Source organism: Pinus tabuliformis, chromosome 3_2, assembly GCF_031772625.1.
Source record: "Pinus tabuliformis cultivar Carrire ecotype Pingquan chromosome 3_2, CPIR1, whole genome shotgun sequence".
In the NCBI taxonomy this organism is placed as follows: Eukaryota; Viridiplantae; Streptophyta; class Pinopsida; order Pinales; family Pinaceae; genus Pinus; species Pinus tabuliformis.
In genome coordinates, this window is record NC_142302.1 from 86,247,410 (window position 1) to 86,391,588 (window position 144,179).

The following is a 144,179-nucleotide window of genomic DNA, read 5'->3' on the forward strand; positions in this document are numbered from 1 at the left end:
AAGTGTCATCCTTCACTTATTCAGATTAATTACAACATCCATGTTGAATGTCCAATCAATTCCTAATAGTGCAGGGTAACGATTTTTATCATCCCCTATTTAAATTACTTCAAAGTGAGCTAGAGCGCTTTCTCCCTTAATGTCTATTGTTACCCTGTACAGGCACCCCATAGGAATGCTCTTGTGTTGATTAGCCATGCGCACCTGTATAGGAGACAATGATAGCACATCTCTCCCCATCCTTTCCCATGTCTTCTTTGGCAACACGTCCGCATCAAATCCTAGATCTAAGATGACTTGATCCATTCTGTACTCTCCAATCTCTGTGGTCAGCCTCATTTCCCACCCTCTCTGCTTCTTATGTTTACCCAATTTTCTCACATCGCGTTGTACAGGTGGAGTCTTGAGTTTACTCGTAAAGTTATCAATTAGCTCCTAGACCTCTTCCACTGCCTTCCTATCCCGTATCAACTTCATCCAGGTTTTCAAAAAAGTAGATAATAGTGAGGGATCCATGTCTTCCGCTTCCTTGTTTTCAGCGGATTTCTCATCTCTTCCTGATGTAGAAGCCTTAGTGAAGTTCTTCTTGGCTACTGTTTAGTCAATTTAGTGTGTCCTAAATCGCTACATAAGTTATGAATCCGGGAGTCATAAATTGATGAAGTGTAGTGCACTGTATGTGCTAGACAACCCTTTTTCTTACCTCAATATTTTCAGTTTTATCTCGTTTTGGGGTTTTGTTTTGTTGGTCTCCTAAAGTGGTCTAATAAATCCTAATATGCTATTAAAGAAAAAGTTTAAGAATACTTTTAAATATCAAGTGTGGATGTAGAGTTGAAGATAAGGTTTATCCTTTTGCTTCTTGTGATGATTTCCAAACATTGAACTTAAGAGATCTTAAAACATGTTGTCTACAAAATCAGAACTTAAATAAGAGTGTAAGCATGTAGCTACATAAACCAAACTGAGTACTGAAAATGAGATTACTAACTCTGTTGTCCATCTAATTGCAAAATTGAAATCTAATAAACTACTGCAACTCAAACCAAAAAATAAAGAAAATGGAAACTAGTCAATGATTTCACCCATAATCACAACATTTCGCCAATTAACTTCTAAAATGGGGTTAAGCTAAAGGCTCTGGAAGTATAATCATATGGTATGAAAATAATGACATCTAAGTTATCTAATTTGCACACTAATGAAAGCAAAGCCAATTACTTCATCTATAATCACAATATTCTGTCAATTAACTTGTAAAATGGGGTTAAGCTAAGGACTTTGGAAATATCATCATATAGCATGAAAGAACTGGCATCTAAACTATCTACTTGCATACTAATAAAAACAAAATGAATTACTTCACCTATAATCACAATGTCTCGCCAAATAACTTCTAAAACGGGGTTAAGCTAAACGCTCTGGAAATATCATCATATAGCATGAAGAACTGATATCTAAACTATCTTAAACAGTAAAAAAATCTCACTAAGTAAAAGCATAAACAAATGAAATTAAAAACTAAAGTTCAACAAAGGAAGCAATTCTCAATATCACCACTTGATGCAAAAATTACACTAAGAAGCTTGAGCATAACCACACTTAAAGACCTATTATGAAGTGCACTTATCACTATTAGTAAGAAATGTGTCAGGCCGCAAAAACATGTATAGGATTAGAATGATTAAGATCATAAGCAAAACATGAGAAATATACAATTCGAATGAGAGAAAATATACATGAACATATACATGAAAAACTATACAAAAACAAAAGAAGGGACCTCAGCTATGTAGGGGCCCTCTGCATAGCTTTGAACTAACACATTGTTACTTCAAACCACGCTTAAACAACCATGTGAAAAACAGAGTTTTGCATTATGAAACAGAGTAATATGTCTCTCGGTTACAGAACAACAAAATAACGCTAAAACAACAATATCAAGAACTAACTATCTGCATTGCAAACGCTTATATTTATAGAGAAAATGGATAACTGTATCTCAGAGGAATTTCTTCAACAATAGACACGTGAACAGGTCAAAATCTGAGGATTCAGCCTCTCGGTTGCCATGAGCAATAAATCTATGTGAGGTGGATGTTGGATTGCATTATGGAGATGGCATGCAGGTGGCAAAAATAGATCCACGAGTTCAGGAATGGCTTCAGGCTTCTTTTACATGCAGGAACAGAGTTCTAGTTGGCATAGAACTCTCCGTTGACCTCCCTTTGACTGGGACCTTTCCTTCCAAATTTGGCTAAGTAAATAGGACCTCATCCATGTGTGGATAATTCCTGAGCTGCCCATGTGTCTCATTCCTCCTACTAACACCTGTAACCTGTAGAACAATGAAAACGACTGCGGAATTGCCAGTTAGCTGCGGAAAGTGGCTACATTCCATAGCTGATAAACAAAACCTAGATCAAATAGCACACACAATGATATAATTTGAAAATCACTCAAATACACTCCTGAAATCAAGATATAACAACTTTTGATAGCTTAGGATGCACTGACATGGGAAAATAGAAGAGAAATGGTGTAAGAAAATGCTTGGAAGAGAGGTAGTTTTGGGGCTCAACATACCCCCACTGTGAAGATGTTGCATGTCCTCATGCAACCAAAATTGTAACTATTCTCCCTTCAATTCATCGGCTCTGAAAATTTTGCTAATACATCCAACCTCTTCTTCTTGTTTCTTGTTGTCACTGTCATTCTAGTGTGTCCTAAATTCCTACATAAGTTATCAATCTTGGAGTCGTAAATTGATGAACTGTAGTGCATTGTATGTGCTAGAAAACCCTTTTCTTACCTCACTATTTTCAGTTTTATCTTGTTTTGGGATTTTGTTTTGTTGGTCTCCTAAAGTGGTCTAATGCAATGGAAATCCTAATCTGCTGTTAAAGCAAAAGTTTGAGAATACTTTTAAAGATCAAGTGTGGATGTAGAGTTGATGACAAGGTTTATCCTCTTGCTTTTATGATCATTTCCAAACTTTGAACTTAAGAGATATTAAAGCATGCTGTCTACAAAATCAGAACTTGAATAAGAGTGTAAACATGTAGCTACAGAAACGAAACTGAAAATAAAGTACTGAAAATGAGATTACTATCTCTGTTGTCCATCTAATTGCAAAACTGAAATCTAATAAACTGCTGCAACTCAAACCAAAAAGTAAAGAAACTGGAAATTAGTCAATGATTTCACCCATAATCACAACATTTCACCAATTAACTTCTAAAATGGGGTTAAGCTAAAGGCTCCAGAAATATCATCATATGGCATGAAAATAATGACATCTAAATTATCTAATTTGCACACTAATGAAAGCAAAGCCAATTACTTCATCTATAATCACAATATTTCGTCAATTAACTTCTAAAATGGGGTTAAGCTAAAGACTCCAAAAATATCATCATATAGCATGAAAGAACTGACATCTAAACTATCTACTTGCATACTAATGAAAGCAAAATCAATTACTTCACCTATAATCACAATATCTTGCCAATTAACTTCTAAAACGGGGTTAAGCTAAAGGCTCCGGAAATATCATCATATAGCATGAAGAACTGATATCTAAACTATCTTAAACAGTAAACAAATCTCACTAAGTAAAAGCATAAACAACTGAAATTCAAAACTAAAGTTCAGCAGAGGAAGCAAGTCTCAATATCACCACTTGATGCAAAAATTACACTAAGAAGCTCGAGCATAACCAGACTTAAAGACCTATTCTGAAGTGCACTTATCAGTGTTAGTAAGAAATGTGACAAGCTGCAAAAACATGTACAGGATTAGAATGATTAAGATCATAAGAAAAACATGAGAAATATACAATTTGAATGAGAGAAAATATACATGAACATATACATGAAAAACTATACAAAAATGAAAGAAGGGACCTCAGCTACGCAGGGGCCCTCTGCACAGCTTTGGACTAACACGCTATTACTTCAAACCACGCTTAAACAACCATGTGAAAAACAAAGTTTTGTATTACAAAACAGAGTAATATGTCTTTCGGTTACAAAACAGCAAAATAACACTAAAACAACAATATAAAGAACTAACTATCTGCATTACAAACGCTTATATTTATATAGAAATGGATAATTGTATCTTAGAGGAATTTCTTCACCAATAGACACGTGAACAGGTCCAAATCCAAGGATTCAGTCTCTTGGTTTCCATGAGCAGTAAATCTATGCGAGGTGGATGTTGGATTGCATTATGGAGATGGCATGCAGGTGGCAAAAGCGGATCCACGAGTTTAGGAATGACTTCGATCTTCTTTTACATGCAAGAACAGAGTTCTGGTTGGCATAGGGCTCTCCATTGACCTCCCTTTGACCATGACCTTTCCTTCCGAATTTGGCTAAGTAAATAGGACCTCATCCATGTGTCGATAATTCCTGAGCTGCCCATGTGTCTCATTCCTCCTACTGACACCTGTAACCTGTAGAACAATGAAAACGGCTATGGAATTGCCAGTTAGCTGCAGAAAGTGGCTACATTTCATAGCTGATAAACAAAACCTAGATCAAATAGCACACACAATGATATAATTTGAAAATCACTCAAATACACTCCTGAAATCAGCATGTAACAACTTTTGATAGATTAGGATTCACTGACATGGGAAAATAGAAGAGAAAGGGTTTAAGAAAATGCTTGGAAGAGAGGTAGTTTTGGGGCTCAACATACCCCCACTGTGAAGATGTTGCATGTCCTCATGCAACCAAAATTGTAACTATTCTCCCTTCAATTCATCTACTCTGAAACTTCTGCTAAGACATCCAACCTCTTCTTCTTCTTTCTTGTTGTCAATGTCATTCTAGGCTTCATCATAAGACATCTGTACTTGAGATTGATGAGGGCTCTACTCAACCTCCTATTCTTCTTCTTCAGTTTTATATTTTTCTTATGCCATAATCCTAAATGTATCATGGTATTGTCATGGATAATTTTATCCAATTTGTTTTCTCTTTTAATGTTTCATTCTCCTTTTGGATATGTCAATTTAGGACTTCCAACTCATAAATTTCTTGCTTCAATGACTGAATCAAAGTTTCCTGAGTTGTATCTGGCTGATTAGATGAAGTTCCTTGCTCTGTTGTAGTTTTCTGTTGTTCCAATGATTCAATGAAATCATACATTTGCTGCTGAGTTTGATCAATTTCTGGAGTTGTCTTCCTTGGACTAGTTTCAAAATCTAACTGAGGAGAAGGTGAATACTATGGACTTTTTTCAGGTGGAGTGTTTTTTGGTGACTGATCTGGACTTTCACCTCCTAGGTCTATGAATTAAGCTCCTCTGATTTGTGTTTTCTTCAACTTGCCCTTTAATCTAGAGCTTCTTCTTAGACCTTGTGAGCTTATGTCTCCCTTTTCTATGATTTGTTTCCCCTTTCCTTTTTGTTTTGCTTTAGTTGATTGTTCTTTAAGATAAACTAATCTTTTAGAAAGCACTTTCTCTTCCTCTCAAGAAGGCTCGGGAGTCTAGTAAATGTCTTCAATTTTCCTCTTTCCTTTCTGTTTGCTTATTTCCTAATTTTAGTCAATGTTTTAGAAGGCAATTCTTCTTCATTGTTTTCCTTGGTTACACTAGTAGGAGTATCTTGGATTGTTAAAGTTGTTATCTTCCTCCTACTTTTCTTTGTTGAACTCCCCTCAAGCACTTCAGGAGGGTCTTGGAAGAAGTTCCTAACTAAGAATTTTTCCCATGTATCTTCCCTTTCTTTCAAATGATTTTCAACCAAGATCTTAATAAGGCCATGATGGTAGAGATGAGGTTCCACATCATCTATATCCTTTTGCATAGTAGTAGACATTTTTATCTAACTATTCAACAAGAAATAAGGAAAGTTGACAGTTTCATTCTCCAAGAAATTCATTAATAATCTGATATGATACATGTACATGGAGCCATACCTGCCCTCACATGTAATGAATTTCTGAATGATCAACAACAGACTAGTCCACTTATCTTTTAAGGCTGAAACAAGAATTCCTCATTTAAAGATTGATATGTCCATACCTGGATTACGAAGAATGACCCTCCAGACCTTTTCATTGAAATCCTTGTTCTTAAACCATCTCTCCCCTTCTTGTGGAAGCTCTATGGCTGCTGCAATTGATGATTCTGTCACTGGAAATTGGTTGTCCCCAATTTCAACTTCTACACTATTGAAGGATCTTGCAAACGTATTTGTAACCTCCTTATGATGACCCTTGAATTTCTTAATGAACTGCAACCATCTTGCCTTCTTCAATGTGCTCTTAAGCTACGGGTATCCTTCCATGAATTTAACTCCTTCAGGCTCTATTCTCACTATAAGACCCATTATTCCTTCTTACTGTGAAGACACCTCTGTAAATGACAGTTTTACGGGAGAAGAATGGTTATGTGAGTGGAAAATAGAAGAGGGCCGTGGAGAAAATCGGTGGTTACGAAATGGGAAGAGTACTGAGCATGAAATGAAAGAGGGTTTACGGAGTAGAAGTCTGTGTAAACAAACAATGAACCGAGGATTGTAAAACCTGGTGTGAAAGCATGGAGGCAGAGTGTCACTCATGAAAATTTGCGAGACTGAATGGAGTTTGAGTTCATAAAAGGCTGTGAAAAGTGGAACGTCAGTGGGTTCATAAAAAGGCTGCGGAGTGGAACGTCAGTGGAAGAGAGCCGTATTCAATCAGCTCACGTCTGCATGATTAGCCGTTTTAACACATGTAATGAGGATGTACGACTAAGTACGAGTTAAACTCAGAAACAGATTATGAGACCATTAGGATTGATGCGGAGGATATGGTGGAGTTAAGGCAGCCATCAAGTCAAATCATTACATGTTATGGAGCTGTGATTTACAAACTATACAAATTATGTGTTTGAAATGCTATTTGAAAATGGTTTTGTCCATACCTTGGAATCATACCTCTTTCATTTTGCTAACTTTTAATTGGCTACCTCTGTAGGTGCTTTTCAGGTGTTGATGTCTTCAAAGATCTTCTCCTTCCATACCTGCATCTTGCTTTTATTATTATTTGGCTAATCACTTGACTGTCACTGCAGAGTAATAGGATTAGCTGCATAATCAGAATTCAGCTGCGGAATTAGAATTCAACTACGGAAAATGACATTGTGAATAACATATGACTTGGTGAATGAATGGAGATGAAAAATGACTGTATGGATGATACATGGAAAGGTGAATATGAAGATAAACTGAAAGAAATTTTATTGATGGAATGTGGTGGCGAGATGGAATGAAATGGAATGAAACAAACTATGAGTGAAATGAAAGATTTTTTTTTTGGAAAATATAGGGCATCAAAATCTTCTAATTTTCACCCTGTATTTTCTGTATAAGACAGCCAATCAATGATTGGTTTTCAGGCTTATACATTATTTTTTTTTTTGATGATGATGAAAAAAAACGAAGACTAGGCTGGTGGAGAAGAATGATTCTTCTTCACCAGCCTCATTGCAGATTTATCTTGAAAGATTTTGATAAACTACTCCTTTGAGAGTCGATTATGGTATATCTTCAATATATGACCATTCACAAGGAGAGGAGTTTGATGCTCATCAATTGTTTTGATTCTTACTGCTCCATTGCTAAAAACTTTTTCAATCTTATATGGCCCAAGCCAATGAGTCTAAAATTTACCTTGAAAATCTTTGAACTTTGAATCAAATAGCAATGCAAAATCTCCTTCCTGAAACTTTTTGTCCTTGTTGTATTTGTCATGCCACTTAGCTCTTTGCTGCTGAACTAGATCAGTTCTTTGAACTACTTCTTGTCTGATCTCATCTAGTTCATTCAACTGCTCCAGTCTATGCTTTTGAGCTTATGATAGATCCATTCCCAACTGAACTACCATCTTGAAGGTTTTAACTTGGAAATCAATGGGGAGCAGAACTTCCTTCCCATAAACAAGTTCATAGGGAGTGTGTCCCGTTGTGTTCCTCCATGTAGTTTTGTAGGCCCATAAGGCTTCAGGAAGCCTTTCTACCCAATCTGTTCTATGTAGATGCATAGTCTTGGTAATGATTCCTTCAATTACATTATTTGTGGACTCCACTTGACCATTTTCTTGTGGATGATAAGGAGTGGATTTCCTATGCTTTACCTTTTACTCTTCCATAAGCTTCTCCATCATTTTGGATGTGAATTGACTTCCCTGATCTGTCACAATTTCCCCTGGAACACCAAAGCAAGTAAAAATATCCTCATAAAGAAAATTAACTACTGTATTTTCAGTAGCAAAAAACAATGTTTTGGCTTCTAACCATTTAGTGACATAATCAGTACATATCAATATATATTTTTTTTGCTTGGATGGAGGATTAATAGGTCCAATAAAGTCTAAAGCCCATTTCTCAAAGGGTTCGATGAGTACCTGAGGTTGTAATGGCATGTCATTTGAGGTGTAGGTTTCCCTACCGTTTGGCAGCTATCACACCTTTTGACATATTGTTTTGCATCTTTCAAGAGGTATGGCCAATAATATCCTAAAGAAAGGATTTTATAGGCTATCCTCTTCTCAGCAAAGTGTCCACCGCATGGTTCATCATGACATGCTTTAAGAATATCAGGAATTTCATCTTCCCAGACACATCCTATGATCACAAAGCCTGATCACAATATCAAGAAATAACTATCTGTGTTGCAAACACTTATATTTATAGAGAAAATGGATAACTGTATCTCAGAGGAATTTCTTTAGCAATAGACACGTGAAAAGTCAAAATCTGAGGATTCAGCCTCTCGGTTGCCATGAGTAGTAAATCTATACGAGGTGGATGTTGGATTGCATGATGGAGATGGCATGTAGGTGGTAAAAATGGATCCATGAGTTCAAGAACATCTTTGGGCTTCTTTTATGTGCAGGAACAGAGTTCTAGTCGGCATAGAACTCTCTGTTGACCTCCCATTGACTGAGACCTCTCCTTCCAAATTTGGCTAAGTAAATAGGACCTCATCCATGTGTGGATAATTCTTGAGCTGTCCGTGTGTGTCCTTCCTCCTACTGACACCTGTAACCTGTAGAACAATGAAAACGACTACGAAATTGCCAGTTAGCTACAGAAAATGGCTACATTCCGTAGCTGATAAACAAAACCTAGATCAAATAGCACACACAATGATATAATTTGAAAATCACTCAAATACACTCCTGAAATCAACATGTAACAAATTTTGATAGCTTAGGATGCACTGACATGGGAAAATAGAAGAGAAAGGGTTTAAGAAAATGCTTGGAAGAGAGGTAGTTTTGGGGCTCAACAACAACCATAAAAGGTCCTTTAGCCTTGTTGAGATCAAATTTGACCTCTTTTTTGGAAGCCTTTCACACCCAGCCTTCAATTTCGGGCTTCTCTCCTTTATCTTCTCCCATGGCAATACCACTTCCCATCACGATATTGATGCGATGGTCCTTTTCGCGAAGCTCCACACCATCATCTATATATTTTGCGTGGGTGCTTGAATATTTTTCTACTATATTTTGGATATCAGCATGGGGCAATCCTCTATCACATGATCAAACTATTTGCAATACTAACAAGATGGATGCATTGAGTTCTGACAATCGCGCGCAAAATATCCTGCTTCTCCACAGTTGTAGCAAATAACTTGTCTGCAACCTCTTCCTTCCCCTCCTCCTCTTCCTCTTCCACAACCCTAAAATCCTCCATGCATTGCACCTGTGCCTTGATATTGAGGCTGAGTCTCTGCTTTCATTTGGTATGTAGGCGTCAGATCCATCATTAATTCATAGCTTCATCATATTTTCTCATCATGCCCAACCGATTTACAGAAGGTACAAAACAATTGTTGCGGAGTCTGTACAAAATTTTGCAAGAGGTGACAATGGTCAGTCGCATGATTCCCAATTATATGGAAGATATGGCACCATAAGGGTACTCCTATGATTTTTTCTTGCAATGTTATTAGGCTTCAAAGGAACATGACCTCCTCCAATCAAGTAATTCTGATAAATAAGAGAGTGATCCTTATCATGTTTGTTGGCTTTATATTTTATGCACCAAACTTCTGCGATCACCTCAAGTTGAGCTTCCTTTCCTGTCTTCAAGCTCCACATCTCCATGTGCAAGCTTACCAGTTGCGACTGAATCTAATTTACTCCAATGTTCGTATCCTACACTAGTGAGGCTTCCAACCTCATCGCGATCTCCATAGCCTCTGGTTTCATTCCTACTTTCAATTGTAATAATGGTAATCTTAGATGGGGAAGGAGAGAAGCGATGTACCAATCCCTATGCTGAGAATCCATGATAGGTATATTAGCCTCCCAGATTAGGCACTTTAGCCTTTGATCGAAGTTCCATGTGGACTCATTTACCCTCTATTGTATTTCCTTAACCTTTGTTACATTCTGCATCTGAGACATATGTTTTTTTAAACTCACTCTTTAGTGCCTGGTGAGTCTTTACCATCGTTATGCTAGGTTGATCCATACAGAACTTGATATATCAAGTCAATGCCTTATCCTGCAATGTTGTGATGAAATATGCTTTCTTCATATTGTCATCAGTAATCTACCATGCCTTCCACACAGTATCTGCAACAAACCAAAACTGTTTAAGGTCCTCACTTCCCAACCCTTTAAATACAGGCATCTTCATCATGTTAGCCATGTTGAATGGTTGTTGTAGAGATGGAGGTGGAGGTGGAGGTGTAGGTGTATGTGGCGGAGGTGGAGGTGGTGATAGAGTGAAAGGATGGGGTATTATTGGGATACCCTGGCTTACTACCTGCAATGTGCTTCGCAGTATTCTCAGAATAGTTCCTGCGTTGTCGCTATCAGGATATCCTAACGACGGATTGTATTCAGAGCCCAATTATTTGCTTCTTTTGAAAGGTTTTCCAACCCATGTAGTCCAAAAGATCAATGTAATGGCATAACTCATTTTTCGGACAATAGCATCTTAATCCAAGTCTTCAAAGATTTTAAGTACTTACCTCTTGGTCCCTTAATGAAACTGCACTTTGCTTCACTATAGTTGATGGTCGTATCGATCACAAACTCAGTGATGAAGCCTCCTAAGATATGATTGATCCAATGATCAATGGCCTACACGATGTTATTTTCTGAAGACTCCAAGTGCTTCACCAATTCTAGGGTCCACACAATAGGGCTGTCAAGCTTCCACATACCCTGACTATCTGTAAACCTAGAAATCCACTCATGCAAATTCACAAGGAAAAGAGAAGAAGAAGATTTCAAGCTCGTCTGTGTACATGTATCTGTTCAACCACTCTTCCTTGGATAATCACAACTTTTTATTCTCCTGTGCTGTAAACATGTGTAGTTTTCAATCAACCAACTTCTCAATTTCTTTCTTTGTGGGGAACCACTTAGCATACATTCCTAAGCAAAATCTTGGTCCTGGCAATGGAACCATTTGTTATCTTGATGGAGCCTGACCCAGATTCAACGTTAGCTATGCCAACCAATAAAACCCTCACTTCTTGCCCTTTCGACAACAATATGCGTAGCATAGGTTACAATCTCACTTGAAGCAGTATCGGGGGATAACAGAACCAAGTTTCTACATCCATAGGTCTATGTGAATGGTTCTTATGATCCTAAGGGCTTATTTCTGTCTTCGGAAACCCTAATCTTCCTAAAACAGTTAATAATAATAAAACGTATACACAGTATTTATACCTTCACAAAGGTCATTAAACAGTTATAACATCCATAAATTCTACAGATCTACTACTTTTGTGCATGAATTAAACATTCTTTCATATAGTCTCAATAACAAAGAGAACACATAAAATTGCAGAAATCAACACATAGATGCAAATACGAAGAATAGTTCTTCAAAGTTGTCTTTTATTAGATATTCTTCAAAGTACAAACTTATTTTTCCTATGCAATCAGCTACAGGGGCCTGTGCACTCAGCTGCAGGAGCCTTCCCCTTTCACCTAAGTACAAGAAACAAACCTTTCATGCCTTAGCTTCTTGCCTAGAACAATAATCTTCTATCTTAGTTACTTCTCTAAACTTGCTATGACTCATGTATATATAGATTCTTTGCTTACAATACCATGGTCTACGGACCATGGGTGGGTCTCAAAACTTGCCTATCACTTACCCACCTAAGGGACTAAATCCCCTTTTACTCCTACTATCTACACGCTCCACTTGCAAATTTTGTGGAGACTTTACAATTTATACAAAATTTAACCCAAAATTTGACCATAACTTAACCCTAGGGACCCCATCCCAAAAATGAGTAGCTAATCAGATCTTGTGAGGAGGACCTTGCAAGAGAGCATGAGATGAAGGAAACGGGTCTCATGCACTACTTCCTTTGATTGGTGGTATGACAAGGTGATGGGGAACTATTTTTTTCTCAGGGAAGGTCTACCAACGAGATACTTAAGAAGTTTTTCATGGACAGGTGGAAACCCATGGAGACTCCTATAGTGACTAACTAGAGGAAAGATGATGCCACTTCAGGTGAGGAAGTGGATTTGATTGTCTATCGATAGTTGGTGGTTTCACTCATGTATCTTTTGAACAAAGGAGTAGATATGTGCTTTGCAGTCAACCAACTATGCCAGGCTATGGTTCGACCAACCAAACAATTTTGGAGGGAAGCTATGCATGTTATACGGTACCTTAGAGGAACTACCCCATTTGGACTATGGTAAGTATAGACAAAGGGAGTGAATTTGTGTGGCTTCACAGATGCAGATTCGATGGGAAGTCTATTAGATTGGAGGAGTGCATAAGGTGGAATTTTCAATGTTTGGTCGACTGCGATTTCTTGGCACATCTGGGTGAAAAAATATGTGCCAATCAGCTTGGCAGAAGTAGAATACATGGCTGCAATTCAAGCAGCATGTGAGCTGATCTGGATGAGAAATATACTTGTTGGGTTATTTGGTCAGATTATGGATCCAACTATGACTTACTATGATCATTAGAGTTGCATCAAACTCTGTGAAAATATTTTTTTTCATGATCGATCCAAGGATATTTATATTCGATATCACTATTTACAAGATTGTGTGCAGACGTTGATTACATTATTGCAATACATTCTGAACGAGTAACAAAATCCTGATATTTTGAAAAAGGCCTTATCAAGAGGGAAATTTGAGGTCCACAGGCACAAGATAGGGGTGGTTTATAATCCATGACTTGCTAAGAGAGTGAAAATGCAGCACGAAAATATCAGTTTCACTTTTCCTTGGTCAAACTAGAGAAAATTTGAATTTCTATTTCAGCATAAATCATTAAGGTAGTAAACTAAGGTGACGTGGAAATTGTCACTTAGTTAACTTAGTTAATTCGAGTTGGGGAAGCCTGAGTTTATTTCATGATGATTGACTTATAATTTGTAGAAATCTATTTCAATTAGTTTAAGTTATTCTTAGTTAAACTAGTTCTAACTATCAGAAGAACTAGTGGAGGTCAAGTTATGGAAGTGGAATTTCAGCCACACTCAGTGATTAGTCGATTAACTGATTAGTCAACCCAAAATAATTGTTTCATGAAGAGAATTTGAGTTACCCAGTTTAAATGGAGATTCCAAGGTAGTGTACTATCAGTTGTAGTATATTACGATGTGTATAGCTTATGCATGCAGTCAGAAGAAGGACCCAGAGGAATTATGCAATTCAATAGTGGGAAATTCCTAAATAATAGGGGATAATTTCTTAGAGGAAGGAAGCAAGGAAAAGGAGCTTGCAGCGCTTGAAAATTGGCTAAGTGTTGGCTAGAGTTAGTTAGTTGGGCAGAGGGATAGACTATACACTTGAAGGGTGTGCTCAAGATTGAGAAAGCATATGTTTTTCTTCTCTATTCTCTTACTAATGGAATATAGATAGGAATGGGTTTGGAGGAGTTGCTTTCCCCTAGATAAATCTATGTGCATGTCTGATGTTTCATTTTTCATGTCTATGACTTTTGTTCTAGATGGCGAATTAACTTCTGCAGTTCAATAGATTAGCTTAAAGTCTTGTGATTTAGGAAATTTCATGAGCATTTTTTTAAAACTACACATTAATTTCTACACAAGACAATACCATGATGATTGAATAACTAGAAGCCAATTTTAGGGATCGTGCACTAACCTGGTACATGAAGTTTAAGAGCGTGATTCCTGCTGGAGAGAATAGGACCGTGGTGGAGATTAAATAGACAATAATAAGGGAATTTTGGAGGGCCAATTTAGAGTCTCAATGTATTATGGAACTCAAGGAGATGAAGTAGAGTCCATGACAATTGGTATGGGAATTTTATATTCAAGGATAGGTAACATTTGAAACTTCAGATGCACAACACTAGGAATGGTTTATTACAGGAATGCTACCACACATCACGATACCCTTCACGCAACAAAAATTGAACACATAGTCCAAACGTTTGGAGTTGGTATAGAAATTAGAAGTTTTACTAGAAGGCTGAGGGGAGAAAAATGGTATGGAAAGTGCGCAGTCCGAGCTCGCTACACTAGTTTTCCAACTCCAAGATTTGACTAAAGGGAAAGAGAATTGGGAGGATGTATAGTGCACCATCTATCGAAGAGAGGGCCACCATAGGAGCAAATGTAAATTATTGATTGACTATATGGAGACTAGTGTAATGAATTTTATTACACAAGGTAAAGGAACGTGGTGTGAAATATTTAGGGCATGGGGTGATATACAGTTGAACTTCCCAATGATGCAAATAGATGAGCCCACAACCTCTACTTTATTGTGCGACTTCTTCTAGCTAGTGGGGCAGGATATTCACCACTATCATGCATTGGAGTTGATGCTTGAGTGCACATTTGAATCATTCAAAGTCAAGGGGCCCGAAGGCATAGAAGTTGCGTCAAAAGGATTTAACCAGTTCAGGTGTAATCAAAATAGATAGTACAAATCACAAGTGTGAGGGAGAGGTATGGTAGGTAGAGGAAGAGGAGGATTCAGTTGAGGATAGAGAACCATAATCTATTATAACTACAGGCAGTAGGGACACTTGGTTTGAGATTGCACCAATTCGTATTGCACTTGTATTTATTGAAAATCGTTAGATTATCCTACAAAGGATTTCCCACAGTTCATCTCCAAGTAGTAGGAAAAGAGGGGGTGTAATGTACATATGAAAGTCATTGAGCCATGCAAGACTCAACAGAGGGTAGGTTCGATAACATCGGGAGGTTCCATAATAGGAGTTGATGCTATGAGACCTTGTATGTTGCAACCCTCGTGGGTTGGGAGACCTCCCAAATCCCCTATGAAGTTTGAAACTCTTAGAGAAAACGCCACATATAAGGAGGCTCGATGAGAAATATATGGGGAAGAATGGCATAAGCTGAGGCTAGTCATGAAATAACCATGTCATAGATGTTTTATGCTCCTATAGGAAGAGAGAAAGGAACCACAATAGCTCCATTTCATATTTTTCTACAAAGTCATTTGGAAATAGTAAGAGATCCTAAGGCCTTCAATAAGTTCAGACAAATGGTATATCAATGCGCCAATGGAACCAAGGAGACTACTATGTGAAATTAACCAAGAGTTGTGAATCCAATTGCTCGCAGGAAGAGGACAAGTAAAAAATTCTAGTTCGACGCACAAATTGGAAAGTATGAGATGGAAAACATTATTATGGACTTCAGATTAGATGTAAATATTCTACTAAAAAGCAACTCAGAAATTATGTGGAAACCCAAGGTAACCTATTTGCGAATTCAACTCATATTAGCCAATCAACATCATATTTTTCTTATCGAGTGGTTGTCAGGAGTACCTATGGAGATTGATGGGGTGTTAAGCACTATTGATTTTGAGGTGAACGTAATCGTGGATGATATTGTTCCCTATACAAATATTTTTGGGATCGATTGGATCTTCAATAACAATGTAATTATCAATATGAAGAAAGGGTAGATGATCTTTGAGGGCGGAGGCATCCTAGTAATTGCACCACTTGACCCACATTGAGGGAATCAATACGTCGAGCATGTGATAGGTGACCTTAGTCCACTATAGGACTTGGATGATATTTATAATATCACATCTTGACTGGATAATTATGTAAATATGACAACCAAGAGCGTGCTAAGCTAGCATAGCATTAGGTCTTGCACCTCTGCCTTGGAGGAATCCTTAGAGAATTGGCAGATTCAGTTGCATGAAGTTAGCGCCATATGATGCCCACATGTTACAAGTATGGTGCACTAAACAGGGATAATGATGCATAATACACCTCGGTTCGATGGGATGTTTAAAGTAGATATTTTTGTTCATGAGTATGAAGAGCATATACTAGAGTGTTAGAGGATTCCCATGTTGGATGTTGCGTTGTGCGCTGCATGAGCTAGGTGGTGGGTTACACGCAAGATCAACTCATAGGATGGTGAGATTGTAAAGAAATATTAAAAATCAGGTTCGTAACCAGATCTGGGGTCCCAGGAATGGCCCAAGGCCCACCTGAAGTGGTGTGTCGAAACGTGGACAAGAGGATGGGTACGACAAAAATAATGGCTACATCAAGTTATACACACCATAGATGTCATTCTAACCAACTGGTATATTAAATTGGAAGTGTGCAAAGGAACATGGGATTGGGATGAAATGACACAAGATTTTGAGGTGACATTTAGCTTTGAAGCAAATGAGCTAGTGTTGTGGGAGGCTATAAAGGTGTTGCGATGAAAAATATTTGATGTTGATGATCCAACTATGATCATGGACAAACCATTGCGTCTCACACATCAACATCTGCATTGGGTATGGGAGTTCCCGGAATGATACAATGTCACAAAAAAGGCAGAGGACGATGAGGATCATCACAATATTCAAATTCCAGAAATTGAAGGTGAGCGTGAAGTAGAGGGATCACCATTGCAGTTCATGAAGTACAATCAATTGATTAAAGTAAAGAAAGTTAATATCAGGACCAAAGAAAGTCCCAAGATGGCGGCTATTGGAGATTAGTGGGATGATGAAATGGTGGAGATGGTTGAAAACTTATTGTATTAGTACTAGCCCCCTAGCGAGATTAAGGAAATGGGAATCACTGATGAAGCTAAGTTCAAAGACGTGGAGGACAGAGGAACACTTACCTTCTATGAAAAAATGGATTTGATTCGTGGCTTCACCACCTTTCAAAAAGTATGTTAAATGAGTAAGTGACAATAGAAGGGGGTACGAGTGTGCCATCCCCTATCTACATATGTAAGATTTATGTAAATAAATTCAGGATGTGTAGGAATAATATTTATGGTGATGTTTGGAGTTGTTAGGGAGAAGAGGTGTGAACTCATCCAATCATGGAAAATTTTAGGGGCTAATATTAATAATTTGGCTAATTTTCCATGTTTCTCCCAAAAAAATCACCAATTTCCATTTTTAACTAAAAATAAATCACCAAAATTTTACAATATAAATTTATTTTATCCTAAAAAACACGAAAATTATATGGATTATGCATATAAAATCATTAGAATTTTTTTTTTTTTATAAAGATATCAAAAAATATTTTATAGTTTGCATATCAGAGACACTAGTGAGAGTTGCTAAAGTTTATAAACATTGTAATAAATTTCCATCGATAAAATTTTCCATACATCCAATGTGCTGAAAGGGAAGAGGTTAAGCCAGAAATTACATGGGTATGGTCAAAGATAGGCAGCGCATTCTATTGGGGCCAACTTCGTAAATAGAGAATCATGTGCAAAGATAAATATGGAAGACGGCTTTGTGAACCATGCATTAATGACGACGTAACTCAGCACGTGAAAGTCGAGAGATATCAATGAAGGACAGGGCTCCATGATAAAAACTGCACTAAAATGACTAATCCACTCAGGGTAATCTTCGGGGAAAGGGAAGAAGGTGGTTGAATATATCAGCAAATATTTTTTGGCGGAAAGAGAAGGTCCATAAGCTACCATTTCACCCATGGATTATCGGGGCAAGATGATCAGGAAGACTTAATACTAAGGTGAACAGATTTGAATCAACTGGGATTGACTAGAGCAAGCTAGGTCACTCGTGTGAACAATCATATCGGTTTCATCTAAGAGATGATTATGGAAAAATTTGATGACGTTCGCTGATTTGAATTAGAAAAAAATGATGACTAGGTTAAGATCAACCAAAGTCATAATGAAGGAGCGGGGGAAGATATGTTATAAGTCACCACCCAAGGACCCGTAGAAAATAGACAATTGGTCTGGGAGGAGTTTAAGGCTAATAGAAGAATAGAGGGAGTGAGGATCACTGGGATAAAGAGAGGAGAAGATCACACCAGAGTAGTATGACAAAGAAAGGATAGTAGTAGGGACATATAGAGGGTGTGAAATGAGGAAAGAGAAAAGTTTAGGGAATTTTGGAACTAACCACCGAGGACATGAATGGCGATAAGAAGATGTGACTATGGAAAACGAGATTATGGGAAAGATGCACGAGTAAGAGAAATAGAAATGGGAGGTATAAGTGTGAAAGGGTGGATGGCTTTCATTGGGAGGTCGAAACTAAGAATGTTCCCCCCTGCTCACAAGGATGGTCCTCACATAAGGATACAAATGCACCAGTTAGTTCATTTCAACACTATTTGAAAAGATTCCTTGCAACCTCATATCGCAGGATGGTGTCACTGCAGTCCACGCGTGAAGGATTATAACAAGACGATGGTGTCACTGCAGTCCACGCGTGAAGGATTATAACAAGACGATGGTGTCACTGCAGTCCACGCGTGAAGGACTATAACAAGACGAGGTTTTGTCCTGAGGCATGATGGTGAAATATGAGGATGCACGGGACAATGGCCATGTCTAAGCACATGGACAAAACTGAGACAAGGAAGGGGTATGACTACAGGAAGAAGATAAATGTGAGGGACAAACATAAAAATTCTATGTAAATCAACAATGGTGACCAAGTTTTACTTTCTTACAGCACCACTATGAGGAAGGGGGCCATGGATGACCCCTCTTCAGTTCTTTTAAGAGCTCCTAGGCAACCAAGTTCTATGTTTCTTCCTTTGAAACCAAAGGAAATAATAGAACCTCGGTGATATTGGAGGTCTCAGACCCAAGGAGATAGAAGTACTAAGTAGCTCGAGGACGAGCCACATTTTTACTTTCGGGGCCTTGTTGGAGCCCAAAAAAAAAATTGAAATTTTTTAGCATTGCAAGAGCATGTAGCAAGGATGAGCAGCGCGGAAAGGAGAATATGGGGGTGCAACATAGGGCTGGCATAGTAATGAAGCACAACATATGGCTGGTGTAGTAGAAGGGCGTGCACGAAGATGGATGTCGTGCAGAAGGGTGATAGTAGCTTGTAAGGAAGGAATACATATGCAAATGAATATTGATTGTCACGATTTTGCAGAATATGGAGTCGACGAGGGAGATCATGGAAAGCATATAGTTAGAGATATTTTGAAAAGGAAGAGATGGATTGGAGTGGAGTTGAACATTGGAAGAGATATTTTGGACAACCATTAACCTGCATGGGACAACTCAAGAGGATGAAAGAAACACCTTACCAGTTTCTTAGGATAGCTAGATTGATTAGACGAGAACCTGAGAGGTTTCGAGAGGGTTCCAAGAAGTTATAAGATGGCTCATTAAATACGAAGGAGGGGTTGGGTGAAAGCATTAAGAATAGTTAGTGACAGAGGAACGTTGAGGAGTTTTTGAATGGTTGAGCATAGAGGAAACTGAGTAATAAAGTATGTATAATTCGTCTATTTCTTATAATGTAAATCGTGGGTTGGCTTTGAATTTTATTATGTCTCAATTCACATGTATGGTACTCGAAAAATTCATTGCAATTGTAAGTATAATGTAGACCAAAAGGCACAAAGCCAAATATTGTACCAGAGAAGGCCGTCGAGGTCATCAGAGTGAACATCAGTCAAATGAAAGTTGATAAGCTGTCTTTTACCATGCTAAGTACCCATCTTAGATATCCATGATTGTGCATCGAAAACTAAATATATATAGGTGTCAGATGGCACTTGAAGATTTCGATCTCTTGGTCTGTGTGCATAAGGTAAACCATAAACATAGAGCCAAGAACACGTATCGTTGGTATGACATGGTGTAGAAATGTAAACCAAGTGACAAATCACATAGTTGAGAGCAAAGATTATTTTCTGATAATTTGTTTCTTATTCTGATATGGAGAGCTTACCTATGCTTATGGGCCTGAATTTATTTGAAGTGTTGTACTCATTTTCTTTTGCGTTAGGTCTCAGACAATTTTTGAAGGGTTGAGCTTTCGCTATAGGAGTTGAGCTTATTTGTTTTAAAGGGTCACGCCTATTAAGCCCTGAGTTTACTTTGATTCTTTAAGGATAGAGCTTGCCTAGACCAGGCTATCTTTCTAAATCACAATTATGTGCAAGAAAAATCATATTAAATGTTGAGGTTTGTTTTAAATAATTTCGTTATTATAGGGACCAAGACATTATTTCCATGGTTGAATCTACATGCGGGGAGAGCCCATATCTATTTTTCAAGGGCCAAATTTGAGCTATGTTTAGTTGAGCCAAGCCTAAAGGGCCAAATATCTGTTTTAATGGGATGATTTCAAGAAAATCCAAGTCTATGTTTTGAAGTTGAGTGCTCCTTTGATTCATGTTAAGTCGTACAAAGTTATTGATCTTGTATGAGTGTGATATGAGCTTACTTTGATATTTAAGAAAATGGATGGGCCATTTTGGATTCAATTGAGTTTATTTGAATGACTAAGACTCTTAGGCATTGAGTTCACTCATTTTTTTGAATGTTGAGCTTGTCTAATCCACACTATATCTAAGCCACTATTCATTTTTGTGCATCTTTTGTATGAGACTGAGTCCTTATATATTGCACAAGGTCAAAGGTTCATTTTATTTTCTATTGTGCTGAGCTCATATTAATTTTTTTTAGGGGTCAAATTCAAGCCAAATTGGGAGGGTCAAGGTTATTGTTGCATAGAGAATAAATTACAAAGTTGAATTTTACGGGAAAAATCAATTGTCCATGTTATTTTGTTCTACACATGACTGAAATATATCTTTGAGGGTCAAATTTGTTTATTATTTTTTAGCCAATTTTTTTTTAGTGAAGTTTATAATAGGGTTGTAGCACTAAATTTGTGACCACATGTTAAAAGGAAAAGTAAAGAACATGAGTCATTGAGTTTACTTGTTATGACATCAAGATGTATTTTTATAATGTTGTTGTTCATAATGATTTCTATGAAGTGCTGCATATGATGAAGATGTAAGAGTTGCAATTGGAAAAATAGAATTAGAGTATTTGTTGATGTATGGATTTCTTAAGTTGCAAAGATTAATTCATAGGGGTGAATGTTTTGTATTTCAAGTTTGAATTGGAGACTTCTGGATCAACTGTAAAATTGTTATGAAAATAAGGTCTATTATGATTTTGGGCCTTGGTGCCTTTTGCAGGTTGTTGCCTGTAAATTGGTTGACGAAATGGGTGCCTCCATTAGGTTGTTTCCCATAGAAAGTTGGTGCTTGAAGATTTCATAGGTTGGGCCCTCAATTAGGTTGAAACCTAGAACGATTTTGTGTCTGTATATTTTTTAGGTTGGAGCATCAATCAAGTCACGTAAAGCAAGCTGGTCCTTAAATATTCAAGGAGTGGATGTCAACTTTTGTTTGGTGCCAATAAATTGTTGTAATCCAAGACTAAAGAACAAGAAAAGAATATGTGTGGTATTCTCCTGAAGTGTTGATGTGATGATTGTTTTATTGATGTATAGTTATGTTTTTAGTTATGATGAGTTGTGAAATTGGTTAAATTAGTCATTATACATATTCACCATGCACTCCCAGTATAACCATAATTCCAACATTATTGAAAAGTAATTCATTATAATGCAAACATGGTTAAAGAAATTCATTTGAATCTAGATACTTTAAAAGTGTGTTTCTCAAAGGACTTAGAGATGAATGTCAATTGTGTTGGTAAGGGAGTTATGTCTTAATTAGTATATCTACAAATTTTTGATCCATGCAAATAATTTTTTTAAGGAAAATATAAATATGTTAAGAGATTGATGTAATCTGGTGAAACATTTACATTGTTACCTACATGTCAACACACCAAGAATATATTAGGAAATTAAGACTTGAAACACAAAATATAGAGCAAAGAGGGAGAAAAGAGTTGTGGTAGACCAATTTTAAATATTCCTTTTATTACTTAACAATTAAATTTACATTCATTTTGAACATATCTCATATTTATACTAGAATCTTGGTAGTTACAACTAACTAACTTCCATAACTACTCAACTAACCAACCTAGTAGAAAACTAACTTGATAGGTTGGTTGACCCGACTTACATTTTCCACAACAATTATAGTTTGCTATGCTAACTTGTGGGTCTAATAAACTAAGTCGAATAGCCCTTATAACATCATCCCCAACCTTAGTTCCTTCTTCCTCTCGAAGAAGGGGAGATGTGGATTTTTTACACTGTAGAAAATTTAAGAGGTATCTCCTGTATGTTGATTCATTTTCTGTCCTTTTCTGTTAAAAGCCAATTTGAGCCTTCTACTACTACCTTTGATGCAACCAATTGATTGGAGTGACTTTGCGGTGTGTATTTAGACAAACTAGGCTAAAAGGACTATCATTTTGGTTATGTGGGTTAAGGCCCCTCTAGTGGTAGCAATGTTTGAGTTTTCCCAAATGTTATCTTATGAAGTGTTGCACTAAGCCTATGTAAGTGTATACAAAATATATTCCACTTTGTAACTAAATAATACACTTAGGCCTCTAAATGTTTCATCAAAGATATATAATTAAGTTAGTTAAAGAGGGAGTTGTGTTAGCATCCATCTATCGTATTTTCTATCATATTCTTTCATGATGGTCATATGTGTTATTGGATTCATCCTAAACCTTCTTGCACTCTTGGATCCACTTCCTCTCTTCCTACATAAGGTCATTCTATGGTAACTTTCCGGTTTGATATACATATCGGGAGCCACTGTAGCTCTCCGTTGTGATGTTGTACCCTATTTTTGGTTACATATTTGATGATAATTTGCTAAATGTGGAGTCTACTGCAATTGTATCATAGATTGGTTATCTAATTGTTAAGAAATGTGGTCATTGTGGACACCGTGTCCATTGGCTTATCCAAGCACTTGTTAGCACTATCAAATGAAGTAAATTCTTTCTAAAGAATTTAGGAGGCTTCATTGAATCTAACTCACTTTTTTCCATGTTGTAGTTGTTGAATATCTTCCTTCATTTATGCATTGAAGTTGGCTAGATGACACACACAAGGGTTTTCCCAACATCTTGTTACTCCTCCACTATAGAAATCTACAGCTGTAACTCACATTGAGTAAGGATATCACTTTTGAGATACCTCTTGTCCATTTCCATTCCTTACTTGATATCTCTTTACAAGATCCAAAAACAAGAATCTCATTAACAACTAAAGCCTTTCTAGCATGTTGCCTAATTTTTTAAGGGAAGAAGACCTAAGTTCAAAAGAATCACAGGTAGAGCTACATGAGAAAACACAATATATTATGTTGCAAGAAATTTTCCGTAAAAATATTTCCATACTCTCACATATTTTAAAGTATCTTGTTTATTTCTTTCCCTTGATTTTAATTTTTCTTCTTTCTCATGAACCTATTTTTCTCATTTGTATGCTTATATGTGGCATTAGCCTCTTTATTTTTAAATGTATTTATTTCAATATATTAAATAAATTTGTTACTGAATATTATAAGAAGAGAATGCTTCCACTTATATTTAACAATTGGATTAGTTTGTTGATGATTACAATAAAATTTAGAGATTGCAATAATGCAAATAATTGTCATCTAGCTAAAATTCAAATTTCCTCTTCAACCATTAAATACATTAAATATTTAACTAGGATTTCATAGGCTTATTCAAATACCTTGGATATGAAAAGAATCTTAGATCTCTTTATAATACCTTTTATTATATCTCGGAGATATTCACTCTAAGATATTAAGAGACATATGTTTTATAATTATTATAAAATGATTATAACCACATTAGATATTTGTTGGTGTGAATTCACTATTAGTTTTCAGCTTCAGAACAAGTTTATCATAAATAAGAGTGTATTTTCTATTATAAAAGAGGACTCTTACAGCTTATGTTCAACATGTGATGAAATATAATACAACTTATTGACATTTTCTTTCACATAGATTGTCATTCTCGCATTTTAAATGTAATATATTTCTATATAATTTATGATGCTATAATTAATTAGTTGCATTGTTTTTGGGCGATTTGTTGTATTGTTTTTGGTAGATTGAGCTCACTCAAAATAGAGCACGGTGATATTTCATTTCATTTTATGTCTTCATTTAATTCTACAGATTCATTTCATGAATAATATTTTCATTTGCAGGTTAGATTAGGTATTTTCATGTAATGATGCATAGATGTATTTTCATGTAATCATGACACCAGATAAATTGGTGATAAAAGTTTTTCTTTGAATGATGAAATGGAGTGCGTTTCATTTTCATATTTAGTATTTAATATCTATTTATTGAATTATATTTTCGAATATATCAAATGGTTCCATTTCATTTTCATATTTAGTATTTAATATCTATTTATTGAATTATATTTTCGAATATATCAAATGGAGTACTGTTATGGAAAAAATAAATCTCTAAGATTACTACAACCTAATTTACAAAACTTATAAATAACTTAAAATATGATTCAATAATTTTTTATTTTTTCCATTTCACAATTTTACACATCATGGAAATTTTACACATCATTAAAATAGGTATTAAGCATTTTAGGTAGATCATACTACAAATAAACCAATTCTCCACGTACATTATTTCCATTTCACAACTTACGAATTTAAATACTTTATATTAAAAGTAAACGTACTAGAATTTATATATAAAATTCATGTTGCATAATGCAATATTAAAATTCAATCAACAATAACTTAATATCATAATATACAAGCTCAAGACGAGTTTTTGTGATCCTCATAACATATAATTTATTCGATCCAAATTCAAAGCCATAGAATCATGCATGCATTGTTCTGTAATAAGAAATGCAATTGATTTGGAGTTTGCTATAAAACAAGGTAATCACTGGATACTTTTAAATCCTCTGAAAGTTTTAAGAATTTTAAAAAAATCAATTTTTTTTTTTACATAAAACATAACCTAATCTCAAGCTAAACAACTCCATGACTATGCAATACAAACTTGATTTGTGAAGTCTTAAAAGTTTTCAAAGAAATTTAATTTTTCCTTAACGTAACTCAATTTCAAGCTAAACAATTCCATAACTATGCACTACAAACTTGATTTATGAAGTCTTAAGGATATTCAACCACATTCAGATTTTCCTTAACATAACACATAACTCATTCTCAATCTAATCAAATTCATGACTATGTAATAAAAACTTTATTTGAATATAGTGTTGTTTTAACTAATTTTTTTCTCGAAAAAATTATAATTTTATTCAAAAAAAAAATTACATGTTGTAGATGCTAATTAGCATATGCAGTAATAGCATATTTTTCTCAGAATCGATAAAAGACTAATCTATTCTTTCCTACCTTTCTTCTTTTCCACTTTTCGCCAACCACGAGCGTTGGGAGTGGAAGTTACAATAGACATTTGATTCTCATGGTTATTAGTTAGATATTCCTTGTCCAAATCCAATCCCTCTATGATTTCATTTGTTGCGACTTAATTCTTTTCCTGTTGTGTGCTAGGATTGTTCGACCTTTGAGTTAATGCAGAGCTATGCTCTATCTTGTCCTTCTATGGACTAATCTATTCAATATGCACATTATTGTCTGCATTGTTTTCTAGTGTCTCATCTTCTTCTGTTGTTTTTGTTTGGGTTCAGTGCGTTGCCAACCTTTTGGTTTTTGATATTGTTTCTTATTTCTTTTAGGGCCTTTTTAGCTTGTGGGCATGCACAGTGAAGATAACCTATTTGTTGACAACCACGGTAGCAGAATGTCGTATTTTCATAATCTAGTGCTTGAGTCCAATGTATATTTTTATGGACCAAAATAATGTTGTCATGTAAACCATGAATAAGATCTACTTCAACCCATTTTTTGGCAAAGGTAAATATGCATCTTGAAACTCTATCTTGATCAATCTTGAGAAATTTGCTGAGTGAACTCCAAATTCCTTCTAATACTCTGTGATGACAGAAATGTAGTGGAAGATTGTGTATCCTGACCCATACAAGAATTTTAGAAACCACCATAGTAGTCGCATCAAAACTTGGGAACCAAGGGATCGTGAAAAGTCTTGCATTGCCCCAGAACCATGGTCACTCATTGAGGGCATATTCCTTTTCATTGCCTCAAAACCATGGTCACTCATTGAGGGAATATTCTTTATCATTGACTGTATTGAATTCAACAATAAAAAACCCTTGGAACATAGATGAATATCAAAAAAAAATTTCCATGTGGAAAAATTCCATTGGTGTAAATCATCCGGTTTAGGCCAAAAGCCATTAAGTCTACATATGACAACTTTAGTATAGAATTTTGCATAAATCTCATTTACCTCAGGTAGAGAGACTGTCACGCTGGTATCTAAGATTTTCGCTCCATCATGTAGGGTCACAGTAGTTTTGGAGGTGGTGTTGGTTTAGTTTGGACTTCATCCTACCCTATGTTCGCATCTTTAAAAGATCATGTGCCCTTTGAGCTGGTTCCAAAGCATCCATTCCATAGTCCTCTAATGTGTGATTACTCTAGATAATACATTCCATAGTCCTCAAATGTGTGATTATTCTAGATAATTTATCCTGCATATATCAAGATTTGCATACTTACTAAAATACCTAAATGCGCTTGGATTTCATGTTCTAATTCTTGTATCTGCCTCCCCTTCCACATCCACTTACAAACAATCCTTCCCTACAGAGTTTTGATAAAAATTTGTATTATATCCAGAGCTGTGGTGGGTGTATTTGAGATGTGGTGGGTGTACTTGTTCTTGTGAGAGGTTGATATGCTATAAGGTTTGTTGGATCAGATAGATATGGCTGATGTAGATCCCAATCCTTTGCTTGAAACAACGGATCTGGGCCAGCATTGCTGTGCTTTCTGGGATTGCGAAAATACTTTGTCGCCTTTTTGTATTTTGCCTGTAGGGTAGGCAGTGGGGATTTCTCATCGCCCAAATCGGAGAGGCCATCATCTAAACCAGTCATTGCGTTTTCTGCACTAGGTCCAGAGTGGTGCTCATCGAAAACAATCCCACAGTCTTATGGGATTCAGTTCAGATTCACGATGCTAGCGGGTAACCCAATGGAAACTAAGAGAGTCAGGGCAAGTTGTGCTTCAATAGATCTCTTTACTTCTACGTCTGATCTATGCCAGATGGTAAATCCAATGAGGGTGGCACTTATAGGGTTCATTCTCAAGTAGGTGCCAGAAAGCAAGCGTATCACCACATCCGGCCGGAGCAAGGGCATATCTGCTTTCTCTAAGGGAAAAATCGGTGTTGCGGGGGAGTGCGCCCCCCGATCCCACTCCCAATCCATGCTCTGGTTGGGAGCGAGTCGGGAGCACACTCCCGAAATCACTCCCAAAAAGGGAGCGATTTCGGGAGCGCGCTCCCTAAAAAAATTTTCGCTCCCTACCTTTTTGGGAGAATTTTGCTTTTTTTGCAATTTTTTTTTGTAGTAATGTTTGAAATGCAATTCTTTTTTAAGGAAACAAATAATTTTTGAGTGGGGAAGCTTAATGATCAAGTCTAGGCCCTAGTATTGATCTATTATTCATGGTAATCTTCATTTTCATCATTTTACTTCAATTTTGAACATTACCATGAAATGACTCAGGATGTTTGAGAGCAGTTCTGGCCTCATTGGATTTCATATGGAGAAAGTAGAATTTTAGATTTCATTCAAAATCCAGCAGACTTATCAGTTTTTCAGGATTTCAGGATTGGGGGATTGCAATGTTTCCATTGAATTTTGTCATGTATTAGGGTATGGAACTTGTATTTAATCAAGAGCACCAATCTCTCTATGTACCTTGATGTTAGTGACATTGGTTGTTGAACTCCTCTATCATGACCCTCCTAAAAATGTACGTATCACTCCAAGAAAATCTTGACTTGACATGCTATGTTTTTTCTATCTTATGTTAATGCTTAGAGGGTGATATTAATGACAAATATCCCTATACAGATACAAAGGTAATGACAAAGATACCTCTGGATATTAATGCTTAGAGGGTGATATTAATTACAAAGATCCTAATTTTCCAACAAGACTAAAAAATTAGACATTTGTCGTGGTGGCAAGAGGCCCAAGCATACGAAATAGATCATAGATGTACTTCTCTTTTCTAGTTTCTAGTAGCTTTTATAACTATTGACTCTTTCATATTTATTATGATATTTTTTTAAACAATATATGACAATTTAAGTTTGAAGTTGGCAATTATAACTCATTAGTAATGAATTATGAATATGATGCTTCATGAAAGTTGAAAGTTGTTTCATTTCATTTCATTTTATAACATTTCATTTCATGTTAGATATTATTTGTTGTAATGGTTACACTTAGCTTACAAGTACAACTTTGGTGATCAATGATGATAAATGTTATATATTGAATTTTGAAAGCTTGAAACTTTAAGATTGATGAATCATGAGATTCAATATGTTGTATGTTACTATGTTACTAACTTGTGGATGTAGTTGATGAAGATTATAACTTCTAGATGATTGTTGTTATATGGTTCAATCTATGTTTTGTTATGTTTTTTATATCTAGTTCATTATTCTACATGTTTTTGCTAACATATATGTATCAAAATATAAAAAATATATATATATATATATATATATATATATATATATATATATATTATATAAAAAATGCTCAGGGACTCATTCCCAAACCGGGAGCTTCTGAAAATGTCGCTCCCGCTCCCTGGGCAAAACCGTTAAAACTTTGTCTGATTTGGAAGGGAGTGTGTGTATTAGAGGAGAAAGGATTCCCCATATCCAAAATGATTATGTACAAGAGCAAGGATCTTATACACTGGTTCACGAGAAGAGATCTCTAGTAATTTATGTATCAATGTTGCTTAGTAGGCCGCACTAGACAAACCTATAGAAGGCTCCTACAAAAACCATCTTTTCCACCATCAACATGTTGCAGCTCACGTCTGTCTCTCTATTGTTACAAGGAATTGTTTAATATAAATTATAATTATTTTTGTTAAGACAAAAATAATATATCCCAATATAAAATTAATGGTAAGAATTACTTTATTTATGATTTATTTCATAAAATTGCTCAAATTGAATATAGTATAATATTTACTCTAAACCAAATATATAATTGAAACACTATAACTCTAATTTCTAATAATTAAAATTAGTTAATTATATTCGAGAGTAACCATTCGCATTTATTCTTACCCATTAAAATTAGTTAATCAAACTACTTTAATATGTATAATTAAAGATATACATATTTCTATTAAAATGATTAATTTTATCAAATGTATTTATAAGTTAACTTATTTTCTATATAAAAATATATTATTTAATACAAAATGATTATATTCGAGAGTAATAATTCACATTTTATTTTTACCCATCACAATTTTATCGTATTCATATTGTTGGAAGATAAGCATGATTCAGCTAACCCTCTGTACTTTAACATGCAGTCATTTAATGATCAGAAATGTCAATATTTAGAAAAAGAATAGCTTTTAATTGTGAAGCAAATTTAAATGCAAATGGAGTTAATTTTAACAAGGGTTGATATGAAAGAAATATATCATTATATATCATTCGATTTTTAGTTTAATTTACAAAACACCATTCACGCTTCTGACATATATGCGGCATGTTGACTTCAGTGGAATGCAAGATGGCAATCTTGTCCTTTCCTGCTCGCTCCCTTTCATTCTCAAGTAAAATGGTCTTGGAGGCGCCTGAAGATATTGAAGTCGGAATGGAATTGAAGGAGGTGCCCTTTCTTAGCTGTGTCGGGGCGCGAAGAAGATTATTGGTGGCGGAACACAAGTGTAAAGCTATCGCGTCATATTCAGAGTTCGGTATAGGGTGCTGAAATTGGACAGCGACTTTGATAGAGGACGAGGCTTATGCAGGTTGTCTTCTTTGGACTGCATGGATCTTATTTCGTTGATCATGATTTGGCTCTCCCTAAAATGATTTGATTATAACGACTTTTTTGGTTGCGCCTTCCATTCGCTGAGTTTGCGTTTGCCCCGTCTAGCCGCATGAAGATTTGAATAATGTTAAATACACGAACATGATACGCACTCACCTCACAAGATTTAATCAATTACCACACTTCATTACATCCAATAAAACATTCAAAACCATGCACTCCTCGATGATTTGATGGCACCGGCCAAGATCGGATTTGCATTATTTCAGTTTTTTTTTCTCTGGGCAGTTCGACTAGCGTTATCAACCAGCGTGCAGGAGGGTTCTATTTAAACAGGCATTGTTTCTTGACGACTGCAGCTCATTGCAAAGAAATAGGGATTGAAAAAGTACTGCCATAGTCAAAAATTGAAGCAGAAGTTATTCGCTGAGAAGCTCATATATTTTGAATACAAATCTGGATATGGTGAACCGGCTTATATGTGTTATTGCATATATCAGCGTTGTGTCGCTTGTCAAAGTGCCACTCCTTCAGCAGGCAATGTCCACTGTCCGTTTTAGGAACTTGATGACCATTACTGGAAAAGGTAATCCGTTTTGTAATGCGTTTTCCACGGCCTTTTTGGACGAGCAAATTTCAAGCTAATCCAAGTTATGTGAATGTGAGGTATTTAAACTACGGTAGGTTTATGTTAATTTTGAATTTATGGATTACTTAAAAGGATATTTAAAATGGATTTGGGGTGGTTGTAATCTGAAGTAAATATCAATCTAATTTGTTCATCATGTTAATTTGTTTCGAATATGTTGGTTAATTTCTTCCCCAATTATTGGATACAAATATGTGTATAATTTGATTACTAGATCTAATTGTAAGTGTAGTTTGAATATATGAATACTCTATTGCTGTATTATTTAAATATGTGCATACTCTATCCCTATATATATGAAGTGTTATTTACCAATAGCGTTATTATTGTACAGAAGTGAGCACCTCTTATTTTACCAGAACCGCTTATTTTGAAAGTAAAACTAAAATAACTCAATAGCAACATTTTTCTTCTATTTAGCTTGAAGGTTCAATATATGCTATGGGTGGATGAATTCAATGCTATTTATATTTAGATTTTCCTCTCAGATGTCTGATTAATTTACATTTGATTCTATTCCTGTGAAACATGTCCACACAAGTGTCTATCACATGATTTGTAAATGAACTACATTAGTCACACATATCCAGCCATACTGTGAAATCATTACAGCTCTTTCTCCCGAGTCTCCATCAAGAACCCTTAACATTATGCTTAGTCCCCTTTTTGCAACAATCGCATGAACATGTCAGTTTTTTTTTTCCACACTACCACACTTTTTAAAATTTGAGCTGTCGATCTGCCATTGGAAACAGAAATCAGAGAGCTGAAATTGGTAGCCGTAAATGTTAACCGTGAAAAAAACGATGAAGCTGTTCTTGCCTATCCGACTCTGAATGAGGTTTGTACTGAATAGAATTAAGAAATAATTCTGAATATATTGAATTCCTAATTTATTCCATTATGTTAATTGGCAATTTCTGAACATTTTGAATGGAGATTGTCCAGGGTACCAGTTATCAACGCGTGCGGCAAGCTGAAGTAGATGCAATTGACTGCAAAAATAGACGATCAAGAATAGCATTTACACAAAGAAAGCTGATGTCCAAATTCCACTCCAAAAGATCGATTCCGGGTGGCCCGGATGCTCAACACCACGAAAGCAGGGGAAAATGAATTATGATTATTGGTACAACGAACATATTTGTATTTTCGGCTTCAACTCGTGTGATATTATCCATATTTATAGCTTTAGTAGTTATTAGTCATTCCAATTCGCCGACGAGGCAGTGTTTTCGTTTTTTATTTAAATAAATGGATAGTGTTTGGATTAAATGTTTTAAATTGTGTTCAGATTCCAGCGTTTTGAATGGTTTTCCATGAGATCTCTATTGTGCTCCACTATTTCTCCAGCCCACACCATTTGAAAGAAACATAAATGGCTGCGAAATAGCACGTCCGTTTCATATTTTCGCTTCCAAAATGACTTTCCAGTGTTATGATGGTAACTCCGTGTCTTTTAGAATAAAAATAAATAACAATGTTGGGTATATAATAAAGGGAGTAAGAGTAAGTGCTGATGTTGGTTATAATATATTTTCGCTTCCAAAATGACTTTCCAGTGTTATGATGGTAACTCCGTGTCTTTTAGAATAAAAATAAGTAACAATGTTGGGTATATAATAAAGGGAGTAAGAGTAAGTGCTGATGTTGGTTATAATAAAAAAAATTAAGTACTTATTCTGCACACAAATTTCGAAAAAGATTGAAAGAAATAAAAATGCAGATTACTTATGGCAGGTTTAGTTTTTCACCTTTCCACTTTTCCTGGTAACAATCTAAGGGTAAAACATCACATTTGAGACACGAGCTTCTATGTTTAAAAGTAAAATATTAAATGAAATCTTAAAACGTGGGAAGTTGTGGATGGAAGGGTAGGTGATGACAAAGAATGAAACTGAAAAGTGGAGTAGAGATTTATCTTCTCAATATTCTCAATAATTAAATAGATTATATTGTAAACATCAATATTAAATAAATGAAGTAAAATTTGACACCTATGGAGTAGAAATCAAGTAAAACTAAACTTCTTATTACGCATAGCACAGAAGAAATCAAATTTAATGATACCTAACCAACAACTAACTCACAGTAACATTAATATCTCAACACCCCTTCCTAATCTCAACTGTTACATTTAGTGACACTTACAATGCCTAGTTGTTCTCTTTGAAATTCAAATACATTCTTGCCCAATGGCTTTGTCAAAATATCTGCTAGTCGATCTTTGGAACCACATAAATCAAGTACTATGTCCCCATCATTGACAAGCTCACAGATCAAATGCAAAACAAGGTTCAATGTGCTTCCTCTTTTTGTGGAAAGCATGCTTTTTTGATAAAGAAATTGTTAAATTTTTATCACAGTAGATTGGAGTTGGCTCCTTCTGAATATTTGAAATATCTTTGTATAATCTTCTCAACCACACAACTTGACAAGTTGTTGAGTTTGCTGCTACATATTCTTCCTCTGTAGAAGATATTGAAACGATTGATTGTTTCTTGGATGCCCATGAAATCAGATTGGTTCGAAGACAAAAAACATACCCTGAGGTGTTTTTGCTATCATTTAAACTCCCTACATAATCATTGTTTGTATAACCTGAAAGTGAACAATTTTCAGGAAGTGTATAAAACAAACCATAATCTATTGTTCCTGCAATATACCTTAAGATCCTTTTTGCAACCTTCCAATGAGAAATCTTAGGTGACTGCATAAACCTGGAGACAAAACTTGTTGCAAACATAATATCAGGTCTAGTTGAAGTGAGATATAACAAGCTACCAACTAGACTTTTATACAGTGTGGAATCAACTGGCGGTGCTACATTTTCTTTGCTCAGTTTTGTGCCTTGAGCAATTGGTGTATCTGTAGGTTTTCAATTGGTCATTCTGAAGTTTTTGATGATATCAATGGCTTTTTTTTGCTAACCGTCAAAAACTCCATGAGCAAATTGGTGGATTTCAATGCTTAAGAAGTATTTCATGACTCCTAGATTTGTCATGTCAAATTCTTTTTGCACTGCTGCTTTGAAATATTCTAACATGATATTTTCTGTATAATTAAGATCATCTACATACATGCATACTCTCAGAATTTTACCTTCATGCATTTTGGTATATAAGGTTTCTTCATGATTGCTTCTGAAAAAAACCACTTTTGATGATATAGGTGTCAATGTGATTGTACCAAGCTCTTGGAGCTTGTTTCAAATCATACAAGGATTTCTTCAATCTATATCCCTGATGCTCCTATCGTGGAACATCAAAACTACGAGGTTGCTCTACATAAACGTCTTCTTGCAATATACCATTTAGGAAAGCATAATTTACATGAATTTGATAGACTTTCCATTTGTGCTAAGCTGTTGTCGACAAAATGGTTATGACAGTGTCTAACCTTGCTACTAGAGCAAAGGTTTCACCATAGTCGACACCAAACTGTTGTGAGAATATTTTTGCAACTAGCCTTGCCTTATATTTCTCAATTTCTTCTTTTTCATTCAACTTGGTCTCATATACCCAGTTTACACCAATTCTGATTTTGTCTCTTGGGAGATCAGGTAATTCCCAAATCTGATTCTTCTCTATGGCAACAATTTCTTGGTTCAATGCATCTACCCAATGCTTTTCTTTAACTACTTCTTCGAAATGAGTTGGTTGAGATGAAAGAAATGAAAACATATTATGTTGGCCAAACTCATGCTCCTACTCATATATTTCGCTGACACTTCTTTTTTTTTTATTGTCTTCTGAAGATGTTGAATCACTAGTAGATTCACTGTTTGAAGATGTACCATTTTTAGAATGGTATGGCTCTTCTTCAACCTACAATCTTGGTGGTTGTGGTGGATAAAAAGACTCACTTGAAGCTTCATCAACTTGATGAGACCAAGATTTATTTTCAAAAAAAATTACATCTTTGCTTAAAACAAACTTCTTTGTAACTAGATTATAAAGTCTATAGGCCTTTGACTACTCACTATAGCCTACGAAAATACATCTTTCACTCCTATCATCAAGCTTCTTTCTTAGCTTCTCAGGAACATGTGAAAAAGCTACTAATCCAAAAATTCTAAAGTGAGATACATTTACCTTTTTACCATCCCATGCTTCTTGAGGTACTGTATCTTGGAGAGTGGTTGTTGGAGATCTTTTGAGAACGTACACTGCTATCGAAACTTCTTTAGCCCAATAATTATTTGACAATTTCTCACGAAGCATACATGTTGCCATGTTCATGATTGACTGATTTTTTCTTTCTGCTACTCCATTATGCTACAGAGTATATCTTGTTGTGTTTGCATTATGATTCCTTGTTGTTGACAAAATTCTTTGAAGTGATTGGAGTCATACTCTGCTCCTCTGTGAGATATGAGTACTTTCAAAGGCTTTTCGCTCTGCTTTTCTGCTTCTTCTTTGAATTCTTTGAAGCTTAAGAATGTCTATGATTTGTTTTTGAGAAAATACACCCATGTCTTCCTACTATAATCATCAATGAATGTCATAAAATAAAGACTACCACCAATAGACTATGTCTGTGTCGCGCCACATATATCTGTATGGACGAGCTCTAAAAGCTCTTTTTCTCTTGAGGAAGATGTGGGGAATCTCTCTATTTCATGCTTGGACAAAACACAAATTTCACAATTATAATCTTTTTCATTCATAGTGGGGAGACCAGTGAGGATTGACCTTTTTTGAACCTGACTTAAACTTTTGAATGGTATGTGGCCATATCTAGAATTCCATAGTTGAGACTCATCTATTCTTGACACACTCTGTACAAAAGGCTATGAAAGATTTTGACTTCTAAGAGTCAAAGGAAACATCCTAATGTTGGTTTTTTCAACCTTAGCTATCAATCTTCTATTGGGAGGTTTGGTATAGATATAACATGTGTTCCCTTGAAATATTACATCATAACCATGTTGCATCAATTATCCTACACTAATGAGGTTACACTTCACATTTGGAACAAAATAAACATCAAGAATATATTTCTGTTGATTCTGTTTAATAAGAATAGGAACAATATATTTTCCTTCATCTTTAATGCAAGAATGATCGCTAAGAGTAATATATGATGTTATGAAAGCATCAAGATAAGAAAGAATATTTTTGTTACCTGTCATATGATTGATGCAGCCACTGTCCAACAACCAAAGATCCTTGTTGTGAGTGTCCTTAGAAAGATTGCATGAAAGGAACATTGTTTCATAGGATTCTCCTTCATTGTTGGAGAGATGGACATTGCCTTTGTGTTGATCTGAATGTTTCCTTTTGCATTCATTTTCATAATGCCCAAATTTATCCCAGTAATAACACTGGACATTATATTTGCTCCAAGGTATGCTTCTTTGAGTTTTGTTTTGTGGAGGTCTCCACTGCTTTGTTTCTTGATGATGTTATGATCTGCCTCTACTTCAGCCTCTACCTCGCTTATTGCCACCTCTATATCCTTTACCTCCACCTCTCCCAAAAGAAAGCTTTGTTTTGAAAGCTTGTTCGATGGAATCTTCTGTCAAGTTGAGTCTTGTTTCGTATGCTAGAAGTGATCTAGTCAACTGTTCTACTGAGAAAGTTGTAAGATCTTTGGATTGTAGAATGGTTGTTAGAATCATGTCATATTTCTTGGGCATAATTTGAAGGTCTTTCTGAACAATTTTCTCATCTGAAATGGTTTCACCGATGAGCTTGATCTCATTGACTGTTCCCACGACTCTAGTCATGAACTGATCCACATTTTTTTGTCTTAGTCATCTTTAGGGTTTTGAACTGTGATCTCAATGTCCGTAATTTCACTCTCTTCACTCTATCATTACCTTGATATGAATCTTTCAAAATTCCCCGAGCTTCATGTGTTGTGGATGCAGCAATTATCTTGTCGAAAATAGAGTCATCGACTAAGTTTTGAATCCAACATTTTGCTTTGTGTTCTTTCTTTCTGAGTTCAGTCGTTGCATTCCTCTGATTATTAGTCATGGTCGTCCATGATTCTTGAGTCAAATCTATATAGGGAGTCCGTAGTGTATCCGAACACTCTTGGGCTTGCAAAAACGTCTTCATTCTCAAAAACCAAAACTCATAATTTTTGTCAAACAAAGTTGGGGTCTATGGGAAAGTGTTAGAGGAAGTCATTTATTTGAATGAAAAATATGCACATTTTCTTTTAATCTCCTTCAAAAAAAAATTTCCTTTCCCAACTTTTATTAAGAAAAAATAAAAAAAATTACAAACTCAATACTCCTTTCTTTCTAAATTTATTTTTGTTTAAAAAAAAAAAACAAACACTTTTCTTAATAGTCCCCTTTTTTAATATAAGTTCTATTCAAAGAAAATTATTCAACTCACGCATAACTCACTTGGGCATATCATAAGGTTTTAAAAAATCCTTTAAAGAATGAATACGTGAGCTTTTGAAATGAATACCTCATGATCTTGTAAAAAAAACTTGAATCTCGTGCCGTCGTTTGACTTTTGCTAACACGTCGGGAAGAAAAGTGAGATAGCGTGCTAACTCTTTTCTCGATAATTAAAACTAGCGTTAGTGCTATAATGCACTGTTCATCACTACCATGGAGCATTAATCAGAAATCGGTGTAGAGAAAGCTGACTAACGTACTGTTCGTCTGACTGCACATGGTTAGTACGCTCTGGTTTGACTCCTAAACAGTGTTAGTTTGCCTTTCGTAGCAACCTTTTAACGATGACTTCACTTCGCTGCTATCTCTGCTCTTTTTTTTTTTTGTGAATACACATGTATGAAATGCTGCTCTCAACAAGTCTTATGCAACCTTACTCTAATTCTGTTTCTCTCACAAAGATCATGACAAAAAATGAACTGAAAAGTAGAGAAGAGATTGCTCTTTTCAATATTCTGAATGATTAAATAGATTACATTGTAAACATCAATAATAAATAACTGAAGTAAAACTTGACACCTATGGAGTAGGACTCAAGTAAAACTAAATTAGTTATGACACCTAGCAAATGAAAAATCAAATGTGATGATACCTAACCAACAACTAACTCACAGTGAGATTAATATCTCAACAAGTGAGGGTTTGATGGCGACCACCCTCCCATCTTAGTGATGTGAGAACACGTGAGGGTTTGATGGCAACCACCCTCCCATCATAGTGATGTGAGGGTGACATGGAGTTTATCTGGATGGTTATAATGATGAGATGGATAATGTGATAATGATATTGATTGATTTTAATGACGTTAATTTAAAGTTTCAAGAATCAGGGGAGTAAAACTCTAGATCCATTTTATATTTTTTTTATGGTGATTCTTTTGTTATGAGAGTTTATTAGAAGGTTAGCAATATGCTTGATCTTATTCTTGTCAAATAGATGGTGCATATTGTTGATCTTTAGACTATTTTCACATTAAATGTGGATATTCTTGTAGGAAGCACATTCCATGACAAAATTTCACTCCATCTCCACTGCACCCTTATTTCATAATATGCAACTTCTCTCATCCCAAACTTCTTTGGGTACCCTTCACCCACTGGGCTCACATGGTGATGTATGAATTGTGCAATTAACAACCTTGCTTTTTCTTTAATACGTACCCCTAAATATGTTTTCTCACCACGGTCCCAAGTCGGGTTAAACTCTTTGGTGTAATATGCTTTTCTAAGCCCACTGTGCCTGGTCCACATGGTGGTATTAAATTTTTCAAACTAATTGTTTATTTCTTCTTTAGTTTTAAACATTTATGCAGTTTGGTACGCCACTTACTCAACCACTTTTTATTTTTCTTCATCCATGTTTTCTCCCTACACTCTAGCTCCTCCATTGCAATATTGAGTCAGCTAGCTCCTCCATTGCAATATTGGGTCAGCCTTTGTTATCCATATTTTTAAGTGTTCTTAAACCTCCTCCATTGGAATATTTGGTCAGCATTGGTTATCCATATTTTTAAGTGTTCTCAAACCTCTTCCATAACAATCTTTGGTAATATTGGTTATTCATGTTTTCAACCTTCTATGAACCTTGTTATCATAGTTGCCTCCAACTGAAAAATTTTCGTAAAAAATTGTGGCTTTAACAATGAGATTTCTAATAATTAGTTAGTTCTATATTATTTGTAATGATGTACATGTCAAATCAGCATGTTGTTCCCCATACTTCACAACCATAGTTGGTTGTAAAGGAGTGGTAGTACCGGGCCATGGTATACCTTAAACAAGTGAGCCTTCTCTATATATGATTCCACTTGGCTAAACATCCAAGTGATTTAAGAATCCATGGAATCACACTAGCGTGTACATCCAATCTGTGCAAATTTTGCAAGCCTAAACCTGATCAACAAAATAGGAATTTTAGGGCCCTGTAGTAAAACCAAGTACACCTTTTAAATAATTGAATCATAAATCCATCAAATACCAATATTTTTAACACAACAGTGGTGTGTTAAACATCACACACTTATTCCTTCGGATAGTGGCCAAAATGTAGATGAAACACACTGTTTAATCCCCCAGAGAAGAGAAAAATCGAGTTTTTCATTTTAATACACACAAAAGGCAAGGAAGGTAGTGAATATAGGCGCTGACTTAGTAGAGTATGCTCCAAGAGGAATGGGATTGGTTTCAAACATTCGATGGTTGGCTAGTTCTAAGAGATAGAAACTCTGAGAAACAGTTTCCTTCTCCATAACTCTGTTGCATTGCATGCACTTGGATACGCTCATTTGTCCTTTCACTTTAAATAAACTGCAGCCTACTCTCTCGTCAATCTCTAGTGAGAGAGAAGTTACAGAAGACTAAATCAGATTCTGGTGCTCACCTTAGGGCATAGTTCTTTAATGTCATCAAATCTTTTCTTGTTTCAATGGCGAAGATCACGCTAGGGCTTCTTTCTCATATGATTATCTGGTAATTAGAGGACCATTTGTTTGTAGGTTCGTGTATGGGTTCATGTAAATCAGAATAAGTGGAAAAAGCAGAGAAGAGACTCAGCAAGGCCTAGTAGTTGTGTTGCTGTTGCAAGCTTCGTTGAAGCCCCTGCATAAAATTGGTATCAAAGCCAAAGCGTTTGGTTCAGGTTAGTACTCAGAAACACTCAAAATCTAAATGGAGCCTTACAGAAAGTCTATTTCTTTCCATGAAATAGAAGAGAAAGAATCATCTGTTCATGATAATCCCCTTAGGGATATGTTCTCATCAGCATCTAGCCGTGTTTTAAATTCTGCTGAATTAGAATATGAAGAAACACAACCCTCTGCTAGATGGCAGCTACCTAGAATAAATACATCTGAAGTTTACTCAGACTTGTCTTCTTTTCATTTGAAAGCTACAACTAGTATTTCTATTAAGGAATCTATAAGTCAAATTCAAGATAATTCCTACTGTGTAAAATCCATTCCTCTTTTAAATTCCAAACAACTCCAGGACGAGGCAAAAAGATTAAAAACTCAGTATCTTCATCTGGGATGCATCTGCATTGGAATTCATGCTTTAACGCATCAAGGTCTAAACACATTTGTCTTAGCCACTATTTGACATCTGACCCAAAACAAATACACCGACTCATTAATAGGTGGGATTGTAGCTCCTGTGTCCAATGGCCCTGTCTATTTCGATTGTTATCCTAATTTCTTTGTATATGTTTTCGATGAAACAATTGAAAATATTCTTCAGTTACAAATTCAGACAACTGGATTTGATATGACCAAAAAGAGACATAATATTGCCATACAAACCAGAGGTTGCTTCCATCCTACAAACACTCTTTATCCTGCAGTCTTACATGCTCCCAACAAAGAGTCAAAAGCAATTGTAGTGGTGTTGATAGATTCTCGAAATCAAAAGATTGAACACCAAACTATAAGGTGGGAAGATATTAATTTCCCAAAACACTGGGTGGTATCTAATCCCAAGCCTCCTGCCATAAAGAAAATAACTTCTGCAGAAATCTAGGAAGAATCATCTTCTATTGTTCTTTCATTCCCTAGAAGGTCAACCATAGATAGAAAAAGAATCGACCAGATGTGCAGAAGATCACCATTGTACAGAGACCCTGAGTTTGTAGATACAACTTGCTCCAGTTCTAGTTCAAACTCCTGTAAACACATCTCATTATTTGAATTTGCACAATTAGTAAATTTTTCCTCTCTTGAAGTCAAATGTCCAGAGTGTCATTACCCTGTTAACCTCAGTCATCTTGCTGATATTGTCATGCATGAAAATCATAATCCTAGGATAGGAGAAGCTCCACCTACCACTTCTATAAATCCTTGTCCTAATCCAAAGTGTTCAGATATACCATTTCCCCATGAAGCTGAACACATCCTGATGATGCATGAAATCACTACCTTGGAAAATGAAGATCCAAGGCTGATAGCAATCTTCAATACCATTAGGCCAGCAAAGCCTAGATATGGGCTTTGATTCCTAGAACAAGCAAACAGACTTATCCCTAATTCAAGATTTGGCCCAATCCCAGAAGATTATAAAAAGGCAGCTGTCATGGAAATGCAATTTTTTTTTACATTAACGGATGGTTGTCCCAAGCATAAAATTGGAGGTGAATGGATGAAATCCATGCTAAATTGGGATCTTCTCACTCATCCAGATGCTGAATCATTTGGTCTTACTCATACTGTTAAAGAAAAGGTTAAACTATCTCAAGAATGGAAACAGTGTATTGAAGAAACAAATTCCTGGATATCTTTCTATTCCTAGAAAAACATGAGACATACAAAAAGTGTTATGATGGTTGGTGATAAGGCCTCTATTTCATCACTTCACTCCTGGTCAGCCTTAGATGGTAGTAAGGTTGAGACAGCAACCACTTTCCCTCCTTATAAAGGTATTGTCTTAGGAGAAGGTCAAAATTATGCAAAGGCCATTCCTATAGTAATAAAGATGATAATGCCTTGGGAATAGATGGCAGAATACAAAAGGCTAGTGAACAGCTAAATTGGACAAACACAACCATTAAGGGTCTAGAATGAATGTGATAAAATCTGCAGAGGTTAAAGATCAATTTGATGCTGTGTAGTTTCTTTAAATGATGTGAATAAATTTTTTAATGATGTATAGTATACATTTTCAGTTGTTAGAGGATACACTAGAGAGTTTTTGAACAAGATAGAAGAAGTAGGAGAAAGAATGGTAGAACAATTCGATTCTACTAAGGGAATAATAAGTGAACTAGGAAGAAAAGTAGAAAACATATTGGTACCAAAAATAGACAAACCAGTTCCAGATTCCTTTGTGCACAAAAGAAGTGTAAAGATACAAGACCCTGTCAAACTAGTGGACAGATTACCATTCTTGCTTCCCAAAGAAACTGTAGATTCACAGAAATAAGAATTATCAAAACATGTTTCTCTGGCATCATTATTTCAGGAAGAAGAAAAAACAGCCAAGGTCCTTCCTATCTATGAACCTTTAGAAATTCGGTTCAATAAACACTCGGTTCCTGATCTGGCTGGAAAAGGCAAACTTGCAAAGACACATACATTCTTCCCAGAATCCCACAAGGAATGGAATGTTGATAATCTTAGCATTGGCCAAATTAGACAACTAATTGATGTAATTTTTTTTTAATATAAGCTTATGTGTCTCAGGGGTAAGAGTGAAATTGAAGCATGTAAGACCATCATACAATGTTTCACTGCAACACTTCTCAGATGGCGGGAAATATAATCATCCCTGACCTTAATAGCTAAGATGGAAGAAGAATGTCTTAAGGATGCAGATAAAAATATCATTCATAATTTAGATGGGTTAGTTCAGAGTAATATGATCGGAGCTTTGACTTCGATGATCTTAGAGCACTGGTGTGGCTCTGAAGAAGAATTGGTTGACAAATATGAGGTTCTATTAATGAACCTCAAATGCAGTAAAATGTCATAATTTGAAGACTTTCACAAAGATTAGGTACAAAGAATATATGAAGTGAAAGATTCCAAAAATTTACCATGGAAACAGGTATACCTTGCAGCTCTACCATCCAGATTTGTTGATTATATCAAATTGCAAGAAGTATTCCAATTACCTTTTGAATCGTATACCTGGGAAGAGATTTATTCTCTCATTACAAAAACATTGGTTAGTTTGTGCACTAGTTCTAAGGTAAACAGATCCTTAAAAAAATTGTCAAGGCTTCGAGATAGTAAATCTATCTGCAGTAAATATGGTCTAACCATTGATGATCCTTTGGTTAGAAGAAGGAAAGCCAAAAAGAGAGCCAAAAATGAATATAAACAGACTGCGAAATTCTATAGAAATAAAGGCCGATCCTCAGGAAGAAAAGTCCCTCCAAAGACCAGAAAGGGACATTACAGGTATGTGCCTAAGGCACATTATTATAAGCCTTCAGATATACACCTGCATACATCCACACAAGAAAAATGGAATAAGCGAACCTGCTGGCTTTTTTGCAAGATGGGGCATACATCTAATCGATGTCCAGAGGGTGAAGAATCAATGAAAAACAGAGGTAAGAAAAATTAGCCTCTGAACAGACATGATAAAGCTGCCAAAATAGAGACGCAAACACAATGCTGAAAGTGTGGGTCCAAAAATCATGACACAAATCATTGCCCAAACATTTTAGTCACATAACATTTACAACAACAACAACTAGAAGAGTCATCTGTTGACTCCTTCAGCTCTTCATCAGAATCATCTGTTGAAAATTTACATGCACATATGCAAGCTTGTGCATGCTCAGACTCAAACAACTATGAATGCCAACACTATTCTGATTCTGATTCTGATTTTTACAGTGAATCCTCTATTGAAGAAACACATTTAGAATCATAGAAGGAAAAGGTGCTAATGGCCCATATTGAATAAGAAGAATTCAAGATTCTTTCTCAGATTCGAGCCATGGAAGAAGGTGATATGAAGGAAAGACTTACTACAACTTTAATGGATCAGCTACATGTATCAAGCTCTTCTAAAAATACTGTCAAAAAGCCATTATTTGTTGATGCCTCATTCGAGCGGAATACCAAATCATTCCATAAACTTCAACCACATGACAAGGTTCGCTCACTCACCTTGGGGGAGGTAAGAAGAGAAATACATCACCTCAAATCTGAAATTTCTAGTTTAAAATCTAGAATTGTAGAATTAGTAAAAGGAAAGTAGCCTCAAAGTATCCAAGAATGGAACACTACAACCTCCTACCAAAATCCAAATATAGAAATCATTGAAGGACAGAAAGATCCTATTTTAGGATTCAGAGAGATGAGGATCATGGCAATTGAATATCAACAGCACCATGTAAAGGTAAATCTGTGTATACAAGGAGAAATGTTTTCACTAACTGCGCTATTGGATTCTAGTGTAGATGTAAATATCTTGAATTCAAAAGCTATCCCAGCAAAATATTGGATTTCTGCAGAAAGGAAAGTTGTTGGTCTAGGAAATCAAACACTCAGGTATGAAGTACCAAAAGCTTCTATATGTTTTGACCAACATTGTATAAAGCTTAAGTTTGCAGTCGCAGATATACCCATTGATTGCATTTTGGGTAATATCTTTCTAGCCACAGTTGAACCCCATGGTTCAATACGATTGAAGAATAATAAAGCTGGCTACTTCATCACAGTCCCAACCTCAGATGGAAAGTCAAAAAGGATTGAAATGCCTTACATCACAAGCCCAAGGATTTCAACCATGGTCTAGACAATCAGGGACTTAGATAGAGCCGAAGCAAAATTAACAGATCTAAAAGATCTGAAGTCTTCGATAGAGATTGAAGAGCAATCGAAAAATCCTCTAAACAAAAGGAAAATTGCTGAGCTCAAAAAGATGATAGAGGATGAATGCTGTTCAGAAGAATCTAATGCATTTTGGCATCGAAAGTAGCACACAGTTGACTTACCATACAAGACAGAGTATGTTGGGAAGCCATGCAAGAGTAGAGCAATCCTGATGAATAAAGAATATAGGGATCTGTGTGAAAAGGAGATAAAGCAACTCTTGAACAAAAGACTCATTAGAGAATCCGATAGTCCTTGGAACTGTTATGGGTTCTATGTAAACAAAAGATCAGAACAGGTTAGAGGTATCCCCAGGCTTGTAATCAATTACAAACATCTGAACTCTATTCTCGCAAATAACACATATCCTATCCCTCATAAAGGAGATTTAATAGGGAGGATAGCAGGAGCCAAAATATTTTCAAAATTTGATTTAAAATCAGGATTTTGGCAGGTCACCATTTCTGAAGAAGATAAGTTAAAAATAGCCTTCACCGTGCCTGCAGGACATTATGAATTGAACGTAACTCCTTTTGGATTGAAGCATGTTCCCTCTAAGTTCCAGAAGGTAATGGATTCTATCTTCAAACCTTAATTTGATTGGCTCCTGATCTATATTGATGACATCCTATTTTTTTCAAAGAATATTCAAGATCATTTTAAGCATGTGCAGACCTTCGTACAGTTGGTAAAAATAAATGGTTTGGTTTTAAGAAAGAATAAAATAGAGGTATTCCAAACCTCTATAAAGTTTCTTGGAAACACCTTATTCAATGGTCAAATATCCTTGCAAAAACATGTATTAGAATTCTCTGAAAAGTTTCCTAATATTATTACTAATAAGATCCAGCTTCAGAGACTTCTAGGATATCTAAATTATGTGAGTAATTTTTATCAAGACTGTGCAAAGGACAGAAGTTTGTTAAATCAAAGGCTCATGAAAAATCTGCCTCAATCGACCGAGGCCCATACTAAAGCTGTCCAACAAATCAAAGATAAAGTCAAAACACTACCTATCCTTTATGTGGCTGATGATAATGCTTTCAAGATCGTAGAATCAGATGTAAGCAATCTTGGATGGGGAGGCATCCTCAAACAGAAAAAGGAAGGGAAAGAACAAATTGTATAGTTTGCTTCAAGAACTTGGAATCCAGTAGAACAAAATTACTCTACTATAGAGAAGGAAGTTGAAGCTGCTTGGAATTGTATAAATAAATTTGAAGTAAATCTTGTAAATAAAAAATTCTTGCTAAGGACTGATGCCTCGGCTATGAAGAAAGTCTTAACCAAAGATATTAAAAAGCTAGGAGAAGCTAAGTTTACTCGGTGGTAGGCCTTGTTCGCCAACTTTGATTTCGAAGTGGAGCATATTAAAGGGAAAGGAAATCATCTGAAAGATTTTCTCAGTAGAGAATTTATTTAGCCTCTAGAGCATGTGATGGTAAGAGTAACAGAATGGGACCAAAGCCAGCAAAAAGTACTTAGAACAATTCCAGATAATCTTAGTTGGTAAGAATACAAAGAATGTTGGAAGCCCACCTAGCAATTAAGAAATACGAAAGTATTAGATGACAATCTTCAAGCACACACTGAGTTATTACATCTAGTAGCTGAAAGAAGAGTGTATCCAAAAGGGAGTAGATGGATCCATGATATGGTTTATTCCAAAAGTATGGATGCTACAAAGCAAGCACAAGATGCTCTTCTACATGACATCCATGATCTAACCATGATATGGTCACATGGGGGAAGAAAAAGTGGAATCTATGAAAGATATTTTTCAATAAATCGAATGAGGAACACTTCTTGGCCTTTTACAACACATAATGCAACACTATGGCCTGGAAAGGACCCCAACCTCATCATTTTGGACACAGTGATCTATGATTTCGACATCTACAAAATATTATGGTGGGACATATTGAATAAAGACAGCAAAGAGGAAACCCACTACACCAAAATAAAGTTTGGGACCACAGGAATCATGCAGTGAAACCAACAAAGTGATTGGATGCAAGATTGGTGGACTGATTATGGTATGAACAAAATAGGTATAGATCCTATTTACCATGAATCATATGCCAGAATAGGTTGCAATACATGTTTTGAACACAATATTCCTGAATGCTTCCATTCTCCTTATGAAACTGTCAAAGATATGTTCTCTCTCCTAGATCGATATCCTCTCTGAGATAACGAGGTATTAAAAGAATATATGAATATACATCACCAATGGCTTATTCTCACAAAAATTAAGCATCAAATTATATTAAATAAGCCCATGATTGTACGAAGAATTTTTACCAAGGCCAGTGAACAGCTAAATTGGACAAGCACAACCATTAAGGGTCTAGAAATTAATGTGATAAAATCTGTAGAGGTTAACGATCAATTTGATGCTGTGCAAGTTTCTTCGAATGATGTGAATAAATTTTTTAATGATGTACAGTATACATTTTCAGTTGTTAGAGGATACACTAGAGAGTCTTTGAATAAGATAGAAGAAGTAGGAGAAAGAATTGTAGAACAATTCGATTCTACAAAGGGAATAATAAGTGAACTAGTAGGAAAAGTAGAAAAGATATCGGTATCAAAAATAGAAAAACAAGTTCCAGATTCCTTTTTGCACAAAAGAAGTGTAAAGATACAAGACCCTATCAAACCAGTGGATAGATTTCCATTCTTGCTTCCCAAATATACTGTAGATTCACAGAAAGAAGAATTATCAGAACATGTTTCTCTGGCATCATTATTTCAGGAAGAAGAAAAAATAGCCAAGGTCCTTCCTATCTATGAACCTTTAGAAAGTCAGTTCAATAAATACCCGGCTCCTGATCTGGCTGGAAAAGGAAAACTTCCAGAGACACATACATTCTTCCCAGAATTCCACAAGGAATGGAATGTTGATAATCTTAGCATTGGTCAAATCAGACAACTAATTGATGTAATGTTTTCTGAATATAAGCTAATGTGTCTCAGGGGTAAGAGTGAAATTGAAGCATGTAAGACCATCATAAAGTGTTTCACTGGAACACTTCTCAGATGGTGGGAAAAAGAATCATCCATGGCCTTAATGGCTAAGATGGAAGATAAATGTCTTAAGGATGCAGGCGGAAATATCATTCATAATTCAGATGGGTTAGTTTAGAGTAATATGATCGGAGCTTTGACTACGATAATCTTAGAGCACTAGTGTGGCTCTGAAGAAGAATTGGCTAAAAAACATGATGTTATATTAATGAAACTCAAATGCAGTAAATTGCCACAATTTGAAGACTTTCACAGAGATTGGGTACAAAGAATATATGAAGTGAAACATTCCAAAAATCTATTATGGAAACAGGTATACCTTGCAGCTCTACCATCCATATTTTTTGAGTATATCAAATTGCAAGAAGTATTCCTATTACCTTTTGAATCATATACCTGGGGAGAGATTTATTCTCTCATTACAAAAACATTGCTCAGTTTGTGCACTAGTTCTAAGGTAAATAGATCCTTAGAAAAATTGTCAATGCTTCCAGATAGTAAATCTATCTGCAGTAAATATGGTCTAACTATTGATGATCCTTTGGTTAGAAAAATGAAACCCAAAAGAGAGCCAAAAAGGAATATAAGTAGACTGCCAAGTTCTATAGAAATAATGGCTGATCCTCAAGAAGAAAAGTCCCTCCAAAGACCAGAAAGGGACATTACAGGTATGTGCCTAGGACACATTAATGTAAGCCTTCAGATATACACCTGCATACATCCAAGAAAGAAAAATGGAATAATCTGACCTGTTGGCTTTGTTGCAAGACGGGGCATACATCTAATTGATGTCGAAAGGGTGAAGAATCAAAGAAAAACAGAGGTAAGAAAAATCAACCTCTGAACAGACATGATAAAGCTATCAAAATAGAGACCCAAACACAATGCAGGAAGTGTGGGTCTGAAAATCATGACACAAATCACTGGCCAAACATTTCAATCACAGAACATTTACAGCGGCAACAACTAGAAGAGTCATATGTTGACTCCTTCAGCTCTTCATCAGGATCATCTGTTGAAAATTTACATGCAAATATGCAAGCTTGTGCATGCTTAGACTTAGACAACTGTTAATGCCCACACTATTCTGATTATGATCCTGATTTTTACAGTGAATCCTCTATTGAAGAAACACATTTAGTATCACAGAAGGAAAAGGTGCTAATGGCCCATACTGGAGAAGAAGAATTCAATATTCTTTCTCAGATCTGAGCCATGGAAGAAGGTGATATGAAGGAAATACTTACTACAACTTTTATGGATCAGCTACGTGTATCAAGTTCTTTTAAAAATATTGTCAAAAAGCCATTATTTGTTGATGCCTCGTTGATCTGATAATCACCCTATGAGTGATCTCAGTTAAAGATTTAATAAATGAAGGTATTACAGACTCATGTGCTAGTGTGTGTCCATGTTATTTGGGCAATGGATCGATCAGATTGCAAATACAAGACACAAGAAATTATTAAGGAGTTCACCCTATCCTCCAGGGCTATGTCTCCGATGCAGCTCTCATTGGTGGCCTTATTTTATTGTGTCTTAAGCAGAGAATTACAATGCAGGATCTCAATGTGAGTTTCCTGAAACAGATTTGCTTGGCAGTGTGGTCCTTGAATTCCCCAAGCCACTAGAGTGCACAGACTCTTTTCCTACCCGCTCTTTGACCTCTCTAGTCTGACAGATCCTCTCAGGGATGGCTTGAATTTCTCAAGCTCTTTGGTGCTCGACGCTGCCTTTGGTCAACTCGGCCCTCTATCTTCTTTGTGATTTTCTTTGCTTCATTGTCTTCTTTGCTTCTCTGTCTTTTGTCTTTGGTTCATCCTCTCTATGTGTCTTCTGTTCTCTGTTCATGGCTTTAAGGCCATTTGAGCTCATGGTTGTTCGGTTCCTCTTCCACCTCCGTCATATCACCTACTATAGTTGCACTTGGAGTTCCATGTTTGGTGTCATCCTCAGGCTCACAGGGAGTGGCCACAGGTCCTCTTGCAAACTGTGCCAGCCTGCTTCGTCAGTTCAATTCTTTGGTTATGTTGTGGAATGAGTCTTCCACCACCTTGGCAGTCAAAGCAGACCTCAAATATTTACAAACTATGGCATAATCCCCTGTCAATTTTGTTTTCCCCATCTGGCACAATCTCAGCCATTAGATCTGGGGCCTCCAGATCCGATGCCATACGCACGTTTTGAGCGGTTGACTTACTCGACCATCAGTGTGCGATTAGCGGCGGTTTTCTTTCTCCTGCGCTTGCCACGTGTCGATCGCTAAGTGGGATCACTCTATTTTCGCCAATTCTGCTTACCGTTTGAGGGAGCCCCGATCAATACCACTGGTTTTTTGGAGCGCGGGTCCTGCCTTTTAGCTTTTAGCCTTTTCACCTTTTGTCGCACGGTTTTCCCAGCTCTCCATGTGACCGAGCGCTCGGGGCTTCTCCATTTTGAGGGTTTTCGCTAATCGTGCATCAAAAACTCCCTTTGTTTCCCGATCTGGGCCTCCCAGGGGCTGATTTCTCTTCCCAAGCAGTCTCCATGGGCATCGGTCAGCGCGCTTTGACTGAGGTCCTCGTTGTTCCACGTTGGCTGCCAACTGCCATTGGTTTAGAGGTGTTTTTTATCACTGTTTTGAATTCTTAGAAGTTTGTCCCGACCTGATACAGTCATGGTCTTTCGATTATTCTTCATGGATCCAATTTGAATCACGGCCTTCCCACTAAAAAGCTTTTGGACCACCAAAAGTTGGTTTTTAAGCATCGACTAAGTGAGGGTATTATTTTCTCACTTGCCCAATCTTAATCCACTTTGCACTGCTTGGCTTTGAACCTTTGAGTCCAATCCTGAGGTACTCCACATCTCCCTTGTGCGTCGTCCTCACCTTCCTATCCAGTACGGTGTCTTCTTGCAATTCATTAAGATATCCAGGTAGCAGGTCATCGATAGAAGGAAATTGACTCTGCTCTTCAGGATCCTCAACCATTGAAGGTTCAAACAATCTCAAGCAATCTGCATTTATGACTAAGTAGATGTGCATGTAAGCTAGTAGATCAAGGCGAAAAGCATTTTCACCAATCTTCTCAAGTATTTTGAAAGGTCCATACTTGATGGGATTTAGCTTTTTACCTTCACCTTGCATCCTGTCCTTGCTGATATACAGCCAGACCTGGTCACCAACTTGAAAACTATGCTCCATCTGATGCTTGTCATGCCTAGCCTTGTATTTGGCTTGGCTCTTTTCCAGCTATTCCTGTACTGCCTGGTGGATCGCCTAGATCTATTCAATGAACCTAGTTGCCCTGTCCACATCACTGTGTCCATCAACCATGGTATCCTTACCAAAGACAAAATACAAAGGAGACCTTGGCATGAAACCAAAACAAGTCTCAAAAGGATATCTCTGTATAGAAGAATACTTTGCTCTATTTTAAACATGCTGCACATAACACAAATGTTCATCCCAAAGCTTAGGTTGTTTGCTGTAGTATCCTCTCAGTAACTGGATCATTGTCCTATTAACTACTTTTGTTTGGCCATCAATTTGTGGATGAAAAGCTATGCTTTTCTTTAGTTTAGTGTCCATCAGTTCCCACAAACTTGACCAAAACTTCCCCACAAATCGGGTGTCTTGATCAGATACAATAGAAGTGGGTAGTCCAAAATGAACCCATACATGTTCAAAGAATAATTTTGCAGTGTGCTCAGCTATAATCTGTTTATTACAAGGTATCACAATACACAGTTTGTTGAACCTATCCACAACAACATATAGATACTCATGACCTTTCCTAGATTTAGGTAGTCCTCCAACAAAATCCATGAAAACATTTTCCCAAGGGTGAGAAGGTACTGGTAATGGAGTGTACAAGCCTAGTTTTATGTTACTGGGCTTACTTTTAGCACACATAGCACACCCTCTTACATACCTAGAAACTATCTCATTCATTTTTGGCCAATAACAAAATCTTTGCAGCTGTGCAACTGTTTTACTTACCCCAAAGTGACCTGATATCAGAGAGGTATGTGCCTCCCTAATTATCTTTACTCTCTCAGTTTGTGGAATGCAAAGTTTCCCACAATGATATAAGAGTCGGTCCTTCACATGATAGTCCAATTCTTCTATTCTTTTGCCTTGACTCAAAGTTGCATATACATCTTTAAAGTCTATATCTTGATTATATTGTTCAATGTAGCTTTCATGTAGTATAAAATTATGCTTAAGTATGGTAGATGCATTTATAATGGGTCTAGATAACATGTTTGCAACTTTGTTATGTATGCCCTTTTTATATCTAATGACTAAATGAAACTGTTGTAGAAAGCCCATCCACCTGTAGTGTCTTGATTGCTAAAACTTAGTTTGGGAGTGTAGATATTGAAGTGGTTGATGATTAGTATGTATTACTATCTCTTTGCCCATTAAGTAATGTTTCCACTTTTTCACACTTTGAAGTAATGCATACAATTCTTTATCATATGTAGGATAGTTAACTACTAGAGGATTAAAAGTCTCAGAATGATAGCATATGGGTTTACCGTGTTGTGTCAACACTGCTCCCATGGCATAGTCACTGGCATCTGTTTCGATCTCAAATGGTCTTTGCAGATCAGGCAGTGCTAGTACAGGTGTTGTACTAATCTTTTCTTTGAAGGTGTCAAAGGCTTTTTGATGTTTGCCTCCCCACTGAAACACCTTGTTCAATCCTGTTAAAGCATGTAAGGGTGCTACAATTGAGGAAAAGTTAGAAATGAACATCCTTCAATATTGTGCTGCTCCTAAGAAGCTTCTCACTTCTGTAGCAGACTTGGGTTTAGGACAGTTCACAATGACTACCACTTTAGAGGGATCTATCTTCAATTCACCACTCCCTACTATATGACCCAAATAATTTAGAGATGTTTTGCCAAATTCACACTTTGAGAGTTTAACATAATTTTTTTCTCTTTTCAAAACATCTAGTGTCTGCTTATGATCCGGATTTAAACAGGAACGCAATAAAATACAGAGACAACCATAAAGACAGATATGCAGCGGAAATAATACCTCAATTCATTACTGTAAAATACTGAAATATGCTTACAAACAGAAATGGAAATAAACCAGCTAGGGCGATGGTAGCTTATCTCTGAGAAGAGATGTGGTGGCTACATGCCTCTGAACTATCTTACAATGAGGCTCGAAGGCCTATTTATTGTTGAGAAACAATGGAAAACCCTTCACATTCCAAAACCTAACCCTAGAAGATGAAACGCCAAATTGTGGGCCCTGTTTTTGGGTAAGTTGGTACATCAACTTCCCGGGGTCGCGAATTGGTCGTACTATCTCCGTTTGACGTGCACGATAGCCCGTTGGAAAGATCTCTCCGAGGAATACGACGGAAAAGACGATTTTTATCAGAAAAATCGCTGGCGGTGGATTTCCCAAAAAATGTCGTTTAGGGCCTCAAAACGGCTCCGAAAGTTTAGGACCCGAAAAACTGCTATAAATAGTAAACTGTGCTATAATTAAGGAAACTGAAAAAAACTGTAAGAAGCATTAGAGGGGATCCAAGTGGAATTAGCGGGTGGCCACCAATATCCACCTAGATCATTCCTCCCCCCTTAGGAAGCAATGGTCCCCATTGCGTTGAGTTCCTCCATGAGATGAGGGAACTTCTGCTGCACTTGGTCCTTGGTGAGCCACTTGCCCTGGTGAAGGAGTTGTCTTGCTTTGACAACTCGATACAGTTGGATATTCTGTTGGCGAGTGTGCTTGATCTGTGTGTCCATGATCCGATCAGTTGTAGCTTGTTCCATGCAAGCTGGATTTAACTCTGTGGGTGTGAGTTGTTCTGCAATGTTGGACGTGTCTAGTAATGGTGGAAAGTATGGCCGAAGGCGGTTGACATTGAACACTGGGTGCAGGCCAAGGAATGGGGGAATGCTGAGCTCAAATGCATTCTCTCCCATAGCCTTGGTAATGGTGTAAGGGCCATATCGGAGTGGTCTGAGTTTCCGATAGGCTCCGGTAAGGCGTTCCTTTTGCAAATGCAACCAGACTTTGTCGCCCACTCGAAACTTGTGTAGCACCTGCTGTTGATCATGTCGCTGCTTGTACTTGGCATTTGATTTCTCCAGAATGTCATGGACCTGCTGGCGAATATGTTGGATGTGCTCAATGAAGCTGTTTGCGTTATCTGTTTCAGACTGGACATGAGCAGAATCTACGTGAGTAGCTGCAAATGGCATGGCCACATCGATGGGACATAGTGGCTGGAATCCTAATCCCACCTGAAAAGGGTTGTGGCCAGTCGAGCTGTGGAGAGCCCGGTTGTAGCTGTGCTGAACATAGGGGAGGCTCTCGTCCCATGTGCGTGGATGCATTGAGTTGTACATGCGTAGAATGTGTACGATCATCCTGTTGACGACCTCAGTCTGGCCATCAGTTTGAGGATGGAAGGCTGTGGACTTAGTGAGTTTGGTTTCAAGCATCGACCAGAGGCTAGACCAAAATGTACTGAGGAACCTACTGTCCCGATCCGAAAGGATAGACTGTGGGATCCCAAACTGTACCCATACTCGTTCAAAGAAGAGTTTAGCAGTGGCTTCTGCTATGATATTCTTCTTGCAGGCCGCCATAATGGCCATCTTCAAGAACCTATCGACGACCACAAAAACACAGTCATTTCCATGCCTAGTGGAAGGGAGGCCTGACATGTAATCCATGGAGATGGATTCCCAAGGTCGGCTAGGGGTAGGCAGCGGGGTATAGAGGCCTTGCTTCTTGATGGTCGGTTTAGCAATGGCGCAAGCAGTGCATGATCTGATGTACTTCCCGACATCCTGTTGAAGATTCGGCCAATAGAAATATTTCTGCAGTACAGCCACCGTTTTTTCAACCCCAAAATGCCCAACGGCCCGACTGTAGTGTGCTTCCCAGATCATCTTGGCACGCTCGCTTGAAGGAACACAAAGGTGACCCAGGTGGCATAACAGGTCGTCCTGGAGGTGAAAATCTTGAACATGTTGACCCTCCAAGAGTGTCTGGTATGTGTGGCCGAATTCCGGGTCACTTTTGTAGAGCAGTGGCCAATCAGAAGTCTCGTGCCCACAAGAGTTGAGCATGGTGGTTAATGCCATGATCGGTGGTCGACTGAGGCAATCTGTGACATTATTGGTGCTGCCCTTCTTATACTTGATATTCAAATGGAACTGCTGCAGGTATGTGGACCACTTCTGATGGCGATCATTCTGCAATTTCCCTTGGGTCTGTATGAACTGCAGGGGTCGGTGGTCTGTGTGGATGACCGTTTCCTTCCCCAAAATGTAATGCTTCCATTGTCGATAGGCCTGCATAATGGAATACATCTCTTTGTCATAAGTGGGATACTTCTGGACTGTGTCTGAAAGTGTCTCACTGTGATATGCCACTGGATGCCCATGTTGAGTAAGGACTGCCCCAATAGCATAGTCAGATGCATCTGTCTCGACCTCAAATGGTTGTTGCAAGTCTGGTAATGCAAGAACTGGTGTTGTGCAGAGTCGATCTTTCAACTCTGTGAATGCCTTCTGTTGAGATTCGGACCAAAAAAATTTTGCTTTCGCTCCTCCCTTGGTGACCTGACTCAAGGGCCAAGTGATATGAGAAAATCCCAACACGAACCTGCGGTAGAAGTTGGCAAGGCCTAGAAAGCTGCGAAGCTCTGTCAGAGTTGTTGGAGATGGCCAATCTCGAATGACTTGGATCTTGGCCGGATCCACATGCACCCCTCGTTCATCAATAATGTATCCCAGATACTAAACCTGGGTCATGCCAAAAGTGCATTTCTCCAAATTGGCACATAACTTGTGTTGTCGCAGTGTTTGGAGAACCTGTCGGATGTGGTGGAGGTGCTCTTCCCAAGTCTTGCTAAAGATCAAGATGTCATCCAAGTATACCACTACAAATGAGTTGGTGAATGGCCGCAATATGTCGTCCATTAGCCTCATGAAGGTTGCAGGAGCATTCGTCAATCCAAAAGGCATAACCAACCATTCGAAAAGGCCCTCCTTGGCTTTGAAGGCAGTCTTCCACACATCGGAGGGTTCGATTGGTACCTGGTGATATCCTGACTTCAAATCGATCTTGCTGAAATATTTTGCCCCCTTTAGTTGGTCCAGGAGGTCATCAATCCGTGGGATTGGTTACCTATTACGGACAGTGATCTTGTTCAGCGTCCGATAGTCAATACAGAGTCTCCAAGTCCCATCCTTCTTTTGTACCAGCACGATCGGGCACCCACAGGGCGATGAACTTGGACGGATGTGACCTTTTTGCAGCAGCTCCTGAATCTGCCTCTTGATTTCAACGTTCTCCATAACAGAGTGCCAATAGATTTGTCCATTGGGCAGCGACGAACCTGGGGTTAGATCAATGGATTGCTTGACCTGACAGTGCAGAGGAACCCCTACGGGGGAGGTGAAGATGTCCTCATACTCCTCCATGACCTTGTCCATTTGTAGTTTTCGTGCGGAGGGGCCCTGTTTAGAGGTCGTGGCCACCGTCTTCTTCTTTTCTTGAGGGCGTATCATCAGGAAAAAAAACTTCCTGGTTTTGGAAATGAGCTTACTGCATTGTTTTGCAGTAACCAAAGAGATGGCGGTAGGCGGTTCTACCTTTGGTATCCTGTACAACTTATTTCCCAAAGTAACAATAACAGCACAGGGCCTTGACTCATACACAGCATGTCGCTTCCACAAGTATGGTTGTCCTAATAACACATCACAAACTTCAAGGGGTGCAATGTCACACAATACCTCATCCGTGAAGGGCTTGATGTTGTATGGAAGGCGACACTGTTGGCTCACGCGAAGATCCCGTCCTTGGTGCAGCCACCCAATGGTGTATGGTTGTGGATGCATTGTGGTCGGTAAGCCCAGCCGTTTCACGACCTCTGCCGAAATGAGGTTCTTTTGGCTCCCGCTATCGACAATGAACTGTAGCGGGCAGCCCTTTACCCACATTTGGGAGTGGAAGAGACGCTCCTCCTCGTTTGGATCTTCAGGTTCCTCCTTCTGGATCTTCGTGGTGGCAACAGTGGCGTTGGGCTCCGCATCGATAATCTGCTTCCCTTTGTCATTCCCCTTATCAAGTTCTGACTCAGAGTCAGAACATGCATCTGATTCTGAAACCTTTAGCTCGGCCACCAGTGACTGCTTGGCCTGACACTCACTTGTGTTGTGAGTGGAGCTCTTATGGAACTCACACCACTTTCCGGTGTCCTTTTTCAGCTTCGTGGCGCTGTTCTTTGCTTGCAGCTTTAGCGGGTTGTCTTGGGCCGCCCCGCCTTGGCTTTGTCCTTTGTTCTGCGGTTTGGGGGCACCTTTCCCTTGTTTCGGATTCGCAGACCCAAAGTCTCGCTTCTTCTATTTAAACTTTTGCTCGACCTTGACGGCATATCGGTATGCCATGCCGAGCGAGGAGATGTTTAGAAATTCTATTTCTTCTTGGATGTACTTGTGCAGGTAGCCACGGTATTTTAGTACCAAATGCTGCTTTGTATCCTTGATACCCAACTTTGTGCGAAGGGTATGGAAAATATTGGTAAACTCTGGTACGTCTTGGTCCCTTCCCTGCTGTAGCGTGGTCCACTTTATGTATTGATCCTCATAGCTTCCGACAGGGTAGTACTGCTCCTTGATGGCATCTCGGAATGAATCCCAAGTCGGTGCGACTGAAAATAGTGAGCCTGTACTTTCATCTTTCTGTTCGCAGTAGGTTTCCCACCAATCCTTGACGTGGGGGGCTGCTTTGAGAAGAGCGAAAATAATCTTTTCCCGACTGGAAAAGTCATGAATAGAGAAATAACCCTCTAGCACATTTAACCATTTATCGACGGCATCTGCGTCTATCTGACCCTCGAATATGGGGATTTCAAAATTAACTTGTACCTTAAATGGTGTGGCATTTCCAGAGTTGCTATTGAAAGCCGATGCGTCGCCCCTGGGTAGCCGCTGAAGGATTTGGGCAAAGTTGTCCATCATCGCGTTCCTTTGTCACTCGAGGGCTTCTTCAAGCAAGATTTTGATAGGATCTCCTGCCCCCTCATCTTTCTTTTCATCCGCCATGGGAGGCCGTCGGGATTTGCGAGGCTGGTCTTGCAGAGGTTCGACCAGTTCAAGCCCTAACTCCTTATATCCCGACGTCGTTGGGGACATGCAAAGAAAAACAGAGAAGAAAAGCAGACCGCTCTGATACCACTGATCCAGATTTAAACAGGAATGCAATAAAATATAGAGATAACCATAAAGACAGATATGTAGCGGAAATAATACCTCAATTCATTACTGTGAAATATTGAAATATGCTTACAAACAAAAATGGAAATAAACCAGCTAGGGCGATGGTAGCTTATCTCTGAGAAGAGATGTGGTGGCTACATGCCTCTGAAATGTCTTACAATGAGGCTCGAAGGCCTATTTATTGTTGAGAAACAATGGAAAACCCTTCACATTCCAAAACCTAACCCTAGAAGATGAAACGCCAAATTGTGGGCCCCGTTTTTGGTTAAGTTGGTACATCAACTTCCCGGGGTCGCGAATTGGTCGTACTATCTCCGTTTGACGTGCATGATAGCCCATTGGAAAGATTTCTCCAAGGACTATGACGGAAAAGACGATTTTTATCAGAAAAATTGTTGGCGGTGGATTTCCCAAAAAACGTCGTTTAGGGCCTCAAAACGGCTCCGGAAGTTTAAGACTCGAAAAACTGCTAAAAATAGTAAATTGTGCTATAATTAAGGAAACTGAAAAAAACTGTAAGAAGCATTAGAGGGGATCCAAGTGGAATTAGCGGGTGGCCACCAATATCCACCTGGATCAGCTTAACATGCCTTAAATGTTCTTCCCAAGTTTTACTAAAAATCAGAATGTGATCCAGATATACAATAAGAAAATCATCAAGAAAAGGTCTGAGTACATTATTCATTAATCTCATGAAAGTAGCAGGAGCATTGGTCAAGCCAAAAGGCATAACCAGCCACTCATACAATCCCTTCTTTGTTTTGAAAGTAGTCTTCCATGCATCTTGCTCTGCAACCCTAACCTGATGGTATCCACTGTGCAAGTCTAGCTTGGTGAAATAGATAGCTTCCTTCAATTGATCTAAAAGATCATGTATGCGAGGAAGGGGATAACGATTTTTTATTGTTATCTTACTCAGTGCTTGGTAGTCAATGCACATTCTCCACGAGCCATCTTTCTTTCTCACCAAAACGATTGGTGACCCACATGGTGATGTGCTAGGCCTAATGAATCCCTTCTCCAGCAACTCCTGCACCTGCTTCTTGATTTCAGCATTCTCTAAAGTAGACAACTTGTACATTCTAATGTTAGGCAATGGAACATCTTGCTACAAAATAATATCATGTACTATTCCCTTTTTGAGTGGTAGACCTTTAGGTTCTTGAAATAAGACATCATACTCTGAAAAAACCTTTTCTATATCAGCTTGCTATTCAGCATTACAACCCTCAAATACATTGGTTTTATTAGGTTCTTTTCCTTTACAACCATCAGTAAGAATTGTTTGCATGAATTTATCATTCTTTTCATCTGCCCTGAGTTTATGAGAGTATAATTATTCTTGAGCTTATGAGCTCTTACAAAGTATTCGATTCCATCTTTAACAAGAAGATACTTGTTCTTGACTCTATAGAAAATAGCCTTTCTATCATACAAGTAAGGACTTCCTAAAATAATTCCACATATATCCAAAGGAATTATGTCTAACTCCACCTCATCTACAAATGCTGACCAAAAGGAAAACTTGAGTTTGCACTGTCTAGTCACTTGTAGTTGTGCTTTATCATTCAACCATCCTAATGGGTATGGTTTCTTATGAGGTGTAGTTGCTAATCCCAATTTATTTACAATTTATTCAGAAATTAAATTTACTTGTGAGCCACTATCAAATAGAGTATCAATCTTTTGATGTTTGGAAATAACTCGAATATGGAAAAGCTCATGTCTTTTTCTCTCATTTTCTTCATCAATAATAGATTGAGTAGAATTATTGGTAGATGTTTCAGAATTCTTACCTTTTATACCTGTGGTTGCAATAGTTGTTTCATCTCCCAAGTCTGACCCCAAATCTTTTTGAATAGCTGCAAAAATATTCTTCTTCTTTCCCTCGGACTTCTTAGGTCTCAGCTCTGGATGTAGAATCCAACAATGCTCATCATCATGCCGATCCTTTTTACAGTGAGTGCATGAAGCTTTACTTTTTTGTGCAATGTTAGCCTTCCTTTCTTTCCACTTCTGCTTTCTTTTCTCCTTACTCTTGCTTGCAGTGGGTTGGGATGGTCCCCCAACTTCTGGATTTCCATTCTTTTTTCTGGCTTCTAGATGAGTAGCTTGTACAGATACCTCATCTATACTAGAGGGATTAAACATGAGGATGGTATGCCTCATGTAGCTGTGTGGACCACCAATGTACTTCAAAAGAGTCTCTGGTAAGTCTAGTGAGATTCCTAGAATCAATGATCTCTTTCTAAATTCTTGAGTGTACCCTTGCACACTTTTCCCTTTCAGCTGCTGAAGAGTTTGCAAACTCATCATGGCTTGTTGCATGTAGGCCAATAGATAGAATTGCTTCTTGATGGAAGAAACAAATTCACTCTAGATAGAGATGGTCTTACCATGTCTTTTCATGTCAGCGTGGGTTCTACCTTCCCACGAAACCAAGGCAGTGCCTCCTAGGCATAGGCTTGCCAGTTGAATCTTGCTCTTGTCAGAGTCTATGTTCTGTACCCTACAATAAACATCAATTTGTCTAATCCAATTGTCAAACTTTTCAGCATTTAGCTCTCCATCATATATAGGCAAGTCAAATTTAACAACTAGCTTGATCAAAGATGCCTTCTTGTTGTGCACAGGGCTTTTAGGAGGTGTGAGAAAGATTTCCTCTTTCCCTTTTCCCTTTGAGTGATCATGGGAATGGGACTCATCTTCTTCTTTGTCTTGTTTAGAACCTGATGAATCCTCATCCTTATGCTTTCTAAAGACCCTATACATTTCTTCTACCATAGACTTTATAGCTAGGAAAATTTCTAGGAATTGAGGGTCTGGTCCTACAGAACCTTCTTCTGACATTATCTTTTGAGGATAGACTCTCCCAATTGCAGGATTAGTTTCCACCAACTCTCCTTCTCCTAATTTAAGCTTTGATCTAGTGAGCATTCAACAACTAAAACAACACAAGCTTGTCTAACCTTACAGCCTAGAGCTCTGATACCACTTGATTTGTAATCACCCTATGAGTGACCTCAGTTGAAGATTTAATAAATGAAGGTACTACAGACTCATGTGCTGGTGTGTGTCCATGCTATTTGGGCAATGGATCGATCAGATTGCAAATACACAGACACTTGAAATGGAAAAACAATAGAGAAATATAGTAAGCAAATACAAGACACAAGAAATTATTAAGGAGTTTACCCTATCCTCCAGGGCTTCGTCTCTAGTCTAGCTCTCAGTGGTGGACTTATTTTATTGTGTCTTAAGTAGATAATTACAATGCAGGATCTCAATGTGAGTTTCCTGAAATAGATTTGCTTGGCAGGGTGGTCCTTGGATTCCCCAAGCCACTGGAGTGCACAGACTCTTTTCTAACCAGCTCTTTGACCTCTCTTGTCTGACAGATCCTCTTAGGGATGGCCTGAGTTTCTCAAGCTCTCTGGTGCTCGACACTGCCTATGGTGAACTTGGCCCTCTGTCTTCTTTCTGCTTTTCCTTGCTTCATTGTCTTCTTTGCTTCTTTGTCTTCTGTCTTTGATTCTTCCTCCCTTTGTGTCTTCTATTCTTTGTTCATGGCTTTAAGGCCATTCGAGCTCATGGCTATTCGGTTCCTCTTCCACCTTCGTCAGATCGCCTACTGCAGCTGTGCTTGGAGTTCCCTATTCGGCATCATCATCAGGCTCACAGGGAGTGGCCACATGTCTTCCTCTAAACTATGCCAGCCTACTTCGTCGGTTCAATTCTTCAGTTACGTCGTGGAATGAGTCTTCCGCCACATTGGCGGTCAAAGAAGAGCTCAAATCTTTACAAACTACAGCTTAATCCCCCATCAATTCCATTTTCCCCATCAGGCGCAATCTCAGTCGTTAGATTTGGGGCCTCCAGATCTGACGCCATATGCATGTTTCGCGTGGTTAACTTGCTCGACCATTAGCGTGTGATCAACGGTGGTTTTCTCTCTCCTCTGCTTGCAACGTGTTGACTGCTAAGTGGGACCGCTCTATTTTTAACAATTCTGTTTACTGTTTGAGGGAGCCCCTATCAATACCCCCAGTTTTTTAGAGCGCGGGTCCCACCTTTTAGCTTTTAATCTTTCTGCCTTTTGTCCCACGGTTTTCCTAGCTCTCCATGCGACCGAGTGCATGGGGCTTCTCCATTTTGAGGGTTTTTGCCCAGCGATGAGTGATTAGCCCAAATTGCGCATCAAAAACTCCCTCCATTTCTCGATTTGGGCCTCCCAGGGGCTAATTTCACCTCCCACAAAGTCTCCATGGGCCTCGGTCAGTGTGCTTTGACCAAGGTCCTTGTTGTTCTACGCTGGCTGCCAACTGCCACTGGTTTAGAGGTGTTTTGATTGCTATTTTGAATTCTTAGAAATTTGTCCTGACCTGATACAGTCACGGTCTTTCGATTATTCTTCATGGATCCAATTCGGATCACTCGTTTGAGCGGAATACAAAATCATTCCAAAAAAATCAACCACATTACAAGGTTCTCTCACTCACCTTATGGGAGGTAAGCAAAGAAATACATCATCTCAAATATGAAATTTCTGGTTGAAAATCTAGAATTGGAGAATTAGGAAAAGGAAAGCAGCCTGAAAGTATCCAAGAATGGAACACTACAACCTCCTACAAAAATCCAAATATAGAAATAATTGAAGGACAGAAAGATCCTATTTTAGGATTTAGAGAGATGAGGATCATGGCAATTGAATATCAACAGCACCATGTAAAGGTGAATCTGTGTATACGAGGAGAAATGTTATCACTAACTGCGCTGTTGGATTCTAGTGCAGATGTAAATATCTTGAATTCTAAAGCTATCCCAGCAAAATATTGGATTTTTGTAGAAAGGAAAGTTGTTGGTCTAGGAAATCAAACACTCGGGTATGAAGTACCAAAAGCTTCTATATGTTTTGACCAACATTGCATAAAGCTTATGTTTGCAGTCACAGATATACCCGGTGATTGCATTTTGGGTAATATCTTTCTAGCTGTACTTGAACCCCATGGTTCAATACAATTGAAGAATAATAAAGTTGGCTACTTCATCACAGTCCCAACCTCAGATGGAAAGTCAAAAAGGATTGAAATGCCTTACATCACAAGCCCAAGGATTTCAACCATGGTCCAGAGAATCAGGGATGTAGATAGAGCCGAAGGAAAATTAACAGATCTAAAAGATATGAAGTCTTTGATACAGATTGAAGAACAATTGAAAAATCCTCTAAACAAAAAGAAAATTCCTGAGCCCAAAAAGATGATAGAGGATGAATGTTGTTCAGAAGAACCTAATTTCTTTTGGCATCAGAAGCAGCACATAGTTGATTTACCATACAAGATAGAGTATGTGGGGAAGCCATGCAAGAGCAGATAAATCCCGATGAATAAAGAATATAGGGATCTGTGTGACAAGGAGAAAAAGCAACTCTTGAACAGAAGACTCATTAGAGAATCTGACAGTCCTTGGAACTGTTATGGGTTCTATGTAAACAAAAGATTATAATAGCTTAAAGGTATCCCAAGGCTTGTAATCAATTACAAACCTCTAAACTCGGTTCTTGTAGATAACACGTATCCTATCCCTCACAAAGAAGATTTAATAGGGAGGATAGCAGGAGCAAAGATATTTTCAAAATTTGATTTAAAATCAAGATTTTGGCAGGTCGCCATTTCTGAAGAAGATAAGTTCAAAATAGCCTTCAGCGTGCCTGCAGGACATTTTGAATCGAACATAATGCCTTTTTGATTGAAGCATGCTCCCTCTAAGTTCCAGAAGGTAATGGATTCTATCTTCAAACCTTACCTTGATTGGCTCCTGGTCTATATTGATGACATCCTAATTTTTTCAAAGAATATTCAAGATCATTTTAAGCATGTGCAGACCTTCATACAGTTGGTAAAAAGAAATTGTTTGGTTTTAAGCAAGAAGAAAATAGAGGTATTCCAAACCTCTATAAAGTTTCTTGGCCACACCATATTCAATGGCCAAATAGCCTTGCAAAAACATGCATTAGAATTCCCTGAGAAGTTTCCTGACATTATTATTGATAAGACCAAGCTTTAGAGATTTCTATTATGTCTAAATTATATGAGTAATTTTTATCAAGACTGTGCAAAGGAAAAAAGTTTGTTAAATCAAAGGTTCAAGAATAATCCACCTCAATGGACTGAGGCCCATACTAAAGCTATCCAACGAATCAAAGGTAAAGTCAAAATACTGCCTATCCTTTATGTAGCTGATGATAATGCTTTCAAGATTGTAGAATTAGATGCAATCAATATTAGATGGAGAGGCATCCTCAAACAGAAAAAGGAAGGTAAAGAACATTTGTACAGTTTGCTTCAGGAACTTGGAATCCAGTAGAACAAAATTACTCTACTATAGAGAAGGAAGTTAAAGCCGACTGGAATTGTATAAATAAATTTGAAGTAAATCTTGTAAGTAAGAAATTCTTGCTAAGGACTGATGCCTCAGCTATGAAGAAAGTCTTAACCAAAAATATCAAAAAGCCAGGAGAAGCTAATTTTGCTCAGTGGCAGGTCTTGTTCGCCAACTTTGATTTCGAAGTGGAGCATATTAAAGGGCAAGAAAATCATCTGGCAGATTTTCTCAGTACATAATTTATTTAGCCTCATGGACATGTGATGGTAATAGTAATAGAATGGGACCAAAGCCAACAAAAAGAAGTACTTAGAACAATTCCAGATAATCTTAGTTGGTCAGAATACAAAGAAATTTGGAAGCCCACCTGGCAATTAAGAAATACAAAAGTATTAGATGCCAATCTTCAAGCACAGATTGATATATTACATCTAGTACCTGAAAGAAGAGTGTATCAAAAAGGGAGCAGATGGATCCACGATATGGTTTATTCCAAATGTATGGATGCTGCAAAACAGGTACAAGATGCTCTTCTACATGACTTCCATGATCTAACCATGATATGGTCACATGGGGGAATAAGAAGTGGAGTCTATGAAAGATATTTTTCAATAAATTGAATGAGGAACACTTCTTGGCCTTTTATAACACATAATGCAGCACTATGGCCTGGAAAGGACCCCAACCTCATCTTTCTGGACACAGTCTATGATTTCGGCATCTACAAAAGATTATGGTGGGAAATATTTGAATAAAGACAGCAAGGAGGAAACCCACTACACCAAAATAAAGTTTGGGACCAGAGGAATCATGTAGCGAAACCAACAAAGTGATTGGATGTGAGATTGGTGGACTGATTATGGTATGAACAGAACAGGTATAGATCTTGTTGACCATGAATCATATGCCAGAATAGGTTACAATAGATGTTTTGAACACAATATTCCTGAATGCTTCCATTCTCCTTATGAAACCGTCAAAGACATGTTCTCTCTCCCAGATCAATATCCTCTCCGAGATAACGAGGTATTAAAAGAATATATGAATAGACATCACTAATGGCTTATTCTCACAAAAATTAAGCATCAAATTATATTAAATAAGCCCATGATTGTAAGAATAATTTTTACCAAGGTTTGGGATGAGAATCTGTATAAAAAATTTTGATTTCCCGAAATTACAATCTTTTAATTTTGGTTCCTGTGGACATTTCCATAAAAGTCTCCACAGTGTAAATTTGTCATCCAGTCACAAGGACAATTTGTGGCCAGATTTTCCCGTGGGCTTTTCCTGCTCAAAAAGCTTCCACTTTGTAAAGTTTCATTCCCGTAGATTTGTAATAATCTTAGGAAATGAGACACGAAGCACTTCTTCATCTTTTGGTGCACTTTGAGCCACATCTCATGATTTGACAGATTCCTTTAGTGCTATGGTATGAGAGGGAAGCAAATGACCGCTTATGAAATAATAAAAGAGACTCACTCTCGTGCCATCTTGGGGTATTAAATTGGCTAAGAATTTTGTGTCATGTCAGTAATTCAAATGCTCTCCTCTTTGTTTCTTCCGCTAGACTGTGAATCTACAAGCATGTTACATTAACTGTATTACATTTGTAATATGTATTGTGGATTTACAAACATGTTAGACCAAAGATCTTAGAGGATTATAGTCATGTCTTCGAGACCCGTGAATCACATTGCTGGATGTTTTCCAAAGAGTACAGTTACATCATCAACTGACCCATTTCATCAGAATTCTCGTTTGTCACCTTTACTTTGAATTGCATTCCTCCTCCTCGGCGAATTTTTTCCTGTTGGCTAAATGTATCATGGTTCAAAAACAACAATTGAAGAAAACTCCTCTTTGGACATTTGCAAGTTTGTAATTTTATTTTTTAAAATTTTTGAGTGCTTATTGGGTACTTCAGTTTGAGTGACATTACTCGGGCTACTTGCATTCTCGAAATTGCAACACAATTTGAGACCCAAATTTTAGGCACTGTTAATGTTTGTTTCATTCGTTCATCTTTTCTCAAACTTGTGAGTGGAAGGAGAACTTGTTAATGGTGCACTTGACACAGTCATTTCCATTTTCTACGCAATTGGCTCAAAGCCCCCTAGTTGTCATTCTTCTTGGTGGTCGATTTTCATGAATATAATTTGACATGATATACAGTCAGGGTTCACCACTCTGCCAATATTCCACTCATCTTCACCACAACACAAAATATAAATACTATTATCTCAAAACACATCAACTCATGTTCACTGCAACACAAAATATAAATACAAATATCTCAAAACATATCATCTTTACTAATCAGTTGTTAAAAAAATGGAAGATGAAATTTATATACTGAAACTAGCAGCTCACAAGTGAGCAAGCTGCACCTCAAGACTGCCCAAGAAAAACTGCTATATCAAATTAATCATAAAGTCACAAATATATAAGTTTACACCAATATAGGGAGATTAGAAATACCTCATAGAAAATAGGGATAAATTCTAATCTAGGAAACACACACAACTGTGAAACAAACTCTCTCCAATAATACATATTCTCCATTTTTTCAACTGTCCCCCTTAATGGAGAAAGGGTTCACTTGCACACCTAACATCTTCCTAAAAAAATAAAATTTAATCCTCCTAAGGGGCTTAGTGAACATAAACTCTCTCCAACAATACATATTCTCCACTTTTTCAATTGTCCCCCTTAATGGAGAAAGTGTTCACTTGCAACCCTAACATCTCCCTAAACAATTCAAATTTAATCCTCCCATGGGGTTTGGTGAAGATATCTGCTGCATTCTCATAGGTATTACAATATTCAATAAAAAATTCTTTAGACTAAACTTTTTCTCTAACAAAGTGAAATTGAGTATGAATATGTTTTATCTTTTTCTGAAAGGGACGATTATTTGTGAGCTTGATTGAACTTTAGTTGTCGTATTTAATCTCTATAGCATCATTTTTTTCTTCTCCTCCATCATGAAGAAGTCTCCCCAACCAAATTGCTTCACAAGTGGTTGCACATACAACTTGATACTCTACTTCTGATGAAGATAAAGATACAAGACTCTGCTTCTTACTTTTCCAAAAAATGACCCTGGACCCAATACTGAAATCATAACTTGTTATGGATCTTCTATCATCCAGACTTCCAGCCTAATCTGAATCTGAATACCCTATCAGTTTAACATCAAAATAATCAGTATATTTAATGCCAATGTTTAAGGTTCCTTGAAGACACCTTAAGACAACTTTTGATGCCACCCAATGATCCTTAAGATATTTTGACAGAAAATGACTCAACACAATGAATGAAAAAGCTAAGTCACATCTAGTTGTAGTCAAATAAATTAGACTTCTAACTAGTTGTATGTATAGTGTAACATCCACGTCTTTAGAACCATCATCATTCTAAAGTTTAACATTATTCTTTATAGGTACCGAGGGAGCTATACATTGATCCATTCTGAATTTCTTCAATGACCCTCTAACATACTTTCCTTGAGTGAGAAAAGTCTCACAAGAATCCCTCTAGACTTCAAGACCCAAGCAATAATGCAAATATCCAAGGTCCTTCATTTCAAAAACCTATGACATCTACACTTTTATTTCTTTAATCAATTCCTCAACATTTCCAGTAACAATCAAATCATCAACATATAAAGAAACCAACACAGTCTTCCCCTTCGAATCAAACAGAGTATACATATTTGGGTCATTTTTACTTCTCTTATAACCATTCTGCAAGAAGAAAGAGTCTATTTTTTCATACCAAGATTTGGGTGCTTGTTTCAATCCATACAATGACTTCTTTAATTTACAGACCAAGTGTTCCCACCCCTGTTTAATAAGCCCTTCAGGTTGTGTTAAATATACCTCTTCCTTCAATTCTACATTTAAAAAAGTAGATTTCACATCTAGCTCCTGTAAACTCCAATGGTGCTTTGTAGCTAAAGATATTAAAATTTTAATAGTATTTAACTTAGCTACGGGAACAAAGGTATCCTCATAAACAATACCTTCTTTCTGTGATACCCTTCAGTCACCAACCTAGCTTTATATTTGTCTACACTACCATTTGCTTTGAACTTAGGTTTATATAACCATTTACAGCCTATGGGTTGTTTCCCTTCTAATAGTTCAACTAATTCCCATGTTTTATTTTTAATTATCGACTCGTATTATACTTTCATTGCTGACCTACATTCATCATGCATATTTGATTCATTATAATTCATGGGCTCAACAATATTTAAAATACTCATCATAAGAGCATAGCCTCTATACCTTGCTAGTAAGTGAGTCTACCTACTTGATGTCCTTGGTAGCAGACTTGCCTCAAATTTGTCTTGTTGACCCTGAATGGACTTGGATTGTTGTCTATACATGCATCACTATATTTGTGTTTGGCTACTGCTACTGCACATGGTTTTCCTTGGCTTCATTGTTGCTATCATCAACCAGTAAAAGGATGTGCCACTCCTCATGTCTTTTTTCTTTGTTCCCTTCATCAACTTGTTCATGGAATATAACATCTCTACTCGCAAATACCTTGTAAGTATATGGATTAAACAATTTATATGCTTCAAACTCATGAAAATAGCCTACAAATATGCATTTTATGGCTTTAGCATCCAATTTATTCCTATCATTCTTAGGAATATGTGTAAAAGCTTTTCAACCAAATACTCTTAAATGACTGGCTGCAGGCTTAAAACCTTATAAAGCCTCGAATGGGGTCTTCAGATCAAGACTGTTAGTTAGAGTTTTATTCTTTAAACAATTTGCAGTATTAACAGCTTATGCCTATAAACCATTACATAGGTTCTTACCTTTCAACGTGTTATGTGCACACTCCACCAGAGTTTTGTTCTTTCTCTCTACAACCTCGTTCTATTGTGGAGTATGGGGAACTATAAACTGTTTAACTAATCCATAATCCTTGAAATATTTTATGAGTTTTCCAAGCTTGTATTCTCCCCCTTGATCGGAGTAGAGAATTTTGAAGACCTTCCATGTCTGCTTTTCAACCGTACTTATAAATTCTTTAAAATATTCAAAAGTATGAATCTTCTTTCTGAGAAAATATAAACAGGTATATCTTGTACAATCATCAAAAAATATGAAAAGATAATAGGCTCCTCCAAAGGACCTTGTTTGCATCAATCCACATATATCAGTGTGCACAAGTTCGAGTATATCTCCTTTTCTCCTATTTAAATTTGAGGGAAATTCATCCCTATGCATTTTTCCACATTCACATCCTTTACAATCAACATGTGAATTTCCTAAAATAGGAAGTCCATTAACCATGCCTTGTTTTTGTAGTAGCAATAGGTCATGAAGGTTGATGTGTCCAAATATCTGATGCCAAATATTCTCTGATGTCATGGTTGTTGAAGTTAAAGCTTGATCTGTCACACTTGTAACATTTAACTTATACATGACTCCAACTCGTATTCGAGATGCAACCAGCTTCTAATGATCCAACAAATCCTTTATGACATAATAGGTTATAAAAAATTCTACATTCAAGTTTTGATATGCAATCATGGAGACACAGATTAAATTCTTTTTAATGCCCCGTACATACATGACATTCTAGATGCACATGATATTACCATCAAGCAATATCACAAGGATATCTCCATACCCTTTAATATTGTATGTTGTGTCATCACCAAGGTAGATGTTAACACGAGTGTTGATCTCTTTAAAACTTTCAAACCAATGCTTCTTACCTATCATATGAGTGGATGCTCCAGAATCCACAAACCAAGTTTCAGCCTCATCAGCCTCAGCAGAGAAAGCATAATCATACATAAATAGTTTGAGATTATGATTCTTATCTTCGTCTACAAAATTCCTTGTATGCTTCTTATGTTTGTGTCTAGCTTTAGCAATCTTATTTTTATAAGAGTTCCTAGCAATGTGACTAGATTTACCACAGTAAAACCACTTGATACCTGAATCATTTCTAGTTGAAGACATGCCTTGGAATGACTTTTTCTAGGGTGTACCAGCACCTTTTTGTCATGCTCCCGATTTCCTTGTGAAAAGCTTTTTCTTCACCATCAATGCAAGATATGCATTTTGAGGCTTCAGATTCATCCACCTCTCTTCTTCTTCTTCAGAATACCTATCAGCTCTTCAAAGGTGGGAGGTTTTTCCATGGTTGTCAACCCTATAATGAACATATGATAATCATCACTCATACCATTTAAGGTAACTATGAGAAGATCAATGTTGGATACTTTCTCTGTTATGTCAACCAACTTGTCCTGGGCACTTTGATTCGAGAGATGAATGCAACAACTAATTCATTCTCCTCCATTATGATAGAGAGAATCTTACTCTGTAGGAACAACATGCGATTTTTATTCTTTATCTCCTACAGATCCTTGAGAATCACCCAAATATCATTTGCAAAGCTGCACTCTTTGATGTGACGGATGATGCTATCTTTCACAAACATCTTCAGCAGCACCTTCGCTTTGTTCTCCCTCTTCTCCCAATCTTGAATTGTTGCAGTTGTTCCTCCTTCTGCTGTAGTCTGCTTCACTTCATCTCCATTTGCAATTGCCCATGCACTCGAACCCTCAAACAATCTCTGTAACTTGATTTTCCAATTGGTATAATTCGACCCATCTCTCTTAGATCCAGTTCTTCCACGTGATTATTCATTATCAATATCCACCAAAAAAAAAAATTCTCAAACTTCAACAATCAATAGAGATGCTTTCAAAAAGACACCAATATTGCACCAATGGTCTCCGCCACCAAAGCTCTAATGGCAATCTAAGCCACCAAGGCTCTAACGGTATCTCGGCCACCAAGGAAACAATCTACACTGGCATTCCCGATTTCATTAAAACAAATCACGAAAAGAAAACACACGTACCAAAAAAAACGATATCTAGAACGATCTTAGCCTCAAAGCACGCAAGGGAAAAGAAAACGGAACCAAAGGAGTAATCTCGGCCTCACTAGAACCACTAGAACGATCTTAGCCTCAAAGCACGCAACGAAAAAGAAAATGGAACCAAAGGAGTAATCTCGGCCTCAGTAGAACCACATGCGCTCTCGGCCTTCGCTCTGGTATCGTCTGTGGATCAAAGGTGGAAGAGCAGCAGCTCTTGCCCGCAGGCTAGCGCTACGATCACAGCACCACTGCTCACCGCATCCATGCTCAACGCACCACTGTTCACCGCATCCACACTCTCTGCACCACCGTTCACCACTGTAACCCTAGTAGCCACACTATAGTATCACGAACCACGTTCTACCGTCGGTTGGCCGGTCGTGGGCTTCACTCAAAATGCATTAGAATCCACCAATCGATCTCGAGCTTCAATGCATAGATCAGACAGACTCAGATCTGCTCACGCATGCATCACGATCCACCAATCGATCCGTGCACCAACGATCTATCCAGACAACCAAGGGAACTGGTTTCAACTTGAAGCAGATGTCGAGATCTCGGCCACCTGCATGGAGGCACCACAGAACACGTTCCTTTGCCTTAAAGTTCCTCACGCAGACAGTCACCACGTTGTTGCCTTCTCCTTCGCATTGTTCGTTGTAGTATTCTGGATCCGAACCAATTCACAGGAAGCCACATAACACAAATCACTGTCAACATATCGCTCCAGTCCAACTGCACAAGTGAGGGATTAGGGGATGGGTCCGCGGTTATTGGCCACGCTTATCAGAAATGCGTAGAGTACTTGGGCATAAGCGCAAGAATTAACTCTAAATGTCGTGTCGCCCCCTATGTTGACCAGCTCGTAAATGAGGGCAGAAAACCACGCTGAGCCGGCTTTGCAGAGAAAAAAATATGAATTTTGCAGCAACTCCTTTGGCACTGAGGCTCTATCGACAACGCAAGGTTTTCAACTCTGCCATCGAAGCCTTCAATTCAGCAACCAAGGCTCACTAGCTTTGATATCATGTTAAAAATAGAAGATGAAACTTATATATTAGCTTTGATATCATGTTCAAAATAGAAGATGAAACTTATATATTGAAACTAGCACTCACAGTTGAACCAGATGCAACTTGGATAGTGTCTCATTATAACCACTATATCAAAATTAATCTTAAAATCATAAATAAATAAGTACATCATTTAAATCATTTAAATAAGTACATCATTTAAGGAGATTTGAACTACCTCCTGGAAAATAAAAACTAAAAAACTAATCCTAATCTGGAATGCACTCACAACTGTAAAACAAACTTTACCCAATAATACAGATTCTTTATTATTTTCAACTTCAATCTATATATATATATATAAACCTAAATTTAATTTAATATAATTATAAAAACCAAACTACAAATTTTTGAAATTTAACAATGTTATCCGATACTCCAATGGTTCATTCCTCGTTTATTGCAGCTCTAAAGAAAAAGAGATCCATTTTAGACGGACCAAAAGGACGAAATGGTTTTTTCTATAGATTTGTCGCGCAACAATAAGGGATTAGGGGGATGCCTTCACACGCAACAAATATGCAGGGATTCAAGCGTGAGCAACGACCCAACATCAAGCCACAATTCTGTAGTTAAATTTGACTGCAAAGAGCCACCAATGACGATGAAGAGCCACCGAACAAATCTTACTAGTAGTGTATTGAGGTCATTTTTGTTTTGAGGCCCGACTTGAATACAAGCCACCACCGGAGAAGGGAAGAAAAAGAAATAGTAAACCACCATCAACTTAGAATGGATCGCCTTGCCTTCTTCCTCCAAGCGAACATCTGGCCTTAGAGGATTATAGCCATGTCTTCGAGACTAGTGAATCCCTTTTCTGGACGTTTTGGAAAGAGTACATTAACACCATCAACTGATCCATTTCGTCAGAATTCTCAGTTGTCACTTTTACTTTGAATTGCGTTGCTCATCCTCCACAATTTTTTTCCTCTTGGCTAAATGTATAGTGGTTTAGGAACAACAATCGAAGGAAACTCTAGGGAAGGGAGAATACGGGAGGCTCTCAGTGTTTATAATGGGGAACAACATTTTGGCGGTTCACAAACATAAAAGGAAGTACTACTTTTTGTAAGAAAAAAGTCTATTGGGATAGTATGCAACAGTACAGATCTATTTTAAATATAGATTTAACAAGGGTTTAACATATTTTTTTTAATGACTGGATATTATTTAAATATTTTATATAGTTATTTAATTTATTTGATTTTATATTTTTAAATTTTTTTATTTTGATTTTAAAATTTGAATTTTGATAATGAAAAAATAGAGTTACACATCATACTAAACTGTAAAATACTCCTGAATTAAACTCAACAACTTTTTACAACCCCTGACTCATTTCATGTAACCTCCGCATTGTTAAAGCATCCCTTGGATGTAACATCCACACTAGACAATTCCTGCAAGAATTTGATTCGAAAGGGTATTGTATGGGTTGCCGACATCAAATTTTTTTTTACCTTACACAATCATTCCGAATTATGCTCGTTCGATGCACCAAATTATTTGTCCCTAAAATACCTATGACCGACCCGGTCATAGCTTAATATAGTCTCAGTTGACGCACTTGTTCTATTTCTTGGCACTCCAGGTCATAATTCTTCACAAGGAGTAAAAACACAGCAAGAGGCAAGCTAAATGGCTTGCAAAACTACGAAGTCAATCACGGTGATCAGTAATGCAGTTTCCCCTGGACTCTCATGTGTTTACAAACTCAAGAAGAGCCCTAACGTCAAAGTCGCCATCATAGAGTAGTTTGGTGAGCCCCGGGACGAGGGGTGGCTCGAAGGCCAGCTATTCTCAGCCATGATATTGAGGAAACATGCACCCCTCTTCCTCGATAAGATCAATGCCCCCCTATGACGGGGCAAAGGAATATGTGGTCGTCAAGCATGCGACATTGTTCGCCTCTACGACGCGGCAGAGGAATATTTGGTCGTCAAGCATGCGATGTTGTTCGCCTCTACCATAATGAACGAGACGCAACGTGAAACCATAATTTCGTAATTCGGCCGAATTGGGTAGAAAGATTCTATGGTATGATTCGATTCAGTGGATAAAAGGTGAAAATTAGGTTCAGTACCCAATGCATCATGGTCTCACAAAAGATTTGTTAAATTTTTTTTGCAATCTGTAATTTTTCTCGCGTCAGTTTGGTAAGTAGATGATTGGTCAAATTTCCTCTTTCACCTTTGTTTAATTTATTAGAGGAAAAGGGAAAATGTGGATAACGTCACTAACCTTTTTATTTTTTTTACTTAAAAGTTTTAAGTCTAAACATAATTTCGATGGCTACTGATACCCAATGTATTGAGTCGGACAATCAGAAAGACTAGGGAAGGATAAAATGATTTTATTAAAAAAATCATCTTAAGAAGTAAAATAAAAGTATTTTAACCCAAAAAAACAGAATGTGAAAGTGAAACAAATACCTTCTCACCGGAATCTACATCTCATAGCGAAATATTTGAAAAGTCATTCTTATATAATGAAGAATTTTGTGGATATTATTTTAGCGATTATCATACATATTTTTTAAATATATTTTTATCATTTTCTTAAATATTAATATTTTTTATATAGCATTAGTAAGCAAGGAGTACTATCAATTTTATTGGTAAAACAATTTGTAATAAAATTGGAAAAACTCTAATATTTTTCTTTTGTGAATTGTTTTTTTGGAAATAGATAATATCATTTTTAGGTATTTAAAGTTCATTTTTTTAGTGTTTATGTTAAAGGAGTTTATTGTCTCCATTCCATCTTATTCGTTTTCACTCAAAATGAGTTTTTCCTATTGTTGAATATCTAATTTTACTTGCAATTTGTATAATGTGATTGGAAACAATATTTTAGGAGTATAAGCTTTCCAATATCAAGATTGTTAATTTATATTTTTTAGAAGGTAAAAAAGAAACAAAAAAAATTTAGTAGTGGTAAGATAAACACTTTCAAATTTTTCTCATACCGAATTTTAGATAGTTGATTTTTTTTCGTATAGAATTGAATCTGAATCCGAATCTGAATTCAAACTTTTTAACTATGCATGAAATTATTCAACGCAATGGTCACTCAAGAAATCATCATAAAGGAAGGGCAAGTAGGGTGAGTGTCCAACATCATCACCATTTGGGCCCTCATGTCTGTACACCATAATACACAGTCGTTCATGGGGTCCAAAGTCATGGTCAGCTCGTCCAGCCATGATGGACCCTTCGACACCACCGGTGTCAAGAGGCTTAAGAGAATTGACATGATAGTAAGTGGTACAAACTTTCGAGAGAAGTTACCCACCCTTAAACTTTTGAATGCATCAAAGTTATCACACCACACTTGTGAAATTTTTTTCCTTAACTATTATGTGCCTATGAAGCGGTTAGTCATATGGGAATTATACCACCAAGGGATTACTTACACCCAGGCCATGTTTGCTGATATTCTAGGCACATACAATTCTCAGGCATTTGCTGTTGAACAAAATGGCTCAAAATTCGAATATATAAAGCAAATCACTGGTTATAGTTATTTGTCTCTATCTTTATCACAACTTTCTAAAAGGTATCGGTTCATTTTTCATATTAATTGGAGCCACCTTTCTAGAAAAATTCTTTCTACTCTTACCTACTTACTGAAGTAAGAGCCGATATTGTTTCATGTCTCAGTTTTCCTAGAACAATAGTGTTTTCAACGTAACAATAAAATGTAAGGCTGATTTTATCATTCCTTATGGTCATTCCACAAGTATATCATAATTATATGTGTTTGCAGATCTTAGAATTAAAATTAAAATAGAAATTTGATGAGAAACGTCTAGTTAAGACAATCATGTATAACTTCAAATCAACAAATAAGCTTGTTGGGATTGTCTAGTGTTCCAATACTATCAGTACAACCTCGAGAGCATCACATCCTAGAGCTAACATAGATAAGCCACCAAATTTCTACGAGGCAGATCAATATGCAAACTATTTTGAGGTCCATTTGCTAGGCCATGCATTGTCAGACTCACAATTAGTCTATAAGCATTATAGGGTATCTCTATCTTTGACCTTTATTCGTCATGGTTATGGGTTGCCCACAAACCCAAGGTTATGGGTCAGCGACACAAAACTCTTATCATCGAGTCCATTTATTAGGCCACACACTATCATCATCATAGTTGGTCTCAAGAATTAGAGGGTATCTGTATCCTCAGATCTTTGTTGTTTATGGTTATGGGTCATCCACAATCCCATGGTTCATCGAAGTCAATTTGCGAGGCCTCACACTATCAATATTACAGTTGGTCATAATCATTATAGGACATCTCTATCCTTGAAACTTCATCCATCACAGTTGTCGGCCAACCACACAATACCCTTCTCTTTAGTAGTTCTTCATGTTTCACACATGCTTATGAGGAAGGAACTTCACGCAATGGGGACCAATTCTTCTTAAGGCGGGAATAATGATCCAAATGGAAAGTGGCATCTACACATTCTATTCCTCCACCCATGGTATTTATTCACCCATGGTATTGTAACTAAAAAAGAAAAAGAAAAAACAGTCGATGATCCGAATGGAAAGTGACATCCACCAATGGTATTCATCGTTTATCCACCCATGGAATTTTCCCATGGTATTGTAACTGAAATAGATTATAAGCAACAAGCCTCACTTTGTAAAAGGGCAGATTGGTCCACCACAATGTAGTGATCATACATTTCTTTCATTTATTAAATTGTCTTCTTGAATGGTTATCCTAATGTTTATTTATTGGAATGCATTCAATTCATTTTGTGAATATTGTTTGGTTCATTATTCTCTCTTAATATTCAAGTCTTCTAAATCTTGGCCCTTCAAATCGGGATAAAAAACCAGCCTCGAGTGAATTGATCAACAATCGAAGAAACTTTCCATGTTTGGGTAAGAATATCCAAGGCTTGGTAAAACTCTCCTATAAAAGATTTGGTATTTAAATATTCAAAACAATAAATTTGAAAGTTTTACAAATTATAAAAATATATAAGAGAAGACAGAAAATTAGAAATTGGAAAATTTTAATAGACATTTGTCATCTTGTTTTAGATTTAACGTAAGAAAAACATTTGTAGAGTTAATCAAACATTGAAAATGTACATTATAGACAAAAGAGACAAAAAAATTTCCAATATAATTAATGCAGAGGCAGATAAAACATTTCCATGATAATGAGGGTAAAATCTGACAAAAGAAGGTTTTGGATTTATCTTTATATAAGTACTCAATATGAGAAAGGAGAAAAATAAATTAATAAGAAAGACATTTAAGCATACAACTCAAAATTTGGAACCCATCTAAAACCTTATACTGAGGTTATTAATAATAGAAATAAGGCAGTTCCCTAGTCGTATAACCTTAATCGTAATGCCACCATTCAATAACAACCTACACCAGACTAAAAGCATATTTATATATTTTCGCGCTTGTAATGATCTCGAAAACATTAGAGTAGAAAAGGAAAGAGAAAAATACCTTCAATAGGAGCATACACTATCATGGCCCAAATGCAATAACAAGAACTGCAATAAAGGTTCAACATAAGAGATCTGCTTTCATGAAGAAAAAAACGTGACAATGAATGGCTTTTGAGAGTAGTGAGCTAAATTTGTCACAAACAATAGTCCAAAAAATGTTTGCAAATTTGTTCTCCCAAGGAATGTGTTTAAATGTCTCCAATCTTGTGTATTATGGAAAAATTTCATCCACAAGGCAAGTCTTCGTCGATTAATACTTTATTGGCAAGCCTTGATACAAAACCAACCCTACAAAAACAAGTTTATATGATATCAAGTATGTGCCATGATCACATAGTATTGAGCCTAGTGATCCACGGAAATTCACTATCCAAACATTCCTATACTATATTCAAAATCAGGATTATAGCGGTATTTTAATAATACACTAAATCCTAATTTGACCCACCTAGTTGGCACTGGATCATATAGAGATCCAATATAATGGTATTATGCCTTTCAAGTATATCAAATCACAATTCATGCTTCTATCATTGTAAGACATGACAGACCAACCATGTCAGCATAATTATTATATAAGATATGATTGATGTTGATGCAATACCACATATCTTGTAATGGCTTCTTCATGTGTTCATTCAAAATTAACAATTATGTTTAGGAAATATCTCAAAGAGAGAGTTATAGAATACAATGTGGCATTCCCAAATTTAGATTATTTTTCAGGAATGATCATGCAAGGTAAGAAAGGAGGAAATCTCTAGTATAATTGAGGCATAACATCCTTGCAAAGGATCAAAGACCATGAATAGGTACATTTAAATATTCTTGTTTTCAAAGCATTAGTTGACACTTACTCGAGATGGTTAAATGGAAAAGAATCTAGCACAAAGAGGTCCCTTTTGTAACCAATGGATCTACTCTATTGGAAACCATGCACATAATATCATGATAACCCCTTCACCAATAATGGAAGGGATGCCCCTACCAAGTGTCATGGCTCATGGACTTGGATCTAAATTCTCCAAATTCAAAAATTCATTACCTATGATGATATTCTTTACGCAAAATATGGACTATTATTGTAGATATGAAGTAAAATCATAGACAAAGTTGAAAATGATAAATATGCCAAACATTGATTGAAATTTTCTTTTAAATATGCTAACATTTTTTGCATTTTGGAGATATATATGATGAATTTTATGGATATCTCACTGACTTTGCAACTCTCGAAAACAATGTTGGTAATCGTAAATGAATGTAAACCTATTATTGATGATACCATGGTTACCTTCTATAACATATGTAAAATAATGCACCCAATACCTTTAGTTACCATTCAACCCAACAATACCTAGATTCGAACTCAGAGATGGAGGCATCTAAATTAGATAGAGGAACCAGGGGAGCATGTGAATAAGTATAGGATCCATTTAAGGATATAGGTGGAGATATATGTGATGAACCATGATTTGTTGAGACAAAATTTTTGGTTTATGAGGTGTTTCAGGTAGCTAGAGAACTCAGAAAAGCAAGTTTCATGCATCAAGTTTACTATAGGAATTGATGGACAAAGCGATACACTAGCTTGTGTACAAAATTATTCAACCTCTATGCATCTAAATACCTTTTCTTGATCATTGCAGGTTTAATTTCTAATGAGAATAATAATGTCCTCCATATTTCCTCTTTTGTATAATCCCCATACCTTCATAACCACAACATATCTTGATGTTGAGAAAATATATAAAAGGCCCATAAAATTGTCCATTAGTCTATGTTGAATTACAATAGTTGATAGATACCGATTATTCTCATTAGAGAAACTAAATAACGTGATATGGATAACAAAGATATTGTTAATTGTAATTATAGTGGAAAAAGTGCCTTACCCATTATAAAAGGGTCTGGGTTTCAGGTGATAATTTAAAATCTAGGTTCTTTCTTTCACTCATAATTTCTAGAAGAAAAATCCCAAAGTGATCGACATCAACTTTGGTAGAAGAATTTTGATGCATAGCATACTCCAGTGCCATGTAACCAATGTAAATTACAACATCAATTTATTTAAATCCTCTTCACACCAAAGCTATACACCTGAGAAGAAATTGGTATAAGAGTGATTCATGTTTGAAATTCTATGGAGTTCCAACAAATCTTGTACCAATACAAATTTTGTTGTCCTCAATGAGCCTAGCTATTATGAAATGTACTATTTTTGGATTCCAATTTTTGTCTAGAAAAATATTGCTTGCCTTAATATCTCAATGAATAATCTAGAGATGATAATCCTCATGCAATTAAAGAATCCCTCCAATTATTCCAAGCATTACGGAGTAACGCTTTTGCCTATCGAGTTGTCTTTGTTTTTTTGGATCTGTTTCCACCATGCAAGATATTGAATTATGATGATCGTCCTAAGTCTTTTTAAACATTATAGAAACCACAACCACATTGTTGTATATGCCCATAAACGTACAAAGAAACTGGTATCTTCCAAGGAATTAACCGTCATTAGCTAACAAAGAATAATGCCACAAGCTACACATTAATGATTAGGAAAACAAAATGTTTGATGACCAATCAAAAAATAGAAAAGAAACATCTGTTTTCTATGTTTTTTTTGTAAATATTTAAGAGGGCTACATGAGTATTGGCTAACAGCTGAAGGGGATTATATACAACAACGTGCATACCATGAGAAAAAATAACATAGAAGGAGAAACAAAGGGCAAAATAAAAACTAAGAATGTATTTTCACCTTTTATTTGTGTGGTCTTATAACAATGATAAATGGATATGGATTTTATGAGAATAAGAGAAAAGAAGGAAATATTAAGGAGGAGATAAAAAAATGTGAAAGACAATGAAATATTTTGGTTGATAAAACTTCATCAACCACCTTAGATGCACTACATGAGAGAGAGAGAGAGAGAGAGAGAGAGAGAGAGAGAGAGAGAGAGAGAGAGAGAGAGAGAGAGAGAGAGAGAGAGAGAGAGAGAGATGAGAAAAAGGAGTTCCAAAATGAGTCAAAAATGATATACACCAAATAGATCAACAAGGATGGGATAAGCTAAGTAGGTATAAGTAGTAATAATTTGAGAATCCATCCTCAAATGAAGTTAAAGTTCTATTTATTAAAGTATATCAAGAGGTAAATATTTATGATGAGATATCCACATTGAAAACTCCACAATTGAACTCTATGAAAATTGGCAATTATTATCCTACCAGTAACTCCCAAAATAAATACATTTACAACACATGTCTTAACATCTTGTATTACTTGGAACAAATAGAGGGCCATGAAGTATCACAACACAATGCTTTACTCAACGACCTAAACAACAAAAGTCTAATCCGAATGCTAATGAATTTACAAAACATGTAGTCAATAACATTTGAGGATAATATAATATAGTTTCAGCCTATTTAAGGTCTCATTGTCTCCTAGATAAGGGCATGAAATAAAAATTGTTGAACGATGTGGCTTCGAAGAAGAATTGGTTGAAAAAAATGAGGTTATATTAATGAACCTCGAATGCAGTAAAATGTCACAATTTGAAGACTTTCATAGAGATTGGGTACAAAGAATATATGAAGTGAAAGATTCCAAAAATTTATTATGGAAACAGGTATACCATGCAGCTCTACCATCCAGATTTGTTGATTATATCAAATTGAAAGAAGTATTCCAATTACCTTTTGAATTGTATACCTGGGGAGAGATTTATTCTGTCATTACAAAAACATTGGTCAGTTTGTGCACTAGTTCTAAGGTAAATATATCCTTAAAAATTTTGTCAAGGCTTCCAGATAGTAAATCTATCTGCAGTAAATATGGTCTAACCATTGATGATCCTTTGGTTAGAAAACGGAAAGCCAAAAAGAGAGCCAAAAATGAATATAACTAGACTGCCAAATTCTATAGAAATAAAGGCTAATCCCCAGGAAGAAAAGTCCCTCCAAAGACCAGAAAGGGACATTATAGGTATGTGCCTAGGACACATTATTATAAGCCTTCAGATATACACCTGCATACATCCAAACAAGAAAAATGGAATAAGGTAACCTGTTGGCTTTGTGGAAAGGCAAGGCATCGATGTCCAGAGGGTGAGGAATCAATGAAAAACAGAGGTAAGAAAAATCAGCCTCTAAACAGACATGATAAAGCTGTCAAAATAGAGATGCAAACACAATGTAGAAAGTGTGGGTCCAAAAATCATGACACAAATCACTACCCAAACATTTCAGTCATAGAACATTTACAGCAGCAACAACTAGAAGAGTCATCTGTTGACTCCTTCAGCTCTTCATCAGAATCATCTGTTGAAAATTTACATGCACATATGCAAGCTTGTGCATGCTCAGACTAAAACAACTATGAATGACCAGACTATTCTGATTATGATTCTTATTTTTACAGTGAATCCTCTATGGAAGAAACACATTTAGTATCAAAAAAGGAAATGGTGTTGATGGCCCATACTAAATAAGAAGAATTCAAGATTCTTTCTCAGATCCGAGCCATGGAAGAAGGTGATATGAAGGAAAGACTTACTACAACTTTAGTGGATCAGCTATGTGTGTCAAGCTCTTCTAAAAATACTTTCAAAAATCCATTATTTGTTGATGCCTCGTTCAAGCAGAATACCAAATCATTCCATAAACATCAACCACATGACAAGGTTCGCTCATTCACCTTGGGGGAGGTAAGCAGAGAGATACATGATCTCAAATCTGAAATTTCTGGTTTAAAATCTAGAATTGCAGAATTATAAAAAGGAAAGTAGCTTGAAAGTATCCAAGAATGGAACATTACAACCTCCTACCAAAATCCAAATATAGAAATCATTAAAGGATAGAAAGATCCTATTTTAGGATTCAGAGAGATGAGGATCATGGCAATTGAATATCAGCAGCACCATGTAAAGGTAAATCTGTGTATACAAGGAGAAATGTTTCCACTAACTGCCCTGTTGGATTTTGGTGCAGATGTAAATATCTTGAATTCTAAAGCTATCGCAGCAAAATATTGGATTTTTGCAGAAAGGAAAGTTGTTGGTGTAGGAAATAAAACACTCAGGTATGGAGTAGTAAAAGCTTCTATATGTTTTGACCAACATTGTATAAAGCTTAAGTTTGTTGTCACAGATATACTTGTTGATTGCATTTTGGGTAATATCTTTCTAGTCATAGTTGAACCTCATGGTTCAATACGATTGAAGAATAATAAAGTTGGCTACTTCATCACATTCCCAACCTCAGATGGAAAGTCAAAAAGGATTGCAATGCCTTACATCAGAAGCCCAAGGATTTCAACCATGGTCCATACAATTAGGGACTTAGATAGAGCTGAAGAAAAATTAATAGATCTGAAAGATCTGAACTCTTCGATACAGATTGAGGAACAACTGAAAATTCCTCTAAACAAAAGGAAAATTGTTAAGCTCAAAAAGATGATAGAGGATGAATGTTGTTCAGAAGAACGTAATGCATTTTGGCATCGGAGGCAGCACATAGTCTATTTACCATATAAGACAGAGTATGTTGGGAAGCCATGCAATAGCAGAGCAATCCCGATGAATCAATAATATAGGGACCTGTGTGAAAAGGAGATAAAGAAACTCTTGAACAATAGACTCATTAGAGAATTCGAGAGTCCTTGGAACTGTTATGGGTTCTATGTAAACAAAAGATTAGAATAGGTTAGAGGTATCCCAAAGATTGTAATCGATTACAAACCTTTGAACTCTGTTATGGTAGATTACACATATCCTATCCCTCATGGAGGAGATTTAATAGGGAGGATAGAAGGAGCCAAGATATTTTTAAAATTTGATTTAAAATTAGGATTTTGGCAGGGCGCCATTTCTGAAGAAGATAAGTTCAAAACAGCCTTTAGTGTGCCTACAGGACATTATGAATTGAATGTAATGCCTTTTGGATTGAAGTATGCCCCCTCTAAGTTCTAGAAGGTAATGGATTCTATCTTCAAACCTTAATTTTATTGGCTCGTGGTCTATATTGATGACATCTTATTTTTTTCAAAGAATATTCAAGATCATTTTAAGCATGTGTAGACCTTCGTACAGTTGGTAAAAATAAATGGTTTGGTTTTAAGCAAGAAGAAAATAGAGGTATTACAAACCTCTATAAAGTTTCTTGGATACTCCATATTCAATGGCCAAATATCCTTGCGAAAACATGCATTAGAATTCTCTGAAAAGTTTCCTGACATTATCACTGATAAGACCCAGCTTCAGAGATTTCTAGGATATCTAAATTATGTGAGTAATTTTTATCGAGACTGTGCAAAGGATAGAAGTTTGTTAAATCAAAGGCTCAAGAAAAATCCACCTCAATGGACCGAGGCCGATACTAAATCTTTCCAACGAATCATAGAATCATAGAATCAGATGCAAGCAATATTGGATGGGGAGGCATCCTCAAATAGAAAAAGGAAGGTAAAGAAAAAATTGTATAGTTTGCTTCAGGAACTTGGAATCCAACAGAACAAAATTACTCTACTATAGAGAAGGAAGTTAAAGCCACTTGGAATTGTATAAATAAATTTGAAGTAAATCTTGTAAATAAAAAATTCTTGCTAAGGACTAATGCCTCGTCTATGAAGAAAGTATTAACAAAAGATATTAAAATGTTGGGAGAAGCCAATTTTTCTTGGTGGCAGGCCTTGTTTTCCAACTTTGATTTCGAAGTGGAGCATATTAAAGGGAAAGAAAATCATCTGGCAGATTTTCTCAGTAGAGAATTTATGATGGTAATAGTAATAGAATGGGACCAAAGCCAACAAAAAGAAGTACTTAGAACAATTCCAGATAATCTTAGTTGGTCAGAATACAAAGAAAGTTGGAAGCCCACCCGACAATTAAGAAATACGAAAGTATTAGATGCCAATATTCAAGCACACACTAATATATTACATCTAGTACCTGAAAGAAGAGTGTATCCCAAAGGGAGCAGATGGATCCACGATATGGTTTATTCGAAAAGTATGGATGCTGCAAAACAGGCACAAGATGCTCTTCTACATGACATCCATGATCTAACCATGATATGATCACATGGGGGAAGGAAAAGTGGAGTCTATGAAAGATATTTTTCAATAAATCGAATGAGGAACACTTCTTGGCCTTTTACAACACATAACGCAGCACTATGGCATGGAAAGGACCCCAGCCTCATCTTTTCGGACACAGTCTATGATTTCGGCATCTTCAAAATATTATGGTGGGACATATTGAATAAATACATCAAAGAGGAAACCCACTACACGAAAATAAAGTTTGGGACCGCAGGAATCATGCAGCGAAACCAACAAAGTAATTGGGTGCGAGATTGGTGGAATAATTATGGTATGAAGAGAACAGGTATAGATCCTGGTTACCATGAATCATATTCCATAATAGGTTGGAATACATGTTTTGAACACAATATTCTTGAATTCTTCCATGCTCCTTATGAAACCGTCAAAGATGTGTTCTCTCTGCTAGATTGATATCCTCTCCGAGATATCGAGGTATTAAAAGAATATATGAATAGACATCACCAACGGCTTATTCTCACAAAAATTGAGCATCAAATTATATTAAATAAGCCCATGATTGTAAGAAGAATTTTTACCAAGGCTTGGGATGAGAATCTGTATAAGAATTTTCGGTTTCCCAAAATTATAGTCTTTTAATTTTGGTTAAAATGGAATTTTCCGTAAAATTCTCCATAGTGTAAATTTTTCATCCAGTCACAAGGACAATTTGTGGCCAGATTCTCCCGTGGGCTTTTCCTGTTCAAAAAGCTTGTACTTTGTAAAGTTTTATTCCCCGTAGATCCGTAATAATCCTCAGAAATGAGACAAAACACACTTCTCTGCCTTTTGGTGTGCTTTGAGTGACATATCATGATCTGACAGATTCCTTTAGTACCAAGTTTGTTGACTCGATGGTTGGATGTTTTTCCCCTCTTTTTGCTATATAAGAAAGGGAGTAAGGTTCATGTGTGTTCAGCACAGGTGAGAGCCTAAAGTGGCCAGATCTTTAGAAATTATGTCTATAAGAAATGTTGGTTTTTAGTGTTCAAAGACTGAGTCTGTGATTCTTCCAGGTAGCCTCTAGTAAAGTTATCTCCTAGTTGAGTAGAAAAATTCGTGTAAATGTGAACACAATCTATCTCAGGAATGAACAGATTGTAATCTTCTGTAATCAATTTGCTGAATTAATATAAGAGAGTGTTATTTATTCCACATTTGAGTACTTGTGCATTATAAATGAGCTGTTGAGGTAGTATCTGCTTAAGTTATTATGTATTGAGGTTCACTAAAGGTTTGCCAACGCATAGAAGGGATGCCAAATCGTGTAAGGCGACAATGCCATTGAAGAGGTCAACAGAGCGAGAAATGTGCTAGTAGGTTTGTGTAAATCAGAATAAGTGGCAAAAGTAGAGAAGAGACTCAGTAAGGCCTAGCAGCTGTGTTGTTGTTGCAAGCTTCATTGAAGCCCCTGCATAAAATTGAGGTAAAGCAGAGAATAGACTCAGCAAGGCCTAGTAGCTGTGTTGCTATTCCAAGCTTCGTTGAAGCCCCTGCATAAAATTGGTATGAGAGAAAAAGCGTTTGGTTGAGGTCAGTACTCAGAAACACTCAAAATCTAAATGGAGCCTTACAGAATGTCTATTTCTTTCCGCAAAATAGAAGAGAAAGAATCATCTATTCATGATAATCCCCTTAGGGATATGTTGTCATCAACATCTAGCCGCATTTTAAATTCTATAGAATTAGAATATGAAGAAACACAACCCTCTGCTAGATGGAAGCTAATTAGAATAAATGCATCTGAAGTTTACTCAGACTTGTCTCTTTTTCATTTGAAAGCCACAACTAGAATTTCTATTAAGGAATATATAAGTCAAATTCAAGAGAATTCCAACTGTGTACAATCCATTACTCTTTTAAATTCCAAACAACTCCAGGTCGAGGCAAAAAGATTAAAATCTCAGTATCTTCATTTGGGATGCATCTACATTGGAATACATGCTTTAACACATCACGGTCTAAACACATTTTCCTTAGCCATTGTTCGAGATCTGACCCATAACAAATACACAGACTCATTAATAGGTGGGATTGTAGCTCCTTTGTCCAATGGCCCTGTCTATTTCAATTGTTATCCTAATTTCTCTGTATATGTTTTCAATGAAACAATTGAAAATGTTCTTTAGTTACAAATTCAAACAACTGGATTTGATATGGCCAAAAAGAGACATAATATTTCCATACAAACCAGAGGCTGCTTCCATCATACAAACACTCTTTATCCTGCAATCTTACATGCCCCCAGCAAAGAGTCAAAAGCAAGTGTAGTGGTGTTGACAGATTCTCGAAATCAAAAGATTGAACACCAAACTATAAGGTGGGAAGATCTTAATTTCCCAAAACATTGGGTGGTATCTAATCCCAAGCCTCCTGCCATAAAGAAAATAACTTCTGCAGACATTCAGGAAGAATCATCTTTTGTTTTTCTTTCATTCCCTAGAAGGTCAACCATAGATACAAAAAGAATCGACTAGATGTGCAGAAGATCACCATTATATAGAGACCCTGAGTTTGTAGATACTGCTTGGTCCAGTTCTAGTTCAAACTCCTGTAAACAAATCCCATTATTCGAATTTTCACGATTAGTAAATTTTTCCTCTCTTGAAGTCAAATGCCCAGAGTGTCATTACCATGTTAACCTCAGTCATCTTGCTGATATTGTCATGCATGAAAATCATAATCCTATGACAGGAGAAGCTCCACCTACCACTTCTATAAATCCTTGTCCTAATCCAAAGTGTTCAGATATACCATTTCCCCATGAGGCTAAACACATCCTGATGATGCATGAAATCACTACCTTGGAAAATGAAGATCCGAGGCTGACAAAAATCCTCTGTACCATGAGGCTATAAAAGCCTAGATATGGGCTTGGATTTCTAGAGCAAGTAAATGGACTTATCCCTGATTCAAGATTTGGCCCAATCCCAGAAGATTATAAAAACCCAGTCGTCATGGAAATGCAATTTTTTTTTACATTAATCGATGGTTGTCCCAAGCATAAAATTAGAGTTGCATGGATGAAAGACATGCTAAATTGGGATCCTCTCACTCATCCAGAAGCTGAATCTTTTGGTCTTACTCATACTGTTAAAGAAAAGGTTAAACTCTCTCAAGAATGGAAACAATATATGGAAGAAACAAGTTCCTAAATATCTTTCTATTCCTGAAAAACATGAGATAGACAAAATGTGTTATGATGGTAGGTTATAAGGCCTCTACTTCATCACTTCACTCCAGGTCAGCCTTAGATGGTAGTAAGGTTGAGACAGTAACCACTTTCCCTCCTTATAAAGTTATTGCCTTAGGAGAAGGTCAAAATTCTTCAAAGGCCACTCCTATAATATTAAATGATGATAATGCCTTGGGAATAGATGGTAGAATACAAAAGGCCAGTGACCAGCTAAATTGGACAGGCACAACCATTAAGGGTCTAGAAATGAATGTGATAAAATCTGCAGAGGTTAAAGATCAATTTGATGTTGTGCAAGTTTCTTTGAATGATGTGAATAAATTTTTTAATGATGTATAGTATACATTTTCAGTTGTTAGAGGATACACTAGAGAGTCTTTGAACAAGATAGAATAAGTAGGAGAAAGAATGGTAGAACAATTCGATTCTACTAAGGGAATAATAAGTGAACTAGTAGGAAAAGTAAAAAAGATATCGGTATCAAAAATAGACAAACAAGTTCTAGATTCCTTTTTGCACAAAAGAAATGTAAAGATACAAGACCCTATCAAACCAGTGGACAGATTTGCATTCTTGCTTCCCAAAGAAACTGTAGATTCACAGAAAGAAGAATGATCATAACATGTTTCTCTAGCATCATTATTTCAGGAAGAAGAAAAAATAGCCAAGGTCTTTCGTATCTATGAACCTTTAGAAAGTCGGTTCAATAAATACCAGCTCCTGATCTGGCTGGAAAGGACAAACTTCCAGAGACACATACATTCTTCCCAGAATCCCACAAGGAATGGAATGTTGATGATCTTAGCATTGGTCAAATCAGACAGCTAATTGATGTAATGTTTTCTGAATATAAGCTAATGTGTCTCAGGGGTAAGAGTGAAATTGAAGCATGTAAGACCATCATACAGTGTTTCACTGGAACACTTCTCAGATGGTGGGAAATAGAATCATCCCCGACCTTAATGGCTAATATGGAAGAAGAATGTCTCAGACAGAAATATCATTCATAATTCAGATGGGTTAGTTTAGAGTAATATGATCGGAGCTTTGACTTCGATGATCTTAGAGCACTGGTGTGGCTCTAAAGAAGAATTGGCTGAAAAACATGAGGTTATATTAATGAAACTCAAATGTAGTAAAATGTCACAATTTGAAGACTTTCACATAGATTGGGTACAAAGAATATATGAAGTGAAAGATTCCAAAAATTTATTATGGAAATAGGTATACGTTGCAGCTCTACCATCGAGATTTGTTGATTATATCAAATTGCAAGAAGTATTCCAATTACCTTTTGAATCATATACCTGGGGAGAGATTTATTCTCTCATTACAAAAACATTGGTCAGTTTGTGCACTAGTTCTAAGGTAAAAAGATCCTTAAAAAAATTGTCAAGGCTTCCAGATAGTAAATCTATCTACAGTAAACATGGTCCAACCATTGACGATCCTTTGGTTAGAAAAAGGAAAGCCAAAAATAGAGCCAAAAAGGAATATAAGCAGACTACCAAATTCTATAGAAATAAAGGTTGATCCTCAGGAAGAAAAGTCCCTCCAAAGACCAGAAAGGGACATTACAGGAATGTGCCTAGGACACATTATTATAATCCTTCAGATATACACCTGCATATATCCAAAAAAGAAAAATGGAATAAGCTAACCTATTGGCTTTGTGGCAAGACGGGGCATACATCCAATCGATGTCCAAAGGGTGAAGAATCAAAGAAAAATAGAGGTAAGAAAAATCAACCTCTAAACAGACATGATAAAGTTGTCAAAATAGAGACCCAAACACAATGCAGAAAGTGTGTGTCCAAAAATCATGACACAAATCACTGGCCAAACATTTCAATCACAAAACATTTACAAGAGCAACAACTAGAAGAGTCATCTGTTGACTCCTTCAACTCTTCATTAGAATCATCTGTTGAAAATTTACATCCACATATGCAAGCTTGTGCATGCTTTGACTCAGACAACTGTGAATGCCCACACTATTCTGATCCTGATTCTAATTTTTACAGTGAATCCTCTATTGAAGAAACACATTGAGTATCATAGAAGGAAAAGGTGCAGATGGCCCATACTGAAGAAGAATAATTCAAGATTCTTTCTTAGATCCGAGCCATGGAAGAAGGTGATATGAAGGAAGGACTTACTACAACTTCTATGGATCAGCTACGTGTATCAAGTTCTTCCAAAAATACTGTCAAAAAGCCATTATTTGTTGATACCTCTTTTGAGCGGAGTACCAAATCATTCCAGAAACATCAACCACATGAAAGGGTTCACTCACTCAACTTGGGGGTGGTAAGTAAAGAAATACATCATCTCAAATCTGAAATCTCTGGTTTAATAACTAGAATTGCAGAATTAGAAAAAGGAAAGCAGCGTGAAAGTATCCAAGAATGGAACACTAGAACCTCCTACCAAAATACAATTATAGAAATCATTGAAGGACAGAAAGATCCTATTTTAGGATTCAGAGAGATGAGGATCATGGCAATTGAATATCAGCAACACCATGTAAAGGTAAATATGTGTATATAAGGAGAAATGTTTTCACTAAATATGATGTTGGATTCTAGTGCAGATGTAAATATCTTGAATTTTAAAGCTATCGCAGCAAAATATTGGATTTTTTGCAGAAAGGAAAGTTGTTGGTCTAGGAAATCAAACACTCAGGTATGAAGTAGCAAAAGCTTCTATATGTTTTGACCAACATTGTATAAAGCTTATGTTTGCAGTCACAGATATAGTCGTTGATTGCATTTTGGGTAATATCTTTCTAGCCGCAGTTGAACCCCATGGTTAAATACAATTGAAGAATAATAGAGTTGGCTACTTCATCACATTCCCTACCTCAGATGGAAAGTAAAAAAGGATTGAAATGCCTTACATCGCAAGCCCAAGTATTTCAACCATGGTCCAGACAATCAAGGATGTAGATAGAGCCGAAGAAAAATTAATAGATCTAAAAGATCTGAAGTCTTCGATACAGATTGAAGAACAATTGAAAAATCCTCTAAACAAAAGGAAAATTGTTGAGCTCAAAAAGATGATAGAGGATGAATGCTGTTCAGAAGAACCTAATTCCTTTTTGCATCGGAAGCAGCACACAGCCGATTTACCATACAAGACAGAGTATGCTAGGAAGCCATGCAAGAGCAGAGCAATCTTGATGAATAAAGAATATAGGGATCTATGTGAAAAGGAGATAAAGCAACTCTCGAACAAAAGACTCATTAGACAATCTAACAGTGCTTGGAACTGTTATGGGTTCTATGAAAACGAAAGATTAGAACAGGTTAGAGGTACCCTAAGGCTTGTAATCAATTACAAACCTCTGAACTTTGTTCTTGCAGATAACACATATCCTATCCCTCACAAAGAAGATTTAATAGGGAGGATAGCAGGAGCAAATATATTTTCAAAATTTGATTTAAAAACAAGATTTTGGCAGGTCGCCATTTTTGAAGAAGATAAGTTCAAAATAGCCTACAGCGTGCCTGCAGGACATTATGAATGGAACGTAATGCCTTTTTGATTGAAGCATGCTTCCGCTAAGTTCCAGAAGTTAATGGATTCTATCTTCGAACCTTATTTTGATTGGCTCCTGGTCTATATTAATGACATTGTAATTTTTTCAAAGAATATTCAAGATCATTTTAAGCATGTGCAAACCTTCATACAGATGGTAAAAAGAAATGGTTTGGTTTGAAGCAAGAATAAAATAGAGGTATTCCAAACCTCTATAAAGTTTCTTGGCCACACCATATTCAATGGCCAAATATCCTTGCAAAAACATGCATTAGAATTCTCTGAAAAGTTTCCTGACATTATCACTGATAAGACCCAGCTTCAGAGATTTCTACGATGACTAAATTATGTGAGTACTTTTTATCAAGACTGTGCAAAGGACAGAAGTTTGTTAAATTGAAGGCTCAAGAAAAATCCACCTCAATGGACCGAGGCCCATACTAAAGTTGTCCAACGAATCAAAGGTAAAGTCAAAACACTACCTATCCTTTATGTAGCTGATGATAATGCTTTCAAGATCGTAGAATCAGATGCAAGCAATATTGGATGGGGAGGCATCCTCAAATAGAAAAAGGAAGGTAAAGAACAAATTGTATAGTTTTCTTTACGAAATTGAAATCCATCAGAACAAAATTACTCTACTATAGAGAACGAAGTTAAAGCCGATTGGAATTGTATAAATAAATTTTAAGTAAATCTTGTAAATAAAAAATTCTTGCTAAGGACTGATGCCTCGGCTATGAAGAAGTCTTAACCAAAGATATTAAAAATCTGAGAGAAGCTAAGTTTTCTTGGTGGCAGGCCTTATTCACCAACTTTGATTTCGAAGTGGAGCATATTAAAGGGAAGGAAAATCATCTCGCAGATTTTCTCAGTAGAGAATTTATTCAGCCTCCTCAACATGTGATTGTAATAGTAATAGAATGGGACCAAAGCCAACAAAAAGAAGTACTTAGAACAATTCCAGATAACCTTAGTTGGTCAGAATACAAAGAAAGTTGGAAGCCCACTCGACAATTAAAAAATACGAAAGTATTAGATTCCAATCTTCAAGAACACACTGATATATTACATCTAGTACCTGAAAGAAGAGTGTATCAAAAAGGGAGAAGATGGATCCACGATATGGTCTATTCCAAAAGTATGGATGCTGCAAAACATGCACAATATGCTCTTCTATATGACTTCCATGATCTAACCATGATACGGTCACATGGGGGAATCAGAAGTGGAGTCTATGAAAGATATTATTCAATAAATAGAATGAGGAACACTTCTTGGCCTTTTACAACACATAACGCAACACTATGGCTTGGAAAGGACCCCAGCCTCATCTTTCTGGACGCAGTCTATGATTTTGGCATCTACAAAAGATTATGGTGGGACATATTGAATAAATATGGCAAGCAGGAAATCCACTACACTAAAATAAAGTTTGGGACCACAGGAATCATGCAGCGAAACCAACAAACTGATTGGATGCGAGATTGGTGGGCTAATTATGGTATGAACAGAATAGTATAGATCTTGTTTAACATGAATCATAAGCCAGAATAGGTTGCAATACATGTTTTGAACACAATATTCCTGAATGCTTCCATTCTCCTTATGAAACCGTCAAAGACATGTTCTCTCCCCCAGATCGATATCCTCTCCGAGATAACGAGGTATTAAAAGAATATATGAATAGACATCACCAATGACTTATTCTCACAAAAATTTAGTATCAAATTATATTAAATAAACCCATGATTGTAAGAAGAATTTTTACCAAGGCTTGGGATGAGAATCTGTATGAAAAATTTTGGTTTCTTGAAATTACAGTCTTTTAATTTTGGTTCCCGTGGACTTTTCCGTAAAAGTCTCCATAGTGTAAATTTGTCATCCAGTCACAAGGACAATTTGTGGCCAGATTTTCCCGTGGGCTTTTCCTTTTCAAAAGGCTCCCACTTTGTAAAGTTTTATTCCCCCTAGATTTGTAATAATCTTAGGAAATGAGACACGAAGCACTTCTCTGTCTTTTGGTGCGCTTTGAGCCACATCTCATGATTTGACAGATTCCTTTAGTGATATGGTGCGACAGGGAAGCAAATGACCGCTTACGAAATAATAAAAGAAACTCATTATCATGCCATGTTGGGGTAATAAATTGGCTAGGAAACTCACTGTATTACATTTGTAATATGTATTTTGAATTTACAAACATTTTACACCAAAGATCTTAGAGGATTATAGTCATGTCTTCGAGACCCATGAATCACATTGCTGGATGTTTTGCAAAGAGTACATTTACACCATCAACTGACCCATTTCGTCAGAATTCTCAGTTGTCACCTTTACTTTGAATTGTGTTCCTCCTCCTCGGTGAACTTTTTCCTCTTGGCTAAATGTATCATGGTTCAAAAACAACAATTGAAGAAAACTCGTCATTGGACATTTGCAAGTTTGTAATTTTATTTTTCTAAATTTCTGAGTGCTTATTGGCTACTTCAGCTTGAGCGACATTACTCGGGCTACTTGCATTGCCGAAATTGCAACACAATTTGAGGCCCAAATTTTAGGCATTGTTAATGTTTGTTTCATTCATTCATCTTTTCTCAAACTTGTGAGTGGAAGGAGGACTTGTTAATGGTGCAGTTGACACAGTGTTGATGCCCTGAAAATCGTTGTATCAACATTGGGGGATAACCACCCGGTCCAGACCTTAATACAGCTCCTTTTCCGTTTGGAATGGTGGCTACGACTGGGTATAATGGGACCAGTTTCCCAATAATGAATAAAAGGGGTGGATGAATAATTGATTATCTAATCTAACGATAAGTGAATAACTTAATCTATCATCAAAAATAAAAGAAATACTATTAATCCTGGGAACTATTATTCTTTGAAATGTAGCACTTGATGATCTTTGTTTATTGACAGGCATATAGATGACTCTATCTAATAAACATAGACATTTATTCATTCAATGATTACTTTGTTTAAATAGTTAAACAAAGTGATTAACACAATATTGCTACACTTATCATTTATATTATCGATACATATATGATCAAAAGAAAAACATACTGTAAACATCCAATAGTGGAAGGAATAAAGAATGCTGTTAAAAACACATGCATATATCCGATAATAGCAAAAGCGATCATATGACAATTCATATAAAAAGAATGAACTCAGACACAGATAATAGTACCATATGAGCTACTAATCACTCCCAATATCAATCGCTATTTGAAATTCTTCTTCCGACTCAGAAATACTTTCAAACAAAGACAGTAGTGCACATCCACATAAAAGCTTCTTTGTCGAAATCAGAATGATTGGCCCAGTTTTATAAAAGAATATGCCTGAAGTACAGTAGTGCAACTTCAGGTTTTAAGTCATATACAAAACTTACGACCCTTTCTAAATACATGAAAGGGTCTATAAATACTTAATTAAGCTAACTACCTATGAAACTAAAATCCTACTTAATTGCAGTGATTTGATTCTGAATATCTCCTTCACGGCAATTTGGCAGTCGGCGGCATGAATCATCACTTAGTTTGTTTGCCTTTAAACCTGAGCTGGCATATCGCAAGCATTGGCTCCACTTCTGGTGGTCTGTTGAGACGAGAATTGAGTTGGGCAGCATAGGTGGCATCCTGTATATTGGGAATGATATACCCGATTGCATCTGTGAGGCATTTGAGGGCGGCTCTCTGGCTGTATGGTTTGACTAAGAAGAACTAATAGGTGTCCCATGTCAAACTGTTAATTCCTGCGATTAATCTCCCATTTTTCTCTAGTTTCGGATAACATGACTGCTCCAATGTTTTAGCCACTATCAATTTACCTGGAGTACATTGAGAAATCATGTTAGACAAGTAGAGAGTATTATTAACCAATTCAACCAAATTACTTGTGGTTAATTTGGATCTTGAAATTGCTTTCTCTGCTTTCATTAACTGGGACTGCCATTCTGTAAATAATATCTCCTTATGTGATTCTAGGATTTTTGGTAAATTAGCCGCCTGTCCCTGATCGATGTCTTGTCACTCAAGAAAATTAGTTAGTGTTTCATCAACTTGATCCAAGTTTGTTCTAGCTTTTTCCGACTTTTCACTTATTCATGTCGTCAAATCGCATAAAGGTTCCGCCTGGGCGATTTGTTGACATAAAAGCTTTATCTGTGTTATAAATTCCTTGTTTATCTGTAATGCCTCTACTCTGAATTCAGCTAGCTATGTAAGATTCTTTGTTTTCTCTAGCTAGGCTGATAGTTGAGCGATTTGCTCATCTTTTGACTTCAGCATTTGTTCATTCGCTGCTTTTAGTTGTGCCAATGCCTCAGACAACTCTTTCTGCTTTTGAACTGCACTGTCATCAATCCTCTATTCTCTTCCTGCAATTATTTAGTCAATTTATTATTTATTTATTGCTGTGTAAACAATTGCCATTCTGCTTGCTCTGCCTTCTACTGTGCCTCCGATAGTTGTGCTTGTAGTGAAAAGATCTCCTGGTATTTTGCTTTTAATAAATTACTGACCTATGATGCCTTGTCTATTGTAGTTGCCGAATAGGCTCCAGCATATTTGGATAGTTTTGTTAGGTCATCAGAGGGATCAAATTCCTCTTTCCAAACCACGTTGCCCGTGACTGTTTGTTTAGGGAATAGGGAAGGTTGATCAGTCCTTCTCCTTTTCCGCTGTCGTTTTACCACAGCTTTGTGTCTTGGGCTATAAAAGACATCTAAGGGAGGAATTTCTTCTACTTGCAAAATAATCTGATCGGAGGGATCCTTAGGGATCATCTCTACTTATTTAGAACTGGGTAGGCTGCTGGTTCCACTTGGAACCTGTTTTGACGTTGTCTCCTGTGTGTCAGCCGCTTTTGATGTTTCGGCTTCCTTCGAGCACTCAAGATTGTTGATGATTGAGTCGAATTGCTGCCATTCCTGGAGCAATTTCGGGTCAATCTAGGCATCTACGTTCACCTCTATGCTGCTATGTTCCTGCTCTTTTGTCTGGGTTTCCTCTTGTTTTTTCATATGCACTTCCTCCTTTTCTTTTGATGTAACAGGAGGTTCCTTAGTGAGTCGCTGCTCAGCCTCGCTTGATTTTGTCGTTGGGGTTGTTGCTAACAGATCTAGAGGCAGAGTTTGCAACCTCTGTTCTCTAAGTCTGTTGAATTCAACTAACCCGTCATGTTTATATTCCATTCTGGCTAGCATTTTAACTTGGGACATTGACTCGGCTGAGGAGAACAGGTCATCAAACTTATCTTCTTTATGATCAAACTTTGTCAATTTTGCCTGTTCAAGTGCATTATAGGCGACTTTGTTTGGATCAAATCGCCTATTAGGAAGAGTTGCTAGACTTAATGCCTTCATTTTTTCAGCTTCTTTCTCTGCATGTTTAAAGTCATGCAAAGCGTAGACACTGCATCTCATAGGAAAAGAGGGCCAAACCTGCTTGTTATTTTTCTTTAGTGTTTGTGTAACTCCTTCGGACATAATCTGATAGGCTATCTTCCTAGCCAATAGTTTATCAGGTATGTACAAAGGGAGGACATGAGGTTTGGCTTGGATGCCGAAAAGTCTTATATAAGTAAATTTTTCCTCTCCGAACCATCTTCCTATGGATGTCAAATCAACCCCTGCATGGTAGGAAATCTTAGGAGCAGGTTTATCAAAAATAGAGTAGTGAATGGGTAACATAAAACCATTGCAGACTTGGTATAAATGGTGCTTATAGTAAGTTTTCCACAACTTCTGATGGTATATATGAATGGGCATGGGGTCTTGTGGAGTCCACCTCCATCCAAGCACAGGAAATTCAGAATTAAAACATAGGGTGTCTAGGATATAAGCACTGTAGTAGAATGGGGGAATAAACCTTTTAGTGATGTGGGTTTTGCTTCTAAAATCAAGAACTACGGTTGCTAGCTTATCTGACAGTACAGTTGCCCAATCCATTATTTCACTATTACATGCCGCCTCCATTAAAGGAACCATTTCTATAGTGAAATTTGCGGAATCATTTAACCCCCACAATCTACACATCATTATCCCAGCATAACAATAAGGAGAACATAGAGAATCAACAGAGTACTTAACCGAAGACTCATGCTTGTGTTTTGTTAGATTTTGCCTCCAATCCCGAATGGGTTTAGATTCAATTTCATTCTCTTCTCTAAATTTCTCCAGGAATGCCTTGTTGTACTTCTTCTCCGGTACAGGAAAATGATACATTTGCCTCAAATCATTAGGTTGAAATGAGCCGAAGATTCTCCCATCCATGGTGCAAAAGGTTCTGTCTGTAATTGGGATTTCTTCAATTGCCCACCTTACTACATCCGTATATGGGAGAATTTGTTCCCGGGCTGCTATCCGATGAAGGAAAGAGTCGGCTAAATCCTTTAGAGTAGCATCAGATTTTCGAGTGGTATCTACTGTGGCTTGTACTGCTATCACCTCGGGTTCTTCGGCTTCAATCAAATTATAGGTACTTTGCCAAGTAGTTTTGCCGAGTCCTAGACATGTAGTGTCGGATATCAATCATTTTCTTTTAGTTCCTGGATCAGCGATGAGTTGTCCTGTGGCTGGCGATGCGGAGGCTATTGCAGTTTTCTTATACTTCTTCCCCATTCTGCTTGAATCTAATGCTTCGGAAGAGCTCTGTACAGGAGTAAAAATGAACGTAATAAAGAGAATTGGTAGCGCAAACCAAATATGAGTGAGATATATTAATCAATGCATGATGAAGGATTAACTTAAAGTGGCCGTGGATACAATCTGTGAAGAGATTTTTTAGACTTACTATTCCATTAAATGGCCGTTAAAACCTATCAATCCTTTAAATGCCCATCATATCGTTTATTGGCCGAATGATTCATTTAAGCGTGTCTTGGATGATTTGGCAGTTGAGCGCAGGTGAATCGCTGTTGGGAAGATAAGGCCTTTAATACGAATTAACCTTAATATCCCTGCTTTATTAATTTTTTAAAATTCGCGCTTTTGGCTTTATCGCAATCGGCCGTCGGGGGAAAACTTAAATCGTTATATTGGTTCCTTTTGGAATCCCCGATTGCCGATAGCGATATCGCCAATTCACATCGGGAGTATTAACTGAGAACTTTGAAAAGCATGCATTGTATATCTCCGATCGCCAATAGAGATATCGCATCGCATCGGAGCGAAAGGGACTTTTGTTATGATAACTCGTTATTGTCGATATCCGATAGCCTTTTGCGTGTTGTTGCGTCAGAGAAAACCAATGGGTCTTTAAGTTATGCCTCCTTTGTCATTGCGACATGCGATCTTGCGATTGCTTTATCGCAATGATAAAAGATTACTCATTTATATATTATAAGACTAATTAATTGGTTTATCAAAAAGGTTTTGTAATGTTTTCATTTTGTTTTCATATCTTTTTGAATAATACTAAGTTGATACCAATTAAAATGAAAAGGGGACCATTTCATATTATAGTTTTGAGAATAAAAATGATATGAAATGGGGGGTTGTTGTAGAGCACAACAATTGGCAATTCGCTGGAAGAAACAGTTATCTCTAAAAAGTACGGAAATACTTGAACTTTTTCAAAATAGAAATCTCATCAAAGGGGAAAATTCTAATATAACTAGGTATATATGCATTCCAAATAAAATGAAACTATCTTTGCTAATTTCCTCTCTTGTTTAAAATTAGATACATTCTAAGTTTTAAATTGGTCTCTATTGGTTGATAATGATAAAACAGAAAACCTTTCCAAATCAGCTTTTAGAATTGACTCCTTTGTCCTAGGTAGAGCCTCTGCTGCCAGCAAACGTTCATAGTTTCGACAGGGATACCTTTTAACCATGTTATTGTCCATTGTCCCATCCATTTCAGAGTATGATTAACAGAATGAATTCAAAACATGTTTTTCATATTTTGCATTTCTTTTCTACTTTTCTGTTATTTTGTAAGATAAAAAGCCATTGTCCTGGTTTGGTTACCAGCTGAGTGACAATGCCATTCACTGGTAGTAATTTAACCGAACAAGTTGGCTCGTGATGAGGCCCCTTGTCTTATAATCCTAAGCCATTACCCTGTTTTGGTATGCAGTATTGGTAATTTCGGTTAAACTATTTCCCTATGATCATGGTAAGCAGGCTTGTAATAAGACCTCTTAACTTTTATATCAAATATTTTAGAATTACACTCTGAGTAATCATAAGCTTTGGTGAGTGGGATGGACAATTTTCTCCTTAAGAGTAAATGGATGACAGGGTAAGAGTTAAAGATGCTGAAGTTGGATTAGTTCATGTTTTGATATTGATAACCTTTTTGTGACCAATTTGAAAACATAAAATGATTTACAATACTTCTAAACTTTGAGAAGCGTTCACAAAAATTGAAGTGTGGTTTCAGAATGCAATTATACCTAGTTTCCTAGAAATTATCCCTTTTGTTTAAGACTTCTATTATTTTAGAAGAAAATATCAACAATACTTATTTTGAGCAACTTTTAAATACAGCGAAGGTCAATGGAAGTTACCTTACAACTTTATTTTCTAATGGTCCTACAAACTACAAAATTCCACTAAACTAAAAAGGAGAAGGGGTTACCTCCTCAATTGAAGAATTTTTTTAAGATAAGGCCATTAACAGGGAGAGAATCTCTCAAACCTGATAAATCTTGTAATATGAAGGTCGAATGGCCTATCTTCTCACAGATCTGAAATGGCCCAAGCCACATCTTCTGGAACTTGGTGTGTTTTCCCTTATCTTCATGGGCTTTGTCCCATTTCAGAACTAAATCACCGACTTGAAATTGTTTTGAACCGGATGAGGCTGAATCAAAGGATGACTTGATAATTTGCTGATGTTTTTCATGAATAACCTTGGCTTTTTCTCTTTCCTCTTCTAATTTTAGAATTTGGTCATGTCTAAGTTGAATAGAAGAAGAAGGGCTTTCCTCAATAAACTGAACTAGGGCTAGATAAGGAAGGATAAGATTTGTTGGTAGCACTGCTTCTTTTCATACGCGAGATTGAACGGAGAAGAACCTATGGAAGCCTTTTGCGTTATCCTATCAGCCCACAATGCAAATATTAAGTATTTGTGCCATTTTTTATGATTCTGTTCGATAGTCCGCTTAATAATTTTAATCAGATTTTTATTTGTGGATTCTGCTAAACCGTTACCCTGGGGATAGTAATTAGCAGAATATTTCAATTTAAATCCTCTTTTAATAGCGAAATCAAACATAGCATTGCCTGAGAAGTAAGATGCATTATCAAAAACAAGAGCATTTGGGACACCAAACCTGGTAATGATGAATTGATCTATGAATTCTATAATTACCTCAGAACTTGTTGTCTTTAAAGGAATTGCTTCAACCAACTTAGTAAAATAATCAGTGGCGGTAAGGATATAATTATGCTATTTGGAAGAATGTGGAGTAATTTCTCCAATGGTGTCCAATCCCCATTGCTCAAATGGTTGTTCAATGTTGACTGGTTGCAAAGGGAAAGCTAGCTTTCTTTGTCTTCCACTAGAAGTTTGACAATTTCGGCATTTCCTTACATATTCATGAGCATCTCTAAATAGAGTGGGCCAATAATATCCAGCATGAATGACTTTGTGGGCTGTTGTGTCAGCTCCAAAATTTCCTCCTGCTGGTCCATCATGTAATTCCTGCAAAACATTTTGTGCTTCAGGTTTTTCTAGGCATCTTAATAAGATTGAATCATAATTTTGCCTAAAAAGCATATCATCAATAATTGTGAAATTTTTTGCTTTTAATCTAATGGCCCTTTTGTTTTTGTAAGACAGGTTAGGAGGTGCATATCCATTTTTCAAATAAAAGATTAAGTCAGCATATTGTCATTCAGAATCAGTAATACTTATCAGGTTGATCACTTCGGTTTGATGTGTATCACCTGATTCTTGAATGTTGGATGCTCCTGCCAATAACCTGCAAAAAACTCGGCCTTTAACAATCTTTGCTGGTTTAATTTCCAAGTCATATTCTTGAAGTGTTGTAACCCAATTTGTCCTTTTTTCACCTAATTCCCTTTGGATTAATAGTTGTCTTACTGCAGGGAAAGGAACTATAACTTTTGTGTGGGCTTTTAAAAGGAAGGGTCTGTAATGTTTGACAGCTTTATATACAGCAAAGGCTTGTTTTTCTACTTCGGAGTAATTCAATTCAGCACCCTGAAGATTTGAACTATAGAATGAAATGGGTGCTTCCAAATTGTGATTGTTAATATGTGTGAGTACTACTGCATAAGACAAATTGGATGCGATAGTATACAATGTGAAATGATTAGAAAAATTAGGAGTATTTAAAGCGGGGGCATTGATTATTGATTGTTTGATTAAATCAAATGCTTCCTTTTCTGCTGATCCCCATCTAAAGACTGAATTTTTCTTAATCATAGTTTGAAGTGGCAAAATGATTTGAGAAAAGTCTGGAACGAATCTTTTGACAAAATCTATTTGGCCTAGAAATGACTGCATCGATTTTTTATTATGAGGGAAAGGGATTTTAGAGATTTCTTTAATCCTATCTGGATTAATATAAATGCCATCTTTAGAAACAATAAAGCCTAAGAGCTTTCCTTGGTCAAGAGCGAAAAAGGATTTTTTGGGATTAAGTGAAATACCGTACCTTTTGCAGCGTTGAAAGATTTGATTTAAATCATGCAAATGATTGGATTTCTTTTTAGAAAATACAGTAATATCGTCTAAGTAGACAACTACAGTTTTGCTAATTAATCCTTTGAAAGCTATATCCATCGCTCTTTGTAACGTGGCTCCTGCATTAATAAGTCCGAAAGGCATTTTCTGATAAGCATAAGTTCCCCATTTTGTTCTGAATGTGGTTTTGAGTCGGTCATCAGGATGGACCAAAACTTGGTTATATCCTAAAAAACCGCCTAAAAAGGACATCAACTCAGAGCCTACCACTGATTGGATTATCTGCTCCATAGTAGGTAATGGGAAATTATCTTTTAGGCTTGTCTTATTTAGGTTTCTGAAATCTATACAAATCTTGATGTCGCCATTTTTCTTTCTGACAGGCACCATATTGGAGACCCAGTTTGAGTGCCGAATGGGAAAAATAATCTTAGCTTTCAAGAGTTTATTGAGTTCCGATTTTATTTGACTCTCTAAGTTCGGATGTATTTTTCTCAACTTCTGTTGAATTGGTTTTTGTTCGGGAAGCATTGGAATGGTATGCTGGATGATGGATGTATCGTATGCCTTTAAATCGTCATATTTCCAAGCAAAAACATGTTTATTTTTTCGTAACAGTCTAACGAATGCTTCCTTTTCTTCCACGGAAAGTCCTAATCCTAAATTAATGTTTTGAGGATTTTTCTCAGTGCCAAGGTTTATCAATTCAAACCTTAAGGTGGAACTTTGGAGCTTTGTATTGGTCACAGGTTTAAACCTGTGTTTAATATCATAAAGATCCTCAAGCTTCACCACAGGCTTTGGGATTGATTTTTCCTCATGTTTTCCTCTCCTTTGAAGGTCATGTACGTTTTCCTCAATGATTTGATCATCATAGGACTTTTCGGAAGTTAAAAATTGTAAAATGTCTTCATCGTGGTTGAATACTCTCCAATTAGAAACATTGTCAGGAATCGATGGCCTAAAAAGTAATTCTACTGAAAATCTATATGGGCTATAATCTTCGGAAGGTAGGAGCTTGGAAGCAACATTGGCTAGCAAGTCGGCTGCTGAATTTTGAGACCTGGGGATGGAAGAAATATTGAATGCCGAAAAGTGGGAGGTGAGTTCCTGCACCAGCGACTAATAATGTTTGAGATGGCTAGAAAGACAATGAATTGTATTCCTTACCTGTTGAATAATAATTTCGGAATCTCCAAACACTTTCAGATATTGAACCTTGAGGCCAATCGCTTTATATAGTCCTTGGACTAAGGCTTCATACTCAGCCGTATTATTCGTGCATTCAAACTCCAGCCTACAGGACAGCATTGTTTTTTCTCCCTGAGGGCTAACCAAAATACATCCTGCTCCCGAGCCTTCGCTAGACTTAGACCCATCGAAATATAATGACCCAAATAAAGAAGTATTAACAATTTTATTTACAGTTTCCTCAGTATCATTAAAACATCTTGACTATCTATTTATGAATAATTTTTGATCTGAGATGTAGAATTGTTTACTGAGAAAGGAGATGGTTGGGCAGTGAAGTTGCCAAAGAATGACTCAGATGAATAATTCCCCAAAATGTTGTTATTAAATGCTATTGGTTGGTTTTCTTGTTCAAATTCTATAACTGTATGGGTCATGTGTTTCTCCCGATCGATTTTTATTTGATTTGGCTTTCCCTTGTAGGGAAGCCACATATGGGACCAATCGGTAGAAACATACCCATGGAGTTTTTCAGACCAATCCCTACTCAAGATCAAACCATAAAATTCAGGTATATCAACGATTAAGATATCAATTCTTTGAACTACTCTACGATCAGTTAATAGCCTGATAGTTACTGAGTTGATTTCCCCTAAAACCTGGACTTTAGTCCTGTCCAACTGCACAATATGAATAGAAGACTTTTGGAGTTCAATGTTCAGTTTGGAACAAACTGAAGCTGGCATTATATTAGAGGATGCCCCTGAGTCAATCAAACAGTTGTGCAGGCTTCTATTGTAGATCTCATAGGTTAGAAGGAAAGGTGGAGTATGAGAATTTGATCCATCTCCAATCAGAACTGCATCAGTAGCTTCGACCATACCAGAAGGTGGTTGACCTGCATCATTTGCAGCTTTAGCACTGGGAAGGGGTGAAGTAGGAAAAACATTCAATTCTTTGAGAAGCAATTTTTGCTGATGTTTCAATTTACTAAGTTCAAACATGGTAATTTTTTCCTTAGTCTTTTTCATGTCATCAACAATATTGTAATCCATTGAATCAGATACTACCAATGTCTTAGATGTTGACGGAATATTTGAGGTTGAAGGTTGGTTTTGCGGAACTGTTGCAGGTGACTTCTTTGGGAGTACCTTTTCCTTTGTTGTAGTAGCACCTGCACTTCTTTTCTTTGAAGTTTTCTGAACAGGTTCGGAGGTACTTTTACTCCTAGTAGTGACAGGAAACGCTTCTTCTTGATTTTCTATATCGGAGTTAGGCAATATAAAATCCCACATTCCATGACATTCAACAACTTCCTCTTCTTCATCAGTTGGTGAGGTCGTTTCTTCTTCTCCTTCTTCAAGATCTGAATCTGCATTCGATATAACATTTGGTGGTTTTGATTCAGTTTTCTTGTAATTCTTAAAGGGCATTTTGGTTGAGGTTTCAGCTACTTGTTTTTTGATTTCAACCATTTCATTTGACATAGTCTTGAGGACCTTTTGTAGACCCTCCATGTCATATGGATCTTTAGGGGTTTTCTTCTTTGAATCATCTTTAAAAGAAACTTTTTTGGTTTTTCTATCTTCAAGAGCAACTTTCTTCTCTAGAGCATTAATACGTTTCTCCACAGCAAGTGCTTCTTTCATGTTTTCAGCTAAAGTTGGTTTTCCAGCCCTGTCTACAAAAATAGCTATATTGGCAGGTAGGGCAGTTATATACCACTCGCTTCTGATTTTCTCACTTGGTTTGGAGGCCATTGGGATTTTATTCAAGAGTTTATTGAATCACGCATTAAATTCTTTAATCGGTTCCCTATGCTCTATCCTAAGATTGGAGAGATCATTTATTAGTGTAGCTAAAGACTTATCATCACCATACTTAGTAAGAAATTGTTCTTGGCAAGTCGTCCAACTGGTAATGGAACCAGAAGGCAAGGAAAAATACCAGGATCCTGCTGATCCTTGCAAAGTATAAGGGAAAAGTCTAACGACAACATCTTGCTCTGTTACTCCCTTCAAATTAACCGCTAACATGAAGTTATTAATATGTTCCTCAGCTTGTGTTCCATCATCTGGATTAAACTTAGGTAGCCATTTCTCAGGAGGATCAGGTAATGCATGCAATGGTGCAGGCATGTTGACTGCACTAGGCCTGGTCCATGGATCTGCCATTGTAACCGCAGCGGTGGATGATACTACTGTTGAAATTCCAGATGTCTGGGAAGGAGTTGATATTGAGGATTGCGCAGGTTGGGATGTTGAAGTTGCTAATCCCTGATGAACAACAATGTGTGATGAGGGAGTGGATGGTTGACTTTGCACTGGGGAAGATGAGATGGACGATGCAGATGAAAGTGCTTCACTGTCAGATCCTTCAGTGTTTTTCTTCGCCTTTTTCCTTTTGGGTAAAGGGAACTCAGTAGGTTCAATACCGAGCTTTCCACTCTGGAGTCTGGTGAGGGGGTGAGGTAAATTGATTTGCGAAGTCACACTGCTTTGAGATACCTCAGATTTCTATGGTGATATCGAGAAGCTTTGAAGTTTATGGATAAGAGATTGAACTTCAGGAGATTCAAGACTTAATTGTTCTGGAGTATTGTGAGTTTGAGCAGTGGTAGTTGATTCCTCTTCTTCTTGTTTGGATACTGGAGAACCAGCATGCAATTGGGAAGTACGAGGTGATGCGGAGGGAGAATTACTCTTAGAATGGTCTGTAGATTTGGGTTTGCTTGCCATTCACAGTTGATGGCCCTCCTTCTAGCGCAAAAAATGTTGATGCCCCGAAAATATTTGTATCAACATTGGGGGATAACCACCCGGTCCGGACCTTAATACAGCTCCTTTTCGATTTGGAATGGTGGCTACGACTGGGTATAATGGGACCAGTTTCCCAAGAATGAATAAAAGGGGTGGATGAATGATTGATTATCTAATCTAACGATAGGTGAATAACTTAATCTATCAGCAAAAATAAAAGAAATACTATTAATCCCGGGAACTATTATTCTTTGAAATGTAGCACTTGATGATCTTTGTTTATTGATAGGCATATAGATGACTCTATCTAATAAACATAGACATTTATTCATTCAATGATTACTTTGTTTAAATGGTTAAACAAAGTGATTAACACAATATTGCTACACTTATCATTTATATTATCGATACATATATGATCAAAAGAAAAGCATACTGTAAACATCCAATAGTGGAAGGAATAAAGAATGTTGTTAAAAACACATGCATATATCCGATAATAGCAAAAGCGATCAAATGACAATTCATATAAAAAGAATGAACTTAGACACAGATAATAGTACCATATGAGCTGCTAATCACTCCCAATATCAATCGCTATTTGAAATTCTTCTTCCGACTCAGAAATACTTTCAAACAAAGACAGTAGTGCACATCTGCATAAAAGCTTCTTTGTCAAAATCAGAATGATTGGCCCAGTTTTATAAAAGAATATGCCTGAAGTACAGTAGTGCAACTTCAGGTTTTAAGTCATATACAAAACTTACGACCCTTTCTAAATACATGAAAGGGTCTATAAATACTTAATTAAGCTAACTACCTATGAAACTAAAATCCTACTTAATTTGTATGATTTGATTCTGAATATCTCCTTCACAGCAATCTGGCGGTCAGCGGCATGAATCATCACTTAGGCTGTTTGCCTTTAAACCTGAGTTGGCATATCGCAAGCATTGGATCCACTTTTGGTGGTCTGTTGAGACGAGAATTGAGTTGGGCAGCATAGGTGGCATCCTGTATATCAGGAATGATATACCCGATTACATATGTGAGGCATTTGAGGGCGACTCTCTGGCTGTATGGTTTGACTAAGAAGAACCAATAGGTGTCCCATGTCAAACTGTTAATTCCTGCGATTAATCTCCCATTTTTCTCTAGTTCCGGATAACATGACTGCTCCAATGTTTTAGCCGCTGTCAATTTACCTGGAGTACATTGAGAAATCATGTTAGACAAGTAGAGAGTATTATTAACCAATTGAACCAAATTACTTGTGGTTAATTTGCATCTTGAAATTGCTCTCTCTACTTTCATTAACTGGGACTGCCATTCCGTAAATAATATCTCCTTATGTGATTCTAGGATTTTTGGTAAATTAGCCGCCTGTCCCTGATCGATGTCTTGCCACTCAAGAAAATTAGTTAGTGTTTCATCAGCTTGATCCAAGTCTGTTCTAGCTTTTTCTGATTTTTCACTTATTGATGTCGTCAAATCGCATAAAGGTTCTGCCTGGGCGATTTGTTGACATAAAAGCTTTATCTGTGTTATAAATGCCTTGTTTATCTGTAATGCCTCTGCTCTGAATTCAGCTAGCTATGGAAGATTCTTTGTTTTCTCTAGCTAGGCTGATAGTTGAGCGATTTGCTCATCTTTCGACTTCAGCATTTGTTCATTCGCTGCTTTTAGTTGTGCTAATGCCTCAGACAACTCTTTCTGCTTTTGAACTACACTGTCATCAATCCTCTATTCTCTTCCTGCAATTGTTTTGTCAATTGATTATTTATTTATTGCTGTGTAAACAATTGTCATTCTGCTTGCTCCGCCTTCTGTTGTGCCTCCGATATTTGTGCTTGTAGTGAAAAGATCTCCTGGTCTTTTGCTTTTAATAAATTACTCACCTCTGATGCCTTGTCCATTGTAGCTGCCGAATAGGCTCCAGCATATTGGGATAGTTTTGTTAGGTCATCAGAGGGATCAAATTCCTCTTTCCAAACCACGTTGCCCGTGACTGTTTGTTCAGGGAATAGGGAGGGTTGATTAGTCCTTCCCCTTTTCCGCTGTCATTTTACCACAGCTTTGTGTCTTGGGCTGTAAAAAACATCTAAAGGAGGAATTTCTTCTACTTGCAAAATAATATGATCGGAGGGATCCTTAGGGATTATCTCTACTTCTTTAGAACTGGGTAGGCCACTGGTTCCACTTGGAACCTGTTTTGAAGTTGTCTCCTATGTGTCAACTGCTTTTGATGTTTCGGCTTCCTTCGAGCACTCAAGATTTCTGATGATTCAGTCGAATTGCTGCCCTTCCTGGAGCAATTTCGGGTCAATCTGGGCATCTACGTTCACCTCTATGCTGCTCTGTTCCTGCTCTTTTGTCTGGGTTTCCTCTTGTTTTTTCATATGCACTTCCTCCTGTTCTTTTGATGTAACAAGAGGTTCCTTAGTGAGTCGCTGCTCAGGCTCGCTTGATTCTGTCGTTGGGGTTGTTGCTAACAAATCTAGAGGCAGAGTTTGCAACCTCTGTTCTCTAAGTCTATTGAATTCAACTAACCCGTCATCTTTATATTCCATTCTGGCCAATGACTTGGGACATTGACTCGGTTGAGGAGAACAGGTCATCGAACTTATCTTCTTTATGATCAAACTTTGTCAATGTTGCATGTTCAAGTGCATTATAGGCGACTTTGTTTGGATCAAATCGCCTATTAGGAAGAGTTGCTAGACTTAATGCTTTCATTTTTTCAGCTTCTTTCTCTGCATGTTTAAAGTCATGCAAACCATAGACACTGCATCTTAGAGGAAAACAGGGCCAGACCTGCTTCTTATTTTTCTTTAGTTTTTGTGTAACTCCTTCGGACATAATCTGATAGGCTATCTCCCTAGCCAACAGTTTATCAGGTATGTACAAAGGGAGGACATGAGGTTTGGCTTGGTTGCCGAAAATTCTTATATAAGTAAATTTTTCCTCTCCGAACCATCTTCCTATGGATGTCAAATCAACCCCTGCTTGGTAGGAAATCTTAGGAGCAGGTTTATCAAAAATGGAGTAGTGACTGGGTAACATAAAACCATTGCAGACTTGGTATAAATGGTGCTTATAGTAAGTTTTCCACAACTTCTGATGGTATATATGAATGGGCATGGGGTCTTGTGGAGTCCACCTCCATCCAAGCACAGGAAATTCAGAATTAAAACACAGGGTGTCTAGGATATAAGCACTGTAGTAGAATGGGGGAATAAACCTTTCAGTGATGTGGGTTTTGCTTCTAAAATCAAGAACTGCGGTTGCTAGCTTATGTGACAGTACAGTTGCCCAATCCATTATTTCACTATTACACGCTACCTCCATTAAAGGAACCATTTATATAGTGAAACTTGCGGAATCGTGTAACCCCCACAATCTACACATCATTATCCCAGCATAACAATAAGGAGAACATAGAGAATCAAAAGAGTACTTACCCGAAGACTCATGCTTGTGTTTTGCTGGATTTTGCCTCCAATACCAAATGGGTTCGGATTCAATTTCGTTCTCTTCTCTGAATTTCTCCAGGAATGCCTTGTTGTACTTCTTCTCCGGTATAGGAAAATGATACATTTGCCTCAAATCATTAGGTTGAAATGAGCCGAAGATTCTCCCATCCATGGTGCAAAAGGTTCTATCTGTAATTGGGATTTCTTCAATTGCCCACCTTACTACATCCGTATATGGGAGAATTTGTTCCCGGGCTGCTATACGATGAAGGAAAGAGTCGGCTAAATCTTTTAGAGTAGCATCAGATTTTCGAGTGGTATTTACTATGGCTTGTATTGCCGTCACCTCGGGTTCTTCAGCTTCAATCAAATTATAGGTTCTTTTCCAAGTAGTTCTTCCGAGTCCTAGACATGTAGTGTCGGATATCAATCCTTTTCTTTTAGTTCCATGATCAGCGATGAGTTGTCCTGTGGTTGGCGATGCGGAGGCTATTACAGTTTTCTTAGACTTCTTCCCCATTCTTCTTGAATCTAATGCTTCGGAAGAGCTCTGTACAGGAGTAAAAATAAACGTAATACAGAGAATTGGTAGCACAAACCAAACATGAGCGAGATATATTAATCAATGCATGATGAAGGATTAACTTAAAGTGGCCGCGGATACAATTTGTGAAGAGATTTTATAGACTTACTATTCCATTAAATGGCCGTTAAAACCTGCCAATCCTTTAAATGCCCATCATATTGTTTATTGGCCGAATGATTCGTTTAAGCGTGTCTTGGATGTTTTGGCGGTTGAGCGCAGGTGAATCACTGTTGAGAAGATAAGGCCTTTAATACGAATTAACCTTAATATCCCTGCTTTATTAATTTTTTTGAAATTCGCGCTTTTGGCTTTATCACAATCGACCGTCGGGGGAAAACTTAAATCGTTATATTGGTTCCTTTTGGAATCCCCGACTGCCGATAGCGATATCGCCAATTCACATCAGGAGTATTAACTGAGAACTTTGAAAAGCATGCATTGTACATCTCCGATCGCCGATAGCGATATCGCATCGCATCGGAGTGAAAGGGACTTTTGTTATGATAACTCGTTATTGCCAATATCCGATAGCCTTTTACGTGTTGTCGCGTCGGAGAAAACCAATGGGTCTTTAAGTTATGCCTCCTTTGTCATTGCGACATGCGATCTTGCGATTGCTTTATCGCAATGATAAAAGATTACTCATTTATATATTATAAGACCAATTAATTGGTTTATCAAAAAGGTTTTGTAATGTTTTCATTTTGTTTTCAGATCTTTTTGAATAATACTAAGTCGATACCAATTAAAATTAAAAGGGGCCAATTTCATATTATAGTTTTGAGAATAAAACTGATATGAAATGGGGGGTTTTTGTAGAGCACAACACACAGTCATTTCCATTTTCTATGCAATTGTCTCAAAGCCCCCTAGTTGTCGTTCTTCTTGGTGGTTGACTTTAATGAATATAATTTGACATGATATACAGTCAGGGTTCACTACTCTGATAATATTCCACTCATCTTCACCACAACACAGAATATAAATATTATTATCTCAAAACACATCAACTCATGTTCAGCGCAACATAAAATATAAATACAAATATCTCAAAACATATCATCTTTGTTAATCAGTTGTTAAAAGAATGGAAGATGAAATTTATGTATTGAAACTAGCAGTTCATAGGTGAGCAATCTGCACCTCGAGACTACCCAAGCAGAACCGCTATATCAAATTAATCATAAAGTAACAAATATATAAGTTTACACCAATATAGGGAGATTAGAACTACCTCATATAAAATAGGGATAAATTCTAATCTAGGACACACACACAACTGTGAAACAAACTCTCTCCAATAATACATTTTCTCCATTTTTTCAACTATCCCCCTTAATGGGGAAAGGGTTCACTTACACACCTAACATCTCCCTAAAAACTTGAAATTTAATCCTCCTAAGGGGCTTAGTGAAGATAAACTCTCTCCAATAACACATATTCTCCATTTCTTCAATTGTCCCCCTTAATGGAGAAAGTGTTCACTTGCAACCCTAACATATCCCTAAACAATTCAAGTTTAATCCTCCCAATGGGTTTGGTGAAGATATATGTTGCATTCTCATAGATATTACAATATTCAATAAAAAATTCTTTAGACTGAACTTTTTCTCTAACAAAGTGAAATTGAGTATGAATATGTTTTGTCTTTTTATGAAAGCGACGGTTTTTTGTGAGCTTGATTGAACTTTAGTTGTCGTATTTAATCACTGTAGCATCATTTTTTTCTTGTCGTGCATCACGAAGAGGTCTCCCCAACCAAATTGCTTCACAAGTTGTTGCACATACAGCTTGATACTCTGCTTTTGATGAAGATAAAGATACAAGAATCTGCTTCTTGCTTCTCCAAAAAATGACTGCGGACCCAATACTGAAATCATAACTTGTTATGGATCTTCTATCATCTAGACTTCTAGCCTAGTATGAATCTGAATACCCTATTAGTTTAACATCAAAATAATCAATATATTTAATGCCAATGTTTAAGGTTCCTTGAAGATACCTTAAGACAAATTTTGATGCCACCCAATGATCCTTAAGATATTTTGACATAAAATGACTCAACACAATGAATGAAAAAGCTAAGTCACATCTAGTTGTAGTCAAATGAATCAGACTTCTAAATAGTTGTATTTATAGTGTAACATACAACTCTTTAGAACCATCATCCTTCTAAAGTTTAACATTCTTCTTTATAGGTACTGAGGGAGCTATACATTGATCCATTCTGAATCTCTTCAATAACCCACTGACATGCATTCCTTGAGTGAGAAAAGTCTCGCGAGAATCCCTCTAGACTTCAATACCTAAGCAATAATGCAAATATCCAAGGTCCATTTCAAAAACCTCTGACATCTGCACTTTCATTTCTTTAATAAATTAATCAACATTTCCAGTAACAATCAAATCATCAACATATAAAGAAACCAACATAGTCTTCCCCTTTGAATCAAATAGAGTATACATATTTGGGTCATTTTTACTTCTCTTATAACCATTCTGCAAGAAGAAAGAGTCTACTTCTTCATACCAAGATCTAGGTTCTTGTTTCAATCCATACAATGACTTCTTTAATTTACAGACTAAGTGTTCCCACCCCTGTTTAATAAGCCCTTTAGTTTGTGTTAAATATACATCTTCCTTCAAGTCTACATTTAAAAAAGTAGATTTCACATCTAGCTCGTGTAAACTCCAATGGTGCTTTGTAGCTAAAGATATTAACATTCTAACAGTATTTAACATAGCTACGGGAACAAAGTTATCCTCATAATCAGTCACCAACCTAGCTTTATATTTGTCTACACTACCATTTTCTTTGAACTTAGGTTTATACAACCATTTACAACCTATGGGTTGTTTTCCTTCTGACAGTTCAACAAATTCCCGTGTTTTATTTTTAATTATCGACTCGTATTATTCTTTCATCTCTGACCTCAATTCATCATGGATATTTGATTCATTATAATTCATGGGCTCAACAATATTTAAAATACTCATCATAAGAGCATAGCCTCTGTACCTTGCTGGTAAGTGAGTCCACCTACTTGATGTCATTGGCAGCGGACTTGCTTCAAATTTGTCTTGCTGACCCCTGAATGGACTTGGATTGTTGGCTATACGTGCATCACTAGATTTGCGTTTGGCTACTACTACTGCACATGGTTTTCCTTGGCTTCATTGCTGCTATCATCAACTAGTAAAGGGATGTTCCACTCATCATGTCTTTTTTCTTTGTTCCCTTCATCAACTTGTTCATGGAATATAACATCTCTACTCGCAAATACCTTGTAAGTATATGGATTAAACAATTTATATGCTTTGAACTCAGGAAAATAGCATACGAATATGCATTTTGTGGCTTTAGCATCCAATTTATTCCTATCATTCTTAGGAATACGTGTAAAAAAATTCCAACCAAATACTCTTAAATGATTGATTGTAGGCTTAAAACCTTATAAAGCCTCGAATGTGGTCTTGAGATGAAGACTGTTCGTTAGAGTTATATTCTTTAAACAATCTGTAGTATTAACATCTTATGCATATAAACCATTACATAGGTTCTTACCTTTCAACATGTTATGTGCAAACTCTGCCAGTGTTTTGTTCTTTCTCTCTACAACCTCGTTCTGTTATGGAGTATGGGGAACTATAAACTATTGAATTAATCCATAATCCTTGCAATATTTGATGAGTTTTCCAAGCTTGTATTCTCCCCCTTGATCGGAGCAGAGAATTTTGAAGTCCTTCCCTATCTGCTTTCAACCGGACTTATAAATTCTTTAAAATATTCAAAAGTATGAATTTTCTTTCTGAGAAAATATACGCAGGTATATCTTGTACAATCATTAACAAATATGAAAAAATAATAGGCTCCTCCTAAGGGCCTTGTTTGCATCAATCCACATATATCACTGTGCACAAGTTCGAATATATCTCTCTTTCTCCTATTTAAATTTTAGGGAAATTCATCCCTATGCATTTTTCTGCGTTCACATCCTTTACAATCAACATGTGAATTTCCTAAAATACGAAGTCCATTAACCATGCCTTGTTTTTGTAGTAAAAATAGGTCATGAAGATTGATGTGTCCAAATATTTGATGCCAAATATTCTCTGACGTCATGGTTGTTGAAGTTAAAGCTTGACGTGTCACACTTGTAGTATTTAACTTATACATGACTCCAACTCGTATTCGAGATGCAAATGGCTTCTAATGATCTAACAAATCCTTTATGACATAATAGGTTATAAAAAAATCTATGTTCAAGTTCTGATATGCAATCATGGAGATACAAGTTAAATTCTTTCTAATACTCCATACATACATGACATTCTGGATGCACCTGATATTACCATCAAGCAATATCACAAGGATATCTCCATACCCTTTAATATTGTATGTTGTTTCATCACCAAGGTAGATTTTAGCACGAGTGTTGATCTCTTTAATACTTTCAAACCAATGCTTCTTACCTATCATATGAATGGATGCTCCAGAATCCACAAACCAAGTTTCAGCCTCATCACTCTCAGCGGAGAAAGCATAATCACACATAAATAGTTTGAAATTATGATTCTTATCTTCGTCAACAAAATTCCTTGTATGCTTCTTATGTTTGTGTCTAGCTTCATCAATCTTATTTTTATAAAAGTTCCTAGCAATGTGACCAGATTTACCACAATAAAACCACTTTATACCTGAATCATTTCTGGTTGAAGACATGCCTTGGAATGAATTTTTCTAGGGTGTACCACCACCTTTTTGTCATGCTCCCGATTTCCTTATGAAAAGCTTTTTCTTCACCATCAATGCAAGATATGCATTTTGAGGCTTTAGATTCGTCCACCTCTCTTCTTCTTTTTCAGAATACTTATCAGCTCTTCAAAGGTGGGACATTTTTCCATGCTAAATTGTCAACCCTATAATGAACATATCATAATCATTAGTTGTACCATTTAAGGTAACTATTAGGAGATCAAAGTTGGATACTTTCTCTTCTATGTCAACCAACTTTTCCTCAGCACTTTGATTCGAGAGATGAATGCAACAACTAATTCATTCTCCTCCATTATGATAGAGAGAGTATTACACTTTAGGAGAAACATGTGATTTTTATTCTTTATCTCCTACAGATCCTTGAGAATCACCCAAATATCATTTGCAGAGTTGCACTCTTTGATGTGAGGGATGATTCTATCTTTCACAAACATCTTTAGCAGCACCTTCACTTTGTTCTCCCTCTTCCCCCAATCTTGAATTGGTGTAGTTGTTCCTCCTCCTACTGTAGTCAGCTTCACTTCATCCCCATTTGCAATTGCCCATGCACTTGAACCCTGAAGCAATGTCTGTAACTTGAATTTTGAATTGGTGTAATTCGACCCATCTCTCGTTAGATCTCGTTTTTCCATGTGATTATTCATCGTCAGTATCCACCAAAAAATTCTCAAACTTCAACAATCAATAGATATGCTTTCAAAAAGACACCAATATTGTACCAATGGTCTCTTCCACCAAAGCTCTAATGGAATTCTAAGCCAGCAAGGCTCTAATGGTATATCGGCCACCAAGGAAATAATCTACACTGGCATTCCCGATTTCATTAAAAAAAATCATGAAAATAAAACACACATACCAAAAAAAATAATATCTAGAACGATCTTAGCCTCAAAGGACACACTGAAAAAGAAAACGAAACCAAACGAGTAATCTCAGCCTCAGTAGAAGCGCATGCGCTCTTGGCCTTTGCTCTGGTATAGTCTGTGGATCAAAGGTGGAAGAGCGACAGCTCTTGTTCGTAGGCTAGTGCTACGATCATAGCACCACTGCTCATTGCATCCATGCTCAACACACTACTGTTCACCGCATCCACACTCTCTGCACCAACGTTCACCACTATAACCATAGTAGCCACACTATTGTATCACGAACCACGTTCTACCGTCGGTTGGCCAGTCGTGGGCTTTACTCAAAACGCATTAGAATCCACCAATCGATCTCGAGCTTCAATGCATAGATCAAACAGACTCAGATCTTCTCACACATGCATCACGACCCACCAAACGATTTGTGCACCAACGATCTATCCAGACAGCCAAGGGAACTGGTTTCAACTTCAAGCAGATGTCAAGATCTCGGCCACCTACATGGAGGCACCATAGAAGACGTTCCTTTGCCTTAAAATTCCTCATGCAGACAGTCACCACGTTGTTGCCTTCTCCTTCGCATTCTTCGTTGGAGTATTCTGGATCCGAACCAATTCACAGAAAGACACATAACACAAATCACTGTCAATATATCACTGCAATCCAACTGCAAAAGTGAGGGATTAGGGGAGGGATTTTGGCATAAGCGCAAGAATTAACTCTAAATGTTGTGTCACCCCCTATGTTTATCAACTCGGAAATGAGGGCAGAAAACCATGCTAAACCGACTTTGCAGAGGAAAAAAAAATGAATTTTGTAGCAACTCCTTTGGCACTGAGGCTCTATCGACAACACCTCTATCCAACCACAAGGCTCTCAACTCTGCCATCAAACCATTCAATTCAACAACCAAGGCTAACTAGCTTTGGCACCTACAGCTCCACTTGCAACAGCCTTGCGAGCAACAACAGAATCTACATCAGCAACATGGGCATTCGGAGGGAAAGTAGTAGAACTTGTGAAAGCCATGGAAGAAATTACCATCCAGGCGAAAGAGATGAAAAAGGTAAAGAAAAAGGTGGAAAAGTTGGAAACTGATTGCAAACTAGAACAACTCAAGCAAAAAGAAGAAACACAAAAGGCACAGAGAATGGGTGAGAGAATCAAAATCCTAGAGAAGGATTTAACACTAGAAAAACCACCTGGAAAAATCAAGGAAATGTTGTGGGCCAATATCATTGACTCTGCCAATGATATTTGGCCATCAATCCAAGTTATTTTTGAGCAAACAGAGCTAGTCAAGGTAGCTACTAAAGCTATCCAGAATGTAAAGGAGGAGTTGGGAAATAAGCCAGAGGATGGAAATAGACTCATCCACTTCCTCAAAAACAAGAATAGATATGTGCTCCAATATCTATATATATAAGACAAGACTGTTGCCATTCTAGAAATAAAGATGGTCCTTTCCAAAAGGAACCTTATGCTTAATTTAGAAGAAAAGTGCCACAATATGCAGGTAGCCTTTGATAGGTTCATGGCTAAATTTCAGATTTTGAGGGAGAATGGTCTACCCAGTCCTATGGTCATCAATGAAAAACTCATGAAACAGTTGGACTATTGTGATAGACTTAGAAATTTGGCTAAGGAACAAGCCAGTTCTTCATCCATTAAAGCTCTACGAACAGGCAAAGTATTATATGACACATTTGAGAACTTGTTTTTCCTTGAGCATGAGGTAAAACATTTGTTCCTCACCAAGCCCAATTTCACATAGTATACTGAGGCTGATGAAATCTACAAGAGAATGGTGAATGTGAGATTACCAGGTGCAGAATGGTGGGAGAAAATGATAGATTTACTGTGATAAATAAACAGCTGAAAGTTGTTTCACAATAAAAATGAAGGCAACGGGGTGAAACAGGTAAAAACAACACAACAGGGTCAAAGAGTATCAGGGTTGAAGACTATAAGTTGAAAGATGAAAGCAACGAAGATTCCAGCATGAAACTCAACAACTGTAAGCCAGCATAAAGAGCTACACCTCAACTAGAAAGGCCAAAACAACCATAATAAAAGGGACATCCAGAAACAGTTCATTAGTTGTCTCTATCTTCTTGCAAGAAGATATTTGTATTTCCTAAAATAAATCTCAAGTTGTTTTGAGATATTTTGTAATATTTTTTGGTATATATACTTCAAAATTCAAAGTACGTAGGGTGGATTCTTAGACATTTATATAATTTTCTTTATCAAAGACTGTAAGCTATTGTATCACTGTTGGACCAACAAATTGGATTATTCAATAGAGCAAAGACATTTCACTGGATTCATGTGTAGTGTGAAATACAGACAAGTATCTTCTTTTGTGTTGTCACTTTTCTTTAAAATCTTTTTCCATAATATTAAATGTATCTGAAATCTGAATGCTTAATATGGAATGATCTCAGAACTTGCTTCACTGCGCTCTTTTTTTGACTATTAGGCATTTTGTATGTTTTCTGCTAAAATATCTAAGTTAAGGAATTCTTGAGTGCTCCTTAGTTCAGGTAGTTTCCCCCTAGTCTATAGTAAAGGATTCTTAACTGCCCTTTGCTCATGATCATCCTCTGCTCCTCCTCTTAGTCCCGGTTTGATGATTCTTAAGTGCCCTCTCACCATGGTTAAGATAATTTCATCCATTCGACCTGAAAACATGTGTTTCACTTTGCTACCTTGCCCATTGAACACTCGCTTTAATGATTTAATCCCACTGGTGCTGCCCTTCTTTGACTCCATAGCGCAATAGCCAGAGACACCATTTTATCCATCTATTTAAGGATTCCACCATCCAAATTCCATTACAAACCCAAAACCCCCTTGAACTTTATGAACTAGCCCGAAATCCTAGCAAGCAAAGCTAAAAAATATAGAGTGATCCCTCTCTGAGTCATAGGTTGGCTAGAGCCTGTACTTAAAAGATTGGTTTGTGGTTACCTTGGTCTTTTCCTTCTTCTGATAACTTCTAGGGAAAATTACTGATTGATAACATAGTGGCGACATACTGGGGAATCAACCCTCAGTCCTAATAGATCTTTAAGAAATTTTTAATTCTGTATTTAGAGCCTCTTGAAGTAATTTATTAGAAGTTATTTCTCATGAAAAGAAAACAATTTAAAAAATTCTGAAATTCTAGCTTCGAGGAAAAATTGTTATACTAGGGCCAACCCAGATCCAAACCATCCCCCAATATTTGATAATCCCATCCTGATTTCAAGAAAATCCAAAACAGAAGAAAGTTCAGCCAGTCACACACCCTTAGTTAAAGCTAATTCATGCCCTGATGAATGGTTGTTTTTAGAATATCTTCCATTTGATGAGCAATTCAATTTGTCATTATTTAGATCAAAGTCTAAATGTGAAATTTGTGACACTGTCATGGATCCAGAGTTTATTGCAGACCTAGAAGTCCAAAAGGCCAACAAATCAATTGATGCGTACCTTCTAAATCACCACAATTATCCCTTAGTACTGCCAAGATCCATGAGCTTTCTGAACAATTGTCCACTACTCTCAGTTCACCATTATTACCTTCAACATCTGAAGCTCATTCCCCACCTCCATTCATACCCTCACTCCCTTACCAACCTATCGTATCGCAGGTACCACCTACTGGTCCTAGTTCATCCACCACTATTGCATTACCTTCCAGTGCCTCAACCCCACATTTTAGCCCTTCCCAGCATATAGCCATGGCAAATAGATATGCTCCCCTTTTCTTACCTGCTCAACTTGGTGCCATGTCAGCAGAATACCAGAGTAAAATCATCCAATTTGATGGCATAGAACACTACACTGCACAACACCATGGTAATAAAATGACAGACTACTTTGAACTTCATGAAATTGATATTGTGGATGTCCAAATGAGATTGTTTGCTTAGACTTTAGTTGGTGATGTTAGGAAATGGTTTAGATCACTACCTGATAATAGTATTGATAGTTTAGAAGTATTTCAACAACATTTTTTGAATAGATGGGAAAGGAAAAAGAATCGTCTACAGATCCTTTCAGAATATGAAAATATTAGGAGACGACCCAATGAAACTGTTCAAGATTACTGCACCAGATTTAACAATATATACAATTCAATTCCAGTTAATCCTAGACCCCCACCTGACTTAGCATTAATAAAGTTCCCTGACGGTTTTGACACAGACATGGCATTCCAACTCAGGGAAAGAAACCCCCAACCCTAGAAGATATGCAAAGTGTAGCAGTAAGCGTAGAGGCTAATTTATTAGCTAAAAGTGCTAGAGTTAGGAATGAAAGAAGAGGCTCAGATAAAGATGAGCCTTCTCCCTCTGACATTAAAATATATAGCTTATCAAAAGGCATGGAAAAATTAACGGATAGAATAGAGAATATAGAGAGGAAACCCTAGTGGGATAATCAACAGGCACTTCCAGTTAGAAACCCGAACTTTAGGAAAAACGAAAACGAAAACCAAAACACTGGAAAAAATGGACCTGATTAGAATATTAGACCTCTTTTCCAAGAAAATTATGCAGAAACATCCCATCTTAAAGACCCAGAGCAAGACACACAGATTAACCAGATGGGATTAGATGATGAAGGTGTTCCTTTTTTGACCCAAGATGATCAGGAATTGCATATGCTGCAGTAATTGTAAATCCAATCTGGAGAGTCATTTCATTATAGGCAAGTTTATGATTCTGCCATCTTTGAAGTACATAAGCATTATAACCTAAGGCGTAAAAATAATTCTGATATCCCTGACCAAACCAGGAAAATAGTGCCAAATCAACCAAAGAAAATCAAAGAAGCCCAGGTTTCTAAAATCCTCCAGATTCTCACTAGAAAAAACTAGAATTATTTTTTCCCTACCACTGAAGATATAACCCCTAATAAACCTTCTGATGATCAACCCTCTACTTCAATTCCCCTTAAGAAACTAGTGGGCATACCTCAAAATACTAGATTAGAAAATTCACAAAAGGATGTCCCCAATAAAGGAAAAGAAGACCATACCACTCAAATCCCTACTGTCAAAAGTCCAAACCCTCAAAGAGAGAAAGCCCCTTTTCCTTTTAATTTGAGAGCAGAGGTAGCTAAGCTAAAGATTTCAGTCTGTTTGACAGAGTTAATTAAGAATGAAACCTAAAAAACACAAATAAAATAGACCCTAAACATTGATAAAAATGAGGATTCTATTAACCTATTTAATGACCAACTTGAACTTATATTTGGTCCAGATGTTAATGGAAAACCACTAGAAGGAGGAATACCACCTTTCTACATTAGCCTTGGCATCCATGACAAAATACTTCATAATGCAATGTTGGATTCTAGGGCCTCCCACAAGTTAATGCCCAAATCAGTAAAAGAAAAATGGAACCTAGACTTTACAAGACCTTATAAGGACTTATTTTCATTTGACTCAAGTCAAGTAAAGTGTCTGGGGTTGATTAAAGACATGTGTGTTACCTTAGGTCGATATCCTGCCAAGAGCATCCTTATGGATATTGTGGTTGTTGACTTCCCACCGAAGTATGGCATGATTTTATCCAGTTCATGGGGAGCCAAAATTCAGGGATCTCTACAACTTGATATGTCATATGCAACAATTTCTATTTTTGGACAACCCAAGAAGCTGTACCAAGAAACTTTAATGAAATACATGGTGGGTAGCCAGGATCGGACTCAAAATTTTACTATCTACTTTCTACATTTAGACATTGATTCTTTTATTTTTATAATACTAATGAAACACAAGGAAATATTTTAGACAGTGTTGATACAGAACCAAAAGAAATTGCAGTTTCAAAACAAGAGGAAACTATCCAAACTTTAGAACCTTCCACTAAACAAGGTAGTCAAGCTGAGGAAAATTTGGTGGAAACAGATGATGCTAATTATGAACATGAGATATTGTGGCATCTTGAGTTTGATGGGTCAGTCAATAAGTTTGTAGCAGGAGTAGGAGTTTGGATATATAATCTAGAGAATGATTACTCAGAAGGCCATGCATACAAACTAAATTTTAAATGTACTAACAATATGGATAAGTATGAAGCACTAATTTTAGGTCTTAAATTAGTTAGGAAGCTAGGAGCTATAAAAGTTTCTATCATGGGAGACTTTGAATTACTAATAAAAAAAATTTAATGTTATATATATGGCCAAAGACCCTAGATTAAGCTGTTACAGAGGAACCATTGTAGAAATACTAAACATTTTCTTAGAAACCAAAGTTGTTGTAATTCCTAGAAAACATAATGTGTAGGCTCATAGTTTAGAGATGTTTGCCAGCACCTGCAAGTTACCCTTTCAGCCTAACTTTCAGTACACTGCTGAAGTAAGGCATAGGCCTGCAATTCCAGATAATTTGAAGAACATGCAAATATTTGCTGATGACAAACAAATAAACAAATTTTTGATTTCAAAACAAGAAATTGCAAATAGTAATATAGATACTGACACATCAATAAATCCTTACACTAAAGATAAATAAGAATAAATGAGATAGAAGGTGAAGAGATAAATAGATTTCATCCCACTGAATTTACAAAATCAGATGTAGAAAACCTAGAGCAAGTTGAGATTGATGAGATAATTAACGAAGACACTGAACTAATCAATCTCAAAGACAATTTCTTGCCTAAAAGATTAACCCCCTTTGGAAGACTTGTTTGATTCAAATGATGTTCCTAGAAAGCTTAAAATGGAACCGTTGAAATCTCGTATGGGGGAGTGTAATATAGGCAATGATGAAAATCCAAAATTGATCAAAATTTATAAATCATTACCTCGCACTGAAAGAGTAAAATACATTGAGTTATTAAAAGAATTTCAAGATGTCTTTGCTTGGAGTTATCAGGACCTAAAATCCTATGACACCAGCATCATACAATACACAATCCCTATAAAAGAAAATCAAAACCTTTCAGACAAAAACTTAGATGGATAAATCATGTCATATTACCTTCAATTGAAAAGGAAATTCAGAGAATCTATGATTCTAAGGTAATCACACCAATCATATTTTCTGATTGGGTTTCAAACCTGGTGCCAACTACGAAGAAAAGTGGCGAGATCAGACTCTGTGTGGACCTTAGGAACCTCAACAAAGTATCACTCAAATACAATTACCCTCTCCCCAAAATGGACCACATTTTACAGAGGGTAGTTGGAGCAACTAGAATCCCAATATTGGATGGGTTTTCTGGTTACAATCATATTTAAGTTCATCCTGATGACCAAGCCAAAACTGCCTTTACTACTCCTTGGGGCACATTCCTGTATGTGAAAATGCCTTTTGGACTAATGAATGTAGGAGCCACTTTCTAGAGGGATATGGACATAGCCTTTGCTAAATAAATCCACAATTTCCTAGTGATATACCTGGATGACATTACTATATTTTCAGAATCTGACAACCAACATTTGGATCATCTAAGGTGGGATTCTATTAAATGTAGGAAATATGGAATTTCTTTGAACCCCAAGAAGTCTTTGTTTGGGTTAAAGAAGGAAAGTTACTAGGTCATATAATTTTAAAATATGGTATCTGAATAGACCCTGCAAGAATAGAAGCCATATTATAGATACAACATCCAAGGAACATCAGAGAATTACAAGCTTTGTTAGGGAAAATTAAATCTCTTAGGAGATTTATTTCTATTCTAGCATAATTAATTAGATCACTAAAAAACATGTTGAAATAAGATTTGACCATAAAACGGACTATTGAGGCTAAGAAATCCTCTGAAGACATTAAACTAGCCTTAACAAGAACACCAATTTTGATTAGTCCAAGATTTGATAGAGATTTCATCTTATTTTCCTTTGCTTCTGAGCACACAATTGCTGCAATTTTACTGCAGAAAAATGTCCAGGGCTATGAAAAACCTATTACATTTTTTAGCAAGGCCCTGAGAGATGCTACCTTAAAATATAACATAATGGAAAAAAAAGCTTTTGCTTCAGTAAAAGCTATCAAAGACTTTAGAGTATACATTTTATATTCTCATATAGTAGCCTATGTTCCCAATTCAGTAGTCAAAGACATCCTAACTCAGGGAGGTCCAGATGGAAAGAGGGGAAAATGGATTGCTACTATTTTAGAATATGACATAGAAATCAAACCAACTAAGTTAATCAAGGGCCAAGGTTTAGACAAGCTCATGGCTGAATCAAACTGTCAGGCCCTGGATATAAACTTTATTGAACAAATAAATAATGAAGAGGAGATAGCGACTCCAATAATCAGACATGCATTTATTGGATCACCATGGTATGCTGATATCATTTATGTTTTAAAAAATTTGCAAGCTCCTTTTAGATGATCTAAGACCTAAAGAAAATTTTTGAAGATGAAGTCCTTAAAATTTTGTATATTAGACAATGCTTTGTTTTGGAGGAATCATGAGGGAATTATTTTCAATTGTTTATTAAAATATGAATTTGACAAAGTATTACAAGAGTTTCATGTAGGTGACTATGGAGGACACCTTTACTGGAAAACCACCACTGATAAAATTCTTATAGCCGGTTTCTACTGGCCTACCTTGTTTTTTGATGTAAATAAATATGTGACCTCCTACCATAAATGTCAAACTTTTTAGTGAAGGAAAAGGCTTCTACCGTTACCCCTCAAGCCAATCTCTGCTGAAACACCTTTCCGACAATGGGGTCTAGACTTCATTGGTGAAATTCACCCACCTTCCTCTACCCAGCACAAATGGGCCCTCACTGCCACAGACTATTTCACCAAATGGATAGAGGCCATACCTTCAAGGCAAGCCACTGACACCGTTACCATAACCTTCTTTGACACCACCATTCTATCAAGATTTGGATTTCCAACTAAGCTCATTACTGATAATGCAACAGCCTTTAAATCCAAAAGAATAATAGATTTCTGCAACAAGTATCATATAACCTTGGGCTATTCCACAACCTATTATCCTCAAGGAAATGGACTGGCAGAGTCCTCAAACAAAATGTTGGTGAACATCATAAAAAAGTTGTTGGAGGACAATAAGAAAACATGGAATAAAAAGCTATTCAATGCCTTATGGGTAGACAGACTAACCACAAAGAAATCAATTGGTACCTCTCCCTACCAGCTAGTTTATGGAATGGAAACTATTTTTCCATCTTCCTTGGGTACACCAGTGATGAAGTTTTTTCAAGAAATTCAAGTTGAACCAAATACTATCCAAACGAGAATCAACCAAATCATTCACCTTCAAAAAACTAGGGAAGAAGTATATATCAAATCTGAGGTTGTGCAGGAAAGAATTAAAAAGATTTTTGACAAGAGAACCGAGGCTGGATTTCTACCTTGGTGACAAAGTCCTAAAATGGGATTCAAGGAGGGAAGATAAAGGTAAACATGGGAAATTTGATTTCCTATGGAAAGGCCCATATAACATTTATGCTTTCAAAGGTAATAATGCTTTTCTCCTCAGAGAAATGGATGGCATAGAAGCAGAAGTTGGACTAGTGAATAGTCGAATGCTTAAACACTATTTTCAACCTAACTATAGTTTATTTTTACTTTCCATTGTACATATTCTATTTTTCTTCAAAAAGTTTAGTTTGGATTGGGTGGTGATCATTGAAGTTGATGCCCAAAGGGAAGGCCCTGAGCTTTAAAGATTCACTATCGTAAGTACCAATAATGCAGAGGCATAGAGGATAAGTTTGCAAGGTAACATCAACAATAATTCAAAGGCTATTGATCTACAAAGTTCTTGACATTTCACTTGGAAATGCCATCCCCAAGTGGAGCCACTGTTAGGTTCCTATACCAATAGGAATCCTAATTTTAATCAACTAAGGTTAAGCCTTGTAATATTGTACATACCTTTGCTTTTTGCAAATGTTTTCCATATTAAAATATTGAAAAATGTAAAGAGGGTATATCCTAAAAGAATAATCAAAGGACAAAAAGAATGAAAATAGGTCAAAAAAATGAAATATATTAACCCCAAAAGTCAAAAGAGACCATGGAAAGTGTGCAAGTCAAAAAGCCACTAATATTTACTTTTTATGCTTAATAATTGATTGTGTGCAGCTTGTTACTTATGCCACAATTGATGAATAGTCAAAATGCTTAAACTTGACTATTTCATGTTTTCAATTTTATGTTTATATCTAGAGAATAAAATCTAACCAAACACTGTAATCTTGGCAGATAATTAGATAGGTAGAGTAAATAGAAGGAGCCCGACTATTTAATCTGAGCCCTTGGATGATATAAGGTTAGACTTAGATAGTTTATTTTGTAAAGAAAAGAAAAGATTGATAAGGGTTTTCTAGCCTAAATGCACCCAAATAAAGCGAAGAAAAAATGCTAGGATGAGTAAGTGGGTAAGTAGTAGAAAGGTTGCAGAAATGTCTTGTGATTGCATGAAAATAATTTATGATATTTTCCCAAATGAATCTTTTAAATATGCATAAGTGGTACATAAAGAAAACACAACGGTCACAACATGATTCATTTACCATCCCTATCTTTCATTTTAACCCCTACATCACTCATAAACTTCCCCTTCATAATAAAAGATTAATATCTTTAGCTCCTTAAGTCAAAGAGGATCAGAGCATTTTTATGACTTCTGGAGGGACTAGACCCTCGGCTTGATGACTTAAGAAACAAAGGTGTTAAAAACCCCTTGCAATTTATTCACCCCTCCCCCCCCCACAAAATCCCTTTTCCTAAAGGTTAAGTCTTTTGCCTATGGAAAACCCATAACAAGCATGTTCTATGTTAAAAAACCCACCACGTAACATTTATCCTAAGTCAAGCACCCCCTCACTCATTTCACTTCATATTAAGTTTTATTAATATATACAAAATCCCCAAAAAACCCAATTTCATGTATATATTTAATTCCTATGTATAAATTAACCCCACCCCTTAGTTTAATTATAAACCATATTACTACCCATATCCCACAAAAATATATTAATAACCCCACCTTAGCCCTTAATCCTGCATTAGAGCACCCCAATGAGATTAAAGGTTAAGATAATCTCATACGAACATGATTAGGCCCATGCCCCCCCCCCCCCCCCCCCCTCGAAAACTTTATAGTTAAATCACCGTGGAACTCCCATATCCCGACTACCATTGATCATCCCTCCTTTACATCCAACATCTCTCATCGATATCGGGCGGACCCAATGTCCGTACTTTACCCGCCCGATGACGTGGTTTTCCCCTTGGCCTCTGACACTACGTGTCGAACACTAAACAAAATTAGGTGGCCCCTCCCTAATACCGCCCGCACCACAAAAGCGGTGCAATGGACCTCGCAAACCATTTCCCCTTTCCAATCGAAATCTGCCACTGTTCATCCATTAGTGAAAACTCGCCAAAATTAACCATTTTCCTATCAAAGCCTGATTACCTCTCTTTTTTCTCTTTTCACGTGTTTGCCTTTAAGAACTCAGAGAGTCGTTGCAACTCCTGCAAATTGCCGAAATAGATCACGAACCTATGCAATTGTTCCACAGAAGCTGCAGACAGTCTGGCACAGTCATCCATCCATGCCAGAGTTGTACAGACCCCTGCAAACCTCTGTCAACTACCAGTTACAGTCAAATTCACCCAATTCCAGGTATTTAATGGTGGAAAACCCACTCAGTTATCCAATTCCAGTAAATATCCCTCATAACACTTTAAATTAAATGGAAAATAATCATAGTTATTTTGGTTTTTACACTTTAGACCAAAACCATCTGCAAGAACACCATTGTCCTAAAAACTTAAAATCACCCCCAATACTCAAATCCACAAGAACTCAGTATGTTTTCCCCAATTTCTATGGATGTGAGACTCATCTCTACACACCATTTAGACCTAGATCACCTTCCCCTAACTGATAAATATTTCCAGATAAAATATACCATTGTCATAGAGCTCGTGCTCAAAATACATTGCCAAAGTAGGGACAAGTTCCTTAACCATGCTAATGAAATTGGCCTTTGGGAATCAAATTTTCCCCAAGTACCAATTCCCCCAAATCCACATTTTTCATGAAATTGTGCATATTTGTTATGCTTGTTACGTCCCAAGTCACAGAACCATCATGTCTCACGATTGGAAGGTACTTTTCACCATCACTGCTGAGTCTATAAATGAAATGTTGCAGCTCCAAACAGGGCCAAACCTAACTCCCCTGTCAATTGGAGATCTATTGGACATATATCCCAAACTCAGCTCTACAAATTTGGCCCAATTGCTCCAAACCTTCATCAGAGAAGAGAAGCACATCCCTAATGACTCCTCTCCATATGTAGCAACTATATTTTTGCCTCGGGGTTGCAATATTGTAGCCATGATATCTTGTGTTTTGGGTTACTCCACAAGTGATTACATTGATGAAATTATCCTTTCTTTCATGTCCATCTACACCCCAAGATAGCCTCCTACAACCATTTATGACATTGCCACATTCATAGCTGACAGAATGCATGATTAGTTCACAAGAATGGGAAATGAAAGGGTTTTCAAATACCCCTCAGTTTTATACCAAATGTTCTTATATTATCAATCAGAGAAATTCCCATTCACCCTCCAAAAATTGGATACCAAGGGTCAACTCAGGTCAGTCATTTTTTGGACCCCATTAGTCCACCAGTATTGGTCTCCATACTCTTATTGAGACTTCATTGAATTATTTATACATCCAGTTATAACAACGTTGACTGGAAACACTCCTCCAAGAATCAGTCTAGAAATAAAGAGAGTACTTCAACTATCAAAGCAGACCAAAGTGGGTGACTAGTACCTTTACCAGAACCACACATAAATCAAGATATATGGTTGCATGCTTACACCATATAAGTTGACAAGATAGCTCCCTATAAGGTTGTTTGCATTAGAATACTATATGCAAATTATCAATGCAGATGAGGTAATCTTCATCAATGCCAAGAAGAAGGCCAATTTCAAAAAAAAGACCAACTAGGCCCCTTCATATGCAACTCTAGGGAGGTTGGAAAAGAGGAAGTCTTGATACTATAGAATATGAAGTTCTAGAGAAGTTTTGTCTGGAGATATGATCCTTTGGAATTTATCACAAAGAAGAGATAAAAGGTCAAGCTAGGACGTTTCATCCACCATCGCATCCCTGAAACAGAAGCATATCAAAACCAAATAGAATGGGTGGAAGGTACCCTAGTAGACCAAGACAACACTAGAATAGATGTAGAGAATGCTCTCATTGATTTAGAAAAGCTGCTTGATGACAACTCTTTTCTGCAGGTACCAAAAGAACTAGAGACTGCTATGAGTACTCCTCCAATCATGCAGACTCCTTAGAATGAGGAAAAGATCCCAAAAAGAAATGAAGATGGCACTTCCACTTCAGGAAGAGTCACCTCTGATTTGTAACCGGAGTCAAACAAGAGGAAAAGTCTAAAACCAACCTCTGAGAAAGAATATACTTAAGACTCAGTTGAGGTCATTAATATAGGAGTAGAAAGAAGTAGGCTTGCCACTCCATCTGGAGGCAAGAAAGAGCCTTCCACATCACAAACTCAGATGTTGCAAAGGTAGCTCAATTTGGAAGTGTCTTCTTCCAGAATGCCAGCTAACAAAGACCAAGATATGAGGGAAAAGTATAAAGAAATCAAGGCTAGGAATGAGAGGCTTAAGGCCAAAACATATGCACAATATCTGAAGCTATCTCCTACCAATCAAACAAGGTTAATGTCAGCCTTTGACATTAAAGAGGGGAAGTTGCAGATGACCATTACGAAGCCTACAACCCAGCAACCAAAGACAACATCGGATTTAAAAAGGGTATATTTTGAAGTGATGGCAGGGGATATTCATCCCATAGACTAGATTGAATTGCATAAACAAGTTGGAGAGATGATATACTCCACCCTGACAGGTAAATCCATAGCTGCCTATCAACTATAGAAATCCCTAAACAACATCTCAACACAATTCCATTTGGAGAAGGTCTCCGCATAGGCCAAGGACACAACGATCAAGTGATCTGGATTTAAACAAGAATGCAACAAAATACAAAGATAACCATATACACAAAGATGCAGCGGAAATAATACTTCATTTCATTAATGTAAAATACTGAAATATGCTTACAAACAGAAATGGAGATAAACCAGCTAAGGCGATGGTAGCTTATCTCTGAGAAGAGATGTGGCGGCTACATGCCTCTGAACTGTGTTACAATGGGTCTCGAAGGCCTATTTACTGTTGAGAAACAATCCCAAAACCTAACCCTAGAAGATGAGACACCAAATTATGGGCCCTGTTTGGGTAAATTGGTACATCAATCTCACGGGGTTGTAACTTTGGCACTCGATCTCCATTTGATGCATACAATAGCTCGTTATAAAGATCTATCCGAGCACTATAACTTTGGAAAGAGCAGCATTTGTCCATGGACCCATGCTGCTCCCAGATTTCCCAAAAAACGTCATTTAGGGCCTCAAAATGGCTCGTGAAGTTCAGGACCCGAAAAACTGCTAAAGATAGTAAATTGTGCTACAATTATGGAAACTAAAAAACTAAAAGAGACAGTTGTGGGGGTCCAAGTGGGATAGGTGGGTGGCCACCAACATCTACCTAGACCATCAAGTCCTTAGAGAACTTATTAATTGAATTGGGACATGACCCCAAGGATATAAAATCCACATAACAACTTATCAAAAAGAAGAATGATGACATAGTTGCATTAAAGAAACAAATAAAAATACCTCAGTTACAACATCCAAAAACACTAGAATTCCTAGAAGCCCAGCAAGGGCATGAAGAACTAATGGACATGGTCTTGAAAGTGAATGACCAAGTTAAAGAGAATGAAAAGGAATTAGATACTTTGAACCAATTAAAACAAGAAGATGTGGCCACCTCTTCAACAAATGTTATCCCCACAGTCTCTACAATAGTGCTATCCACACCAGCAACATCTTTGGCCCCTATAGCTCCACTTGCAACAACCTTGCCAACAACAACAGAATCTACATCAGTAGCATGGGCATTAGGAGAGAAAGTAGCAAAACTTGTGAAAGCCATGGAAGAAATGACCATTCGGGCTACAATGATGAAAAATCTAAAGGAAAAGGTGGCAAACTTGGAGACTGATTGCAAACTAGCCCAACTCAAGCAAAAATAAGAAACACAAAAGGCATAGAGAATGGGTGAGAGAATCAAAATCCTAGAGAAGGATTTAACACTGGAAAAACCACTTGGACAAACCAAGGAAATGTTGTGGGCCAATGTCATTGACTCTGTCAATCATATTTGGCCGTCAATAGAAGTTATTTTTGAGCAAACAGAGCTAGTAAAGGTAGCTACTAAAGCTATTGAGAAAGTAAAGGAGAAGTTGGGAAATAATCCAGAGGATGCAAATAGACTCATCCACTTCCTCAACAGTGAGAATAGATATGAGCTCCAAGAGCTAAATATAGAAGGCAAGACTTATACCATTTTAGAAATAAGGAAGGTCCTTTCCAAAAGGAACCTTATGCTTAATTTAGAAGAAAAGTGCCACAATATGCAGGTAGCCATTGATAGGTTCATGGCTAAATTTCAGATTTTGAGGGAGAAAGGTCTACCCAGTCCTATGGTCATCAATGAAAAACTCATGACACATTTGTACTATGGTGATAGAATTAGAAAATTGGCTAAGGAACATGCCATTTCTTCATCCATTAAAGCCCTACCAATAGGCAAAGTATTATATGACACATTTGAGAACTTGTTTTTCCTTGAGCATGAGGTAAAACATTTTTTCCTCACCAAGCCCAATTTTGCAAAGTATACTGAGGCTGATGAAATCTACAATAGAATGGTAAATGTGAAATTACTAGATGCAAAATGGTCAGAGAAAATGATAGATTTACTGTGATAATTAAACAACTGAAAGTTGCTATATGGTAAAAATGAAGTCAGCAGGGTGAAACAGGTAAAAATTAACACAACATGGTCAAGGAGTATCAAGGTTAAAGAGTATAAGTTGAAAGATGAAAGCAAAGAAGATTCCAGCGTGAAACTCCACAACTGTAAGCCAGCATAAAGGGATAAACCTCAACCAAAAAGGCAAGCACAAACATAATAAAGGGGATAACAAGAAATAGTTCATTCGATGTCTCTGTCTTCTTGCAAGAAGATATTTGTATTTCCTAAAATAAATCTCAAGTTGTTTTGAGATATTTTGTAATATTTTTTTGTATATATACTTCACAATTCGAAGTATGTAGGGTGGATTCTTAGACATTTCTATAGTTTTCTTGATTAAAGATTGTAAGATATTGTATCACAGTTGGACCAACAAGTTGGATTATTGAATAAAGCAAAGACACTTCATTGGATTCATGTGTAGTGCGAAATACATACAAGTATCTTCTTTTGTGTTGTCACATTTCTTTAAAAGTATTTTCCATAATATTAAATGTATCTGAAATCTAAACTCTTAATATGGAATGATATCTCAAAACTTTCTTCACCGCACTCTGTTTTGACTGTTAGGCATTTTGTATGTTTTCTGCTAAAATTATCTAAGTTAAGGAATTCTTGAGTGTTCCTTAGTTCACGTAGTTTCCCTTTGGTCTATAGTAAAGGATTCTTAACTACCCTTTGCTCATGATATTCCTCTGCTCCTCCTCTTAGTCCCAGTTTCACGATTCTTAAGTTCCCTCTCACCCTGGTTAAGATCATTTCATGCATTCGACCTGAAAACCTATGTTTCATTATGCTAGCTTGCCCATTGAACACTCCCTTTAATGATTTAATCCTAGTCCTGCTGATTTTCTTTGACTCCATAGCCCAATAGGTAGAGACACCATTATATCCATCTATTTAAGGGTTCCACCATCCAACTTCCATTACAAACCCATAACCCCCTTGAACTTTCAAAACTAGCCTAAAATCTGAACAAACAGAGCTAAAACATATAGAGAGATCCGTCTCTGAGTCATAGGTTGGCTAGAGCCTATACTTAAAAGATTGGTTTGTGGTTACCTCAATCTTTTCCCTCTTTTGGTAACTTCTAGGGAAAATTACTGTGTGATAACATAGTGGAGACCATACTGGGGAATCAACCCTCGGTCCTAATAAATATTTAAAAAACAATTAATTCTGTATTTGAGCCTCTTAAATTAATTTATTAAAAGTTATTTCTCACGAAAAGAAAACAATTTAAAAAATTCTGAAATTCTGGCTTTGAGGAAAACTCATTATACTAGGGCCAACCCAGATCCAAACCCTTCCCTAGTATTTGATAATCCCAACCTATTTTCAAGAAAATCCAAAATAAAAGAAAGTTCAGCCAGTCACACACACTTAGTTAAAGCTAATTCATGCCCTGATGAATGGCTATTTTTAGAAGATCTTCCCTTTGATGAGAAATTTGATTTTTCATTATTTAAATCAAAGTCTAAAAGTGAAATTTGTGACACTATCATATATCCAGAGTTTATTGCAGACCTCAAAGTACAAAAAGCTAGCAAATCAATTGATGAGTACCTTCTAAATTCACCACAATCATCCCTTAGGACTGCCAAGATCCTTGAGATTTCTGAACAATTGTCCACTACTCTCAGTTCACCATTATTCCTTTCAACATCTGAAGCCCATTCCCCACCTCCATTCATACCTTCACTCCCTTACCAATCTATCATATCCCAGATACCACCTACTGGTCCTAGTTCATCCTCCACTAATTCCTCACCTTCCAGTGCCTCAACCCCACATTTTAGCCCTTCCCAACTTATAGCCATGGCAAATAGATATGCTCCCCTTGTCTTACTTGCTCCACTTGGTGCCATGCCAGCAGAATACCAGAGTAAAATCATCAAATTTGATGGCATAGGACACTACACTGCACAACACCATGTTAATAAAATGACATACTACTTTGAACTTCATGAAATTGATGTTGTCGATGTCCAAATGAGATTATTTGCTCAGACATTAGTTGGTGATGTTAGGAAATGGTTTAGATCACTACCTGATAATAGTATTGATACTTTAGAAGCATTTCAACAACAATTTTTGAATAGATGGGAAAAGAAAAATAATCCTCTACAGATCCTTTCAGAATATGAAAATATTAGGAGAGGACCCAATGAAACTGTTCAAGATTACTGCACCAGATTTAACAATATATAAAATGCAATTCCAATTAATCTTAGACCCCCACCTGACTTAGCATTAATAGAGTTCCCTCATGGTTTTGACATAGACATGACATTCTAGCTCAGGGAAAGAAACCCCCCAATGCTAGAGGATATGCAAAGTGTAGCAGTAAGCACAGAGGCTAATTTGTTAGCTAAAAAAGGCAGAGTTAGGAATGAAAGAAGAGGCTCAGCTAAAGATGAGCATTCACCCTCTGACATTAAAATAGAAAGCTTAAAGTCATGGAAAGGTTAATGGATAGAATAGAGAATATAGAGAGGAAACCCCAGTGGGATAATCAACAGGAACCTCCAATTACAAACCCGAACTTTAGGAAAAACCAAAACCTAAACCAAAACACTAGAAAAAAAGGACCTGATCAGAATATTAAACCTCCTTTCCATTAAAATTATGCAGAAACATCCCATCCTAAAGACTCGGAGCAAGACACATCGATTAACCTGACGGGATTAGATGATGAAGGTGTTGTTATTCTGACATAAGTTGATCAGGAATTGCATATGCTACAACAATTGCAAATTCAATCTAGAGATTCATTTGATTATAAGCAATGTTATGATTCTTCCATATTTGAAGCACATAAGCAGTATAACCTAAGGAGTAAAAAGAGTTATGATATCCCTGACCAAACGAGGAAAACAGTGCCAAATCAACCAAATAAAATCAATGAAGCCCCGGTTTCTAAAATCCTCCAGATTCTCCCAGACCAAACCAGAATTCTTCTGGCCCTACCATTGAAGATATAACCCCTAATCAACCTTCTGATGATCAACCCTCTACTTCAATTACCCCTAAAAAACTAGTGGACATATCTCAAAATACTAGATCGAAAACTTCACAAAAGGAGGTCCCCAATAAAGGAAAAGAAGACCATCCCACTCAAATCCCTGCTGTCAAAAGTCCAAACCCTCAAACAGAGAAAGCCCCTTTTCCCATTAATTTGGGAGCAGAGGTAGATAACCTAAAGATTTCAGTCCCTTTGACAAAGTTAATCAAGAATGAAACCTACAAAACACAGATAAACTAGACCCTAAACATTACTGAAAATGAGGATTCCGTTAATCTGTTTGATGACCAACCTGAATTTATATTTGGTCCAGATGTTAATGGAAAACCACTAGAAGAAGGAATACCACCTTTCTACATTAGCCTTGGCATCCACAAAAAATTCCTTCATAATTCAATGTTGGGTTATGAGGCCTCACACAACTTAATCCCCAAACCAGTAATGGAAAAATTTAACCCAGAGATTAAAAGGACTTATTTTCATTTGACTCAAGTCAAGTAAAGTGTCTGGGGTTGATTAAAGATGTGTGTGTTACCTTAGTTCAATATCCTACCAAGAGCATCCTTATGGATATTGTGGTTGCTGACATCCCACCGAAGTATGGCATGCTGTTATCTAGGTGATGGGGAGCCAAACTTTAGGGATCTCTACAACTTGATATGTCATATGCAACGATTTCTATTTTTGGACAACCCAAGAAGCTATACTCAGAAGCTTTAATGAATACATGTTGAGTAGCCAAGATCGGCCTCAAAACTTTCCTATCTACTCTGTACATTCAAACGTTGATTCTTTTATTTTGTATAATACTGATGAAACACAAGAAACTCTTTTAGACAATGTTGATATAGAACCAAAAGAATGTACGGTTTCAAAACAAGAGGAAACTGTCCAAATTTTAGAAATTTCCACTAAACAAGGTAGTCAATATGAGGAAAATTTAGTGGAAACAGATGATGCTGATTGTGAACATGATATGTTGTCGCATATTGAGTTTGATGGGTGAGTCAATAAGTTTGGAGCAGGAGTAAGAGTTTGGATATAAAATCTAGAGAATGATTACTCAGAAGGCCATGCATACAGACTAAATTTTAAATGTACTAACAATATGGCTGAGTATGAAGCACTAATTTTAGGTCTTAAATTAGTTAGGAAGCTAGGAGCTATAATATTTTCTGCCATGGGAAACTCTGAATTAGTGTTAAAATAAATTAGTGTTGTATATATGACCAAAGACTCTCGATTAAGTTGTTACTAAGGAACCATTCTAGAAATACTAAATACTTTCTTAGAAACCAAAGTTGTTGTAATTCCTAGAAAACATAATATGCATGCTCATAGTTTAGCAATCTTTGCCAACACTTGCAAGTTACCCTTTTAGCCTAACTATCAGTACATTGTTGAAGTAAGGCATAGGCCTACAATTCTAGATAATTTGAAGAACTAGAAAATATTTGCTGATGACAAACAAATAAACAAATTTTTGATATCAGAACAAGAAATTGTAAATAGAAATATAGATACTGACACATCAATAGATCCTAACACTAAAGATAAAATAGAAATAAACGAGATAGAAGGTGAAGAGATAGATGGATTTCATCCCACTAAATTTACAAAATCAGATGTGGAAAACCTAGAACAAGTTGAGATTGATGAGATAATTAACGAAGACACTGAAGTAACCAATCTCAAAGACATTTTCTTGCCTAAAGGATTAACCCCTTAGGAAGACTTGTTTGATACAAATGATGTTCCTAGAAAGCCTAAAATGGAACCGTTGAAATCTGCTATGGAGGAGTGTAATATAGGCACTGATGAAAATCCAAAATTGATCAAACTTTCTAAATCATTACCTCCCACTGAAAGAGTAAAATACATTGAGTTATTAAGGGAATTTCATGATGTATTTTATTGGAGTTATGAGGGCCTCAAATCCTATGACACCAGCATGATACAACACACAATCACTATAAAAGAAAATAAAAAGTCTTTCAGACAAAAACTTAGAAGGACAAATCCTATCTTATTACCTTCAATTGAAAAGGAAATTCAGAGAATGTATGATGCTAAGATAATCACACCAATCAGATTTTCTAATTTGGTCTCAAAGCTCGTGCTAACTAGGAAGAAAACTGGCGAGATCAAACTCTGTGTGGACCTTAGGAACCTCAACAAAGTATCACTCAAAGACAATTACCCTCTCCCCAAAATGGACCACATTTTACAGAGGGTAGTTGGAGCAACCAAAATCTCATTATTCGATGGGTTTTTTGGTTACAATCAGATTTTACTTCATCCTGATGACCAAGCAAAAACTGCCTTTACTACTCCTTGGGGCACATTCATGTATGTGAAAATTCCTTTCGGACTAATGAATGCAAGAGCCGCTTTCTAGAGGGCTATGGATATATCCTTTGCTAAAGAAATCCATGATTTGCTAGTGTGCACGTTGTAGGATCATGCGTTCACATGGTATATAAAGAACTCTAATGATCACCCAAATGTAGGAATAGCAGAGATCCAGAATGCGTTGAACAAAGAATTTAGCCGGCCGAAATCAGAGACACAGTGAATCATTGGATTTAAAGAAATCATGATGCTTCTAGGCGAGACCCCCTGGGATCTAGATCAGTAGCTAAAAGGTACGATCCATGAGGCTAATATGATGATAACCGATGGCAGCACCATGCATGGTTTGTGGAATCTTTAACACCACACCTAAAGAAGGTGTTGTTACAACTGAAGCTTTCTACCCAGGCCGAAGGATTCAAAATGGCAATGAGGTTTTATGAGACACCGATACATGACCCGGGGCTAGGAGTTCAACAAATCCACGTGCAACTATAGAATCTCTACTTTGAAATGCAGTGCTTGAAGTAAGATAGGGCACTGCGGCCAGAGGCACGCGAGGAAGTGTGGTGCATAAAATGTAAAGGCCAAGGCCATGACAAGGACCACTGTCTAGTATTCGTGAACTACTTGGTAGGAGGGGGGCGAATGCCATTGAGACCGGAGGCACAGGCAGGGCCGAGTGCGACACCCATGTTATGGTGCATGGTCTATCAGATAGGAGGAATACACACGATGAATAATTTTCATTTGTTGTAGAAGTATACCCCGACACCCCAGTAAATATTTTGTAATTTTTGTAGGTCGGTGGGCCACGACAAGTGTACGTGTCATAGCTACGAGTTAATGATGGATCACTCCCCAACCTATAGGATGTAGATAGAAACACGGGCCCTCAACCCAGCTATAGGGATGGCACGTACTGGATTTCAGGGGCAAGGTCAAGGACAAGGAGGACTGGGACTAGGAAGGGACCACGGATAGTTAACTTGTTACAATTGCAAAGGACCAGGGAACTATGCCCGCGATTGTACCAACCCAATGAGAATATCTTGTTAATATTGTGCTCAGGTTGATCATGAAATGATAGATTGTCCTACGTTGATCGCACAGATGCACAAGAAAAGGGTACTTTAGCCTCCTCTGACATAGAATATCTAAATGATGAGGTCTGAACCATGCGAAGAAGACCCAAATGTGAACATGATGCTCAGAAGTGGTGCAACCACAAGGGAGGATAAGGGGAAGTAGCCTGAGGAAGATACATGGGTTCGTAGGGCTCCTACAAAGGAACCTGAGTTTGACCTAGAACATGTAAAAGAGACATTAATGGAAGCTAAGAAGAGCTTCGTGGAGGCCTCTACTTTAGGTAGTAAGAGACTACAGGAATTGATCACTAGGTGCACAAGGTCAGGGGAACCATGCATAGTCCAGAAACTGGGAAAGCATGCATTGCACATCGGGAGGGAAATGAGGTTGACAGCATAGATTGGCGAATATGAAATGGATCAGGTAATCCTAGACCTGGGTTCAGATGCAAATCTATTACCAAAGAAGACATGGGAACACATGGGAAGGCCCGCATTATAGTGGTCCCCTATTTAATTACAAATGGTAAACTAATAGAAGATTTTACCCATGGGGAGGTTGCAAGGGGTAACAGTTGATATTGAAGGCACGAACACACATGAACTTTGAAGTAATAGAGATTTTTGATGACAACAATCCTTATCTTGCATTGCTAGGAATAGGTTGGGCCACTAATATGAATAGAGTAATTACCCTGAAGAATCGGAAGATGATATTCGAGAAAAAGTGCCTACGTGTAGTAGTTCCGCTAGACCCAGCCGAAGGAGCACGCTACACCGAAATTGTGCACGACAATGAAAGTGACAATGAGCTAGATTATATTTACCAGATAATTGCATGAGATCAGGAGTGAGTGAACCTGACTGTAGATGGGAGAATCTCATGGGAGCGCGACAGCTCCTTTACTTCAGATTCGGATTAAGAAGTAGAACACTGGCAGAATTGGTTACACAAAGTGACAACGCTGAATTGCAACATGATGACTAGATCACTACATTGCATGACGACAGAGGCAAGAGAACTGTCAACATATGATGGAGTAACAACGGTGGATGAATTCTTGGACAAATTTGAAAGTGCAGTACTAGAATAACAATGGTACGATGCACTGGAATGGGCGTTGCACACAACACCTGCACAATGGTGGAGTACACATCAGAAGACCATTGTAAACTAGCATGAATCTAGGAGGTAGATGTGCTTACAGTTTGGAAACCCCTAGCAGCAAACGAGAGCCAGGCAACCAGGACGAAGCAGCTTGCGTGCCCACCTACATCGATGGGTGAAGACAAGTGTTGTGCAAGCATGCCCTATACTAGCGATCGAAAATCAGAACTAGACACAGTAGTAGGAAAAGTGATGAACCCCACAGAGGGTCCACGTAGAAGCATTCTAGAAGGTATGCATAATCTTGAATAGGGTTTACCAGGAGGGATGGACTGATTGCGACCATGTGTACCAGTGGTCTGATGGGCCTATAAGGCCATGCACAAGAACCAGAGCGTGGAAGTAATCCCAACACTGACAAGAAGAGATGAAACCTTAAGAGAAGAGAAGAAACCCCTAAAATATCTCCCACAGCTGGGACAGTATGCGAGGACCGGGGTAAAGGAATTATGTAGTTACAAGCAGCGATTTGGCGAGGGAACCTTGAGCTCCACAAACTCGAAGAAGATCAGGTACGACTAAAGTAGAAAAGCATGTTAATGGACGTGGCAATCAGAAAACTGGAAACCGAAATCGTGCAAACATTTCGCGTCGCTAGAAGGATAGGACAAGATATGGGTAGCCATACCACCACATTAGAATATTGTCGCCGAGAATTTCTAGCTTTATTTCCATGGCTTTGACTGCACCTTATTAGACAAAGTAACTAGGGAAGTACACTGCATAAGGAAGAACGCGAGGTGCTGAATGGCACCAGGGTAGCTAAGGAAGGCCCGCAGACCAGGTTGGAAGGTGACTTGAAGCCTCACACTAGTGGTGCGACCACCTGACTATTTGTAGGGAGCACGGTCTCAGTGCTCCAAGTAGTTGAAAGAGAGCACAAGACTTTAAAAGAGTCTGTGTGGGAGCTACGTGACAAGGAGGTTGCGTGCAAGATCAGTATGTCACAGAGGTCGCAGCTGCACAAAGGGGTTGCACTACTATGAAGTTAGGTTGGGAGGTGATCGTTGGTGTCACTCTTCATGACAAGAGGTCCAATTTAAGGCAAAAAGGATTGGACGGTGGGAAATTAAGACACAAATTAAGAATGAGATTTGCGATGATATGCCACCAAGGAGGCATTAATGACCTTGCGGCCATAGCAAGAAACAACAGCGACTTGGTCCTCAGAGAAGCTATGAAGGCCAAGTATAAACTAGTAAAGAGAAAGCAGGGGTACACAATAGCAAGTATTAAAGACCAAGGGGTGCGCATAGCTACCGAGCTATTGGCCGGCAAGCTAATGAGGAAATGTTGCACCGATGAAGTACCAACGTTTGTGATTGCATTGGCAGAGCAATGTGCAGATGGGGTCCAGTTCAACTGGGTGCAGTTCCTACATGACGAGTTCTTGACGAACTACAAGGAGGCCCAAGAGCAGGGTAAGACCTTCCATTATGTGTGGTTGCTCTTATCCATCATGTTAGTTGCAGGGAAGCTACCAGCGGACATCTAGTTTCCCACTACTGAGGGTGACCTACCCAAAGCCGCGAGGTACACCTCGCTTTGGGCTACAAGAGACGTGAATAGGATTCACAAGATAAACGTGTTCTGGATGTTCGTGGAGACGAGCATTCGAACATGGATCACCACAGGGCGTGCTTGTCCCCTATAGTTCATAACAGCTTGCAAAGTGCGACAGAATTCAATGCGAATATGCATAACATATATATCTGGGTGCGCAAGGATCTAGCATGAAAATGGGTGAAGCTTGCATTCATTGCAACAGATGATGTGATCTTCGCAATGATGGAGTCATGGCCTCCAGAGTGGGACGCCCTGGACTTGGTGGAAATGGAAAAGGTCACAGCTCGCCAGAAAAAGAAGGACACCAAGCTATGCCTCGCACAACTAGCTTAGAGGAAGCGTCAGGAACAAGAAGCTACCACATGGGAGGAGGCAGCCGATGCAACAACAACCACATAGACGGTAGAGACCACAACCGCGTGAACCAGAGAGGCCGAGGAAGTTCAGGAGATGTCCTCGGGGTAGCAGGACGAGGAAGTGGACAGGGAGGAGGACTATGTGGACCCTAGTACAACACCAACACAACTCAAGCGATCATGCGACTTGGAGAAAACCATCCCCAGGAAAAAAGGGAAAGCCAAAAAGACATCTGACAACCCGATCATGCTCACAGAAGGTGATCTATTGGATATCAGCAAAATGATTCGTGAAGTTGCGGAGGGCACACTCCAAGGATTGCAGATGGAGCAGAGCACTGTGTTGGGGGTGCTAAACATGCAGCTACAAGGTTTACAGGTACAACATCCCCAAATAGGCGCAATGGCCCAATATTTCACAGCAAGAAATGCTGAGGCTGAACAGATGTTGCATGCCCGTATGGGTAACACCTTCATCTTTCCCGAAGGTACATTAGTAGTAGTAAGCAAGGATGACCAGGTTACGATGAGTAGCATGAGAGGCATCGGCTTGAACTTGGCTGCCCTACCACGTGAAATATTGTACCAGTTGTAGGATGGGGTCATCGCCGAACTCCGCGCCCGGGAAGACTGAGCGATCCAAGTCTTGCATGAGGAGAAAATCAACATGGACCAGCTCAACATCCAGAGGGATGTGTTTCTTGCGTAGGCTAGCAGATTGGGGCAGGCCATAGAGGATGCATGTAGGAGCATTCCAGAGTTGGCCATGTCGGCAGAGCTACCAGCAATAGAGTGGATTCATAGATTGGTGGCCATAGTCCATGAGGCCCGGGAGGCAATGACAAAGGTTTAGGTGGAGTTGAACCTACAAATCGCCGAACTGCGATTGAAGGTGCATCGCTCCACACCCTCGGCAGTCAAAGAGCAGTGTGCATGCACTATCTAGATGGGGTTGGAAGAAAGTGGCCAGGCGACACAGGGGTGCATCGGGATGTTGGAACGAGCACTAACCATACTTATGCACCTACAGGAAGACCCGAACCTACAGTGCCTAGAGGCAGAGGTGCACGAGTTGCAGTAGCAGTATGATAGTGTCCAGGACATTGCGAAGATGATTTCCCTTACTCAACAACTCGCCAGACTACAGTAGGAAAGGGCACTAAAGGACCGATTAGAAGTTGCGCACCAAAAGGAAGCCCTTCTTAAAGCACGCATCTAGCCATGGATCGATGAAGCATTCACAATCAGAGCTACCATTGAAGGGAAGTTGGCACAGATGCAGGAACTATATACGGTTAGACAAGAATGTGACCCTCCTCATAAAAGTTCAAAGATACGTGTGCAACAAATACAACAGGTGGTGAAACAATGTGTTGCAGACAACCAAGTTGTGCAAGAACTGCTTCATTGACATCATGCAATGATCGCTAGACTAGCAGAGTGACTTGAGGAGGAGTCACAATAATTGTGTTGGGGTCCTGTTGGACAGCGGATCCCCCCACAACATGGTTTTGGGGGTTGAGGCCCAAAGTTTGGTCAAGTGTAATGTAAGAACCTCGTGAAATGTGGGTGCAAAGTGCGAAGTAAATGGTCAAGTCAAAGGGTTATCCACCCTTGAGAATATAAATTAGTATATTGTATTGTCAGCCTACCCATGGTCTGCAGACCATGGGATTGTATAAATAGAGCGCGGCTCTAAGATATAAGAGATATGTTTTTTTGGGATAACGAATTAGCTCTGAGACTGTAAGTCTGAGTCTTAGGTTGTAGTAATAGGAAAAGGCTTTGTAGCTAAGTGTGCAAAGGCCTGGTAGAGTCCGCAACTGAGTGCGTGGACCCCTGCAGCTAAGTGCACAGGGCGGAGTTGGGATTGTACTTGGACAAAGAATTAATAAAAGATAAGTTGATTATGATATATTGTGTGTCTATGCTTTTGTTATCTTTATGCATCTCTTTACAATTTTATGATTGCACACACTTTTTATGAATGTTGAATGATTAATAAGAATATTGGGCCCACACAATTAATTTAAGATCTATAATAATACCATAGTAAGGATAAAGGATCTAGGAAGCACCTATTCGCGCTCTTTACAGAGTTGCGTGAAAGCTAGTGCAAAAGTTGCAAAAGACAGATAGCTACGCAGAGCAGTGCAGGTGCGCAAGTTCAGTTCGCGAACTTCCTAGATTTCATCAAGACATCCATAGGGTGTGGAAACCTGGTTCCAACACTCTCCCATACTACCTCGGGTGAGACCTCAGTCTGCGCACCGCGGACTATTGCCGAAAGGGCCGGTAGTTTTAGGATTTGTTTGGCTAAATCACTTCTGAACTTGGGTCAGGCCCCAATAAGCTAACAATAAACACATGAAATTTGATTTCCTATGGAAAGGCCCTTATATCACTTATGCTATCAGAGGTAATAATTCTTTCTTCCTCAAAGAAATGGATGGTACAAAATCAGAAGGTGGACCAGTGAATGGTTGAATGCTTATACACTATTTTGAACCTAACTACTAGTTTTTACTTTCCACTGTACACATTCCATTTTTCTTCTAAAAGTTTAGTTTGGATTGGATGGTGGTCATTGAAGTTGAAGCCCGAAGAGAAGGCCCTGAGCTTTAAATATTCACTATCATAAGTACCAATAATGCAGAGGCATGGAGGATAAGTTTGCAAGGTAACATCAACATCAATTCAAAGGCTACTAGTCTACAATGTCCTTGACATTCCACCAGGAATTGCCATCCCCAAGTGGAGCCACTG